Below are 142,622 nucleotides of genomic sequence, written 5' to 3'. Positions count from 1 at the left end.
TACCATTGGACCCCACCATGCACTCCTGAAACTCAAACTTGGATCCGAAACGACCACGCTGCAGTCTCAGTCTTCGAACAGCCTCTTCGAAGTGGACAGAAGCTGCATGACGTGGCTTGACGCTCAGCCATTGAAGTCTGTAATCTACGTGAGCTTTGGAAGCATTGCAAAAATGACAAAGAACGAACTGATGGAGTTTTGGTACGGTTTGGTTAATAGCAAAAAGCGGTTCTTATGGGTCATACGGCCAGACATGGTGGACGGAAAAGATGGCGATAGTCAGACTCCGGCGGAGTTGGTGGAGGGGACGAAGGAGTGGGGATATCTAGTAGGTTGGGCCCCACAAGAGGAAGTCCTGGCCCACCCTGCCACTGGTGGGTTTTTCACCCACAGTGGGTGGAACTCAACCTTAGAGAGTATAGTGGCTGGGGTGCCCATGCTTTGCTGGCCATACTTTGCCGATCAGCAAGTGAATAGCAGGTTTGTGAGTGAGGTTTGGAAGCTTGGGATGGACATGAAGGATATCTGTGATAGAGTTATTGTGGAAAAGATGGTGAATGATCTGATGGTAGAGAAGAGGGAGGAGTTTCTGAAATCAACGGTTGAGATGTCTAGGTTGGCAAGAGAAAGTGTGAGCGAAGGTGGGTCCTCTTACAGAAATTTGGACCGTTTGATAGAGGATATAAGGTTGATGAACGTGGGTGCAAAATGCTAATTTTTCTTCAAAGATTTTTATTTTTTTTATTTTTTATTATTTGGTCTTAACGTGGAAGATATGGATCTTTAGACATTGATTATAATATGATTATGCGGTTAAATATATAACTTTTTTATAAATTCAAGTTTTTGATAATTTATTATTTAATGTAGTATCAAAATAGAATCAATGAGTTCAAAATAATTTTATAGTTTATCTTTATTTTTAATGAAATATTTTATATGTTGAATCTTATTTACACACAGGTAAAAAATTATTAAAATACTATTAAATAATTAAATGATGCGAAGTAATGTGAACGTTCATAATTAATAAAATAATTAAATAAAAAAAATTGACTTGTTGCCATATCAATTATGAAATGTGGAATAATTCTAAAAGTTTTTCGTGTATTATTTTTATGTCCTTTTGAAAATGAAGTGGATTTTAAAATTACTATTTCATTAAAATTCAATAGTAATTAATCACAAGTCCAATTATAATTTTAAAAATCACCTTACTTTTAGATAGATGCAAAAATAACATAAAAGAGACTTTTAACATTACTTTAAAATGTGACACCAATTTGTCTGGAGATTATAAAGCGCTTGATAATCCGTTTTGGGGTCCTTTTTGGGTCAAAACTCATTTGACACTTTTTTCTCCTTTCCAGATTTTTTTTTCTTTTTTATAAAAAAAAAATGCTATATAGTATTTTTTTTTTCATCATTCTCCTATCTTCCATTTTTTTTAAAAATAATCATTAAATTTGTAAGACTTAATTAGATAAAAAGACATTTAGAGAAAATTGTCAGTCGATTATTATGTTAAATTATCCCCATATTTTAAATAGAAATAGGTAAACTTAATTATTTAATAATACTTTAATATATTATAAGTTTGTAACTTTGAAGAAGAGTCAACCGTCTAAAAAGCTGAGCGGGTGAGAAAATATTTACTGATCGAAGAGTTGAGCAGCATAAGTTTTTCATTTCTCTCATTTGAACGAATAAACAAACAACTTTCCTTTTTACCCTTTTTGGTAAAAACGATAAAAGGAGGGGTAAGATGGTTTAAGAACATTACAGTACCTTTTCTTTAATATTTTTTCTTAAAATTAAGGAATAAATTTTTTCTATATTTAAGGAAGTGACCTCCAAACTCTTCATTTCTCTAAATATAGCAAACACCAAAAAGTTTGTTTTCTAAACACTGCATTAGTGGCAATTTTAACTCTCAGTAATCAAACGCCACGAACATGTTTCTTAGTGTTTATTGAACCTCTAAAAGTCCTTTTTTTTTTTTATTCATTATTTTAACGCAAAATATTTATCTCTTTTCTTTCCTCATTTTGCTTACTTTATTAAAATTTTGTAAAAAATGTGAGAATAGATAAAAAAAACTTGTATTTTGTAAAGAAATAATATTTTAATAGTATAGGAAAAGATAATATTTTAATCCATGTGGATCCCATATATGTGAGTTCCATATATATGGATCTCACACCCAATATGTCTTAATGGAGAATTAATATAGGGTAATGTGATATATAAATAACACATCCCTATAAAAATTGATCAATTTGAGACAATTTTTTAGCTTCATCTTGTTAGAAGGTCCCGATAACCAATGACGGGTCCCTTTAAAATTATAGTGAGAAATCAACCAACAATAAAGTTAGAAGTGTCCTTTTGTTTAGAAAGATGAGAAAGAACAAATATCATTAATCCCCATATTACAAAAAGTATTGCCCATGACATTTATTACTTGACATCCACCAAATTTGTTAACGTTAAAAGAAGAGGAAATGCGGTTACTCACTGTTTAGCAAAATTGACAGTTGACCAGAATTTATTTTCTTGTTGGATGGATGAGCCACCGGCTTGTATTTAGGCTTGGCAATTCGGGTTGTCGTGTCAACCCATTTGGTTGGCGTGTCAACCCGTTTAACAAATTTGATAAAAAAAATGTGTCATTAACGCGTTAGAATTATGTCATTAACGAGTCATAAACGGGTTATAACCTAAATCTAAATCTTATATACTCGTGTGGAATTTACGGGTCGTGTCAAAATTACCAAACCTACTTATATTGTAAATTTATTGGTTAGAAATCGTCTTCAAATCTAGATTCTGTTTAGACTCACCTTTGTATTTTTTCAATTTTAATGCTAAGCTTATTCTTCTGTTAAAAAAAGAAAAAAAAGTTTCCTTTTGTCAGAACTTTTTTGGAGGGTCCCGGCCGGCCGGTTGGCCATCAATGACCAGTCCCTTTAGACAGGATTGGAATTTGGATCCCTGTCTGTATTGTAGGGATTCTCAATAATTATAGGATCCACCAATTCAAACACGTGCTCAACTGTTCGGGTAGATGGGTTGTAAACTTGACAAACTCTAGTACAATTCAGACATATTGTACTAACAAATTAAGTCTCCTGGCATGGCCACAGAGATCAGAGCCTAGAGGAGCTAAACAAAACAAGAGTGAAGATTCTTCAAAAGATCACACACGTATGTATGTGGTGTATATGTTAGAAAACATATTCGCTATATATTAAGAAATTTTATTTTAAAATTTTATTTTTAATTATTTGATGGTAATGAAATCAAAGATTACCATATTTATCTATTAAGCTATCTTATAAATAAGAGTTTAATGTATTAAGAAAAGATCAAACAATAAGAATATATATATATATATATATATATATATATATATATATATATATATATATATATATAATTTTTTTTTTTAAATGAAGCAATAAGAATATAATGTAGTCTTAGAATTTTATCCTGTAGATATAAGTCATAAACCGAACGTAAATTTTTTTCTCTCCAGTATATTATTTTCGCTATTATCTTTATTTTCTTACGTGTTTATCTTTTCTTTCGTACAGGAAATTAGAGAGCTTGAGTTGTTTCAAGTTGTAAATTTGTAAAAAATAGAAGAAAAAAAATAGAGTAGTGTAGAAACTGGGGATTGCTCGATGGAGTCCTTCAGTAGTTTGGTTTAAGTCACTTTTTAAACCTTACAGAGTTTATTGCAAATAGGCACAACTATAGACTGATTTTACCCTTCTTTTATTTTTAGGGGAAAAAAAAATTAGCAAATTGAATTTCGGGCTCATACAGTTTCGTTTAGGGCGTGGCACCCTATTCAAGAAATAAAAATCCTTTTAATTTCTTAATTTAATGGTAATCTGTACGAAGGGAAGTAGAATCAGATACTTCTATCTATTTGGAATATTGAAGTATTTTGATCAAAGTATAAGCTCAAAGATACCAATCAATTTATTCGATCAATAAATAATTATGATATGACTAGAAGGAAGATATGTAAGTAATCAAGCTCTCTAGGGCTTGATGTGAAGAACCCCCTTGTCTTAGAGAAAGATGGACCTTTTCCTTCAAATGCACAATTCTGTCTCTCATCTCCTCGCCTGCAGTCTCTACCATCACCTTTCTAATTGCTTTATCTATCGCCCCTCTCTCCAGCCTATTCTCTAAATGCACCCCAATTTTCCAAACATGGCTCACGTATCTTGCATTGATCTTTTGGTCACCGAAACAAGGCAAACAAATCATGGGAACCCCTTCACATATACTCTCCAACGTCAAATTCCACCCATTGTGAGTCCAAAATCCTCCGGTGGCGGCATGAGCCAGAACTTCCTGCTGTGGAGCCCATTTGATAATGTGGCCCCTCCCATTCATCATCTCTAGGAACCCATTTGGCAAAGTTTCAAGCCATTCTGACCACTACAAAAACACCTTCATTTTGACGCGTGTCTACAGTACCCGTTACTGTAGACACGCGTCCAAATTGACACGTGTCATTTTAGACACGTGTCAATTTGTGAAGCCGTCCAAAATGGACACGTGTATGACATACACGTGTCCATTTGGACACGCATATGAAATACACGTGTCCATTTGGACACGCATATGGAATACACGTGTCCATTTTGGACGCGTGTATATAGACACGCGTCCAATTGGACACGTGTATTCCATATGCGTGTCCAAATGGACACGTGTATTAATACACGTGTCCATTTGGACACGCATATGGAATACACGCGTCCATTTGGACACGTGTATTTCATATGCGTGTCCAAATGGACACGTGTATTAATACACATGTCAAAAATTTATTAATTCGCCAAATATATATTAAAAAAAAAAATTCTGTGTTGTATTAATTATTTAAAAAAAAAAATAAAAAAAAAACTCCTTACATTATTAATCATACAAATCTAATCCAAAAATACGGTGTAGATTACCCTAACCTAATTTACATATTGTACTATATGCTATATGTAAATTTGTTGGTTGGAATTTATACTTTTTAGGTTCCTTATTTATATATATATAGTATACTATTAAGCACGTAAACCCTAACCTAATTTACATATTGTACTATATGCATAATTATACAAATTTGATGCTAAATATATAATTAAACTAAATAGTTTAAATTAGGGTTTAGTTTTGTACACCATCTACGTTTAGAAACCAAAAAAAAAAAAAAATTAAACATAACAAAGTTAAAAAACCTATAATTAATACTATATATATAGATATGCATGCATGTAAACGGTTTAGAAACTATATACAGTAACCTTTTTATTTATGTCTATATATAGTAAATGCAATTATTTTTAGAGTTCTGCGCTACATAATGAATTAAATACTTATAGTTTAGTCCCTCGTAAATTTATGGCTATATATAGTACATACCCTTAGGGTTAGGGTTTATAGCATATAGTATATACACTTAGGGCTAGGGTTTATACCTATATATAGTATATATACTTAGGATTATGGTTTATCGATATATATAGTATATACACTTAGGGTTTGGGTTTTAGGGTTTATAGGTATATATAATATATACACTTAGGGCTATGTGTTATAATTTTATTGATTTTACGTTTAATGAATAATAATGTCAATATATTTTTCACGTGTCATTATTGTACACTTTTAAGTATATATATATATATATATGTTAAATCATGAGCAGTTCAAAATTAGATTGTTCCGATATATATATATAGTTATAGTTATAGTTATAGTACATTTACTTAGGGTTTAGTTTTATAGCTATATATATATATATATATATATATATATATATATATATATATACACTTAGGGTTTGGGTTTTAGGGTTTATAGGTATATATAATATATACACTTAGGGCTATGTGTTATAATTTTATTGATTTTACGTTTAATGAATAATAATGTCAATATATTTTTCACGTGTCATTATTGTACACTTTTAAGTATATATATATATAAGTTAAATCATGAGCAGTTCAAAATTAGATTGTTCCGATATATATATATAGTTATAGTTATAGTTATAGTACATTTACTTAGGGTTTAGTTTTATAGCTATATATATATATATATGTATATATATATTATATACTTTTGGATAGAGGATTAGGGTTAGGGTTTATGACTAGATATAGTACGTACCCTCATGATTAGAGTTTATAGCTATATATAGTCTAGCACTTAGGGTTAGAGTTTAATTTTATGGTTAGGTTTTAGTTTTTATTTTTTATGGTTTTAGGTTTTAGTATAGTACGTACCCTTAAGGTTATAGTTTATAGCTATATATAGTATATACACTTAGAGTTATAGTTTAATTTTTTGGACCATTAAATTATTATTTTTTAAATAATATATTTATTTCTATATATAATTATTTTTTATTATATATATAGATATATTTATTACTTTTTAAATTAAATACAATTTCTACTATGGGGGACGTGTATTTTAGGGTTAGGGTTTTTTTCTATATATAGTACATACAGTTAGGGTTATGGTTGTTTGCTATACAAAATACATACACTTATGATTAGGGTTTATATGATGAGTTATATATATATATATATATATATGGTGTACTTATAAGTACGTAAACCCTAACCCTAAATTGACATATTGTACTATATGCATAATTAAACCAACTTTGTGAAGCATATATGTAGACCCAAAAAAATAATAATAATAATTAACATGAGTTCATGCAGTGCATGTACATGCAGTACATGCATTGCATGAACTTAGGGTTGCATGGGTTTATATAAAATAGATATAATATATATATATATATATATATATATATATATATTAAATATTAAATATATATAGCATGTGGAGACGTGTATTTATAAACACGTCTCCAACTGTTTGGCCGGATGCCGCGCGGGAATTCTCCCGCGCGCCACCTGGCCAAACATTATATATTATATACGTAAAACTAATTAATAATATAAATATATATTATATTATATAAATTATATACTTATATTTATATATAAGAAATGGGTAGCTTCCAGAGGAAGCTACCCATTTCTTCTCTCTCGCTCTCTCTCTCTCTCTCTCTCTCATTTCTTCTCTCTCTCTCTCTCTGTCTCTCCGGCGAGCTCAGCCGGCCGGTGTGGTGAGCTCCGGCGTCGTCACGTCTCCCTCTCACCGATTCCCTCTAGCTCTCTCGCTCTCTCTCTCTCTCTCTCTCTCTCTCTCTCTCTCTCTCTCTCTCTCTCTCTCTCTCTCTCTCTCTCTCTTTCTCTCTCTTTCTCTCTCTACTGGGACGTCCCTCCGGCAGGGGTTGGCTAGGCCGTCGGTTCCCTTTTCTCCGGTCGGGTCAGTGGCTCTCTCTCTCTCTCTCTCTGTTCAGTCGCCGGTGCTCTTAATATATATTGCAGATAAATTTAGTGTTATATATATATACATTTGCTAACTTTTTTTTCCTTTCTCCATAATGTATATCCGAATATGCAGGTATATATATAAAGAAGGAGCCCTAAATCCACAACCTACCGTCGACAGTGAGTAATTTCCCCTTAAATTTGTATTTCATTTTTTTTTTCAACATGTAAATGAAATACTGATTGAATATATATTGTAATAATTTTTATTGTAATAATTTGGACATTTGTTCTTGATTGATAATTGTAATAATTTTTGGACTGTGTTATATTTTATTTTTTCAATTTTGCTGAATCAGTGTAAGCTTAAATTACTGTTTTTTTTTTTTTTTTTTGGGGGGGTTTTCTTGGAGTAGGTATTTCATTTTTGCTATAGTTTGTGTTTTTTTTTTTAACAATGCTGCATGTATTTTTGTGTTAGTACAGATTTGATATTTAGAAATTGTGTAGGCGTTTGTATTTTTGTGTCATTTAGTGTTATATGTATTTTTATTTTTTTGAAAGCCATGTTCTTTTTTGCCATGTTGTGTTTTTTATGTTTTTAATTTTTCCTATCCTAATTTTTTATTTGAGAGGTTATATATATATATATATATTTTGAATGTGTTATTATGGATTACAATGTTTTTTTGTTAGTCAAACAAAATCAAACAATGTCCGATATTAGTTTAACGTTATAAACCAACGATGACACTTTTGAAAATAATAAATGGGAACAACCAATAAAATGGGTTTGAATAAAAAAAGAAAAAATATTAAAATTGACCGTCTACTTTTTAAGAAATACTTAAACTCCAACCCTAAACTTTATATCTTCAAATCATAACCATAAAACCAACACAATAATAAACCCTTAAATAAACTTTGAATCCTACACGTTCTTAAAAAAAACCCTTACCCTAAACTCTAAACCCTAAATCGTAAACCCTAAAAAAAAAATTCCTACACTTAAAAACCCTAACCCTAAACCTTAAACCCTAAACCCTAAACCCTAACAAACCCTAAACCCTAAAGCCTAAAAAAAAATATCATACACTTTCTAAAAAAAGAAACCCTAACACTAAAAACAAAAGTCCTATCCTTAAACCCTAAACCCTAAACCCTAAAAAAAAAAAATTATCCTACACTTTCTAAAAAAAGAAACCCTAACACTAAAAACAAAAATCCTAACCTTAAACCCTTAAACAGAAAATTTCCTACACTTTCTAAAAAAAAAATTCCTAACACTAAAAACAAAAATCCTAACCTTAAACCCTAAACCCTAAGAAACTAAAACCCTAAACCCTAAACCCTAATCCTAGATCCTTTAAAAAAAAAAAAAAATTCCTACATTTTCTATAACCAAACCCTAACCTTAAACCATAACGAACCCTATATCCTAAACCCTAACAAAAAAAAAAATCCTACACTTTCTAAATTTATACCCTAAACCCTAACAAACCCTAACCCTAAACCCTTTAAAAAAAAAAAAATCCTACACTTTCTAAATTTATACCCTAACCCTAAACCCTTTAAAAAATAAAAAAAAAATCCTACACTTTCTAAATTTATACCCTAACCCTAACAAACCCTAACCCTAAACCCTTTAAAAAAAAAAAAAAAAAATCCTACACTTTCTAAATTTATACCCTAACCCTAACCCTAACAAACCCTAACCCTAAACCCTAACAAACCCTAACCCTAAACCCTTTAAAAAAAAAAAATCCTACACTTTCTAAATTTATACCCTAACCCTAACCCTAAACCCTAACCCTAACAAACCCTAACCCTAAACCCTAACAAACCCTAACCCTAAACCCTTTAAAAAAAAAAAAAAAAATCCTACACTTTCTAAATTTATACCCTAACCCTAAACCCTTTAAAAAATAAAAAAAAAAATCCTACACTTTCTAAATTTATACCCTAACCCTAACCCTAAACCCTAACCCTAACAAACCCTAACCCTAAACCCTAACAAACCCTAACCCTAAACCCTAACAAACCCTAACCCTAAACCCTTTAAAAAAAAAAAATCCTACACTTTCTAAATTTATACCCTAACCCTAACCCTAAACCCTAACCCTAACAAACCCTAACCCTAAACCCTAACAAACCCTAACCCTAAACCCTTTAAAAAAAAAAAAAATCCTACACTTTCTAAATTTATACCCTAACCCTAAACCCTTTAAATAATAAAAAAAAATCCTACACTTTCTAAATTTATACCCTAACCCTAACAAACCCTAACCCTAAACCCTAACAAACCCTAACCCTAAACCCTTTAAAAAAAAAAAAATTCCTACACTTTCTAAATTTATAACCTAACCCTAACCCTAACAAACCCTAACCCTAAACCCTAACAAACCCTAACCCTAAACCCTTTAAAAAAAAAAAAAATCCTACACTTTCTAAATTTATACCCTAACCCTAACCCTAAACCCTAAAAAAAAAAAAAAAAAACCTAAACCCTCCTAAACCCTAACAAACCCTAACCCTAAACCCTAATCCCTTACAAACCCTAACCCTAAACCCTTAAGAAAAGAAAAAAAAAAAAAACAAAATCCTACACTTTTTTTTTAAAAAAAAAAAAAAAAAAGCCTAACCATAAACCCTAACAAACCCTAACCCTAAACCCTTTAAAAAAAAAAAAATCTTACACTTTCTAAATTTATACCCTAACCCTAACCCTAAACCCTAAACCCTAAACCCTAACCCTAAACCCTAAAAAAAAAAAAAAAACCTAAACCCTCCTAAACCCTAACAAACCCTAACCCTAAACCCTAAACCCTAAACCCTTACAAACCCTAACCCTAAACCCTAAAAAACCATAAACCCTAAACCCTAAACTCTAACAAAAAAACTAAAACCCTAAACTCTAACCATAAACCCTTTAAAAGGGAAATAAATTCGTACACCCCATGTTGCGTGACATGCTCAACTTTTTTACACGTTTATTTGTTTGACGTATGATTTGTCTTGTCCTCTTAACCCTATACAGAGGAATATGGACAAGTCTTGGATGTCAGCACCTAGGGGTACGACAACGTATAACGACGGGTGTAGGGCGTTTGTGACATTTGCCGTTCGTAACTGTACGGCCGTCGATGGAAAAATTTACTGCCCATGCAAGTATTGTCGAAATAACCAGCGTCACACTCCTGATTACGTTCTTGCCCACCTGACTGGAGGTCGGGGGATGAATCCGGGATACCATTTGTGGTATATGCACGGTGAGACTACGACTGGATCCGCTATTCCTGGTCAGTGTTCGAGTTATCACAGTGGCACAGAGGCCGCTGACCATAGCACTGAACATGGTGAAGTCACAGAACAGGAGGGTGTCGCCGTGGAACAGGATGATAACATGCACGCCATGTTGCGTGACGCCTTCGGCGTGCACGATGTTCCTGAAGCCGCAAGTACTCTTCCGCAACAAGTTGATGAAGATACGTCGTGCGAGGACGCATTGAAGTACCAAGAGCTGTTAAAGACTGCCGAGAAGCCCCTTCACCCTGGTACAAAGCACAGTAAATTGAGTGCTACTGTACACATGTACAACTTGAAGTGCGTTGGAGGTATTAGTAACAAGATTTTTTCAGACATTCTGGAATTCATCAATCAGTTGTTGCCTCCTTGCGATGAGGCATTGCCAGATAACACGTACGAGGCGAAGAAGTTCCTAAGTGGCATGGGTTTGGGGTATGAGAAGATTCCGGCGTGCCGTAACGACTGTATGTTATTCTGGAAAGACAATAAAGAATTAGATTCATGTACCGTATGTGGAGAGTCTAAGTGGAGGGCTGATACACATGTAGATGATGATGGTGAGATCATATCAGCGAGAAAAAAACGCCCGGTGAAGATCTTGAGGTGGTTTCCACTCATCCCACGGTTGCAGAGGTTATTCATGTCTGAGCATACTGCGCCCCATATGAGATGGCATGCAGAAGGCCGCACTAGGGATGGCGTATTGAGGCACCCGGCCGACGGTGAGGCATGGAGATCGTTCGACATTTTACATCCAAATTTTATGGCAGAGAGTAGAAACGTCCGGCTTGGTTTGACAGCAGATGGATTTAATCCATTTGGGAACATGAGCACATCTCACAGCACATGGCCCGTAATGCTTGTGCCGTACAATTTGCCACCTTGGATGTGCATGAAACAGTCGTCCTTCATCCTTTCCTTGGTTATCCCTGGACCGAGCTCACCAGGTATGGATATTGATGTTTACCTTCAGCCATTGATTGATGAGTTGCTGGAACTGTGGAATGTAGGGGTACGAACATTCGATGCTTCAAAGAAGGAAAATTTTATTATGCGATCTCAGTTGATGTGGACGATAAACGACTTGCCAGCGTATGCAGATTTATCAGGTTGGCCTAACAGGGGTGCGAAGGCATGTCCTTGCTGTATGCAATCGACGCGTTCTATACGCTTAAAGAACGGGTGCAAATTTTGCTATATGGGGCACAAGAGATATCTGCCGCCTGAACATCTGTGGCGGCTTAACAGGAGGACATTTGACGGTACCGAAGAATTTGCCAGCGCACCGATTGTGCCATGCGGATACGAGGTTCTCCAACAGTTGGACGGAGTTGCGTTTGGAGATGAGACCGCGGGTAAGAAGAAGAAACGGAAGAAGCGGAAGAAAGGTGCAGGGAGTTCCGATGTTATATGGAAGAAGAAAAGTATATTTTTCAGATTGCCGTATTGGAAAGACAATTTGCTTCGGCACAATCTTGATGTTATGCACATAGAGAAAAATGTCATGGACAATATACTTGGCACTATTTTGGATATAAAAGGGAAAACGAAGGACAACTTGGCAGCTCGGCTGGACTTGCAGGAAATGGGGTTGAGACCTAAGTTGCATCCGTTCACGGCCGCCAACGGTAAAACGTATATTCTCGCTGCCTGTCACACAATGTCTAGAGAGGACAAAGAAAATTTTCTGAAGGTTCTTCGAAATGTTAGGGTCCCGGACGGATACGCTTCGAACATTTCACGATGTGTTCGGCTCAAGGACCGTACAATTTCTGGCTTGAAGAGCCATGATAGCCACATACTGATGCAACAGCTTCTTCCAATTGCACTGCGTAAGTCATTGCCTGATAAAGTGGTTAGACCTCTTGTGGAGATTTCTGCATTTTTTAGAGGCATATGCTCAACAAAGCTATCACAAGAAGATATGGACCGACTGCAGGGTGACGTCTGTATCACTTTGTGCAAGCTAGAACAGATATTCCCTCCAGGGTTTTTTACCAGCATGGTCCACTTGGTTGTGCATCTTGTGCGCGAGTGTAGACTAGGCGGACCCGTGCAGTATAGATGGATGTACCCGGCAGAGAGGTAAAATTCGGCGTAATATGTAAATAAATATTTTTATTTAATTGTAATCCTAATTGACGACAATTAAATTGTCGTGTATGTGTTTAAACCAGGAGTCTGGGGAATTTCAAAAATAATGTGCGCAATAAAGCAGCTCCTGAGGGGTGCATTGCGGAGGGGTACATAGCGACCGAGCTGGTAACGTTCTGTTCAAGGTATCTGAATAACGCACCAACATTCCACAACAGACCTCAGAGGAATCCTGATGGATCCAAGGGAGCGGGCACGCGTGTTACCATGAACCGGTTGATAATGCACCAGATTCATCGTTATATTGTGTTCAACTCTGAAGAGTTTCACAATTTGCGGACGTAAGTAGTCCTAACCTTATATTTAGCAGAATTCGAGTAAAAGTATTAATAACAATTATTACATAATTGTATACGCTGAATGTAGGATGCACAAAGACGCGCTTAGGCGATCATGCACTAGGGGTCGCATTACGGAGGCTCTTATTGAAGCACAACATCATGAGCAGTTCTGCGAATGGTACCGTGCATATGTAAGGAAATAGTTGTAAATTTTAAATTGGATAAATTTATGCGGGTTCAGGATTATAACCCAATGTGATGTTTACTATTTGTAATTAAAACATAGGTCGATGGCCTGGACGATCAACGTAGGGAGGAATTGGGCCACAAGTTGGTTATGCGTTGTAGAGGGCTAAAGGAGACAGCGGTGAAGTACAACAGGTACGTGGTAAATGGAAAATTATTTCGCACGCTTGCTCATGATGTGGGAAGGAGGACTCAGAATAGCGGCGTCTGTGTTCCTACCGTTGAAGGCGAAACGTACTACGGACAGTTAACCGATATATTTGAGGTCGAGTACTATGACAGGACTACGTACGTCTTATTTAAGTGCAATTGGGCAGACCCCACAATGGACAAAGGATTCACAATAGACGAGTATGGCCTAGTGTTTGTCAACTTCAATCACCTCGTCCACAGGGGAGAACAGATTCAGGACGAGCCGTACGTGCTTACATCTCAGGTGGATCAAGTATTCTACGTAGAAGATGGAAGGAACCCAAATTGGGTTTGTGCGGTTAGGACCAAACCGCGCAACGTGTACGACGTTGGACAGGGGGATGGGAGTAATGAGGATGGTACAACCTACCATGAGTGCGTACCGCTCGTACTAGCCACTGCTGACCTACCAGATACGAATGACGAATTCGAGTACGACAGGCCCGACGTAGATCCTATTGAAGCTCCCGTGATACAATGATTGATGTATTTGTTGTGAGTATAATTAGCTTGAACTCAATACACTTGACTGATATATATATTGCTTGTACAATTCGCTTGTACTGAATACAAATTTTTATTAATTGTATAAATTTCGCTGTTCTTTAGTATGTTCATTAAAAATATATTAAAAAAACATATTCTAATTAATTTGTCTGCATTTGTTCGCAGGTATTGATGGACCAGAGACCCCCTCATTATGCGTATCGGGCACCTAGCCCACCCGTGCCCCCCATGACCACGCCCACTGTTTCGACGGCATTGTATTCTGCAGCGTGGCCACACCACCCAGACGGGCCTTATAGACCATTGTTGCCGGGTACGGTGGCCGTGCCCACGTCAGATCACGGACAGAGCAGCACAGCTGGACCTTGCAACTCTCCATTGTCGGAGCTGCCGACATTATCTCAGATAGGGTTCACCCAACCGGGTAACGCATATCGATGGTGGCTGCGAGAAGGGATGGGGTCACAGGGTTATGCGCCGTACTTTCCGTATACGTATAGTGGACCTATGACGTGTAACCCTGATAGTGAGACGCAGGATGTAGGATTTCCACTGTCACAGACCGGGGAGATGCAGATGCCGGCTATGGGGTTGGGACAGATACCGGCACAGGCGGCGATGCCTGGCCAGATTTTGGGGCCGAGACAGATGCCAGCATCGGGGGCGAGTCAGGGCCCGGGCCCGAGACAGATGCCAGCATCGGGGGCGAGTCAGGGCCCGGGGCCGAGACGGATGCCAGCATCGGGGGCGAGTCAGGGCCCGAGGCATGTAGAGAGCCAGATGCCTTTATCTGGTGAGAGCCAGATGCCACTTTCCGGTGAGAGTCAGATGCCACTTTCCGGTGAGAGTCAGATGCCAGATGTGGGGGGGAGCCAGAGTACCCATGAGGAGGACGTTGCGATGTTGGGTACCGATCAGTTGGCCCCCGGTAGTCCCCAGGATATGGATTCAGATGATGATCAGCAGAATCCACAAGCCGGAGGGGTTGGGGAGGAGGTTGCGAGCGACCCAGCGACCCAGCACATACGGATTGAGCAGATTCGGTTGATGGGTAAGTACATATTTAGACATCCTTAAAACTCATATTCTCTTACCAAATTTTTGTTTTTTTTGTTTTGGTTTTTAAATAAATAAATATTTGATTAGAAATTGTTTATATATATATATATATATATGTTCTTTAATCTTATGATTAAATTTTTAACATTAATGTTGAATATTTCTTTCATTAGGGTACAACCCAGACGGGACCATTTATTATGAGGTGATTGACGACCCAGCGAGAAACTGGGTCCTCCCGAGGGGTAAGAAGGTTGTATTGCAGTACAATGCTGCTATACAACCTGTAGGACGGGCCTGCAATCGATTTCGGCGGGCTGAGGGCAAGATGATCAGGAGTGGGTCCTACATACACATGCGGGACGAATGGGCGAAGGTAAATAGGCAGATTAAGCAGGCAATGTGGGACGCGCTGATGGTATGTCTATGAATATAATTTAATTATTTATTTGAATTAAACTTGAGATTAATGTATTTCTTGAAGTTTTTAAACCTATAAAAATGTGTTGAATGTGCAGGAGGAGTTCTATGTACCTGTATCAGTAGACGCGCGCAGGGCACAACAGGAGGCTTTATGTGATATTGGCCGTAAGCACCGCTCGTGGAAGTCGAGGTTCAAAACCAAACTACGTATTAGAGACGGTGACACGCCCGAGATTATCCGTGCGAGAATGCCGGACAATTTTTTTGGCAACTATGACGCAGAAGATGTAGAGTTCCTGCTGAGAGATTGGTGCCGTGAGCAAAAAATCGTATGTAAGCCAAGAAAATGTTGTGGTTTTTTAATAACAGTTTATTTAATTTTAGTTTTAATTTAAGTGTGTCAATGCTTACATTTTTATTTTCATGTTAAATGCGTAGGCAACCTCTGAACGGATGAAGAGGCTGCGTGAGCAGAATGACCTTCCTCATTGTACGGGATCTAAAAGTTATGCCAGATTTAATCACGAGGAGGTATGAAAATATATATGTTTATGTTATATATATTTGTTGATAATTGTTTTTATTTTTATTTATACTATTTTTATCGCTATCTGTTTCTTATATATGTCAACTGCATGACGACAGACATGTACATCTGGCACGCCCCCCACTCGCGCCGCGTCGTTCGTGAAGACCCACACAAGGAAGGACGGCACTCACGTGAACGAACGTACACGGGTCCTATGCGTATGCTACTGATTTAATTTACTATTATTTTTAAAATTATGTGTGATTTGTCATTATTCAATATATGACTTGTTCATGTTGACGACGTACAGGAGAGGATGACGCAGAGTTTATCCAGTGATCCAGCCGCCACGCAAAGCGTCTCCGCAGACACGGTGCGTTGGGCACCGAACGACGCTTACGAACAGGCGGTTGGGAGGCCTGAGTATGCAGGGAGGGTTCGGCAGGTTGGGCCGAACGTCACACCTGTTCGGGGGACATGTTTCTCATATAGGCCTCGGTCACAAGGGGGACCATCTCAGGGCACGTCTCGGGATTGGGCCGAAAACACTCGGAAGATGGAAGAGATGCAAGCGGAGCTACAGGCTGAGCGAGCGAGGAATGACCTGTTGGAGCAGCGCCTGCGACAGGTTGAGGTCTTCATGTCCTCCATGGGAGCATCAGCACCATGTCTTGGTACGCCTTCACCTGCACACGTAGGTAGTACGTCGTCTGTTAGTAGTGCATCTGCAGGTATGATTTATACTGTGTGTAGGAAAAAATTAATTTCAATTTATTTTAATTACCCCTTTAATTTTGCAAGTAATATTATATACTTTAATTGTCTATATGATTTGCAGGTAATTCGACAACGGTTGGTACGTTGTCGCCTGTTGGACGACGGCTGACCCAGCATTCCATTGTCGCTACACCTTCGCCCGCTACACCATTCCTTGCTCAGCAATCGCCGGTTGGCGATAACACGCCTGGGACGGTACCTCCTCATTCGCAGGGACGCCCTTCAGATTTGTAGATATTTTGTGTAATTAATTTTTATGTGTAAATATTTGCTTAGTTAACGAATACGTTATTAACTTATGATTTGTGTAATATTATTTTGTGTAGTTTTTCTGTAAAATCAATATTTTGTTATTTGTGGTCGGAAATAATAAAATTTGAAATAACTATTAAAATTATTATACCAAATAATTTTAAATAACCAATACCAAAACTAAATTGAAGAAAAAAAATCCAAATTGGGTTTTTTATTTAATTAAATTTTTAATTTAATTAATTAATCGTATTTTTAATTTAATTTAAAAATACAATTAAATAATTAAATTAAAATTTTATTTAAATGAAAAATTCGATTTGGATTTTTTTAAAAAAAATATAACCAATTTGACACGTGTATCTAAATACACGTGTCAAAACAAGTTGACACGTGTATTGAGATACACGTGTCAAATTTGACACGTGTATCTCAATACACGTGTCAAAGTGTTTTGACACGAGTATTTAAAATACTCGTGTCAAACGGTTTGACACGTGTATCTTAATACACGTGTCAAAACACTTTGACACGTGTATTGAGATACACGTGTCAACTTGTACACTTAATGTCGTGCACATTTGACACGCGTCTTACGCGTGTCAAAGTGCACGTGTCTAAATGTTTGACACGTGTACAGCACTGTACACGTGTCAAAATGCACGTGTCAAAGTGCATACATTTTTGTAGTGGACCCACGGACTAACCCTGGTCGGACCACCCACAAGAAGGGTTGGTTGCTGCTTGCTAGCCCCCAAGCTATCTCTGTAAACTCTGTGTCACTGAGTGTCGCAATACTCCCAAAGCTCACGTAGAGCACGGATTTTGGCGCTTGTGTGTTTAGCCAGGAAAGGCAACTCTGGTCTTGTGTTAGTAAGCTACTTGATGAGGCTGGAAAGTAGCTGTGAAATGGGCCTATTGGATACACTGGGATGGCAAAATCCTGGCCGACTGTGATCAGTTCAGATTGCTCAAGCTCTTCAACTGAGTTCCATATAAGCCCTGAGGAGCCCTTGATTTCTTTTACCATGCTGGATATTAGTCCGTACAAGTCCTCCTGATTTCTCGTGTCAATCAACGGAATGTCTTTGACTTTAAGTGGTGGAAGATTTGGTACAGCTGCTGCTAATTGAGACTCTTATATATATATAAGGAATATTAGAGACAAAGAAAATTCAGTCATCTTTTGAAAAAAATCAGGATATATATATGTACGTGACAATAAACATGCACGCATACAATCATTTATGTTAAGCCACTACTTATTTTAAAAGCATGAACATTTCTTACAACTGTGAACTTAAACTTTAGTTAATAATTAAATTAAATTGGAGGATAGGCATCTCCTAAACTAGCGCTTGGATTTGGAGGAAACTTTGAAAAATGAAGAACAGTGTTAAGAGGGTTTTTGAAGTTTGAGGAGTGATGCAAGATTATCACCAGTCTTGAGCAATGGTTCTTGGAGGTGACAGTGTGCTCGTTCTGATGATTTGTTGGAAATTCAGAATAATCCTACGAAAATGAATCTATGTGGATGTGATAAGGCTACCTGGGTTATTTCCCAAACTAAGAAATACACAAGTAGTACTTATGATACTTGGATCAGTTGTTACTGGATAAAAGTACTAATTCATAAAAAAAAATAATAAAATAATAATAAAAAATAAAAAATCAAGATTATATTATACGCATGTACCTTGTATGGGGAGGTAACCCATTTCCCGCAGAAATGGAAAGCAGGCGAAACCAAGAAATGAAGCGACATTACTAGTGCGTAACACGATCCTGGGGAGATTAAAGCTGTCGGCAACAGCTTGGGTGAAGTGCCAGATGGCATCAGTAATTATGCAAGCAATGGGATCCTCGAGAGGAACGGACAACAACTTAGCCAGGCAATCCCGGAAGGGCGTGACACAGTTGACATTAAGGAGTGTGACGAGCGCTATGACATCTGCAGTGGACGCTTCACTCTCCAACAAGCTGTCGGGGATTGAATGGAAGGTGAAGGAGGGGTGGTTGGAAGAGTTGGGGGAATTGAAGTGGGTGTGAATTATGGTGATGGAAAAGCCTTTGGAGTAGAGGATATTTGCAAGCTGAAGCATAGGGTTTATGTGGCCTTGCAGAGGCAGTGGGAAAAGAACCACTCTACGCCCACGGCCCTTCCTTTGTTGCGCACTGCCGTAGTTGGCTCTTGGGTTCTCCATGGAGCTTCTTCGATCTCTGCGCTTCGCTGTTCGCATCTCTTAAAGTCCCCACTTTATACATATCAGCAGCGATATCTCGTCGACGTTATCAATAATGCAAAAGAAATTTTATATTACTCAAATTATAAAATATAGGCTATTTTTATCTTACAGTTAAGAATTGAGTATATTTTTGTTGGGTTTTTGTTCTTTATGTTGTAAAAGTTTTTAGCCAAGAATTATCTTTTAACTTTTTGAAAAAGTGAAAAGAAAAAGAATAAAAGAATAAAAGAAAAAAAAAAGACATTTTGGGAGGAAAATTATTTTTGATTGCCTCGATAGTATCCCTTTCACTTTCTACTCTCCGCTCTTACATTTTCCCTCTCATTCTGGTTTTTTCTTTTGTTTGTAGGTGTTCTCCGACCAAATTAGTAATTTTGGCATCTTCGTTATGCATCCGTCTATCTACCTCCATATATAATGTGTCGTTCATCTCCTCTCTGACCGTTGTTGTTGTTTGCTGGTTGTGTTTTTGTTTTGAACAATAGCTTTCTTCTCATTAGATCTGCCCTCATGGGCGATCGATGAGATGAATGTCAGGTGTGAAGGGTTATCGATCTCTTACGGCCTAGATAGTTCAGTGTGAGGGGTTATCTCTCACGGCCGGTTTAAACAAATTTTAGGATATTTGGCTACCCTTGTCTTAGATCTAGTCTATTCAAAGCAGATCTGCTCTTTAACTATTTTTGTACATAGGTTAGCAGAAGATGAAAGTCATAAATAACACTTTATATATTATAAAAATTTTACTTGTATCTATGACTACTATGTCGTAATAATTTCTTTCTAATCCAATTTAAAAGAAAACTTCATCCCTTTGCACAAGAATTTGCCTTATTATTTATCATCTTTTTATATTTATCAATTCAGCAATGTTTATGGGCTCTTAGCACAATTTCACAAGAATCGGGGAAAATTTAAGTGGACGATGATCGAGCTGTACTTTCCTTCATGCATTTGCAGATTGAGATAAATTTGAAAATTGTCAAGAAGTGTGCCAATAAAAACACCCAAAAAGAGCATTTATCCTCAATTAATATTGCATGCCTATAAAAATTATTGATACTTGTACAACTTATTTAGCACCTGAACTTCTACCATAAAAGGAATATAAATATCGCAAGCAAGCAGGAAAAAGAAAATTCCATGGAGAATCCAAGAGAGAGCCATCTGCAACATAAAACGTACAGGCCACCAACTAATACTTTTCAGTTTTCCCAGAGCCCTTGCAAGGCCATATCATAAGCAATCCCATGCTTAAGCTCACAAACATCCACTATATATACCATAGGCTTTTCCATCACCATTATCACAGTAGATAAAAGGGGTGCATTTTAAAAAATGCACGATTTTAAATACTAAATAGCAATTTTATAGGCTAAAACATGATTTTATTAAACGCTTGACTGTTTTTTTTTAAATTATATTTTCATTAAATATGTTTTAAAATTCAAAATTTTCAATTCGCACGTTTTAAAACCTCTTAACCAAACAAGAAAAACCATTAGACTGCTATATTACACGTGTAGAAGCGTATAACAACAGATGCAACCTGTATTTTTTACCATTTTATATTAGTTACCAAAATTAATTGTTCATATGTCACACTGAGTTTTGATACCCAACGGAATTATTTGCTGCTGCACATATATATATATATATATGGTTATACAAAGCTAGTCTCCCTTATGTAGAAAAGATATAAAGTAAAGTACACATACCCGGCCTCTCAAACTACTACCCAATTGACAATGTCCTCCCAAACTTTTAATTTGGACAATAACTTTAATAAAATAAAATATTAAAAAAACTAAAACTAAATTAAAAAAAAATACATTAAAAACCAAAGGTGGCCAAATTTAAAAAGAAAAAAGAAAAATTAAAAGGTTTTTTTTTTTTTTTTTGTTTTTTTAAGAAATTAAAATTTTTGTTTAAAAAAAACTGAAAATTAATTAATTTTTTTTTTAATTTATAGGGATATTTTTGTTTTATTGAAAAAATTATAAGGTTATTTTTTGTATTTTTACTGGCCCTAGAGGATATATTGATAATGTTTTGATAATTTGATAGACATTGTTTTAATTAAAAATTTATAAAACATTATTAATTGAGTGGAGAGTATTTAGACTTTTTTCAAAAATATAATATATATATATATATATATATATAAGACATGAAGATCACATGGTAGTGATGGTACCATGCATGTGAATCCAAAACAACTTTAATTATCATCTTTGTCTACATGCATGCATATCTCGATTGGACCCCGACCACGTCGGGTTCATCAACTATATATTGTCTCTGATGGTTGAAGAAAATAGCTTATTTTAATTAATTTGAATATAATAGTAAGAGATCGAAGACATTTGGCATCTTGATCAGTTGAGACTCTGCAACCTGCCAAATGAAGGGAAAAAAGAGCCTTCTCGATCCTTGTAGAGCTTCATGATTGCATAAGCGATTACGTCACCTTTGAAGGTGCCCACCTTTGATGAGTCCAAATCCATATGTACATTAGGATCCCTCAAAAAAAAAAAAAAAAAAAAAATTAATTAGGACATCTACAACTTTAAATAAATTATAAATTTTTAAATTACAGAATTTAGACTATTCTTTTTTTAATGAAAGATCTGAGTATTTCATTGATCACAGATCATGAGTATAACATACTTACATCACAAAGTATAAAGCTTTGCAAAATCATAATCACATGTTATAAGGTTACGTAGTTATAAATACAACAAAATTCTTACAATAAAGTGTTATTTATAACTTTCATCTTCCGTTAACTCATGTACAAAAATAGTTAAAAAGCAGATATGTTCCGAGCAGACTAGATATAAGACAATGATAGCCAAATATCCTAGAAAAATTTATTCAAACCGACCGTGAGAGATAGCCATTCACACCAAATTATCTAAGCCGTGAGAGATAACCCCTTACACTTGACTAACATTCATATCATAGATCGCCCATGAGGGTAGATCTAAAAAGTAGAAAACTCTTATTCAAAGCAAAAACACAACCAGCAAACAGCAGTAGCGACCAGGGAGGAGATGAATGACACATCACGGAGGTAGATAGACAAATGCATAACAGAGAGACCAAAAATTGATGATCTGGTCGAAGAACACCTACAAATAAATGAAAAAACCAGAATGGGAGGGGGAGGATAGGAGGGGGGAGTAGAAATGAAAAAGGAGATGAGGAAGGAGCAGGGGCGGAACCAAGATTTTTAATAAGGGGGGACGACCGGACGAACTTATATAAATACATAACTACATACGCACATAAATACATGTAGTTTTTCTCTATGTGTGTGTTTGTATGTGTTCATGTAAAATAAAAAATATAAAAGCCTTAAATTTAATTATATATTAAATTGTAAGTCATTACTGTATACAAAAGTTACATGTCATAGAAAATATAACTTTTCGATTCGATTCGATTTGATTTTTTTTTACATCAAAGTACCAATTCGACCCGAAATTATAATTTCAAATTTTCACGATATCACAAACACACAATAATATAAACTACTAGTAAAATAAACTAAGCACAATTTATATGGTCAAAGAAAAAGAGTACCTTCGAGGGTAGACTCTTTCTCTTGTTCAGCAATCTCAACACAGGCTACACAGCCTTCACCTACACAACAACAAAATCTTTCCATTAGATTAAATTCCACAAAACTTTGGATCAATTTTTAACCTCTATTCCACTAATCAGGATTCAGCATCAAAATCCAAGAACATTTTATAGCCTATAGGCATTTCAATCAAACCCATAAGAGGAATAGTATTATAGTAACTTACTATTTACTAACCTTTTATCAGGACTCAAGTTATCGACTTCAACTTGGAAATTGGAATCCAAATATCTTGTAGTTGTAGAGAATCACAGCAGGAGACTAGGAGTCCTCAAGCCTCAAGAGATCAACTCATCAACATGAAGTGATATACGGTCACAGACTCATTGTTCTCCTTCACTGATTTTGGTTTCCATCAATAAAAATAAAAAACAATAAAAATAAAATAAAAAAACACATAACCTTAAGGACTTAAAGTGGGCAATCACTGGGCATGGTTGATATTTGATAACTAAGTAACTTGTTAACTACAAGAACAAGAGGAATAATCCTTTCAACTTAGAATACGTTTAAGTTTAAATACACAAAAATAAGAAAAGAAACAAAAAAACAGAGGAAGATCCGAAGATGTTTGTTCTTACCAGGACTGAAAGTCTGAAATTATCCATGGCAGGCTGGCAGCCACAAGCTCGGCATAGTCAAAGTTCCTCCACGACGGCTTGCCGGGCTTGGGCATCGAAACCCCACCGTAATCAATTGATTCAATCCCTTCCTCGGCGCTCCGAATCCGAGCCAACTTCCACCTCAGATTCTTCTTCCAGTTCTTCGAAACCTCATGGCTCAGCGCCTTAGCCTCACACCCAGCGACAAGAGTTACGGGATGGTCGAGAACCTCCTCCAGTCCTCCTCGATTTCTTCTTCAAGGCCTCGATCACTGACTTCCACTGCGACCCACCGTGGCTCTCTCGGAGTTGAGGACTCGAGGAGTCACCGTCGATTTTTGGGGCGGAGAGACACACGACGTGACGACGAGCTGAAGTTGCTGCTCAGCCTGCTCCCACTGTGGTCCGAGTCTGGTGTACCCAGAACAGGGATTTCCAATACAACTCTTGGGGACAACTCGTCATCGTCGCCTGACTCGCCTATTTTCTTGCTTTCTCTCTGAAAAGGTTGGAATATCACTCTTACACTTAGTCTCTTAGAACTCTCAGTCTTGGAGTCTCAGTGCAGGCAACAGATGGGCAGGGGAGAGTCGGGAGACATGAAGCCGTGTAAGAGGTTGTCCTTGATTGCAGTCTACAAACGTGCTGGTGCAGGCTTCACAGGCTTGTGATTTGTGACTTGTGAGCTTAGACAATCGCAGTACAAAAAAAGGAAACTAAGTTTGGATTTTGGTTAGAAGCTAACGGTACAAATCAAGGATATTTTTGGCTTGTCAAAATAAAAGAGGGGTCAAAACATATAAAAAAAAAAATTAGGGGGGACAAAAAAAATATTTTAGGAGGACAAATTTACGGAGTAATTACCTTTTCCACCCATGAACTACCAAAAAATGCGCGATGCCCCCATGAACTACCAACTCGACCAAAATAGAGCATCCAACTACCAACTTTACCCATTTTGCCCCCTTTCATCAGTCAGACCCGTTTACATGGACGGAATATGCCGATTTTGGACGTTAATTTTGATTAAAAGATAAAAATGCCCTCAATTGATAAAAAAAAATAAAAATAAAATGCTGTTTTATTTTTATTTTCTTCCTATTTTCCCCCATGAACTACCACCATTTTCCATCTGCCCCCATGTAAAACGGCACGTGACGGTCACGTGACTCGTCGACTGACGGAAGGGGGGAAAATGGTTGTCTTTGGTAGTTGAATGCTCTATTTTGGTCGAGTTAGTAGTTCATGGGAGCATCGCGCATTTTTTAGTAGTTCATGGGGGAAAAGGTAATTACCACCAAATTTATAAATTTACAAATTTTAAAGGGAATTTTAAAACTTTTGGGGGGACATTCGTCCCCTCCAGCATACATGTGGGTCCGCCCCTGGGAAGGAGTAAATTTGCTCCCTCATTCTCTCATATCTGTTTTCTAAGGGGTGAAGCCTAGAACCGGCTTCTCCTAAGTGTTTTTCTGCTTTTGAAAGCAAAACCCTCTATTAATACATCTTTTGAAATGCTTTATTTTATAATTGTAAAGTTTTTTTTTTTTTTTTTTTTAAAAAAAAAAAGAAAAGACGCATATGTGTAGCCTGCCATATATTTTCTGGGTGGCTGAATTAATTAATTCAAAAACATTATATAAATGGAATAAATATGTCTTTCCTTGTCAAACAATTCTATCAAGCATATTGAAATTACATTGGCTTGAAAATTTTGTTCATAAATGCCAATACTTATAAGCACAACATAAGAGTTATAAGACCACAAAATGCAACTCTATAACTAAGCTTAGTAAGCCCATAAAAAGCCCCAATTATAGTACAAAAGTTTCCACCAAACTAGGTTGCAAGAAGTTCTTCCAATTCACTTATAAAATTGTCAATTATCTGTTAATTAAGCAAGTGATAAACATGTTTTTTTAATAGCATTAGTAAAGCTAGAGAAAATTCTATTAAAAAAATGAGTTTCTCACATGCTTAGAAATACATGACAATTTTATAACGTGACTGCATTGAAAGAAATTATTCAATCCAATTTAAAGGAAAACAAAGTCCTTATATGGCCGAGAGCCCTAGAGGGTGTGATGTAGAACAACCCGAGGAGGCGCCTCGGAGCATTCATTGTATCATCTCGAACATTGTCCGAGATGGCGATTCTAGAGCACCTCGGAGCATTCATTGTCATATCTTGGATATTGTCCGAGATGGGGGATTCTGGGGCGCCTCAGCAGGTTGATAATGTCGTCTCAATAAAGAGCCGAGACCCAGCTCAGTGAATCCAAACCGAATACTTTTGCTGGCGAAACAGACGAAGACCGGGATTTCTGGAGAGAAGCAGCCATACGGATTTCCTAGGATTTCCTAGAAGATTCCATTGCTGATTTCATGGAGATTTTGTTGACTTTCCATATTTTATTTATTAACGGCCACGTCTTTCTTTCTCTTTTTTTTAAATCGAGGGATTACCTTGCCCATCAAATCTCCTTCATTAATGAAGATTTGATGATATCTTTTAATATTAATTAATTCTTTTATAAGCTTTTAGGGTTTTGCTATAAAGGAGGAGACAATGTAAGAACTGCATTATTATAGAAAATTATTGAATTGAAGTTATTCCCTTCAACTTGTGAGTTGATAGTTGTGTTTGAGAACAAAGTTTCTCTTCACTATTTATCCTTTCCGCCTGCGCTAAGTCAATTGGTATCAGAGCCTTGACTACCTTAGTCTGGTGACAAGAGACGGAAACGACGGCAACCACTTCGACGACGAAGAACGTGGAGTGCAGGCCCTCTGGGCAGCCATAGACGCCCGAGATCAGTAACTTCTCCGTATGGAACACACACTTGAAGCGTTACAGCAGGACGTTGCTGGACTTGGAGTTGATGGCAACAGGAACCATGGACCACCCCGGAATCGAGTCTACGAAGGGGCTCCTGGCCATCCCGGCGGAGAACGTGGCCCTGGACCTCGACGAAGGCATCAACCCTTTCGCAGAGTCATCTAGTGAGGAAGAAGACCACCTCTAGGAAGGAAAAGGCGATAGAAGAAGGCCAGAAAATGCCCACAGTTTCCTGGTAAAAATTGGCCTCCCTAATTTTAACGGTCATCTCCACATCGAGAACTTCCTTGATTGGATTCTCGAGGTAGAGAATTTTTTTGACTATATGCAGACTCCAGAGGTGAAATTGGTGGCGTACAAGTTGCGTGGAGGGGCATCCGCCTGGTGGGATCAAACGCAGAGCAACCGGAGGAGGCAAGGAAAACAACCGGTTCGGACATGGTTAAAAATGAAGAAGTTAATGAAGGCTCGGTTCTTACCCCAGACTATGAGCAAATATTATACCAGCAGTTCCAAAATTGCCGACAGGGAACTCAGACAGTTACGGATTATACTGAGGAGTTCTATCGATTGGACTCTCGGAACAATCTATCCGAGACAGAGGGGCAGCAAGTAGCTCGATATATTGGTGGTTGCACATGGCCATGCAAGATCAAGTTTCATTACATACGGTGTGGACTTTGTCCGAGGCTGTGAACCTAGCTATGAAGATTGAGTCGCAGATGGCACGACACTCGGGTCGGTCACAAGCTTTTAGGCAGACCAAGAAAAAGGGAGAATCGACGATTGTACCAAACCCTCAACAAAGCTCACAGCCCTGGCAATTTCAGGGGGAGAGCTGTAACACCCAGGCAGCTAAAGGAGTGTCCTTTCCCCTCGGGAAAAGGGAGTTGGCGACAATAGTAATAACACGTATGCCAAGCTTATTCTCGGTAAATGTTTCAGGTGTGGTCAACCAGGTCACCGATCCAATGAATGCCCAAGCCGAAGTCAAGTAAATATGTTGGAATCGGCAGAAGGAGTCTTACCAAAGGATTCGGTAGAGACTGAGGAGGACAAACTCCGTGAATATGGAGGAGAATTCACCGAAGGTGACAATGGAGAGTTCGTCAATTGCATAGTCCAGAGAGGGCTGCTAGCTTCGAAGCTTGAAGAACCGACGCAGCGGCACAACATCTTCAAAACCTGATGTACAATCAATCAGAAGGTATGCAATTTGATTATAGATAGTGGGAGCTGCGAGAATATTGTCTCTCGGAAATTAGTTGACACTTTGCAACTAAAAACCGAGAAGCACCCAAGCCCCTACAAGATCAGTTGGATCAAGAAAGGAACTGAGACGAGAGTCACGAACACTTGCCGAGTGTCTTTCTCAATCGGGAAGTCGTACCGATATGAGGTTAAGTGCGATATTGTAGACATGGATGCCTGCCATGTCTTGTTGGGACTACCGTGGCAGTACGATGTAAACGCCACGTATAAGGGTCGGGACAATTTCTACCTCTTTTGGTGGCACGGGAAGAAGATTATATTAGTACCAGCCGGGACAAATAACACACCTCAAAGTCGTACCACGACAAGCAAACCGCCTTTCTTTACCCTCGCAGAAATAGAGTTTATGCAGGAATTGAAAACTGCCGAGACAATACTAACTATGGTAGTTAAGGGTGTAAAGTCGGAGTCAAAGGCAGATATTCCTAAGTTAATTCGGCCGATGTTGGATGAGTATGGGGATCTCATGCCAGCTGAATTACCGAACGAGTTACCTCCCATGAGGGACATTCAGTACCAGATTGACTTAGTGCCGGGAGCAAGTCTTCCTAACCTCCCCCACTATCTGATGAGTCCTGAAGAGCATAAGATCCTCCGAGAGCAAGTAGAGGAGCTGATCCGAAAGGGTCTGATCAAGGAGAGCTTGAGTCCTTGCGCTGTGCCGGCGTTACTGATTCCAAAGAAGGATGGAAGCTGGAGGATGTGTATTGACAGCCGAGCCATCAACAAAATCACAGTGAAGTATCGATTCCCCATTCCGAGGCTATATGATATGCTCGATATGTTTGCAGGGGCAAAGGTCTTTTCAAAACTTGACCTACGCAGCAACTATCACCAAATTCGGATCAGACCTAGGGACGAATGGAAGACAGTGTTCAAGACGAAGGAGGGTCTGTATGAATGGCTAGTGATGCCATTTGGGCTCTCGAATGCACCGAGCACATTCATGCGGGTAATGAACCAAGTGTTGAAGCCTTTCATCGGTAAATTCGTTGTAGTTTATTTTGATAATATTTTGATTTATAGTCAAAATACCGAGGAGCACCTAAAGTAGGTCCGAGAAGTTTTGAGTGTGCTGAGGGACAACAAGCTATACCTTAATCTGAAGAAATGCACTTTCCTCACGGCCAAGTTGCTCTTCCTCGGATTTATTGTAGGTGCCAAGGGCATATAAGTAGATGAGGAGAAGGTCCGAGTCATTCGGGAATGGCCGACGCCCACTACGGTCGAACAAGTCCAAAGCTTCCATGGCTTGGCAACTTTTTACCGAAGATTCATTAGGCATTTCAGCAGCTTGGTAGCTCCAATTACAGAGTGTTTGAAGAAAGGGCATTTCGATGGGGAGACGAGCAGAAGGTCAGTTTTGCCGAGATCAAAGAGCGACTCTCGACAGCGCTAGTCCTAGCTTTGCCCGACTTCAAGAAGTTATTTGAAGTAGACTGTGATGCTTCCATTGTAGGGATTGGAGCAGTATTGTCCCAGGAAGGTCGGCCAATAGAGTTCTTCAGTGAAAAGTTGAATGAAGCTCGGCGGAAGTGGACGACCTATGAGCTCGAGTTTTACGCAGTGATCCAAGCCCTGAAGCATTGGGAACACTATCTGATTCATCGAGAATTTGTTCTATATAGTGATCACCAAGCTCTGAAGTTCGTCAACACGCAAAATACTTTGATTCGGATGCATGCCCGATGGATTGCTTTCATGCAGAAGTTTACTTTTGAGTTGAAGCACAAGTCGGGAAAATAGAACAAGGTGGTAGACGCCTTGAGTCGACGTTCGGCTTTACTCGTAACATTACAGTCCGAGATAACAAGCCTAGAGCACTGGAAGGTCTTTCACTTTGAGAGGTGGAAGCTCTTCCACAGGCTTTTCTAATTGAGAATCTGATTTGAAATAAATACCATATATAATTAAGCCATGAGAAGTGGAAATGCATATGGGAAATGATACTTGTACATCTTATACACATCTCTATACAAATTCAATGGTGAATCTGAATATGAGAGAAATAGCTAAACATACTTTGTATGGGGAGGTATCCCCTTTCCCTGAGAAGTGGAAATGCAGCAAAAATAACAAAGGAGGAAAGGTCATTAAAACAATCCTTGGGAGCTTAAGTGTAACACCCCGGTCCCATATTGGGAAGATAAGTAACCCACATAGAGTGGGTGGTTTATAAAGAGATAGATGAGTGCTAAGTCCCACATTGCCTAGTTACTAGGTGAAACTGAGCTTTATAATGGATTCTAAGGAAGCATCAAATTGACTAGTCTTTTTGGAGTGATAGCGCAGATGTGATAGCGCAGATGTGACTAGCGCTTTTCCTTGGGTCGTTACAAATGGTATCAGAGCCACCTATTAACGCCAGGTCATGTGGTACTGGAGAGCTGAATAACGTGACCCTGACGAGGACGTAAGGAATTTAAGAGGGGGAGTTTGTAACACCCCGGTCCCATATTGGGAAGATAAGTAGCCCACATAAAGTGGGTGGTTTATAAAGAGATAGATGAGTGCTAAGTCCCACATTGCCTAGTTACTAGGTGAAACTGAGCTTTATAATGGATTCTAAGGAAGCATCAAATTGACTAGTCTTTTTAGGGTGATAGCGCAAATGTGGCTAGCACTTTTCCTTGGGTCGTTACATTAAGGCTGTCAGCTATAGCTTGTGTGAAGTAAAAGATAGCATCTGAGATTAAACAAGAAATAGGCTCCTCTGAGACATTGGATAAGAGTTTAACTAAGCAGTCCCAGAAAGGCTCTAAACATTTGGCGTTGAGGAGTTTGAGAAGAAGCACAAGATCTGATGTAGAGGCTTCGGATTCCGATAAGCCATCGGGGATGGAATGGAAGGTGAAGTTGGGGTAATGAGAAGGGTTGGGAGAGTTGAAGTTCGTGTGGATGATGGTGATGGAGAAGCCTTTGGAGTGGAGGATGTCTGCAAGCTAAAGCATGGGGTTTATATGACCATGTAGTGGCAGTGGAAACAGTACTAATCTGCGACCTTTCCTCTGCTCCATTTCTGTGCCTATCTTCTTCTCCATAACGTTTCTTTTCTTCTTACGCAAAGACCTCGATCTTATTTGAGACTTGAGAGCACAAATTATTTATAAAAGCAACAATATTAGCAAAAAGTGCAAGATAAGGCAGCCTTAATTTGTTTTATCAATTGTGCTTTTGCTCTAAATTGAGTTAATTTTTTTTATTGTTTTTGAGAATTATTTTTTAAATCAGGAGCATTAAATCAACCATTAATAAAGTTAGAAGTTTCCTTTTGTTCAGAATGATGAGAAAGAACAAATATCATTAATCCCCATATATATTACAGAAAGTATTGCCCATAACATTTATAACTTAACATCTACCAAATTTGTTCTCGTTAAAAAGGGAGGAAATGTAGTTGTTCATTGTTTAGCAAAATTGGCAGTCGACCAGAATTTATCTTCTTGTTGGATGGTTGAGCCACCGGCTTATATTGTAAATTTATTGCTTAGAAATCGTCTGCATCTCTGGATTCTGTTTAGAATTACCTTGGTATTTTTTCAATTTTAATGCTAAGTTTATTCTTCTGTTAAAAAAAGAAAAAAAAGTTTCCTTTTGTCACAACTTTTTTGGAGGTCCCGGCCGGCCGGTTGGCCATCAATGACCAGGCCCTTTAGACAGGATTGGATCTCTGTCTGTATTTGATCCCTGTCTGTATTGTAGGTATTCTCAATAATTATAGGGTCCACCAATTCAAACACGTGCTCAACTGTTCGGGTAGATGGGTTGTAAAGTTGACAAACTCTAGTACAATTCAGACATATTGTACTAACAAATTAAGTCTCCTGGCCATAGAGATCAGAGCCTAGAGGAGCTAAACAAAACAGGAGTGAAGATTCTTCAAAAGATCACACACACGTATGTATGTGGTGTATATGTTAGAAAATATATTCGCTATGTATTAAGAATTTTTTTTTAAAAAAAAATTATTGTAATTATTTGATGGTAATCAAATCAATGATTACCATATTTATCTACTAAACTATCATATAAATAAAAGTTTAATGTATTAAGAAAAGATCAAACAATAAGAATACATATAAATTTTTTTTTTTGAAATTAAGCAGTAAGAATATAAAGTAGTCTTAGAGTTTAATCCTGTAGATATAGGTCATAGATGTAAAAAAATTTCTCTCCAATTTATTATTTTCACTATTATCTTAATTTTTCTACGTGTTTATCTTTTCTTTCATACAGAAAATTAGAGAGCTCGAGTTGTTTCAAGTTATAAATTTGTAAAAAATAGAAGAAGAAAAATAGAGTCGTGTAGAAACTGGGTATTGCTCGATGGAGTCCTTCAGTAGTTTGGTTTAAGTCACTTTTTAAATCTTATAGAGTTTATTGCAAATAGGCACAACTATAGACTGATTTTACCCTTCTTTTTTTTTAGGGAAAAAAAAAATAGCAAATTGAATTTCGGGCTCATACAGTTCGGTTTAGGGCGTGGCACCCTATTCAAGAAATAAAAATCCTTTTAATTTCTTAATTTAATGGTAATCAGTACGAAGGGAAGTAGAATCAGATACTTCTATATATTTGGAATATTGAAGTATTTTGATCAAAGTAAGCTCAAAGATACCAATCAATTTATTCGATCAATAAATAATTATGATACGACTAGAAGGAAGATATGTAACTAATCAAGCTCTCTAGGGCTTGATGTGAAGAACCCCCTTGCCTTAGAGAAAGATGGACCTTTTCCTTCAGATGCACAATTCTGTCTCTCATCTCCTCGCCTTCAGTCTCCACCATTACCTTTCTAATTGCTTTATCTATCGCCCCTCTCTCTAGCCTATTCTCTAAATGCACCCCAATTTTCCAAACATGGCTCACGTATCTTGCATTGACCTTTTGGTCACCGAAACAAGGCCAACAAATCATGGGAACCCCTTCACATATACTCTCCAACGTCGAATTCCACCCATTGTGAGTCCAAAATCCTCCGGTGGCGGCATGAGCCAGCACTTCCTGCTGTGGAGCCCATTTGACAATGTGGCCCCTCCCATTCATCATCTCTAGGAACCCATTTGGCAAAGTTTCAAGCCATTCTGACCCACGGACTAACCCTGGTCGGACCACCAACAAGAAGGGTTGGTTGCTGCTTGCTAGCCCCCAAGCTATCTCTGTAAACTCTGTGTCACTGAGTGTCGCAATACTCCCAAAGCTCACGTAGAGTACGGATTTTGGCGCTTGTGTATTTAGCCAGGAAAGGCAACTCTGGTCTTGTGTTAGTAAGCTACTTGATGAGGCTGGAAAGTAGCTGTGAAATGGGCCTATTGGATACACTGGGATGGCAAAATCCTGGCCGACTGTGATCAGTTCAGATTGCTCAAGCTCTTCAACTGAGTTCCATATAAGCCCTGAGGAGCCCTTGATTTCTTTTACCATGCTGGATATTAGTCCGTACAAGTCCTCCTGATTTCTCGTGTCAATCAACGGAATGTCTTTGACTTTAAGTGGTGGAAGATTTGGTACAGCTGCTTCTAATTGAGACTCTTATATATATATATATATATATATATAAGGAATATTAGAGACAAAGAAAATTCAGTCATCTTTTGAAAAAAATAGGATATATATATATATATATATATATATATATATATATATATATATATATATGTGTGTGTGTGTGTGTGTGTGTGTGTGTGTGTGTGTGTGTGTGTGTGTGTGTGTGTGTGTGTGTGTGTGTGTGAGACAATAAACATGCACGCATACAATCATTTATGTTAAGCCACTACTTATTTTAAAAGCATGAACATTTCTTACAACTGTGAGCTTAAACTTTTAGTTAATAATTAAATTAAATTGGAGGATAGGCATCTCCTAAACTAGCGCTCGGAGTTGGAGGAAACTTTGAAAAATGAAGAACAGTGTTAGAGGGTTTTTGAAGTTTGAGGATTGATGCAAGATTATCGTCAGTCTTGAGCAATGGTTCTTGGAGGTGGCAGCGTACGTGCTCGTTCTGACATGATTTGGTGGAAAGTGATCAGAACAATCCTACGAAAATGAATCTAGGTGGATGTGATAAGGCTACCTGGGTTATTTCCAAAACTAATAAATACACAAGCACTTTATGATACTTGGATCAGTTGTTAATGGATAAAAGTACTAATTCATCATCAAAAAAAAAAAATCTAGATTATACGCATGTACCTTGTATGGGGAGGTAACCCATTTCCCGCAGAAATGGAAAGCAGGCGAAACCAAGAAATGAAGCGACATTACTAGTGCGTAACACGATCCTGGGGAGATTAAAGCTGTCGGCAACAGCTTGGGTGAAGTGCCAGACGGTATCAGTAATTATGCAAGCAATGGGTTCCTCGAGAGGAACGGACAACAACTTAGCCAGGCAATCCCGGAAGGGCGTGACACAGTTGACATTAAGGAGTGTGACGAGCTCTATGACATCTGCAGTGGACGCTTCACTCTCCGACAAGCCGTCGGGGATTGAATAGAAGGTGAAGGAGGGGTAGTTGGAAGAGTTGGGGGAATTGAAGTGGGTGTGAATTATGGTGATGGAAAAGCCTTTGGAGTAGAGGATGTTTGCAAGCTGAAGCATAGGGTTTATGTGGCCTTGAAGAGGCAGTGGGAAAAGAACCACTCCACGCCCACGGCCCTTCCTTTGCTGCGCACTGCCGTACTTTGCTCTTGGGTTCTCCATATGGAGCTTCTTCTCTGCGCTTCGCTGTTCGCATCTCTTAAAGTCCCCCGGCCACTTCTTTTTTTTTTTTTTAGAGGAAAATGTAGCTTTCCATTAAATTCGATCCGCATTTACAACATTCACCAACACACTGGAACAAACATTAAACCACACACACCGGGACCGGTGAGATACAATAAACTTATCCAACAAGTAAGCAGCCATATTCCCCTCTCGTGTTACATTAGAAATTCTCCAAGAGCGAGAACTCTCCAAAAGTTGCCTTGTCTCCAAAACAATATTCCCATATATGCTAGCAGACTCCACAGAATTCCCCGACCACTTTATTATACGGGAAATGATTTTTGGGGACGAAAAATCGCCCCCCAACAAGCTCTTTTTAGTAAGAAAAGCAAATATAATCAAAAAGTGTCTTTTGATATCACATCAAAAGACACTTTTGATTATATTTGACTTTTTTATAAAAAAGGGCATGCAAAAATGCAAAAGAAATCTTATATTACTCAAATTATAAAATTTAGGCTATTTATAAGTACCAGTCGAGAATTGGGTGTATTTTAATTGGGTTTTTACTCTTTATGTTATAAAAGTTTTAAGTCAAAAATTGTCTTTTAAGTTTTTGAAAAAGTAAAAGAAAAGTCTTTCGGAAGAAAAATTATTTCTTACTGTCTCAATAATATGCATTTTTTAAAAAAACTATAGTATTTTTCAAGCGTTTCACTATTTAGAAACAGACTAAATTCTGAAATTTGAGAATTTATAATTTATTTAAAGTTAGTTGTAGCTACCTATTTTATTTTTTATTTTTTTTGGAGTGATCCTAATGTACATATGGATTTGGACTCATAAAAAAGGTGTTAAGATCCTCTTTAATTCAAATAAACAGAAAAGAATCAAAAATATAAAAAGACAAAAATGCTCTTACATTTGAAGGAACGGTGGATGCTCACCGGAGAGGATCCATTTCACCTTTTTTTTCTCAAAGGTGATGTAATTGCTTACGCACTCAGGAAACTCCACAAGGATCAAGAGGCTCTCTTTCCCTTTCATTTGTCAGGTTGCAGAGTCTCAACCGATGAAGATCCCAAATGTCTTCTGTTTTTTTTTTCTTTTCCTTTTAACAGGTAGCATCTGCTACAATATATTGCTGAAAAGCTTAAGGCAATTACATGACAAAGATGTACAAGACTCAAAATGCATGTCTTCGATCTCTTACTATATATTATATTCAAATTAAGTAAGCTATTTTCTTTAACCATTAGAGACAATAGTTGATGAACCTGACATGGTCAGGGACCAATCGAGATATATATGTATGTAGGCGTGTAGACAAAGATAATAAAGATGTTTCAGATTCACGTGCATGGTACCATCACTACCATGTGATCTTCATGTCTTATATATATATATATATATATTATATTTTTGGAAAAACTCTCCATACTTCTTTAAACAACTACAAAATTGATAATATTTTTTAAACTTTTAATTAAGACAATGTCCATCAAAATGATCAAAACATCATCAATATACTCTCAAGCTAGGTTAATAAAAAGACAAAAATGATTTTACAATTTTTTTCAATAAAAAAAAATTCCTATAAATTAAAAAAATTAATTAATTTTCAGTTTTTTTAAACGAAAATTTTTATTAAAAAAATGAAAAATTTTAATTTCTTAAAAACAAAAAATTTAATTTTCTTTTAATTTTTAAATTTGGTCACAGTTGGTTTTTAATGTATTTCTTTTTAATTTTTTTTATTTAGTTTTAATTTTATTTTTTTTTTTAATTTTTTTTTTTTTTTTTTTTTTATTGAGGTTTGGGAGGACATTGTCATTTGAGTCACTAATATAAAATGGTAAAAATACAGCTTGCACTTCCTGTTATCGGCTTCTACAAATGTGTAATATAGCAGTCTAATGGTTTTTTCGTTTGTTCAGAGTTTTCAAAAAATGCGAATTAAAAAATATGAATCTTAAAACATATTTAATGAAAATGTGATTTTTAAAAAAACAATTAAGTGTTTAATAAAATTACGTTTTACCCTATAAAATTGCAGTTTAATATTTAAAATCATGTTTTTTTTAAAAAAAAATGCACCCCATTTATCTACGGTAATAACGGTGATGGAAAAGCCTCTAGTATATATAGAGAATGTTTGTGAGCTCAAGCAGCATTTGGATCATTTTCGATTCAAATGAACTTGAGGGGATTCAATTGATTTTATTTGAGAGGCAAAATTGTACTTTTTCTGGTTGCTTGTGATATTTATACTCCTTTTATATTAGAAGTTCAGGTGCTAAATAAGTTGTAACAGTATCAATAATTTTTATAGGCATGCAATATGGAGGATAAATGTTCTTTTTGGGTGTTTTTACTTTTTATTGGCACACTTCTTGACAATTTTCAAATTGATCTCAATCTGCAAATGCTGGAGGAAAATACAGCTCATCATCCACTTAAATTTTCCTTGATTCTTCTAAAACTGTGCTAAGAGCCCATAAATATTGCTGAATTGATAAATATAAAAAGATATGGTAGATAATAAGGCGATAAAATTCATGTGCAAATTAAGGGATAAAGTTTTCTTTCAAATTGTATGAGAGGAAATTAATTATCACAACATAGTCTATTAAATTAATATACGTCTTTAGAACACGTGATTTTTACATACAATTACAATAATATTAATAGAGCATGTGACATCTATTCTTAGAGCATGTGATTCTCACGTGCATTTTTAAAATGCGTATAAAAATCATATGTTCTAAAGACAGATGCCAATTGAATGACTAGATTGAACGTTTGCAAGAAAACTCTTACGGCTCTATTATTACGTCTTTTTTATTTTTATTTAATGAAAGATCTAAGTATTTCATTAATAAAAAATCACGATCATAAAGTTTTGTAAAATCATAGCCATATGGTATTATGAGATTACATAGTCATAGATACGTACAAATAAAATTCTTACAAGAAAGTGATATCTATGACTTTCATCTTCCGTTAACCCATGTACACAAATAATTAAAGAGCATATCTACTCCGAGCAAATTACATCTAAGATAATGGTAGCCAAATATATTAGAAAAATTTATTTAAACCCGCCGTGAGAAATAACCCCTTCTTCCTCCTCTCAAATCTATTTTTTGGGGAGTAAACTCTAGGGCCGACTTCTTATAAGTGTTTTTCTGCTTTTGAAAGCAAAACCTCATATTAGTACGTCTTTTGAAATTATTTATTTTTATAATTGTACAGTTTTTTTCTGTTAAAAAAAAAAACCCAAATGTGTATCGATCATAGCCTTTCATTTACTGGGTGGCTGAATTAATTAATTCAAAAACATTATATAAATGGAATAAATATGTCTTTCCTTGTCAAAAGGATTACAATTCTATCAAGCAGTACTCTGATTCAAGCATATTGAGATTACATTGGAATGAAAATTTTGTTCATAAATGCCAATACTTATAAGCATAACATAATTAAGAGTCATAAGACCACAAAGTGCAACTCTATAACTAAGCTTATTAAGCCCTTAAAAAAGCCTCAACTATAGGACAAAAGTTTCCACCAAACTAGGTTGCAAGAATTTCTTCCAATTCACTCCATAAAATTATCAATTATCTGTTAATCAAGCATGTGATCGATAAGCATCTTTTTCTAATAGCATTAATAAAGCTAGAGAAAATTTTATTAAAAAAATGTGTTTCTCAAATGTTTAGAAATACATGACAATTTTATAACGTACATTGAAAGAAAATTTTCAATCCAATTTAAAGAAAACGAAGTCCACAATTATATGGCCGAGAGCCCGAGAGGGTTTCACTGAGATTTGAAGGTGAATAATTCTAATTTGGATATGTGACTAACCAAGCTATCCAAGGATTGGCGTGAGGTGCCACCTTGTTGCAAGCAAAGATTTGCCTTCTCCTTTAACTCTGAAATTCTGTCTCTAATGTCCTCCCCTTCTTTCTCCACCATTAGTCTTCTAATAGTCCCCTCTATCTCCTCTCTCTTCAGCCCACTCTCCAGCTGCAGCCCAACCTTCCAAACATGGCTAACGTACTTAGAATTCACCTTTTGGTCACCGAAACAAGGCATACAAATCATGGGAACCCCCTCACAAATGCTCTCCAATGTTGAATTCCAACCGTTGTGAGTCCAAAATGCACCCACAGCAGGATGGGCTAGCACATCCTGCTGGGGAGCCCATTTGATAATGTGGCCCCTTCCATTCAAAGTCTCTAGGAACCCACTTGGCAATGGTTCAAGCCATTCCGAGCCACGGACTAATCCAGGTCGAACCACCCACAAGAAGGGCTGCTTGCTGTTGGCTAGGCCCCAAGCTATCTCCAAAAACTCAGCTTCATTCAAGGCTGCTATGCTCCCAAAGCTTGCATAGATTACGGATTTAGGTGCTTGTTTGTCTAGCCAGGAAATGGAATTCTGGTCTTGGGTTAAAAAGCTACTTGAAGAAGAGGCTGAACAGTGCTTGTGAAATGGGCCTACTGGGAAGATTGGAATGGGAAATTCTTTGCCAAGAGTGACCAGCGCAGACTGTTCAAGGTCTTCATAGGAGTTCCAAATGACACCTGAAGAAGCTTTCGTTTCATTGACCAGCCCAGCTACAACTTCATAAAATGCCTCAGGGTCATCGGCATTGACCACTGGAAGGTCTTTCACTTTGAGAGGTGGAAGCTCTTCCACAGGCTTTTCTAATTGAGAATCTGATTTCAAATAAATACCATATATAATTAAGCCATGAGAAGTGGAAATGCATATGGTAAATGATACTCGTACATCTTATACACATCTCTATACAAATTCAATGGTGAATCTGAAAATGAGAGAAATAGCTAAACATACCTTGTATGGGGAGGTATCCCCTTTCCCTGAGAAGTGGAAATGCAGCAAAAATAACAAAGGAGGAAACACCACCAGTCCTTAAAACAATCCTCGGGAGCTTAAGGCTGTCAGCTACAGCTCGTGTGAAGTAAAAGATAGCATCTGAGATTAAACAAGAAATAGGCTCCTCCGAGACATCGGATAAGAGCTTAACTAAGCAGTCCCGGAAAGGCTCTAAACATTTGGCGTTGAGGAGTTTGAGAAGAAGCACAGGATCTGATGCAGAGGCTTCAGATTCTGATAAGCCATCAGGGATGGAGTGGAAGGTGAAATTGGGGTAATGAGAAGGGTTGGGAGAGTTGAAGTTCGTGTGGATGATGGTGATGGAGAAGCCTTTGGAGTGGAGGATGTCTGCAAGCTGAAGCATGGGGTTTATATGGCCTTGTAGTGGCAGTGGAAACAGTACTAATCTGCGGCCTTTCCTCTGCTCCATTTCTGTGCCTATCTTCTTCTCCATAACGTTTCTTTTCTTCATACGCAAAGACCTCTTAGTTGAGACTTGAGAGCACAAATTATTTATAAAAGCAACAATATTATGCAAAAAGTGCAAGATAAGGCAGCCTTAATTTGTTTTATCAATTGTGCTTTTGCTCTAAATTGAGTTAATTTTTTTTTTTAATAGATAATTGCACTATTGATCTTTATGGGCCTAAATTATAAATTATTCTATGTTGTACAAAAAGTTCATAGAAGGTTCTTGTAGTAAACTATAATTACGAATCACTTCCTGAACTCGTTTTTCGTCCATCAAGTTAACAGAATCTGTTAGTTTGCCACGTCATACCCAATAGGAAATGGACACGTATCCATTACAATAAAATATTATATATATATATACGGGCCACCCCAAAACTAGTAGCCAACCATTCACTATTTTCTATTTAAAAAATAATAATAATAATTTTTAAGTTTTATTTATTTATATTTTATTATAATGAATACGTGTCGATTTTTTATTAGGTATGATGTTGCAAACTAATGAAATCTGTTTACTTGGAAGACGAAAAATGGGTTTAAAAAGTGATTCATAATTATAGTTTACTACAAGAACCCTTCGTGAACTTTCAGTACCATAATGAGTGATTTGTAATTTAGGCCAATCCTAAATATCAATTGTGTAATTTTTTTTTATTATTATTTAATTTATTAAACCGACAAATTTTTTTTTATTTTTTTTTAAAAAAGTATTTGATTTTTCAGAGATGCTATTCGGTCCATCTCCCGGAGACAAAAGATGTATAGAACTGCATGAAAGACTGTGCATAAAGATGTGCAGAACTGCATGAAAGACAAAAGATGTTGATCTCGAGGGAAATTGGGCATACCTTGACTCAGACGAGTGAGATTAAGGAATCGAATAGGGGCCACGATTTTGAATTGTTCAGCCTCTAGTCCATGCTCCTTTGGGCCCTCACAGTCAAATGGCCCACCTAACTTTCATACTTAATGAGCCCACAGGTGGCAGAGGAAAATGTTTCACAACTTTTGTTATAATTTTTTAAAAAAAAAATCCAGTATCTTAATAGTAAAAAACTATAAACAATAAAATTTAGTGAGTAAATTTAATTATTTAATAGTAGATGTAGTCCGTACACATTTAGTATACAAAATAGACTCTTAAAACGAGCTAACTATTCTTATAAAATATCCGCTCCTTTCTTTAGTTGCTCATAATTCTTTAGAATGGATTTGATTTACGTGTTGTAAACAAAATTACAGCTGTATGTTATAATTTTTACGGCACTTAAACCAAATCTCTTTAAAATAGTTATTCACATTAAAAGAATAACTATTTATTTTTAAAATATGAGGAATAGATTGTGTTTTTCCAATCCAATAGTACTTATTCTTATTTTAAATGTCACATAAATTATCATATTATTTCATAAAAAAAAAATTAGAGTATCTCAATATATGCAAATACCATTTGGCAACAAATATCTCATTGAACGCAAATGTTTTGAGTTGTAAGTGGTATTAAGTCTACCAATAGCACAAATATTGCTTCTCATTAATAGATTATCACCCATCCTCATCTCTTCTTTTCTTTCACTTGTTCCACTACGGGGTTGAGGAGGAAGATGGTGCGATGAATACTTAAAAAAAATAAAAAAAAATTCTTCTATTTAGCAATAAACAAATATATATATATATATACGACATTCACTTTAAGAAAAATAAATAAAAAGAATCTTCTTAAAATGTCTTGGGATCGATAAATTTGAAGTTTAAAAAATATCAATCCAAATATGAAAATATATAAATTTTAAGTCAAATTTAAAGGTAATATAGAAAATAAATTAATACATATTTTAATTTTTAGAAACTTTCATCTATTTTATAATATTTCAAAAGAAAAACATTATTGTTTGTGAAATAGAGGATATAAATACTTTTTCAAATTTCCTTAAAAAACATTTTTGTTTATAGGAAAAATTGCACAATCTGTCGAAAATTTTAACTTAATTTTACTACAAAGAGAGATTTATAAATTAGGCTAACTACATGGATCTTTAAATTAATTTTAATATCACATGAAGCAATTAATAATTTAAGTCAACCACATGAATCTTTAGTACAATTCTTCCTTCTTTAGATATAGCATGGAATTTTTTATTGAAGTCAGACTTTCGTGGGCTGACCCGATGGTTCGGCCCACCCATAATTAGTGACAGGCTTCATACTTCAATTTCGAGAGAGATCGCCCATTGAGCTGCCTTTATCAATTTTCTGGACGACTCTTCTCTTTACCAGAAACTTCTCCGTCCTCCTCAACCATCAACCGAACTTACCAGAAGAGTCGAAGACCCCATTCCTTTCGGCTATAAATACGTCCCTCATTAAACCCTGCAAAAACGCAAGCAAGCAAACAAACAAACACAGCGAAGCTCACGAAATCCAACAAACAAAAATGTCTCTCATTCCGAGCGGATTCTTTGGCCGAAGAACCAACCTCTTCGACCCATTCTCGTCTGACATCTGGGACCCATTCCTGGACTTTCCCTTTCCGACAAGCACGGCCCTCTCGGCCCCGCGCTCTGAGTTCGCAGCTGAAACGGCGGCGTTCGCCAACACCCGCATTGACTGGAAGGAGACTCCAGAAGCGCACGTTTTCAAGGCCGACCTTCCGGGGCTGAGAAAAGAGGAGGTGAAGGTGGAGATAGAGGAGGGTCGGGTGCTTCAGATAAGCGGGGAGAGGAACAAAGAGGAGGAGGAGAAGAAGGACACATGGCACAGGGTTGAGAGGAGCAGCGGCAAGTTCTTGAGGCGGTTCAGGCTGCCTGAGAACGCGAGGGTGGACCGGGTCAGCGCCTCCATGGAGAGTGGAGTGCTCACTGTGACCGTGCCCAAGGTGGAGGTGGAGGAGAAGAAGCCTCATGTTAAGGCGGTTGAGATCTCTGCCTGAAGGCTCAACTCTTCAGTATGAAGGAGTTGGGTTTGATGGTATATATGGTTGTGGAAGTGTTGTGCGTTTCATGGAGTTTGAATTTCTATTTGGATTGTGGGATTTAATAGATTTATAAATGTTGCTGAAGTAATGATTTTACGTAGTAATAAAAAGTTCAGTTTTTCTTTTTCTTTGTTTTTATTATATAACTCTAAAGTGGAGCTTAGCGAAGATTCAAATTACAATTACAATTCCAATTCCAAAAAAAAAAAAAAAGACCTTATGATTACGTTTGGTCTAAGAAAGTTGCGAAATAGCAATTTTGCATGTTAAAAAGTGTGATTTTTAAATAAAATTCTAAAGAGTGTATTGTTTGAAGGTATATTTAAAAAATTATGATTTAAAAATATAAAAATATAATAAATAATAAATTGTATTTTTTAACTGCAGACAAGGAATGCGTCTTTAAATTTAAAAGCTAATAAATTTCAATTTTAAATATGAAAGCACAATTTTACCAAAAGCAAATCCGAACATAGCCAAATGTTGAACTAAAAAACATGGCCTGAATCTGAAAGGAAAATTGTAAAAAAAAATATGGGAAAAATATATATTAGCCCCCCAAACTATCACCTTTTCTCCAGATGGTCCCCCAAACTACAAATGCTTAGATTCTTTCTTATTTTTTGGCCCCATCCGTCCATTTATGCCGTCAATTTTAAACAGAATTTCAAAAATACCCTTCCTACACTTTGAAATTCTCACGGTTAGGCTAAATTCTCTTAGAATTAACAGTATAAATAGACGGATGGAGCCAAAAAATCAGAAAGTGGTAGTTTGGGGGTCGAAGTGCAAGTGTTGGTAGTTCAAGGTGCCACCAAGAGAAAGGGTGGTAGTTTGGAGGGCTAATATATATTTTTCCCAAAAAATATATATATTCTTGAAGCCCAGCTAAGCAGGTCTAGCCTCCTGACCTTGATGAATTTCCAGGTGAATGCTGGGCTGGCCATAAAGAAATGCTAGCAATTGTGCACTGGGCAGGTTAGCTCAGTAGCAAAATTATTGGGCCTAAATCATCATGAGCCCACACAGAGTTCTAGGTTTCGGGCTAACTAGTTTGGGAGGAAGCGTCAAATAAGGTGGTCCAATTTAAAAAACAGAGGTTCGTTTCATGTAAGCTTTGACATTGTTTTTAACCCTTCACTTTAAGTATCGAATCTAGACATCCTATAATTTGTTCTTGTTGAATTAATCATATCATTAAGACTAAAAAGAAAGAAATAAGCAAAACCGGAAACAATTGCTCCCATAGATCCATCATTAACATCATTATTTACAGTAGACAAAGCCACCAACATGATTACTACGAGCACGCCATCACAATGGCTAGTATCATATATAGACGGCACCAACATGGATGATTGAGTGGCCCTTTTTGCTTGGTTTTATCGGATTGCCTCAAATAAATTGAAGATTATCTTATTACATTGACATGGCATTGTTAATTCACCATTAACAATCGTTGATTTATGAAAATCAATGTAGATCGGCAATGTCATGTTAGTGTTGCGGATAACGAAGGGTGTATAACATTACTCTAAATATAATACAAGACTAATGCCAGAAAAAATGAAACTTGACTTCTATCCTACCGCTATTTGGCGTGGTATAGTATTAATCATCCTTTGGATTAATTCATTTAAAAAAAAAAAAACAAAAACAGAATGATGGGAAATGATGGTTGATCACATGCACAATCAGAATGAAATATGAAAAAAGCAAAAAAAAAAAAAAAAAATTTGATTGAAGAGTGTCGTTAAGAAAATGTAACTTTTACTACAGATTAGTGTGACAATTTCACGTTAGACTCATGTAAACAAGTAGGAGAGTTTTGTTTCCTTGATTTAATGTGGGTATAGTTGACCTCAAACAATAGCTATACTATAAGCAAGAGAGGAGTGATATTTGCACAACAGTTGTGTACAACTGTAGACACATTAGGTAGAGCCCATGTGAATAGGTCCAATCACATGAGTCACATCACATGTGTTTACAATTGTGCATAACTGTTGTGCAGAGGGCATTTCTCTTAATCCAAACCCTACAATTATAGGCAAAGCAAAATCGAGAAAATCGGTGCACCAAAAGGGTTAAACACATTTTTGGTCCTTGAGTTTTGACAACTTTATTTTTTAGTCCCTGAGTTTCAATTTGCATCACAGATGGTACCTCAATTTTAAGAAAAGACCAAATTAATACCTCAGTTAAGTTTTCTGTCAAAAAATTAACGGTCTGCCCCGTGTCAACATCTGAGGTTGACACGTGGCACTATTTACAAAAAGTAAAAAATAAAAAATATTTAAAAATTAATTAAAAATTAAATAAAAAACAAGGGGGTGGCTCAGCCACCCTTCTTGGCCTGTCTGGGGTGGTCAAACCACCCCATTGACAAAAAATAAAAATTCAAGATCGATTTTGGGTTGTTCGACCACCTGCATGGTGGCCAAGGAGCCACCCCCTTGTTTTTTTTTTGTTTTTTCAATTTTTTAATTTTATTATTTTTTAATTTTTAATTTTTTTATATAGTACTACGTGTCAAGTTAAGAGGTTGACACGTGACGAATCATTAGTTTTTAAATGAAAATTTTGACTAAGGTACTAATTTAGTGATTTTTTTTAAAACTGAAATATCGTCTTTAATGCGAATTAAAACTCAAAAATTAAAAAATAAAATTTTCAAAACTCAATAACGAAATGTGTATTTAATCCGTACCAAAAACGCAAAGTAAAATTCGGGTGGAAAATCGGCCGGGAGCACGTACATAATTTAGAAAGAGAAGCAACTCCGACGGGGACCCAAGAGAACGTGATTGACGGCTAGATATGGGCCTGAAATCAAGAAAGTATCAGCCCCAACCAAACTGATGCTGTCGTGTGTTTCTTCGATCTCAATCTCAATCTCAAGGTCACTTTTCCCATCACGTGCTGTCGTGCTGACAACTCCTCCAGCTCCTATTCCACGCATATTCTATTACTTTGCTTCCAAACCAATTTTCTCACAAAATCATCGGTTTCAACTTTCTTCACTACTAGATAAGCTCTTCCATTTTCTACAACCCAACGGTGCGTTGCTCTAAGAGAAAAACAAAGATATTACAACAATGATCCCACAAAGTTTTCTTCTAGAGTCCGTCACAAAAGGTTTTGAATAAATATTTTAATGTGACGTAAAAATGAAACTTGTTCTTATGTTTTTAAGAGTATTTTATGTCTTGATTGTTGTTAATGATTTTATTTTGTAGAAGAAAAAGAAAATTGACCGTATATTGAAGGTAGGAAATATTGTGGGCGTGTTTGATAATGTTTATTTTATTTTATTTTTTTAAAGGTATGTTTTGTGTTTTATGATCGGTTGAAAATGACATTGAGTAGTGCCATTTTCATCGAAAATGCTTGACAATGAAACAATCAGTCTATTTTTGGTGACCCAACTAGGGATGGAAATGGATCAACGCCCTAACAATAGGGGCTTTCGTTAAGTCAAAGGCTTTAAAACAAACAAGCTTGAGTCCTTGACCTTGACCTTTTTGGTTTTTTTTTTTTTTTTTTTTTTCTAATTGAATATGGGAAAAGGGTTACAAGGTTGGATCTTTTCCACTTCTTATCATAATAGAAGAGAAGATAGGAGATCCTATGGGAATATTTCCAAAAACATGATTGGAAGCGGCTCCCTTAACTAAACAATGTACCCGAAAATTGGCACTACGAGACACTTTCAAAGCATTCCAATTATGAAAGGAAGATAAAACTAAACTAATATATGAAATGCAATTAGCAAAAGACCAAGAAGAAAAAAGAGAATGATTGTTAATAGCAAGAATAACAAGTAAAGCATCTCCCTCCAAAAATAAATTCCCACAACCAGAAGATGTAGCCAACTGAGAAATAGAAATGATTAACGGTGTATAAAGCGTTACGTTTTGCAAATTTTAAAATGATGTGTCAATATATACACCATTATATCAATAAAATAGATTTCAAACTCTTAATCAACTAATGAACAGTAATCCTAAACCCTAAATTATAATCAAAGAATAAAAAACAAAAGCAATCTCTTTTAATATCAATAGTTTAAGTTAATAAAAAGCAGAGGGGAGTCTGCTCCCTTGTTTCATACCACAACTTCACCCCATTAAGAGAACAATGATCAACTTTAAAAGGCAAAATAATTCTCTTCAACCACCTCCACTGGTTTCACAATGTCATATGTACTTCCACTGTTTCGACATCCAGTTGGAAAAGCCTGAAACTAAAAACCAAAAGAGAAATGATTTATTTTTTTATACGTCCATGTCTCATTCTCCCATTTTGTAGAATCACCGTTTGATCCGTAGAATTTATGTGGTTCTTTTATGTGAGCCACACAAATTCAATAGTAATTTTTAAAATAGGAAGATAAGAGAAGGACATGAAAAAAAAATGTATAGCACATCTCATATAAATAGGCGCGCAATCTTTCACTTAAACCGTCTAAATTTTTGTTGCTTAATAACAAGATCATCGTCTAAAGTTATGCACGTCACTTATTTTTATCCTTTTTAATAAATATAAATGATAAATATTATATGTCACACTTTTATTTCACTTTGATTATGTGTCATTGTCAATTAGTCTTGGATCTTTCTTTCTTTCTTTTCTCTTTCTTTTTGTGAAATAAGGGTTAATTTAATAATTGATTGATAATATCACATCAACAAATAAGTCTAATAAGTGTTTTTTTTTTTTTAGAAATATTTTACTAAACCAACTATTTTAGGGTCCGTTTAGGTTTGCGATTTTAAAATGTGCGATTTGAAAATTTGATTTTTATAAACACAGTTAAGCGTTTAGCAAAATTGCAGTTTAGCCTTTAAAATCGCAAATTAGCCTTTAGAATTTTACGTTTTTGAAAAATGACCATCTTACCAGCGATTTGAAAAAATAAATTTTCTACGTTTTCAAATCGCAATTTTTAAAAACACAATTTCCAAGCGATTTATGTTTTAGAATTTGGTTTAAAATCGCACTTATTATCTATAAAATCGCAATTTCAAACACACCCTTACTTTGACACAGCTTTTTATTACTAAAACTACTTTTTAAACGCCTTAAGGCAAATCCCAAAAGTAGTAGTAGTCTAGGAATAATGGGGGCATCAAATCTCATATGCTCTCTGTGAGTGTGATGCCGGCCAATTTGTGTTTTGTTTTTAAAGTTAAAGAGTTGAAAATGAAAGTCATGTCCAATTCAAACACCTACTGACCTAAATAATGCTACACCTAATGCATGTCATCTCAAGGGGAATAGCTTCATAAAAACATAGAAAATAGCTCAAAGTAGTTGTCTAAAATGTCTCCGCACGTTGAATTTGGGTTAGTTTGAATGTCAAACTTTTTAACGAGTATTGACAACAAGAGTCGAGATCTTGTATTGCCTAGTTTTAATTTCTGTCATTCATTTTAGATGAAGAGTCCAAATTCTATCACGTCATACAACATGTTAAAAAATTTTAAATTTTTTCTTCTTTTCAATAGCGATCTGCCCTTATTTTCATTGTGACCACCATCCTTGTTATCCTCATTGCTACAATGCCACGGCCATTGTCACAAGGTGTGGCCTGCCATTTTTTTTTGACAACTTTAATTTGAATTTTTTTTTCCTCTTTTCAATAGTGATCTTGTCTTTATTTTCACTTTGACCATCGTCATAGCGATCCTCATTGCTACAATGTCACTACCATTGTCACTAGGTGTGGCTTGCCATTCCTTTGATAACTTTAAAAATTGGTCTTATCACTCTTACAATAAAATATAAAATAAAAAATAAAAAATAAAGTCGGTTTGGCCGGACACATTCCCTTCCCTAATGATGGTAATAATGAGAGATTGATAGGGAAGGTGTGCCGATGGAAATATAATTTTCTCTATTTTTCTTTTTTCTTGATTTTTGAAATTAATATTAGCAGTTTTTAATTTTAAATCTGGACCAAGTGGATGAAATGGAAAGAATAGAGATAAGAGATGCTTGTCCCTTGGCACGAGAGTGATGGTGAGACTGCAGGAAAGACATATATATATATATATAATATCAATTTGGGAGACAGATATTTGATTTGCACCATTGGATAAGACATTAGGAAAGAGAAGAGGGTTGATTGAGTCAACGTTGCACTGCGTTGTACAGCACCGAATCACAACTACCAAAGCTGTCTCCCCGTTACTTTTTTAAGATTAATAAATAAGCGGGAAACGAAACGGGGAGCTGTTCTGTCATCTGTGAAAGGGACCCAAGACTTGGCGATCCTAGGGACCCTAAAATCACCCAAAACCGTACGGCAAATATCATCGTCCCTTTCATCTATATATCCATCCATCACCGTCCATTTCCCCTCCATTATCCCCCGGCCATCACCGATGCTTCACGCTGAAGAAACTTTCTCTTGCTTTTAACTTTGGAGGGAAATCATTCTCCACCATTGCAATTTTTTGTTCCTCATTTCGGCAAAGAAAAGCAAGGATTAGATAAGTAAAATGTTTAAGGTATTAGTAAATAATCGTAACAAAAATAAAAGTATACGTGCATTCTTTAAATTACAATTCAATTGTCAATATGTCTTATAAAGATAAAAATATTCTTTATAAAAACTATTATAAATAAAATTAAAAATGATAAAAAATAAAAACCAAAGCTTTTCACTTTTTGAAAATTTGTTCTTCTTTTTTTTCTTAATTTAATTATATACAATTTTTAGTTTGAGCCACCTTCTTAGATTTATATTTTTCTCGTCTAAAAAAACAAAAAATCAGTTTTTTTTTTTTTTTTAAAAAAAAAATTAGTTTAAATTTCTTTTTTGAATTTATAAATATATATTCGTCTTCTGAAAGCTTTTTTAAGGTTATTTTTGTTAGCTTTAAGGAAACATTGATATTTTTTAGCAATTTAAAAGAGATACTGACTCAATTAAAAAATTGATAATAACACATTACTAATGAAAAATGATAATTTAAAGAGAATATGTATATTATTCTCGAAAAATAAATTAATAAGCCAAATTTTATATAGTAAAAATTAAATAATTTAGCACCTCTCACGGCAAACGCTGGCCTAATGGGTGTCTACGTCTAATCATATGATTCATGGGCATACTTTCTTGCTTGAGCATGAATTGCTGCGCAGCAAGCTCGAAATTAGTAAATTACGGTGGAATTTGGCTTACAGCTCACCAATTTCTGGACTAAAAATATTTACTAAAATTTAAGTTCTGGCAAAACTGGAATAACACTTCTAGCTAGTCAAACTACAAAAGGAAGAAATCAAGCCGCAGAGGAGTTGGACAGAACTAAGAGCTTTTTCTTATTACTAAACTTTTAACCGATCATTACAAGAGGTTTGTGGATACAACCCATCTACAACCTCATTTTACCCACAGTAAAAACCTCCTCAAAATTACACATTCGCCACCCACAAACCCACCAAAGAAATTACCCACCACTTATTACCGGGAAGTTGAAACAAATCTTCCCCAATCCCCCCCTTCCCCACTGGCACTGCTATTCCTTCTGCTTCTGTTCTTCACCTAAAGCTTTGTAGTTCACAAAAAGCTGGCAACCTCCTCAAAAATCTGGATCTTTTTATTGCAACAAAAACTACACTCCCATTCTCGAATTCCTTGCTTATGATAAAACCAAAATACCATATCCTATCACAAACTCCTACAATCTATACTACTTTCTGTGTCCAACAAAACAAACACAGCACTCATTTCAGGCCTCAATATGTCCATTCTTGAGGCAGCCGTATCTCATGATTTAATGCCCCCTCCGCCCGTAAACTTCGCCTTTGCTGCATCAACAGCGCATTCGCCCGCGCCACAACAGCATCTGTGAAATACAACATATAAAACCCCGAGTTTAAGACAACAGAAGACTAACTAGATATGTGAAAACTTGGGCCAACCTCGAAAAAATTGGCCTACCGTGGTCAGTGGCAAACCCAGAATTGAAGCGAGGCTGAGCGAGACCGCCCATGTCATCGAAATTCAAGTTCAGAGCTTGAACAACCTTGGCCGGGACGATGACTGTCGGACAAGCTGCAAAAAAAGAAAAGAAAAAAAGACGACATTAACATCACGAACAGCCCAGATAAAACAAATTTGAAACGCCAGAAAGACCCCCAAAGCCTATTTCAAGTGTACCTGTTTTCTTGCAACATTCCGGAGCACTGTTGTATCTGCGGGGCAAGAATACTCCAGTTCCAGCGCTCTCCCTTTTCACACCAGATCCACCGAGAAAAACAGCTCGCGTGCCCGAGCCATTGTGGCGAGGGAGTTGATTTTGTTGCTGAGCTTGCAGTGAAGGCCATGCAGATTGGGGCAAACCCAGAGGCCTTCCACATCTTCCACTCTCGTACCCTGTAGTACTTCTCACCCTGTTCTGGATCTGTTGCTCTTGCTGGTGCTGCTGAGTCGACCACCCCTCCTTCGCTTCCTGTTTTCTCTCCCAGACTGGAACCCGCTGTGAATTTAGCACCTGGTCCTGCCTAACATGCTGAAACTGCAAACACGACAAACAAAAAAAATCGCTAAGATTTCCATTTTCCCGGAAACTGTTTCTCAATTTTCTCGGAAGCCAAACAGAGAAACTTAAGGAACCACCAAAATAGCTCACCTGAGTCGTTTGTGGGAGATTGTGAGTGAGACTCTGGTTGGAATACAACCCATAGCTACATGTCTTAGCAGCGGAGGTTGGATTTGTAGTCTTCGGAGGAGCGAGCAGTCCTCTGCTCTGATAGTTGTACTTCGGCGACTCATTGAACATCTTCAGCCTCGCAACTTGCCCAGCCGCTGCGTATATGAGATCCCAGGTGTCATTCTTAGCACCAAAAGGCGTCGTAGGAGGAGACGGGAACTGAGAGGGACCATTTGAGCTTCCATTGCTCGATACAGCACTGCGACCGGACCAGCTCCCGATTCCGCTCAGAGTCGACTGGGGAGACCCGGCCATGACCCACTGAGTCAAGAAAATTGCTCGTGTCACAACTCGGTTCACGAAAGCAAAGAGAGAAGATAAAAGAGAAAGCGAAAGATTCTTTTAGGAAAAAAGAAGTTACCTCTGGTTTGTTCTGAGGGAGACTCGGCTTAACGGCGAGTTTCTGAGTCTCGGGAAGCGAGAACTGAGTCAGGCGGCGAGTCAACCCGGCGAAGAATTCCTCCTCGTCGCTGCCCTCGGTCTCGGTGGAACCGGCCACGGACTCAACCGGCGAGCTGAGGGACGAGTTGGTTCCAAACGACTCGAACTCGTATGGAAACTCGGTGGGAAAACTGAAACCCAGTGCGAAACCGGCGTTGACACCGCTTTTGTTGAGGTTTTCCTTGTCCATGAGTGGGTCGTCGTTAGTGAGAAACTGCGAGGGGAACCACACTTTGGGGTCTCCTACAGCCTCTCCCATGCAAAGCCCCAAGAAATACAAGAGAGAGAGAGAGAGAGAGAGAGATGGGGCTTGTGGTGGTGATGGAGAATGAGATGGGTATGAGGAAGTTGCTGGTTGGGGAAGATTTAATAATGACCCAGCCGAGTTTGCTGGGTTTGCAGGCTGAGGGACCCAACAAAAGGAAAAAAAGTAAAAGGAAGAGGAGGGGAAGTGTGTGTGAGAGGGAGAGAGAGAGTAGAGAATGTTGAAGACAAGCTGCTTTTATTAAGGTTTCAGGGTCTTCTTGAGACAAAGTTCAAAAAAAAAAATATATGAAAATGAGAGAGAGAGTGAGGGCACGATGGGCCACCGGTTGGAGACATTTGTCCTTGTATGCAACCTACCTGCCACCTGTCTAAATTTGCCTAAATCTGCAGCAAATTTAAAACTTTTAATAATGAAGTAATGTACAGAAACAAAATATGATTGGGATTGTGGGTTTAAGGGGGGGTTTTTTTACTGCTTAATATACTCTTGTTACTCTAATATTCTTGTCCTTGTTTAGTCACATCACTGGTTTTTCAAATTATGTAACCAGCAAAGCAGTTCTATTGTTCCAATCTTTCAGCCCTTCCTCTGTCTGTTTCTCCACTTTGGTCTTTAATCCCCCTTTGCGTCTTCAAAAAAATATATTCTGACTTCTGTTTTGTAATTCGTGTTTGCATTTCCTTTTAGGACATTCAATTTTTAAGTTTAAACACAGAAAAATACAAATAGATTCATGTTCATGGGCCATCATTATCTTTAAATTAAAAATTAAAAATTAAAAAAAAAAAAAGATGATCATTTTCAATTGTTGCCGTTTTAAATATTCACAGTGATTTGTGATTATGATATCCATTTCCCTACAACAACTATTTAAAATGATTGGTTTTTTTGCATTAAAATAGTGTAAACGACGTGATATGAGACAATCTAGAATTCATTCTTATTAGGACGCCTTAACATGCCCTTGTTTTCCCGTTGATACTTGATGTAACACTCTGTCCAAATCTAGAGTTTGTAATCCCATGTTAACGGCATTTGGATCATTTCCGGTTCAAATCAACCAGAAGCAATTAGTTAAAATGAAAGGGTAAATCTGTCCCACCACTTTTATTTTAACTATAACCGGTTCATCTCCGGTTCAATCCTTGTTAACATAATAGTTCTAATAAGTTATACATATATATATATAAGGTATTATGAGTATATGTTACATACTCTATTAATCCTATTAAAAATATGCTTTAAAGATAAACGTCAATTTAATATACATTTCTGCCGACACAATTAAAAATAATAAAAATAATATTTTTGTAATTACTATTAGACCACCTTAATAAACATCCATCCACTGTCTCCCTGGCCAGCATGACATTCTTCAGGTATATGATTTAGTTAATGGAGATTGTATATATTTATATATATATATATATACACAAAGGTCGTGCATTTTTTTTTGCCCTTTTTAAATGGGTGTGGTTCCCAAGCAAGATTAAATCAGTTTGGAGTTAGTGATTTACTTATCATCACGTTATGAAACAACTTAAAGTCTTAAACAAGTGAATGTTATTATATTATGATAAAGTTTTTTGCAAAATTGATTTTAAGAAAAATCTTTCAATTTAGTTTATTAAATTGATATATATTAATCTTATTAAAAATACATATTAGAATCGCATATTTTAATGACAAATGTCAATTTAATATACAAAATTTGATGAATTTTCTCCAACTAATATTGAAAGAAAACTCAGTCCATATATTTTATGATGGCATTCACATTCTTTTTAATCTATTTCATTGCCCCCAAGTTCTATAAGTTCTTAGCATGATGCTAATAATTATGCATTGCTAAATGAGAATTAGCCAGTTAACCTTGTACCAAAGGAATAGTTGTACTTCATTTTATTTTATTTTTTTTTGTAAAGCAACGCTATACACCAAATCTTTATATAATTTTTATTATACTATGTTGACGCGGTAAGGTTTTTTAGCAATTGATTTATTTTTATTTTCAATAACGGCTAATCTAAAGGTTACTACACCATCTCATGTCAGCATAACGAGATAAATATACGGTGTATAACATTTTTCTTTTGATTAAGGGTTAACCTCGCACTAAAAGCATAATTGGCACAAAGTATGAAGCGTGGATTATTTTGATATGGTAACCATGCATGTCAAGCATTTGGTGTAGGAAATTTACACAAAAGGTCAAGCATTAGACTGGCTTATTGGTAGTGACAGTGGAACCACATTCAATAACGAAGTTAGTAAGTGTGAATTTTGATAGGGTATTTGAACAAAATGAAAACAAAAATTGTGAAATAGCTTGTGTACATGTGATGTGGAACATTTCACATTTTATAGAAAATTTTCGTCTTTAGTTAGAAAGTGAGCTCAATTAGGCAGATATCGAAGGTCAATGGCACCCATATATAATTTTGTGCATCCATGTAATTTCATTTCCTTTCCTTTTGGATTTCAATTTCAACTCCTCTTTTCCCTTCTTGAGCGGGTTCGAAATGGCAAGGCATTGAAAGTCTGTAACTTGTTTTCCTTCGAGGAAGTAACACCAAGAGCTGTAACTTGTGCAAGTTCTAGATAAGTAGGTTAATAAATAAATGGATACAATTCCTTATAGGATTTGTTATCGTTTGGGGTGTATGCAAAAAGGATGGTTTTAGGGTATCTTGTGTGTATGTTGGTTGGTCGGTTGAGACTCAGGCTTGGGTTGGGGTTGCCTCTGGGTCGATGGGTCTTTGTTTGAGCTCTTCGGGCCTTTTTACATAATGTTTGACTTTTCAAAATTTTCTTCTTAAATGATGTAGCACAATCTTATGAGATTGTGACATATTTTTCAAAATAATATATCACATGAGCTTGCGACACATTATTTAAGAACTAAATTTTTTTAAAAAAAAAATTAAGATATGTAACATTTCCATTTTACATTTGGTTACTCCAAACAAGCTTTTACTTGGCTTGCCTTGAGTTCACATCCTTGTTGGAGAACAAAACCGTGGCAATGTTTGATAAACTAGTAATGATATCGTGAAGGAAAATGATTTTTTTACATCACATTATCCTACATCGATCCTACACCAATACACATAGGGTGTGAAGAAATACGATTCTCTCTTTCGCTTTGGCGATTTTTCCTCTGAAGGCTGAGACCTCATTTGAGCGTGTTAATGGTGGAGGGAAGCTTTACGTTTCCCTCCTTCCTAGTTTGTTTGTGTTAGGTTTTGTATGTAAATAATGTTTTTTTTTGTCTCTTCGGGTGTCGGCAACACCTTAGAGGAGAAAGGGTTTGTTTCTCTTGTCTTTTTATGGGATGAAGAGATAGATTCTTTGGTTTTATTTTGATTTGTTAGGGTTAACGGTGACCGATCTCTCTCATTCCTCAGCCATGGGCTTAATTTCTTGGCAATCCTGGTTTTGATTCATGGAAATCGATGCTGTTTTTGGGTCTGAGTTTGTCTGACGGTATAACGCACCAACGGCTATGATTGAAGATGCCTTTGTTGGTTTAGATGGACTCATCGACGATGGAACGGTGGTTCGGGTGGTGTTACTTTCTCGGGTTAACCGCCTTCCTACCAAAGGGGTGACATTTTTGGGTACATGGCGATTTCTCCGAGTGTGCTAGTGGGGGTGATTTTGTAGGGAAACGGTTCAAGATTCTTCAGGACGATTTGATAGTGTGGCCCCTGCCATGTGCTTATTTTGATCGGTTTGTTATGGCGTCCCTGCTCAGTGAGTCGAATCATCAACTGCTCGGCACTGCTCGTTGGGGGCGAATCGGGTTCTTCCGGTGATGTCGAGGGAGACCTTGGATCTGCACAAAAGAGGAAGTGGGGGAAATGGTCCGGCTAGTGCCTTTGTTGTTGTTTTTTTGTTTGTGTCTTGTTGGTTAATTAGTACAGCTGCTCTGTTTTATAAAATCAGTACCTGGTCTGTATAAGCTATTTTTTAGCTCATAATGTGTGCCATCTCCTAGATCAAGTAAAGGTTTATGTCACGTAATGTCATCATTCTGTTAGTCTAGGTAGAATTTGTTGCAGTTGTGGTTTGTAATGGTCTAAGTTTGACTTTGCTTGGGTAGAAGAAATTATACTCCAATGCCTATGGCTTGGTTTATCAGGGAATCGTTGTAATCTTTGACATTTGATCGTTTGGTCTCCTTTATATATTGAAATGAACTTTGAATCAAAAAAAGACACATAGGGTTTGGAACCCATGCAATTTGGGTCCAATATACATGGGTTTCATACCCAATGTGTATTAGTGTAGGATTGATGTAGGGTAATGTGATGTAGGAATAACACATCTTTATCGCAAATATAATACACGTGGTGCAACGAAATTAAAGCAATTGTCTTTGTTTCACACGTGGCAAATGACTTATTAATGGAAGCGGATGAAATGAGTAATTTACACGACGATAGAGTCTAATGACAATTTATCACTTTCGAAAATCTAAATACTTATTTGGTCTACGCCAAAAGTACGGGATCAATTTTTTTTATTTTTTATTTTTTTAAAAAAATAAACAATAGAGAGAGAGGAAAATAATATATATATATATATATATATATATAAAAAAAAAAAACCACGTCGATTATCCGATTAGTCAATTTTTGAGGGAACTAGACATATGTGCATGCTCAAACTTCTGACCATACAGTACACAATTTATTGCCGGCTCTAGCAATACCTTTATTATATGTTTTCGTTCTTTCTTTTTCTTCTTCTTCTTTTTTTTTTTTTTTTCATTGGAAGGAAAAAAAAAAGGTTAATACGTTTTATAGGGTGATTTTTATTTTTTATTTAAAAAAGTGTTATGATATGACATAAAAATTAAAATTGTTTTAATATTTTAAGAATATTTTGAATTTTAAATTATTTCTTAATATTTTTATTTTATAAGCGGAAGGCAAAAGATAAAAAATAAAGAGTTTAACAAACGGAAATCCTATTATTTTTGTCCACTTAGCTGTTACATATGCATAATTTGAGACGCTAGTAGGATGTGCTTATATTATTTAAAATAAAAAATTAATAATTAATGTTACGAGGTGGCAAGATATAATCCAAGCCCGTGTCACTAATTAAAGTAACGAACATAATCATTACTTCATTACATCATGTCTAATTCTCTATCAACATCTGTTATTACGACACCATTAATTATTAACTAACGTGTCCTTTTGCTTTGCTTTAGTCCTTCACATGGTCAAAACAACCAAGATTGGCTTCTCTTCATGGATCACCTTCCTGCTTCTCTTCAAGCATTGATCCAGAGTGCTGAAGCTCTGGATCTTGATAGTCCTCTGCTGGCTACTATTACTGATAGTCCACATCACCATCATGGTGCTTTCTCTTTGTTAGGTCAGCTTCTTTCTCCCAAGCCTATCAATTCTCAATCAGTTAAGGATACACTTCAACATGCATGGAAATTTGCTCTTCCTATTTCGTTTGCGGTTGTGGGTCATCATAAGTATCTATTCGGTATTTCGAATCAAGCACATGTTCAAGCTATTCTAGATCAGGGGCCTTGGAATGTTCGTGGTTCACTTCTTCTATTAAAACCTTGGTCTCCTGATCTTGCACTCGACGAGGTCAATCTTAGCCTTTGCTCCTTTTGGGTTCAAGTTCATGGACTTCCAGGTCAAAATATGGCTGCTGTAAATGCTGTGATTATTGCTCAGAGGTTAGGTAAAATTCTGGCAGTAGATCACCATGATACGAAAGGTCTTATTTGCCAGCCTTTCTTGAGGTTTCGGGTGGAGTTAGATGCTACACAGCCTCTGCTTCCAGGATTTCATCTTCCACGTAGTGGATATGAACCTCTGTGGATTAGTTTCCGCTATGAAAGGCTTGGAGATTACTGCACGTTGTGTGGTCTTATTGGCCATAAAAGAAATCAGTGCAATCAACCGACAGCTCGGCATGCTCCGGAAAAATATAAAATTCCCCTACAGACATTTTCTTTGGTGGGACTACGGCCTGTTTCCTCTGCTTCGCGTGATGATTCAGATTCTGGGTTATCTTCAGTGGGTACTTCACCATCTTACTCGGATGGACGGTCTAGTCCTGCTCAGGGTGCTGATTTGGGACTCCAGCTGGTGCCTCTCCCGCATGCTCCTCTTCCTCCTTCCCGTGTGGACACAATTTTCGGATCCCCTGGCATGCAGTTCACGTCCCAAACGGCACTCCCACCTCTTGCACTGTTCCCCTCTGTAGCTGGTTCTTTTCTTCACGCAAGCTACGTGTCTTCTCCCCAGCACATGCATATCTTATCTCAGAATGTGGGTACTCAAGTGGGTGTGAATCCCTTTGGTTCCTCGAGCAGTTCAGATACTTCTATCAGTTCCTTAGCTGCCACGTCTTCCTTGGGATCATCCCGGTTGTCGGCTGCTGATAAAGGCAAATCCCACTTGATCTTTCAACCAACGACTGCCTCAGGTTACCTTGATCCCATCTCTTCCTTTCCCCCTTCGAATATATCGCATCCGTGTCCAATATCAGTCAGCCCTTCTCACACTTGTCCAGCCCATTTTGCTGACTTTTTGGCTTGTTGGCCATATCCATTCCCACCGAGGCCCACTTTCAACCCATCTCAAGCTTCATCGACACCTTCCTTTCTATCTATCATACCTCCTTCTTCTTCTGCCAATACCTCTCCCTTGCCGTCTAGGCCTTTGTTTTCTTCCTCCCCTATAACAGCTATTCCGATTTCTACTGTTTCTGCTGGCCATGGGAATATTGCTGCCCCTGGTTTCAGCCCTAGCCATTTCCCTTTTCAGCTTTATCCCCCTTATACTGCTGTTACACTATCACCTGTTACCCTTTCTTCCCCTCCTCCTCCTCAGTTGGCTTCATCTATTCCTTTTCCTGTTTCACCTATTCCAGCTTTTCACCACTCCCCTACATTCTCACGGTTTCACCCTTATACTAGACCGGCTGCTGAAATCAGGCCACCTTCTTTTCCATTAACCCCGGATGCTATTCGGGTCCGTTCCCCTTCACCGGCTCTGCAGTCTAAGCGTAAATGGACAGATGATAATATACCTCTGGCAGTTCTTAAGAAAACAAAGTCACACCACTTGTTTCCTGGGCTTTTATCTAATCTGGAGCAAGCAGCCATTTCACTAACGTCTCTGCAGGATGGAGATGCCTCGGTGGGATCTTTTTTGGCCATTGACTCTCAGTCTGATGCGCTTAAGGAATCTCTTCCTTCTCCAAGTACTCAGGGCCCTGTTCCCCAGCCAGTGCATCCAGAAAAAACTGCTCCAGTTAGGACAGAGCCGGATCTTGCTTTGGCCTTACAAAGACCCCTGCGCAGGTTCACACGAGCTGCTAGAGGGATTGATGTGTATTCCCAGCTCCAAGCTGCCCACTTGGCAGCTACCCACTCGGCAGCTGGCTCTTCTTCATACTCGGTTCCAGCACAGGAAACTGATAACAAGGGGGTGGACCAGGATGGTCTACCTCCCCATAAATGAAACTAATAGCATGGAATTGCAGAGGCTTGGCCCGGGCCTCTGCGATTCGCAGTTTACGGGCAAAGGTTCGAAAACACTCCCCTGATATTTTGTATCTATCTGAAACTAAAATTCCGCCATCTGCTGCTTGTTTTATATTGAATGGTCTGGGGTTTTTTTCAATGGTCCATGCTCCTCCTTGTGGTACTAAAGGAGGACTTGTGTTAGCATGGAAATTAGGGGTTGATCTTGAGTGTTTTCAAATTAATGTAAATATAATAAGTGCTTGGTGTTATTCTGATCCTCCAAATAATCCATGGATGCTCTCGTGTATATATGGTTCTCCTTATGCTTCGGGTAAACCTGAATTCTGGGATAATATGATGCAATTAGGTGCTAATTTAACAGTACCATGGCTTTGTATTGGTGATTTTAACATGATATTATCCCAGCAAGATAAGATGGGTGGTTTACCGTATGCATCTTCTTCAACAGATTCTTTTACTGGGTTTGTTAATTTATTTGGGATGATTGATTTAGGATTTACTGGAAATCCTTTTACTTGGTCCAACCATCGGGATGGCCATCAACTTATTCGTCAACGTCTGGATCGTGGTATGGCTTCCTCCCAGTGGATCCATCTATTTCCTTCTTTCTCCATTTTACATCTTCCTGCCTCGGGATCTGATCATAATCCGCTCCTATTGGAAACTGTTCATTCAGACAAAACATTGTCTAGGCCTTTTAAATTTGAGGAATTTTGGATCCATCATCCAGACTGCTATACAACTATTTCTCGGGCCTGGTCTTCATATTTTTTTGGCTCCCCTGGATTCATCTTAAATCAGAAATTGCGCTCTACTAAATTAGCTCTAAAGCTTTGGAATCGATTATCTTTCGGCAATATTCAACATCAGATTCATTCCTTGACTTCTCAGTTGGATGAGTTACAGAAATCATCTGTTTTATCATCTTTTTCGTCTCAGGAGTGGGGACTACGGAAGGCTATAGATGATTTAAGGAAGCATGAAGAAACTCTGTGGAGGTCTAAATCCCGCGAGCAGTGGCTCACGTGTAAAGACTTAAATACAAAATTTTTCCATCTCTCTACGCTTATTAAGCGTCGTCGAACTGCTATTGATTTTCTGAAATTATCTAGTGGAGCCTGGATCTCTGATCGTCAGGCTATTGGGACCACTCTCTGTGCTCACTTTGCTGAGCTTTTTACTACCTCCAATCCAGAATTTCCAGATGAGTTACTTAATCTTTTTGATACTGTTATTTCTGCTGAAGATAACTTGTCCATCTGTTCAATTCCATCGGAAGTTGAAGTCCATGATTCTGTGTTTAGTATTGGAGCTACTAAAGCTCCTGGGCCAGATGGGTTTACAGGAGTTTTTTATCAAAAATATTGGACGCTCGTTAAACCGGTGGTGCTAAGCTGTGTTTGGAATTTCTTCAATATGCATCATCTCCTAAAGGAACACAATCATACCTTTATAGCTCTTGTTCCAAAGCAGCTTGGGCCTTCTATGGTGCATCATTTTCGACCAATTAGTCTGTGCAATTTCATTTATAAAGTGATTTCCAAAATATTGGCGAATCGCCTAAAGGTTCTACTTCATTACTTCATCTCACCATATCAGTCAGCTTTTGTTCCTTCTCGCTCAATCCAGGATAATTCGATTATGGCACATGAACTTCTTTATACGCTGAAGTCCAAAAGAGGCCGTGGGGGTCTTATGGCAGTAAAAATTGATATGGAAAAAGCATTTGACAGAATGGAATGGAATTTTCTGTTGACTATTATGATTAAGCTGGGGTTTCACCCCACTTGGGTAAATTGGATCAGGATTTGCGTATCTTCCTCTTCGTTTTCAATCTTGATTAATGGCTCCCCTTTTGGGAAGTTTACGCCAACTAGGGGTTTGCGACAGGGTGACCCACTTTCACCTTTCCTCTTTATTTTGGGAACTGAAGTTCTGTCTCGTTTATTTCATCAGCAAGAATCCATTGGACTACTCAAAGGAATTCGTATTGCCAAAGCTTGCCCCCCGATAAATCATTTGCTTTTTGCTGATGATTTGATCATCTTCGGTAATGCTACTTCCTCAGATGCTAACTCCATTTCTGCCTGTCTCCAAAAATATTGCAGTTGGTCAGGACAAAAAGTTAATTCAGGGAAATCATCTATTCTCTTTAGCAAGAATACATCTTCTGCCAGTATTTCAAGTATATTGGGAATTATTCCTTTTAAGTTGTCATCTTCTAGCCCTTTCCATTTGGGTCTACCACTGTTTTTCGGAGCTTCTCGTAAGGAGGCTTTTCAACCTCTCTTAGATAAAGTTCTGTCTAAATTGAATGGTTGGAGGGCAAAGACACTTTCTCAGGCTGGGAGAACGGTACTCATTAAATCTACGGCTTCGGCAATTCCTGCTTATGCTATGAGTACATTCCTATTGCCTTCTTCCTTCTGTAATATTCTGGATCGTCGGTTCAAAGATTTTTGGTGGGGGTTTCCACCAGAAAAGGCCCGTAATCTCTGTCTCAAATCTTGGGACTCTATTTGTCTTCCAAGGAAACAAGGGGGTCTTGGGTTACGAAAGATGTCTACTACAAATTTGGCACTTATTACTAAGCTGGGATGGAAGTTTTTGCACTCTAATTCTTTATGGGTCGAACATTTGCAGAAAAAATATATTCACTATGGCTCATTCTTCACTACTTCCACTGCTACTACTGCTTCTTGGATTTGGAAAGGTCTTCAGAAATGTAAAAGATTTCTTGTTGCTGGGTCTTGTCTGAATGTTTCAGTAAATAGTGAAGACTGTATTTGGACAACATCCTGGGTTCCGTCCCTTCCATCCTATCGGCCTTCTCCCCGTAGTCCAAATTCAAGATTTCTTCCCCCCTTGTCTATCTCTGACCTGATTATGCCAGGAACTCGTCAATGGAATAAGCGTTTGCTTTCAGTTCTATTTGATCCTTCCTCGGCTGTGGCAGTTGGGAAATTACCGATCATGATAGCCTCTGCTAAAAGCTATCTCTGGACTTCTTCTTGTTCTGGGCGGTTCTCCACTTCAACTGCCTATCTTTCAATCTTGAATGATGATTTTACTGGGTCACATCTATGTCCTTTGTCTACTTTTTGGAGAGATATCTGGAAACTCCAACTAACGGATCGTCTTAGAATATTTATATGGAAGATAGCTTGGAATATTTTGCCAACTACTCAGCGGTTACAGTCAATCATTCCTACATATCATCCTGATGCTTCTTGTCCGCTCTGCAAATCTGGTCAGGATTCCATCAGACATCTTTTCTTTCACTGTCACTTTGCTAGAGTAGTTTGGCGTCTTTCACCTTGGCCACTTGATTCAACTACTTTCGATTCTCCTGATCTGCTTAACTGGATACGAATTATTTTATACCCGGATGTTTTGCTCAATATTCCTTTCTTGGAAAAGCATCAGTTTCAGGTCTTTGCAGCGATTACTTGTGACCTTCTTTGGTTTCATCGAAATAAAGCCTATCATGATGGGCTGAACTTTGATGCTCGTTCCATTGCAAATGTTATTTGCATTTGCTACCGTCAGCATTGTGATGCTTGGTCTGCTAAATTATTTCCTAAACCGGAAAAATGGATTGGGCCTCCATTACATTGGTATAAAATCAATTTTGATACTGCTATACGTGCCTCTTTTTCCTGTCAAGCAGCTATTTGTCGAGATAATAAGGGAAAGTTAATCAAGGTGGCTACTCAAATCCAGGCTGCATGTTCACCTAATAAAGGCGAGGCTTTAGCTGCTCAACTCGCTGTTTCTCTAGCATCATCCCTTCGCCTTGACCGGTTTATCATTGAAGGTGATTCTCAAATTGTAATCCTTGCTCTACAACAGCCAAATATTGTTCAAGATTGGCGTATCACTGACATCATCCAACAAACACTAGACTTGTTCCCTCCTGATTCGACTTGGTCATTTCGGAAAGTCAATAGAAGCGCAAACTTCGGTGCCCACTATGTGGCACATTGGGCCGCAGCTCGATTCCAGTCAAGCAGCATTCCCACATCCTCATCAGCCACCTCTTCTGCTACTACTCAGATTGTCAGTGCTATTTTAGATCCTGGGCAAAATTTCCTGTTCCTTAATAATTAGTTGTAATGTTTCAGTTGTAATGTTCCCTTTGTATTTCAATCGTATCTATATAAAAAAAAAAAAAAAAAAAAAAAAAAAAAAAAACAACCAAGATTCACAGTTTTATCCACGCGGTTCTCACGCTTCTGAGCGCGTGCGCTTGTCTCTGCTAGCTAGCAAAGGCCGTTTCTCATTATTTCTCCAACACGCGCGCTACGGAGAGGTGCGGGCATTGAATAGGTTGCCCATTTGTGAATGTTTGGTAATTGGGACTCAACCCCCCTTTCGCATTTTCTGGGTCAAATACAATTTGGCTTCTTAAATAATTGGCCAAACAAGCCCTACATTATTATCCTGAGAGGTTCTTATTCATTTAGAACAAATTGCTACTTCCAAACTTATCAAGCATCCTAGAGCATTAGCATATTCCACTTCCATTTTTCTATGTCGTTAAATTTTCAAAAACACCATATATTTCTTCAATCTCTAATTTTATTTATTTATTTATTTTTTTTATCTACTTTATCAAAGTATTTTCTTAATAATTTTGTATTTGAACAAATCTCTCTCTCTACACTTGTATGTATGTGTCGCACTTGTATTGGCCATCAGTGTATGACCATCCACCACATGCTTGTCACATTCAAACCCTAGTCTTTGCATTGCAATTTCTTTGTTTCGACCCAAACCCAAGTCTCGAACTTTATATAAAAAAAAACTTAAATATGTGGATTTCAAAATATTACATTAATTATTTATTTGTATAATTACTTAAAATGAGATTTTTAAATATTCGTACTGAAATGTGTTCCAAACAGAAAATGTTAAAAAAAAAAAAAAAAAAGAACTTCTAAATTTTTACCAGTCCGAACAGTGATGAACTACCAGAGACCAGCCCAAACAGATAAATAATTTATATTTATTACTCAAATTAGTAACTCAGACTACAAAATTGGTTAATATTTCTATAAGTCCAAGACTGGCAAGGAAGATATGTACCTGCTGGTAGGGATAAAACATAGGACATATGGCTGCAATTAGCAAGACCTTGAGTAATACGTGGGAAAGCACAGTTGCTGCCGGGCCGAATGGCTGACTGCTCAGCTCACAGAGAACCCGTGAATTACACGGTGATCAGAGCATTACTTGCTCTACAATGACTTTTGCCTCCACGGGGAATCTGAACCTTGTGTGACGTGGCACCAGTACAGATTCGTTGGCTCAACTGTCATCAGTCTCTCCGTTTCTTCTAACGGGGCTCCCCTCCCATCGTTAACGGGTCGGCGTGTCTTTTTTACTTTTTATGACTAACTATCTCACGTCGTTATAAACGCCACAGTGAATCCCGGACTCAAAACCTCCTATCAATTGGAATTTAATGAATTTCCCGCCAAGATAAAATATTGTTTTTTTTTTTTTTTTTGGTTTGTTATTTAGAAATATAAAGAAAAAAACAAAAGAGGAAGCTGTGGGGCAGTGGGGGCGAGGCTTACCTGCCGAAAAGGACTGCACCACCGTTAGTCAAATTAGCGGGAATATTAATTTTAACTTTTTTGAAAAATTTAGGGCACGTGGATAAGCATGAATTCCCTTAAGATCCATAGCTGTTTTATAAGGGTAACTATTTGTTACGAGGTATGCTCCTATCTTATCAACATTTTATTATTTTGATGTGTCATTATGAATATGCACTTAAATCGATTTTAATTAAAAAGAAAATTAAATTTAAAGTGAATTGACAATTACACTTAGGTCTTGTTTGGTTTGCGGATTAGACCCATGGAAAGGAATAGCTATTCCTACGGAATAGCTATTCTTTTGTTTAGTTGTATATTATTTAAGGGAATAATTATTCCCACGGAATAGCTATTCCCTTACGAAGAGGAATAGGTATTCCACTCAAGGTATTCCACTCAAAAATGAGTGGAATGCCTATTCCTTTCCTATGGGAATAAATTAAATTCGTCTTTTGCCCAAAAACCCCAACCTTCTCAACACCCAAGTCTCTTATCCCTCTCTCTCTCTGTTTCTCGACTCATGGTGTGTTTTGATACGAAATTTTGACAATAAAATATAATTCTGATTCTACTTTTTTCAGAAATAAATCATATTTTATTCAACTTTTTAAAAAACAAATTATATTTTATTCAACTTTTTATAAACAAATTATATTTTATTCAATTTTTTTTCTAAAAAGTCAAATTTCAAAATTCGCAAACAAAATAAGAATTTAATTCTGATTTCAAAAATTCATCACTCAAATGCACCATCAATATCTTTCTCCATCTCTGCAATTATATTCTCATCCCCCTCTCTCTGTTTCTCAACCCAATTTAATTTGTTGTGGGGTAGTCTTTCTTCTTCTTCTTTTTTTTTTTTTTTTTTTTTTTTTTTTCCTCCTCCTATGATTTAGCCTACAGAATGCACTTAGACGTAGCAAAACGAGTACCTCTTAATATCGGGGGGACTCCAATTGCTTTGAGGAGGTTTGAGAAAAACTTTATAAGCAAAGAACGAATGTTTGTTACTGAAAAACAAATAAAAAATAATAAAATAAAGAAGGCTTTGTAAATGATTTATTTTTTTTATGATGATTATGTTTTTTTTTTTTTTTTCTCTTATAAATCGTTTTACTTTGTAAGCAAAGAATGAATGTTTGTTGCTGAAAAACAAATAAAAAATAATAAAATAAAAAGGGCTTTGCAGATGATCTATTTTTATTTTTTATTTTTTTATGATGGTGATATGATGATTATGTGTGTGTGTGTGTGTGTGTGTTTTTTTTTTCCTTATAAATCATTTTGTAGCGTAATTGTATATGAAAAAAAAAAAAAAGAAGCCATGAACTCTATGAAATTAAAAAAAAAAAAAAACAAAAAAGGTCATAGTATGATTGTTTATGTTTCTTAAATAAAGAAAAAAAAATGTCCTCAAGAATAGAAATTATATTTGTATTATAAGGGTATTTTAGAAAATTTGATTATAATATGATTCCATTCACCAATGTATTGCACTGTACCAAACAAATTAATACATATGCAATGTTCTATTCCACCGTTACAACCAAACAAAATAATATGAATAGTTATTCCATTCCACCTTCATCTATTCCCATGAATAGTTATTCCTTTTCCTAATGGAATAGATATTCCGCAAACCAAACGAGGCCTTAACATAATAAAATGATTGTGGGACGAGCATATGCTATTTAGAATTTCTGATTTGTTATTTGGTTGTGTTTATCATTATTGAGAACAATTCTTTTTTAAGAGTAACTTTGAATGAATATTCCTATAAACAAAAAAAAAAAGAGAAGGAAATAACCATTCCTCATGGAATGGAATAACTTTAAAAACCATTTAAAAAATATTCATTCTTTTTTGACCCAAAAAGAAGAAGTATTAGTGGTCTCTCCCATGCCTAACAAAACATTTCGGGTGGTTGCCGTCACCCTTAATAGCGTATCGGAGGTGGTAACTACCCCTAGAGGTTTTGGTGAGGAGTTGGCTGGCCATCCATAAAGAGACAATGAATACCTATTTTTTTTTTGTGAATAGAAAATAAAAATGGTTTCTTAAAAATAAAATTTTGGAATAGCTTCACAAAAATGTATTATCGAATTATACGCCGTTTTGAGATAAGAGTATTGAATTATCAAACGTCTCAAATTAATGTATCCAAATTTTTAAACGTCTCATTTAAGAGTACTCTGTTAGAATTTACTGTTAAATCATGCCAAAATTCATAAAATACCCATGTATTTATTTTTTAAAAAAATTTATAAAATTTTTCAAATATTCAAGTATGAGTATTTTTGCAAATTCTTTTATTGAAAAATTCTGAAAAATATCTAAATCCTATCATTTTTTTTTTCCTTAAAAAAATGGATATTTTGAGAATTTTGACAGGATTTAATATCAAATTCTAACTGAGTACCCTTAAGTAAGACGTTTGAAAATTTAGATACACTAGTTTGAGATGTTTGATAATTTAGTACCATTATCTCAAAACGAGGTATAATTTGATACTCTTTTGTGAAATTATCCTTAAAATTTTTAAAATTATAATATTTTGAAGAATTTGGATGAAATCTAATTCATTTCCAACTTTGTTCATTTCTCATAATACTCATTTTTATTCTTTGATAATCATTATTCTAATATACTAAAGCCTAAAGTTAACACTTAATGTTATTTTCTGAAAATAATAATTATTTTCATGTGTAGGCACTCTCTCTCTCTCTCTCTCTCTCTCTCTTTTAATTATTTTTAAGTAATACAAGGAAAGGGAAAGGGTTTTGCGTTTTGGTAAGTTCGCTTCAAAAAATAAAAAATAAAAAATAAAAAATAAAAAATAAAAAATAAAAAATAAAAAATAAAAAATAAAAAATACATTTTGGTGAGTTGGATTTTGGAATTACGAGTTTTGAGGAGGGTATAATTGGCTTTTGGAGTGAGGCCAATTTGCACTACGTGGGCGGCTAGTCAAATTGGAGGTAAAGACGATTAATTGTGCCACTCACCATCAATAAGGCGTGTGTGTCACGCTCCGAAAAATGGTCTTAGACCAAAAATTTGAATTAAATTTGTTGGATAAGGAGTTTTTCCTTTCCAAAGATTATGGCGGCTCTAAAGTACTTCGGTGCAGTTTGCAGCTCATCATGCGACACACGTGACTTCAATTTTACCCACAAATTTTTTTAATTCTTCCCCAGAATCAATTTATCATAAGGAACGAGCTAAAACAAATATGAAAAATGTTATATATTATATCTCATTTTACTTATAATACTCATTAATTTTTGAATTTTTTTTTTAATAATGACCGTTTTAAAGACAGACTGACACTGAAAAAAATAAAATAAAATTAGAACCTGAATATTATTATTATTATTATTATTATTTGTAAGTTGAATATATTATTATGTTTAGAGTATAATATAAAATTGATCATGTTAATCACCCCGCTGCTGCTAGCGCGTGGGCATAATACACAATGCACAGAACACACTGACGGACAGACAACTGGGTGGTGGGGCCTGTCTGCCGGCCAGCCTGCACTAACTACTTCCTGTTGAATACTTTCACATCATTTCGCTATTATTAATCATATATTTTCATATGTATATATAATTACGAGGCATTGCTTCTTGTTCCCGCAAAAGATGTTTTGAATTTCCCGCCGAAAGCCCAGCGAGTGCGAGACCCAATCCAACTCAACCGTCGCTTTCAAATAATATCGAAGACGAGGAAACAGATGTGATATAAATATTGTGGATTATGATCATCTTTTTCTCGTCGTTCGAAATTTGAACTCAACGGTCAGATTTCTTTTGCAGCTATCTCCCACTAGCTGGGGGCAGGCCGAAGCTTCATGCTGATAAAGTGATAAGGCCTCTCTTTTTTCTTCTTTTTTGTTGGTTAGTTGGTACAAAGAGTGATTTGGGACCCCTTCGTTTGTTTTCTTTTGAAGATAATTTACGTGCCACTTTGTAGAAATGGATATTTCATTTGCTCCTTTGAAAATTTCACTAGAAGAATAATATCGCATGGTGTTGATGGATGTGGGCACTACTACATCTTTGAACAATGGGGACAGACATATTTGGATGCTTAGGAAAAAAATAAAAACAAAGATTTGGATCGATTTCAATTTGGCTTACCGGATTGAAATATGCCCAATTTGTGAATGAGAGGGAGCCTCGATGGGTCTCGCTTGTTCGAATGGTTTAAGGTACAAGGCTTATTTGTTCGGACATGTAGATTCTTTCGAAACTCTTTTCAATTGCCTGTTCAAATGAACTACAATTTAAACAACTAATTACAAGAGATTCAAATCCTTAAATAGTGCATTTTTTATTACAAGTTTTTTTTTTTAAATGACTTGCAAAGATTATTCTTGAACATGGAAAAGAATTGCCGCAATTTATATAAGGGTGCGTTTGTGATTGCGATTTCGTAGACAATAAGTGCAATTTTAAACCAAATCGCATAACATAAATCGTTTGGGAACTGCGTTTTTAAAAATTGTGATTTGAAAACGCAAAAAATCTGTTTTTTCAAATCGCATGTAAGATGGTGCTTTTTTGAAAACACAAAATTTTAAAGGCTAATTTGCGATTTTAAATGTTAAACTGCGATTTTGCCAAACGCTTAACTGCGTTTCTAAAAATCACTATTTTCAAATAGCACATTTTAAAATCATGATTTTAAATCTCAAACCCAAACAGACCCTAAGATTGATACTACTTTAAAATTCAAAATTATCTCCAGCTCTTAATATTATAATTTATTCCTTAACTTGATATTATATTAGATTTTTTGACCAACTATGTCGTTTTGATGATAACAATTCACACAAGATATAATACCAGCTTCTCAACCAACATAATCCTGTAGACGTTGCAAAATAAATATTTATTTTTGTTAGGGCAAATATACACTTTTGGAGTTCCTAAACATTCACAATCCTTTTAAAATCGATTTTTTTTTTTTTTTTTTTTTTTTTTTTTTCATTTTAAGAAGTTATTTTAATTTTATATCTGTCCTTAATACTCGTACGTACTAGTTTGATGTAATATATATTAAATATTTTGTGATAGAATTGAGTAATAAAACAAATATATGGGGATTGGTTACTAACAAAATTTCTATCATTTTCAATCAAAAAAATATTAAAAAAAAGGCCCACTTCTTTGCTAGCCTTGTTTGAGTCAAAATAGAGTGGACTAATTAACTAGGGTTTTTATTGTAAGTAATTCTGTTAATTTTGGCATTGACAAAGGATTTATAGGGTCACCCCTCGTTACCCTAGCCCCTAGGGGAGTCATCATAGGAAAGGAGACCTTTTATAGTTTTTTATTCTTATCTAATTCGTAATTTGTCAAATAAGATTGACCTTTTATTTTTATAATATTTCACACATCACTTGTTTGTGAAAAGTTGCAACATATCCACATAAAAAAATATTATAATATTAATTTAATAATTAAATTTACCTGCTTGAACTTAGGATACTGATACAGGGGTTCACCTAGTTTTCTAAGTGGGGCCAACAGGGGAAGGTGAATCCAGTGTCCTATATTATTAGGGGCACCTACCCCACGACCCACAAGATCGAGTAAATCTTAAGCTTCTTTCGTGCATGATCCTCAGCCTTTTTCCTGCTCCACGTGTCCTCTTTGCTGTCAAATTTTGATTGGGTGGGCCGTGCTCTCACATGCCACCCCCACCCACAGCCAACTAATAGCTTTATTGAGAGATGTCGCGCTCTAAAAATGTTCCTACTTCTCAGGTTTTCTTCTAATTCAGTGGGGACCCACATAGAATAAGAAAAATGATCACAACCGCACGATCCGTGCGTTGGGGATGGAGTGATTTTCAAAATTCGAAACGCAGTGGTGTGGGTCCCACAATCACATGCATTTGGGAATAGGGATTAGATTCAAAGATTGGTTTGAATGTGATCAAAACAAACAATAATATGTACATGTCACATGGGCAACATCTAGACGGTCAGCTTCATGGAAGAAGTGCACGTGTGGCCTGATTCTCGGCGTTTTGTGGACTGCTAAATTTTCAAAGGCCACGGTGGTCGCACGCTCACATGCTCCAACACCCCCCCCTCCCTAATGTCCAAATAATTAAAGTTGGATACCATTCAATAAAACAATTGTTAGAGATATTAGGATTTTGGCTGGCAACCCAACAGAAAGGACAGGTGCATAGTCTACTCGCTCGGGTCGCTTCGAGTCGCAACTCAAACTGTTCGGAACGCTTTAACTTTGTGTTTATCATCTCATTTTTTGTTTGAATTGTGTGCAATTAGATTATTAAAACAAAAAGCTTAGAAAAAACAAGAAAAATCGAATAACATAATAGTGCAATGGCGGCATGGTGGCGATTTGTTCCTGGCGCGTGAATTGTGTGGTATCGCAACCGGTGTTTGGATCCTCTAAAATTTATATACCACTTTAAAACTTCTTCATTAATAGTTTGGTTCAAGGCATCCGTGCCAGGAATTATTGAGCTCACATCTTTGAAAGCATTACTCCCGCATACTTACGTTCTTAGGCTTTTATTTGTATTTGGGTTGCTCAGCCCTAATTACTGTTAAAAAAAAAAAAAAAAAAAAGAGAAAGAAAGAAAGAAAGAAAGAATTTATGGTAATCTTTCATATAAATAAGAGCAAAGTGACATTGAATTGGAAGGTGATTTGTTTACTTGGCTCAAGATCCTCAATTCCAATAGTTGAAGGGTTCTCAATGTTAATTAACCAGCCACAAGGGGAAAAAAAGGTTTCCAAATCATATTCACGCAGAATTGGAAAATGATTTTTCCCCTGCAAACATTCTCACTTGAGTATTTCTTGTCTTTTGTGTTGGTGATATACCCTACTATCTATTTATTTCTTGCTTTTGGTTTTTCTTTATCATATTATTAATTATCCAAAAAAATAAAAAAGATATATCCCTTTTTGTGTAAGCATATTATTTCATTATTGCACCAGATAAATTACAAATCGTATTTTTCTTTCTTTGTTTTTTTGTCTAAAGAGAGCAATTTCAGTTGACCAAGATCCCTCTCATATCAGCCTCCATAAAAGACAAGCTGGTTGCCAATGCATAAATAAAAAAGATGACCATGCTTGCTGGGTACGTTTGTGGAGTAATCCCATCACCTTCCCTTCCGATATATCCATGCTCAAAAAAAATTATGTGGTCTCTTTGTAAGTAAATTGGCACATTTGTCGTTGCCATTTAACATGTTAAATAAAGCTGTTAGAATATTAATTGAATAATTAAATTTATTATTTTATATTTGCTTGAGCTTTTAAGATAAATTATGACGATTCAGCAAGTAATAATTGAAAAAGGTCTTTCCTTGAATATGGATGGTATCAAAGCAAAAAATATTGAGATCAAACATTGTTAGTCATTGGTCGCTTTTCATTTTAATTAAATACTTTATATGTTAGACCTCACTCATTCAAATTGTACTTATTTCTTTGTCTTTATATCGTGAATGTTTTCATACCACAAAATAGAAGGCTTTAATGTTGGCCGGTGTACCCATTCCGCAGCGAAAAACACATAGATTAGAAGGAATCTTGGGTGAAATTTGAGTTTGTCTTGAATAATTTTTAATAAACCTACCTGATCCACTGAATTTGGCTTTGCCAAAACTTGTCTCTAGCTCTGCCCACCGCAAGATGGATTTTAATATATATATATATATATATATATATATATATATATATATATATATATATATAGATATATATTTTCTAATTTAGCCAAGAAGACAAAAAAAAAAAACAAGGGATCGGGCATAATCATCCAAAAGTAGAAGGGATTGGGGATACTAACAATTTGCTAGTTGCTTGCACTGAATTGGGACCTCATCTTTGGACCCATTTTCTTTGATGTTGGACCGATAGCGTATAAGATTGTAACCAGACAGTGGGATGCATATAGTGAGGGAGATGTCAATGTCTTAACCTTCTGTATCATGGGCTTTTGTGCTTCCTCGTCATCACAACATGTGTAATTTATATGATATGTCTCGTAGTCGAGCGCAAACGGGACAGGGAATGGTTGCACATGCTGCTTTGCCTTTTGGTGTGCTCAGTTGTAACTTCTAAAGCACATTCCCTGTACTCAAAAATCTGATACAATATGGGACAGAGTGGGTTATTCAGGGTAAACATCTCCGACAATTGTGAGAGAATGTTTATGAGACTTACCTGTCTAAACAAGTCTCGGGCCAGTGAACCCCAAAAGCCTTCTCCCATAAGTCCGAATGCTGGGTATTCAGGAAATATACCTAATACTGTCAATTCTTTAGGTAAAGATAAGTTCGCTACAAATGGATCTGCTATATTTGTCCTCTCACATTCAAGGCATTGTAAAAGTTTTGCTGTTGAATGAAAGCATAATCAACGAACTAAACTACCCAATAGGCTTGGCAACTGTCGCACGAGTCCATGATTTAGGAAAGCTTACTACAGATTGTTTGCACTGCCCTCAAGCTCATGTCCACACATCACTCTAAATCATTAGACTCATGGCGCCTTTGGCATAACGTATTTTAAGCAATTTTCAATGTCAACAACTTTTTTTAAAAAACAGATCACTTAAAATACGACATATCAACAAATATGAACTAGATATGAAGAGTGCATTAATTCATTCCTATACAAGAGTTCTAAAGCCTTGATGCCCAACCATGAGGGAAACTTAACATCTTGGAGGTTTAAACAGAAAAATGGACAGTTAGCTGTCTTTCAGAAATGAACCCAGAACTAATGCTACTCAGGTAAAACGAGAGAGAGAAACCAGAGCCAAGGAAAATAATATAATCAATAAGAGCACAAATTTATGGGGTTTGTTTGTGGATAGACATATCCCCCATTGTTCTAGGAAAAGAGGTAGCATGTCGGGAGGATTGTTTTTGGGAGATTTTAGAAAAAAATTGTCTTCAATTATGAATTACATTGCCACTTTGACCAAACTTCAACATCCATCTGTTGCGGCCTTGGCCATATCGTGCCCACCCAACTAATAATAACAATAATTAGTTTACCACTAACATGCAACAATTAACAAGAGTAAAATTATTTAGTAAACTATTATACGACTGCCATAAAATTTGATGATGTGACAATAAAAATCAGCAATTAAATCGATAGTTGAAAAAAAGAAAAAGAAAAAAAAATCAATAGCTAATTTTTGTTGCTATATCATCTAGTTGCAGGACGATAATTGTATGATAGTTTACTAAATGCAACAATATGGACAACGCTGCCAGCCTGAATAATGTTTGCATTAAACAATTGGCTTCCTACATTAGTTCAATGAAATATTAACAAATGAAAAGGGAAAGGGTGGAGCCCCAAAAATGTGGAGGGACAGCCCCAAAACAAGGGCCGAACCTGCTTTTGGGGTCTCTCTCTCTCTCTCTCTCTCACACACACGCATGGGCTCACATAAATATTCAACTAGCCACTTGCAGATGCATAAAACATGCATGCTTTTAGGCCAAACACAGACTTCCAGGTTGACACGAGGCTGAGTGATAGTGAGGCTACCTTTAATACCTCACGAGGAACACATGAACAAGGATAATGCTTGTCTTGAAAATAATTGCTACATGAAAGTTACCTGCAAAATCTGCAATCCTTTCCGGCGTCTATTTTTTTGCAAAATATCACCACTTTGATCATACATACTACTCTTATTCAACCTTCGAGCATCAAACATAAAAATCTTGTATACCAATGGAATATAGGCACAAGGAACAAATAATAGTGATTAATGGGCAATCAAACACACACATACGTATACACACAATTAGAGAGAAGAGCGCGAGAGCGAGAGCGAGAGAGAGAGAGGGGATTAATAAGTATTACACAGAAAAAATACAGCCAGTTATGAAACTATAACTCGATCAATCTTAATTAATTCATGTTTAGTACTAAACTTGAGCTTTCATAATCTACCGGAAGGCAATACAATTGCCAGCATTATGGGGGGAAAATGCACAATTTACAATTAAATTCAGTAAATATTACATGGTATTATACAATCCGTATTTGATTTGTATAAATATTGTACAGAGAAACGATATATGCAATCCCAAGTGGATGCCATATGTGGTGATTAATGTGATATTCAAGCCCTTATTCCTTAATGTACATGCTATACACAAACAAGTTGTCATATATGCAAAGAATTGATTCAATAAGCTAGGGAGATACAAGAAAAGAAGTCATAAATCTATATTGACATCTGAAGGAAGTTGCACTGAAGGACTGTTTTGTTTCTCACTCTTCTCCAAAGATATCTGCATGGACAACCATAACATAAATGTGATAATCAGTACAGTTGAAATTTTATATCAAGCATAGATTTCTCTCTTATTTTCTTCCTCTATATTTACGAGTTAAAGCTCCATTGAACTAATTTATTTGGTCAGATCTGCGCTTAACCCACATAAAAGATAGATGCAGCCCTAGCACCCAAGATAAAAAAGAACGCTTCATATCAGAGGAAATCCTGGCTTCACTTAAGTACAGGCTTAGTTCAAAATCTTAACACCACTTACTAATTTTTACTTCTTTTTTTTTTTTTTTTTTGGGTGGGGTGGGGGGTGGGGAGAAGGGGTTACGTAGGTGACAATTTGAATATATTGAGAGAACGCAAAATTTGTTGATGATTTTCATATACTTCTTTAGATTCCCAACTAAAGGGTTGTGAGGCTCTAGCATTGAGATAAAAATGGGGGGATGCACGGACTCATTAACAGTACATTTACAACTGGTTCCATATTGTTAAATACTTATTAGGTATATATGTATGGGTTCACATGTTCATATGTCAACGCAAATATTGTGGGCAAATCATTTCAATAAATAATTCCTACATTACAAGGTAAGGTATTATACAAGAGAAAAAGGCAGCAAAAGTTCACTGACCAAAAGAAGATCCTCATCAGTACCAAAGCATTTTCGTGCTTCTTCTAGGCACTTTGACGAGACTCTCTTATGTTTGCTGCAAAATATGCACAATATTCCAAGTGAATATTTCCATTATAATGTGAACAAAGTTTGAAACTTAATTTTGCACCAATAATCTAAGAAGAGCTTGAAACTTTATGCAGGCAAATTCACTAAAAAATTCATAATTATCAAATCTGGATGAATAGTGGCTTGACTTTTTGAGCACTATCAGATTTATTTCAGCATAAGAGGAAGATAAAGATGTTCAGTGCACCATCCTGAAGTAACAGGTTTAGCTTAACATTTGAATCTTTTTTGTGTATGCATACAGATAGTAACCCTGATATAAAGCTACACGGATGCTTAAACTCCCTGTAATAGCAAAAGGATGCTGCAATTTCAGCAAATTGAACGCATGTATGCATGCCACTGCACCGCAGTTTTTAATTAATCTCGTCATATAATCACCATATATGATTATACAGTGATCGATGGAAATGGTCATAATTTGTGATAAACTTTTAAAAGTACAAAACAGGAACTGATAGCAAGAAAATTAATAACCTTCTTGAGCTTCAAATACTTGGCCCATTACACAACCTACAGTGGTTCATGACTCCTAAGAAGAGGTGTTATTGAACAGAGGAGAGTACAATTCAACCATTACCCAACTAACATTTGGAAACTTCAAAAAATAGCAACAAAACAAGGAAGCAATTTATGACTTTTTTCCCCACTTTAGTTTTTGGTGCTGGAGCAAAGCACATGGTCCAGACTACACAAAGATCAAGAAAGATATGGACAGTAAAAATATAGCCAAAATCATTATAAAAAGAGATGCATAGAAGGAAACCTGATTGTATCGTTGTAACTCTTTTTTTAAGTTAAGTTATTGGTCTGCTCATGAATTTTCTTATTTGTCATCTTGTTTGGGGAAGTGGATATGTTTGTCTATTTTGTGTATAATGACAGAATGGTATATGAATTTAAAAGATTTCACTGCAAAATAGCTCTCCAACTCTGAGTTTGTCATCATGCTCCCAAAAGGTAGATACTTAATAACATCAAACCAAAGGCACCCATTAAGATGCTAATCATAACAGCTGTCTTGTTCTTACAAAGAAAATATTCCTTTTCCACTGAGATCAGTATGATGGGATATAAAGATAAATAAAGATAATACCTGGAACTTGCAGGATCTCTAATCTCAAACTCATCTGCATCAGTGTCATAGCCACAAATCACAACATAATGACCTATAAAAGACATTAAAAGTGCAGAGTTTACATCTCAGCAAGGGAGCATGAGTTCTTAATTATGATTCTATTAATATAGTGCGAGATTGCAAATTCCTGAGAATGATTGCTTTAATATACTAAGATAATTGTAATCATCAAGTATACATAATTAACAAATTAGAAAAAGAAAAGAGCCACTCACCAGTATAGCCAGAGTTGCTGGCAAAGAAGTCGCTGAAAGTTAAATTCTCAGCCCAAGACTGACTGCAAATCAAAATATTTGGCAGAAGCATTTAACATTAGGTCATTTTCCCAGTCGTACATTTGTTTAAACTAAAAGTTCATTTCTATGAAAAAAGATGCGAAGCCTTTAGGAGAGAACATACAAAGCAAGATAATAAACAAAGTGAAAAACTTTGGCACAAGCATATTCAGGAATCAGGAGAACATACAAAGTAAAGATAATAAACGAAGTGAAAACTTTGGCACAAGCATATTTACAAGAACATACAAAGTAAATGTAATAAACAAAAGTGAAAACTTTGGCTACATGAAGCACAGATAAACTTGGTCATAACAGCAAACACATTATAAGACCTAGATGTCAAACAATAACTGCAACTGTATTGATTAAAAGAGAATCGAATTTAAACAGAAAAAAAATAGAATGAAGAAATTACATGAATCCCATACCTCAACTTGGATTGGTCGACTAATGCAATTGCAATATACTTCCCCGATAAAATCAAGAATGAAATTTCTTCACCGTTGATTGACCTGCACTGTAAAAGAAAAGATTCATTGACTTGTTCCAAATAAATTGTCGAACAATACCTGAACAAAGAATGTGTTGATTTGGGAAAAGAAGATAAGCGTGACCAAAGTTTTATGTATTTTAATGGGTTTCTTCCAACTAATCTGCCCCTAGACTCAAAAGTTTATACAGCCCCAATGGGAACAAAGATACTTTCAACTTCAGGTACTTCAACTGATTCTCAAAGAAGTCCAAATAAAATACAAATATGAAGGAAATCAATTCATTTACTTCTATACGAAGCCCCAAATGTTACTTTAATTATATAACTAACCAAAATCTCCCACTCACAGTTTTTAGCTATGAGATAAATTTGCTACACTAGAGTCTACAAAAGGAAAATAATTTAACCATGTAAAAAGCTATGATGGTTCCATAATGCACACTGGGATGAATAGATTATACCTGTATTTTAATTCCATCTTCCAGTGCCTTTTGAAATAGCATATCCACTCGCACCAGATCATTAGGTAACTGCTCCTGCACAATATCCAAACTGTAACTTTATGAGTATTAGAGTGACAGCAAGACAAACTAACTTGTATATCAATCTTAACAACAGTGCTTTGCAAGTTCCCCAAATAAATTATATATATACCATGGATGAGTTGATTAAATGAGTCTAAAAATATATTATAAATATAGAAATACTTAATATCTAGTCCTTCGACACAGTATCCTTAGACACAGTATCCTTTACAAATTCATGTGACATATATATAATTAGAGAGCACAAAAAAAAAACTTATATGTATCCTTAGACAATATTTTTTTTTTTTTTTTTTTATTTTATTTTTATATTTAACAATTACTTCACCTTCACAAGCATGCATGGCTAAATTGAGTATGCCATATTAAGACAAAATTTTTAAAAATAATAGAATGCGTGTTTGGTGTATAATATTACATATTATAAATCTTGGAAAACCCTTTCTCCCTAACAGAACATGTGTGTGTACAAATAAATACATATGTACTATATATGTATGAATGTGCTATATGATCGCAAAGTATATACTATCCACAATAGTGTTCGCGCCATTAACATGCAAGTTTGCTCTAAACTGACATGCAAACCATGGGGTCTGACATGTTCTAGCACCACTAATAACCACTTTAGAGTAAAAGTTTGATACAAAATTATGAATAAAGAAAACAGATTAGACAAAAACAACTTGGCTGTTGCTTGTATTGTGGTAACACAAAAAACTGCGATTAGATATAACTAAGCATTGATTATATACTTCAAAGCACTATACAGATAATTCACATCCTTTCATCATGTAAGATAATTTGTAACCCTCATTCTGTATAGACTAATACATGCGTGTCAAGCATAAAAATCCCTAATCATAAATTTGTAATCTCCAACAACAAACAAGATAGCAAAAATATTTTATTTTTATTCTTTTGCTGGGTAGGAAACCTTATAACAATAAACTACTAAGCCTTTAAGAAAAATCCACAAATGTGATGGAAATCACCTGGTAAAATGTTTCAACAGAATAGCTTGGATTTGCTCCAACAGTTACTGTGAAGAAGGAAAAATTAACAGGAAACTTATGAAATAGATATGCGAGATCAACGGTCCAAATGCTGCAAACAAAGTGTCGACAAGGAGACATATTAGAAATCTTCCGCATCAGCTTATTTGATTCTGTGACTCCTATATCATGTATGAAACCAGACACATCCTTAGACAAAGATGGAGCAGCAAGCATCCACATGATAATCTACATTCATTCAACATTAACCATTAAGCTTATCAATCAGTACAAAATCCAAGCACTAGGTCATTCAATGAGTCAAGATGACAAGCTCTGCATGTTATGCAAAACTTTAATTACACTGATAAGCTATGGCATAACTTCTACATTGAACATGATACTATTTAACACCTTCGAACTTTTGAGACACTAATCACCAAGAACCAGACAGATTTAAAGACAAAGTCAAATAACTCGAGTATGAGTTCCTAAGAGATCAAAAAACTATTGTTGCCATACAATAACATACCTCCCATCAAGATGAAACATTACGATTGAAATAAATTGGTAAAACACACAAGGAATTGAAGTCATAAATTTTTGTTAAGTAGAAAATCACCTCTTTGTGCAGCATAGCTCCACCAACCCCTGAAAATTGCAGGAGCTAATGCCAAGAGTTCTCAAAACCATCAGAACGCAAGCAAGACCACAATCCCAAGAATACTGCTGGTTTATGTGGGGGACCTATATGCACCAACAGACCCACCTTAATAAAAACTCAAACGAAACGAAGCCAAACGGTAACATCAATGACCACTAGACTTCAATTTATTGGCAGAATCACAATGTACTACTCACTTCAACAAAGTACGAGCGCGGCAAGCTCGTATTGTGGCGTAATTCTACCAAACTCAAACCATCTCCTTCCGATACTTGTGGTTCTTCTTCATCGGTCTTGAGAATCTTGTCGAATAGAAAATACAACGGCCACATGACAATGACCTAATTAACAATGAATCTCTCGCCACAGCGCTAAAACTCGCAGATACAAATAAATATTCCTGAGCATGAATACAAAACAATAACATTTCCAGCATATGAGAAGAAACTAAGACTGAAAATTTTCTTTTGCTACAAACCGATTCTAAACGATAATTGTCAACCACCAATTCACGGACTAATTAAGAAGAAACGGCTCGGAAACATAGAACACAAGCTATTGATGGACAATTCAACTAAGCAATCGAATTTTGGGAAAAGGAAAAAGTAGAATCAAACAGAATCAATTTCTGAAAATTCGTGATCAGACTTATACCTTACGCTTCGTCGGAGAAGGAGAGAAGGGGGTTGTTCGCTCTTTTTTTCGTGTACACTTTGTGCAAAAATACGCCTTTCTCGATTCTTTGATGCGGGGCCTCTGGTCTTCAACATTCCTGTCAAAATAGTCAAATCAAAATAGGTGGGTGCTATATATTACTTTTTTTTTTTTTTTTGTAACTCGTTTTGTTCAAGGTTTGGGCTTAAGGGACAGTGAGTCATGAAAATGTTACAATGGGCTGGACTCTTAATTTTCGAACTCTTTTTGATTGCAACCATTAATCTAATTTATTAAAAAAAAAAAAACAATTAATCTAATTTATTAAGTTGATATTTATCGTTAAATTGTGTGACAAAATTTTCCTTCAAATTAGATTGGAGAGTCTATTAAATTGTTACTTGTCCTTATAGCACTTGATTCTTAATATATTTTTAAAATGTATGTGAAAATACATATAATTTGTTAATCTTATTAAAAATGCACGTGAAGAGGATTAGATGTTCTACGAACACATGTTAGTTTAACTGAACATGATGATGAAGTGAATGAATTAACTTTTCTTAATTCAAAAAGAGCGGCCCAACAGTCGAATGGATTGGTTTCGCGGTGGTCCATGAAATTTGTTTTTATAGTAGTTGTCTCTTTTGGTCTTGTTGGACCGTAGCCGTAGGAGTGTACTAATCCTTTAACATTCATGGAAGCTTCCTAAAAGTCTTAAACGGACACATCGCTCAAACGGACGGGGGTTTTGAATCTTGATGGTGGTCCACGCTATTTTTTGAACTGTTGATAGCGTTACCAAGTTTAGTTATTCTCTGATGTCCAGATCCGAAAATAACGGCACCCAATTCAAAATTCAAAAGGCCTAAGAGCTCACCTGTAACGACCAACATAAAGCTAAAGCATCAATGAGGGTTCTCATTTATCGAGCTTAACTGAGAAAAAGTAGACATAAAAGCAGGTAGAAAAAGAGCACCTTCGACCCTAGGTCCTTAGCTTAATTGGGTAATAATAAGGAACCGATCACATGGAACCTGGAGGGACCTTTAGAAGTCAATAATAAGTAACCGTGCACATGGAACCTGAAGGGACATTGAATGCTTCTTTTTTTTGAAGTGAACTCTCATGATTTTATTCAACTAAATCAAAAAAATATATTGATCAGCAATTACAGAAATCAAGGATAAACATTGGGTATTCTTTCATCCAAATTTTCTCTATAGAATTCTTGATAGCTGCTGTAATACTCTGGTCTCATGTTGAGAAGAGATGAATAGCTCACGGGTGCTAAGTCGCACATTGCTTATTTACTAAGTGAATTATGTTTTATAAGAGATTTTAAGAAAACTTAAAATTGACTAGTTATTTTGATGTGATAGCACAGATGTGGCTATCGCTTTTTCTTGGGTCGTTACAAATGGCTATCGCTTTTTCTTGACTAGTTATTAACCGTTGTAGGGTCAGTGATATATCTTCTGGAAGTAGGCATAGCTGCCACAACCGCACCCTCACAATCTCTAACAATTACACCAAGCCTAGGAAATTGAATGCTTCTAAATGTAATGGAAAGACAATTTTAGATTATTAAAGTTACATTTATCTTTATAGTTAGTTGCATGCATTTTTAATATGATTAATAAAATATGTGATACTCACATGTATTTTTAAAAATGTATGCAAGAATCGTGTAATCTAAGGACAAATATTAATTTAGTAGATTGAATTAAAAAGAAAAAAAATTCTTCAACCCAATTTAATAGAAAACTTTATCCCAAAGGAAACTCATATAGAGAGAGAGGGAGAGGGGAATGCTAATGCCTAATGGTACAGTCTAATATTATTTTCATTCGGCTAGCCAAATATTATTTTGGCTAGCATAATGCTAAAATGAAAATATAATGAGTTGCATCAAACTCAGCAATTTTTTTTGAACCTAATACTCAAATACTTCATTAAATAAATAATCTCAATATTACAAAGGAAATCATGATCTAGGGAACCGAAGATCCCTAACAACAACATCAAAAATACATTGAGGAGTTTTTTCTAATCAAATATCATTACAATAACACTCGACAGCAGATTTAGCAAGACAGTGAGCCGCCTAATTACAGGTCCTTGGCGCGTAAACAAAGGAGCAACTCTTAAACTATTGCATTTCTTGCTTTATACCTTCAATGAGATGTCCATTCCGGGAAAGAAAAGGAGGACTTGAATTAACATATTTAATTACCTTTAAAGCATCACCTTCAACAATGATATCAAAGAAATCAGCTTCCAAGTAAAAAATAACAGCATACAAAGCTGCCAATAGTTTGGTCGTGTAAGTATCAGTCGATAAGAATCTGAACAATCGTTTAGCTCTCAAAACATTGCCCCCACTGTCTCTAGCTACCATTCCCAGCCCTACCAAACTTGTGTGCTTGTTCACAGCTGCATCAAAATTTATTTTGATTTTACTTTCCAGAGGGGCCTTACAGCTTGGCAGTAAAGGTCCGAAAGACATTTGAACTGAAATACTCCCTTATTCACTCATGTTACATTTAAGGAAGTCATCCATCAACCGAATAGCATCTGAATAAACCTTGTTTGGATGGTCAAACAGAACCTTCAAAAACTTGCCTATTTCTTCTCATCCAAATGCTTCTTGCTACAAAATTTGCATCAATATCAGACTCAACAATTTGAAACAATAGTTTGGTGATTTGCTTGCTACAAATTTGGTGAACAATGTTCGCTTACCAAATGTTATTAAAAAAGAGAGAGTATATTTTAATCTGTAACATTATATTTTCCGAATACATAAATTATTGATAAAATAATATTTAAATAAAATAATGAAATCCAATAACTAAAATAAAGAGTGAGATGTGACCCAGTTGCAAGGGACACATGCCCAACATCCTCTATATTTCATAGAAGCTAAGGTTTATGCGATGGACCTCAAAATTGAATTGGAAAGGAGGGGTGGGAAGGTGGAAAATGAACTTTGGAATTTGGAAAAGGAAGCAGCATGCACATATCAAAAGTCCAGGCTTACTGCTTTCGCTTTATCAAACGGCTATACAAAAAAAATGCTTTCGGATATTTAATCGAGTGTCAACCACTATATGCTAGCCGTTGTTGCAGCTTTTTGCCTTTTACTTTCTAGTTGGGAAGTTTGGAGTTGAAAATTCAGCATAAAAAGGTGAATTTTACAGAATCTAAAACTTCCTTCTGTATGATGAGGAATGTATGAGAAAGGGCCAAAAGGGGTTTGGAGATTCATATTCAAAGCTCAACTACTTCCCATTTCCAGTTGTTATTATCAAATCCATCCCAATTTTAGTTGGAGCAAACTTTTAGATTAAACAAAGGGTTAGTTTGTTAATATATATATATATATATATATATATATATATATTTTTCCGAGTTTTTGTCTTTTTAATTGTTTAATAATATTTTTATTTTAAAAACAGAAAAATGAAAAGGGCTTAACAAATAAAGCCGACGTCTTAATTTTTGTTAATGTCTTTTGTTGTCCGCTTTCATTGCATGTCGATGGTATTAAATTATTAATAATTCAAATGCAGCCCATACCAGGTGACTGAATAATCAAAGCTGTTTGATGAATAATTAGTTAGACGTAGCCTTTGTCGACAAATTGGTGGGCTCAGCAGGGTAGCATCTTAAATCCGGGTCAAGCTGGCTTAACCACGGAGACTTTGGCTGAATTATATAAATATCAAAATCAAAACCAGAAACCATAGCATTAATTAATCCAAATATTGCTTACTTTAAGGAACCGTTTGCTCTCAATAGACTATTTCAATCATGAATTATTGCATGCTCCATTCCCCAAAATGAATAATTAAATAATGAAGAAGAAGAAGGGAAAAAAGTAAATAAGAGGCCCAAGCTGATAAAACAATTAAATCAGGAGTATGTGCCTATTAGAAACTTCATTCCTCATTAGATTCATTTTCAAAGTATAAATTTATTGGCCAATTTTTTTTTTTTAATTTTTTTTTTTTTTTGGTAAGTCTTACTTTTTTTTATTCCTTACAAACGGTTTATGTTAGAATATATATATATATATATATATATATATATATATATATATATATATATATATATATATATATATATATATATATATATATATATATATTATCAATTTAAATTTAAGCTTTTGACATAAGTGTGATTTAACATGGCATCAAAACAAAGGTTATGAGTTCGATAATTCACTTCCAATTTTAATTTAATATTCAATGTATAGGGTATCGCTTATTGTTAAAGTATTGATTAAATTTATAATTTTTTATAAGTTAAGCTTTTGAGATAAGTGGTGATTTAATATGACATCAGAGCATAAGTCTTGAGTTCGAACCATTTTCCTTCGTTCACTTCTCATTTTAATTAGTATTTTACATATTGGACCTTACTTAGGGTGCGTTTGTGATTGCGATTTTGTAGAGAAAACGTGCAATTTTAAACCAAATCGCAAAAAATGAATCGTTTGGAAACTGCATTTTTAAAATATTGAGATTTGAAAACGCAGAAAAGTGTTTATTCAAATTGCAGGCAACGAGGTGCTTTTTTGAAAACGCAGTATTTTAAAAGGCTAATCTGCGATTTTAAATGCCAAACGCTTAACTGCGTTTTTAAAAATCATTTTTTTTTAAAAAAAATTACACATTTTAAAATCGCTATTTTTAAATCGCACTTTTTGAAATCGTAAATCCAAATGAACCCTAATCAAATGGACTTCTCTATCAGTTTAAACTTTTGAATAAGTAATGATTTAATATTATATTATATATTTTATAAATGCAACAAAATAAAATCTTGATCATAAAATGACATTTTTTAATTTCAAATGAAATATGGATCCTAGTCCTGAGTATACACACCAAAGAAAATTTTAAAATATTAATTGAATAATTGTGTTCATAATTTTATATCACTTAACACTTTTAAACTTAAGCTTTAAATATAAATCATTATTTAAAAGTGTATCCATATAATTTTGTACTATTTTTTTTTCCCCCTTTTTCCTCCTAAAATGACCCTTTTGTGTAGTCAGTCCTGTATGTCTAACTTTTCACTAAAATTATGTTCAAAATCTTAAAAAAAAGTCTCGGATTTCCGCAAGCAGCAACAAAAAGAGTTCAAAAAATAGTTTAGATTAGAGGAGGTCCTTTTCGTGCTGGAGTAAGGACGAATCAACTGCTCCTGTCATATAGGTCGTTAAACGGCTATATAACCGAATCTCAAATCCATTCAAAAAGATGGTGAATTACCATATCGCCCTTTCTCTACAACTATTATACAATATCCTGGTTTTAACTTCTTGTTAGTTGTCTAAAGAACCGCTATTTTTATTTTTATTTTTTATTTTTATCACTTATTTCTAAATTTAAAACATAATAAAATATGAATTCAATCAATTAATTAATACTTTATTACGATGATTTGTAGAGTTAAGGTTTGAATTTCTTAGCTTTAATCTGACACTATAATAAATACCTACTTATTTCAAAATTTTAAATTACTACAAAATGATAAATTTAATCATTTATATAATAATACGTTAAAACAGATAAATGACAAATATTTATAATAAAATAGAGCAAATCAAACTAACACATTTAACAGCAATTGGGTTGGATTGTGTATCCAAAATCAGAAGCTGCATTCACTACTACTAAAACTCACATTTTTTTTTTTTTTTTTTTCATTGCCTGTAAAGTATCAACCCCACTCATTGATAACCCAGAAAGAAAAAAACCCAGCACTCATTTATACAACGGGTTGGAAAGAGCACATGCAAACCAAAAAATTCAATCCTTCTTAAAATCCATCACATGCCCACCGAACCTAACCCACCCATTTCCATTTATTTCCACATTTTCCTCCCCGTGGTTCCCACATTCTCATAATATATTCTTCTTGCAAGAATTCATTCTTAGAAAAAAGGAAAAATTGAACCCAAAACATAAAATGCTCAAAATTATTTTTACAATTTTTGCATTCATTTATTTTACAATATTTCAGACCGCGTATTTTAAATAACTAATAAAAAAAATATTTAAAATATATTAAGTCGGTCCAAAATAGGTGTAAAAAGAAGTTAATTAGTTAAACAAACATTTCAGGCCTCCAAGGCATAGAGGGTGAAAAAGTAAACTCAGAATCAGTGGTGGTGTGGACGCCACCGTCAGTCCACAGCCACAGGTAGCGTTATTTAATTATAAATTTGAACGTAGTACGTACTCAGTGTGTGAGAGTGAGAGGGAGAAAAAGAGAGAGAGACGTTAGCTTGGCATGTGGTAATCTGGCAGTGACCCTTTAAGCTTTGAAAATCAAATTTTGAGAACCAAATCCAATAAAGCCCAACCCCCTCCATCATCTTCCTCACAGTCGCAGGCCTAGCTAGCAGCAATCATGGTTCAGCCTAACCCAACTCACAAACCCCTCTGAGTTTTTCCATTTTCCTACTCTGTTCTCACACCCATCACCAAAAATCATGCTTGTGCTCGTTGGACTATAGAACCAGCACTGGCTTATTTCCTTGACTTCGCTTTTGGGTTTCGAAAACTTTGCTGTTCGAGAAAGGTTGGGATGGAAACTTTAGTAAAGAAGAGCGGAAATCTTCAAAAGAGAAAAGATGGGTCTGGATCTTTTGGTGGAAATGGGGTTAGAGCCGAGTCGCACACCGATTCGAGCACTGAGTCTAGAGAGAGCAGCGGTTCTTGCAGATCGAGCACCGAGACCTCGAGTGAGGAAGTCAAAGCAAAAGGGTCTTCTTCCCCGCCTCCGTTGGGTTGGCCTATTCGCAAGGCTCAAGTGAGCAAAGGTTCGGCGGTTTCTGATGTGGTTCAAGCTGAACAGAAACAAACCCATTTGGCTGATTCTAAATTGAAGAAAATGGACTCCAAAAATTCAGGTTTGTTATATGTTTGGTTTCAAAGAAAATGTAAGAAAAGTTGGTAAATTTCAAACTTTGGATGTTACTTATTTATTATTATTATTATTTTTTTAAAGAAAAGACCTGAGAAAGAGAAAATCTCCATTGTAATTATGCCCATCTCTTTTTGTTATCTAACTATCTTTTGTAAATAATGTTAAAACAAACAGATATAGATATGATGAAGGAAAGGTTTTCAAAATTGTTGCTTGGTGAAGACATGTCAGGGTCAGGGAAAGGGGTCTGCACGGCTTTAGCTATCTCAAATGCCATTACCAATCTCTGTGGTATGCTCTCTCTCTCTCTCTCTCTCTCGCTCTGAGTTTAGTGTTTGGTGGAATTATCCTTTGGTCTCAGTTACTTATAACATCGCTCTTTTTGTCATTTTTTTCTCTGTGTACATTATGTAGCTACCATTTTTGGTCAACTATGGAGATTAGAACCCTTGCCTATTGAGAAGAAATCAATGTGGCGAAGAGAGATGGAGTGGCTACTTTGCGTCAGTGATCACATTGTTGAATTGATTCCCACTTGGCAAACATTTCCCGATGGAAGTAAGCTTGAGGTAGTGCAAATAATAGTCCTTTTTTTTTTTAAGTTCTGAACTAAGTAGTTATTTAGATATTGAACTTAATCAGTGAAATCCTGTTTGGTTGCCGGAAGAACAAACAAATGTTTGATTCATAAATTTTCCACTATTTAAACCTGTGGAAGTAAGCTTGAACATTTTAAATAAGTTCATTACCTTAAGATGCTACTTCTCAATTTAGTCTTCCCATATCATTGTCGATCTTTAATTAGAAGTGAGTTTATTTTTGGTCAAAACGTGATAGAAATTGGCTGAAAACTTAAACTGGTCGAAATTTCTATTTATGATAATTACTGCAGCCATTAGTATGATTAGCAAAAATAAATGTGGGGAAGACCTCAAAAGGAATATGAATGAAAGAAGGAGGTATGTAATTGGGCACTGAATTAAGTCTTTCTTGTTTGATTCTTGTGCATTATGCAGGTCATGACTTGCAGGCCGAGATCTGATATTTTTATCAATCTCCCAGCTCTGTGTAAACTAGACAACATGCTTCTTGTAAGGTTCAATCTTGCTGGTTTCATATTATATTATTTTCTATTTTAGAAGTCATTCTGAATTTGTTAGGCATTTTTCTTTGTGACAGGAAATATTAGATACCTTCATCAATACGGAATTTTGGTATGTTGATCAAGGTGTTGTAGCCCCAGATGCAGATGGCTCTGCCTCTTTTCGCAAAACAATGCAAAGGCAAGAGGAGAAGTGGTGGTTACCTGTACCCCGTGTTGCTCCTGGCGGTCTTGGCGAAAATTCAAGAAAACAGTTGAATCACACACGCGAATGTGCAAATCAAATATTAAAAGCCTCAATGGCCATAAATAGCATAGCTTTAGCAGAAATGGAAGTCCCTCAGTCATACTTGGAAGCTCTTCCAAAGGTTTGAAAATCCTGCATAGCAGGTTACATTTATGAATTGTATTTAATTGGTATCTGCATTGCAGGTTATAGATGGACCTTCTTTATGCTTGGAACAATTCATTTTATGCTGTAAACTCTAGAAGAAAAACATAATACTTGATGTTTTCACTATATGATTCATTATTATTTCTTCAGCTTTTAAATGATCATCGTCCAAAGTTACCTGATATTGAACTTCTGTTAATTTGCTTCAGAATGGGAGAGCCTGCCTCGGGGATGTTATTTACCGTTACATCACATCAGATCAATTCTCTGCAGAGTGCCTACTTGACTGCCTCGACTTATCCTCGGAACATGTTGCTCTGGAGATTGCCAACCGTGTTGAAGCCTCAATATATGTATGGCGTCGAAGAGCTCATTCTAGAATCCCACCTAATCCGAACCGTTCCACTACAAAGTCCTCATGGGAAGTGGTCAAGGACCTAATGGTTGATGGAGATAAGAGGGAACTGCTGGCAGAAAAAGCTGAGAGCCTCTTGCTTTGCTTGAAGCAGCGCTTCCCTGGTCTAACACAAACTACTCTTGACACCAGCAAGATCCAGTGCAACAAGGTTCGAATTCTATAGTACTTTAGGATCAACTTGTTCCTCTAAATGCAATTTCCCCCCTATTTCTTAAATAGAACTTTTGTGTTTTCGAACTTTCAGGATGTTGGAAAATCCATTCTTGAGAGCTATTCAAGAGTTTTGGAGAGCTTGGCATTCAATATTGTGGCTCGTATAGATGATTTACTATACGTGGATGACTTGACTAAACATTCAGATAGAATGTCATCGGCTCCCACAGTCAGTGTAATTGCTCACAAGACAGTCTCCATCCCTTTCTCGGTGCCTGACTCGAGCACTCCATACAGAACAACTTTTTCCACTCCAAGCTTTTCACCTGCGCCTCTAATTAGCCCTGCCAGGGGAGAGAGAACCCCTTTTCTCATCAACAACCATAGCAAGCCTCACCGTCGTGGACTTGGGGTGAAAAGAGTCTTGACAAATTATCTTGGCGTGGAGACAAAGTCTAGGATCTGCGGCAACCCAACTGAAGCTTTAGCTTCAGCTCCAAAGCAAAGCGGCACAGAAGGTTTGGCACCTCAAAAAGAGTCATCAGCCAACCAAAATGGGACCAAATTGCGCCAGGATCGCTGAGACCTATTGTCTGTTAGACTGTTACAGTGTTCCCATGATGTTTTTCAGGGAAACAATGGGGAAAAAGAATGTGATGTAATTAGAGAACTACAGAAGTTCATCATAGAAAACCTTCTGGTCTAACCAATTCTTTGTTAGTTATTGAGTTGGGGGCATTAATGTATTTGTCAAGATTTGCTTTTGAAGATGAGTGTCGACTGATTCCCATTTGGAAAAGTCAACCAATTTGCACCACGACCGCTGAGATTCTGTTTGTTGAAGTATTTGAAGTTTTTTCAAAGAAAACAATTGAGTTAAAAAAATGTGATATAACAGAAAAACTTATTGTCTAAGAAGTTCAAGATTTGCTTTTGAAGATGTGTGCCGACTGATCCCATTTGGGGAAGCCAACTGAAAAACTTTGGATGGGGGCATTCCGAGAATTGAACTCGGGACCTCTCGCACCCTAAGCGAGAATCATACCACTAGACCAAATGCCCTTTTTGATGCTCCAAACTCTAGTTAGGCTATTATAAACATTTACCTCTAAATCTACAGTTAAATCTAACGCAGGTTTTCTAGTGTAGCAAGCACAGCAATAAACACTGCTAAACTATAAAACTTGATGCAAAAAGAAGCTGCTTAAAAAAAGAGAGGTGGCAAGATTCAACTTAACTGAACTTTAACCCAGCTAATTAGAGTTAATTTAATGTCCATAAGATGTGAAAAATGTTTTATAGTCGTTATTGGCTTACTGCAACTCTTCTCATTTTATTTTGACTTCGGAGTGATTGCAGAAATAAATTAATTACGACGTTAATGAAATTAGATTTACGATTGGAGATTTATTAAATGCGAAATACGTCTAAGAAGCACGTGCTAAAGAGGAAAAATCTAATCAAATGAGCTTGTCCGTGTGGGTTGGCGGAAGATGACTCCAATGCTTAAGTCAATAAGTATTTATAGAACAATTCAAAAATAAACATGATAAAGTTTTGAGAAGAGATCAAATGTTTTATTTACTCGGTTGTGGGTTACCTTTTATAATAACATTCTCCCAACTACTCCCATCTTTTCCAGCTGCATGATTCTCCTTTCTAGTGTAGTATCTCCCATGTTTTTCCTCATTGAAGCGCACCTTATGCTTGAGGTACGGGGTATACTTGTGAGTGAGAGGCTATCTATGAAAGGATGAGTTTGTTGAAAATTATGAGTGAGCTTAAATGAACATGTGTTATTGGCTAATTAAAATTTTTGATGAATGTAGCCAAGGTCACATGAATTGCTCTAGCCTCTAAGTACCAGTAATAGCACTAGAGAAATGGAACCTACATTATGAATGACCCGGGTAGACCACTAGAGGGGTTGGTTTAGTGGCAAGGGGCTTAGTCCCATGTGATTTTATGAGGGGGATCAGGGTATATTAGATTTAGATTTGAGTCTTTATGGGCATAATGTTAAGGAGATAATTACTCTTATGTTCATTAATTCCTTCTCACTGGCTTTTTGTCATTATACCTTTGGTAGCTCTTGAATCGAACTTTGTTTTAAAAAAGTGTATTCGAATTTCCTGCATTACGATTCGAGTAGGCTGATAGTACATTAGGGGGGTGATTCTTGTACAACTCCTTTTACGCAACCAAAACACATTAGTGAAACTCATACACGTGAGTTTCATCATACATGAATCCTACCGATATGTCTTAATTATATGGAAGTTGTGCAAAAAGTTTGTGAAATATAATTTTTCAGCATATTACGAGCTTTGCTTTCCTTTGTGTGTGTATATATATATATATATATATATATATCAGAGTAAAAAATCCAATGTTGGGCTGGCGTTAGTACGGCTCATAAACATGATGAGGAGTGCTTAAATTCATGTTCTTTTTCTAATGGGAAGGATAAATTGTTGGAATTCTGTGAAAGAGTTTTGACAGTCAATCCTCCCTTCAGTAGTAATTGTGAGAGTAAAGTGGAGGCTCCTCGAATGCCTAATATTTCAAATAAAGAACATTGCCTACTCAACACAAGGTCGTTGTAGTATAGTGGTAAGTATTCCCGCCTGTCACGCGGGTGACCCGGGTTCGATCCCCGGCAACGGCGATATATATTAATTTTTGCACACGTTAACTCTGATTCCCGCTCTATGTTTTTTTCTCGTGACGTTACGCGTCACAACTCGAGTCTCGGGCCACCTCATGAGCCAGTGCTCCAATTGAACGCTTCAAAGTCCAAAGCTTCACATGTTGGGTTGGGTCTTTCCTAAAACGCTCCGTATGAGACCTACCTATCATTCGAGCTACTTGCTGAACTTCACACGCAGGCCAGTCCAGAGGGATTACTTTAATATTAACTTTGCTAAGCCCTAAGGATTACTTTAAGAGCCACATAATAATAATTTATTTACCACCATCCACTTCATATATTTAACTGGCTCAATTTGAAAACGTCACATACAATGCTTTACATTATTGCACCATCACAATTTAACATATCAATTGTATAGAGAAAAAAAAAAATTATAGTATCAATTTTACTTGAATTATTATAAAAGTTATAGTACTACCTCTAGGGGCGGACCTAAATTATGGTTTGAGTAGTTATGGTGTCCAAAAAAAAAATGGACATAAATTTCTTACAAATCGGTTTGTAAGAAATTTTCTACAACCCATATATAAGATTGACATGTGTCTTTTGAGTATGTGAGAAGCACATGTTGTTTTATTAATGCTATTAAAAAAATATGTGAGAAGTACATGTTATTAAAACAACATGTGCTTTTCACATGCCTGATTGTAGAAAAATTGTAGAAAATTTCCTATAACCCGATTTGTATGAAATTTTTGTCAAAAAAAAAAAATTATAGAACTAATTTTTATGAAGTGTTTTTGTATTTTTGTATGCAAATTCATGGCCGTCCATACTAACGCTATAAGTAGACTTTTGTTCTCTCAAAGTGATGTAATTTTTTAAATTATTGTTAGATTTGGAATGAATCAGTATTAAATTTTGATCCAATCGTAATTTTAAAAGTCAAATCATCTTCAGAGAAACAAAAGGGAGACACAAGTCTTATGCTTTAGTCTCACCACACATGATCTTAATAAGAAATAATTGTTTTTATTTTTTTTCTTGTCTATTTTCATATAAAAGATGTGTAAATTTATCATTGAATTTGTGGAATCACATGTAAATTTTACAGATTTAGTGATAAATTTATAAAAAAGAAAAAGTAAAAAAAAAAAAAAGGAAAAAAAGATAAAGAAAGAGGTTGGTTCGCCCGTAACTATCGCCAAACGTTACGTGACTCTTAATTAAAAGAATATTTCCCCGATCCTACATGTGCGTGCTGCGTACGAAAAGCACTCTTCGCGCAAAGAACAAATGCGCGTGACTTGTCCTAACGAATATCATTGCGTTTTGATCAAAATCCTTTATAATTTGTAAAGCATTATCGTATAACAATTCTTTGTTTGTTTTTTTTTTTTTTTTTTCAAATTTAATTATTGAGATTCCACACGATTAATATTATTTGTTATTCTTACTAATTTAACGTTTATTATATATGAAAATTTTAAATATAGATGGAAAAATGCGACTACTACAAATTTTCTTACAAAATAATTTACAAACTGATGTGATAGTTTATTATTAGTAAAATAATTAATAAAAATTAATAAGTTGAATTTTTTCTTAATTATAAATTATTATATTAATTTGTAAATTATTTTATAGAAAAAATTATATTATCTTTAACTGCACTTTAGAGACAACATTCACTAAAAATCTTAGGTAACCCGCCTTCTTCCTTTATTTCCTTTAATTTAGGATTGGAAGTATGATTTGACAAAAGCTAATTAACTAGTAATTAATATCTTTTGGTATATTACCATATTTTGATGATAATAAATACCAATATATTATAATCCCAACTATTTAATTTGAAACAAATAACTGAGATTTTAAAAATTATTTGTCAAAAAATACAAATTACAAACTACCTTTCCTTTAGGATTAGCGATTTTTGACACCATTCGCAAATTCTATGGGGGTGTTTCAGCTTCCTATTTCACTTTGTAGAGAATTGAACCATTTGATGCAGAATTTTTGGTGTCTCAAACCTCCAAAATTCATTGGATGAGTTGGGAAAAGATGGAAAGATCCAAAGCTATTGGGGGGCTCGGCTTTCGGGACCTAGTAATTTTTAATAAGGCTATGTTAGCAAAACAAGGCTAGAGGATCTTGCAAAATCCCTCTTCCTTGGCGGCTCAAATCCTAAAGGCCAAGTACTTCTCTAAGGTACTTTTTTTGGAGGCGCCGTTAGGAACAATGCCTTCTTTCGCATGGAGAAGCATTCTTAATGCAAGGGAGCTATTGAAGCAGGGGTTGGAGTGGAGAATAGGGGATGGAAAATCTATCAAGGTGTGGGGGGATAAGTGGCTACCAACCCCCACCACATATGAAGTTCAATCGCCTCCCAAAATCCTTGATAAGAAAGATATGGTTGCTGAATTGATAGATCCTGAAATGAAATGGTGGAATACATCATTGATTAAGTTTGTTTTCTCGGAGGAAGAAGCTAAGGTCATAATAAACATTCCCCTTAGTCCTGTTTTGCCAAGAGACCGATTGCTGTGGAAGGGCACCCAGAATGAAGAATTCACGGTTAGAAGTGCATATCACTTGGGTAGAGAGATTCAAGATCAAGCAGGGGGCCAATGCTCTAACATGTAAAGGGGGCGGAGGTGTGGAAAACAATATGGGGTTTAGAAGTCCCAAATACTGTGAAGATTTTTTTATGGAAGGTATGTCATGATTTACTTCCCTCTAAGAAAAACCTGTTTCACAAAAGAATTGTGGAGGATAAATCTTGCCCTTGCTGTACACTGGAAGCCGAGTCAACTTTTCATCCAATCTGGTCTTGCGGTGCAGCAAGGGATGTGTGGGGGACAACAAAATCCTGCTTCCAGAAGTGCTCGTGCGATGGACCAACTTTCAGGAAACTTATTGAATGTTGCATGGGCCGACTGAGCAGGGAAGAATTGGAGCAAATGGCGGTGACTTCAAGAAAAATCTGGCTCCGTAGGAATGCTCTGATCTTTGAAGGGAAGTTCTCTCATCCAGACGTGGTGTTTGATGAAGCAAAATCGTCTATGATAGAATTTAAAAAATGCAATACAAAGGAGCGATGTTCTCAACTGGGAGAGAATTCAGGCAGTAGAGAGAAAGTCACCTCCTGGTTCCCTCCTCCAATGGGGACAATAAAAATTAACTGGGATGCCTCTTTCAACATAAAGAGAGGATGGATTGGTTTGGGGGTTATTGCTAGAGATAATAATGGTTTATTCCTGGGTGCTAGGAGTGTCACCAAGCAGGTAAAAGCAGACCCCAATCTGGCGGAAGTAATGGCAGCATTGCTAGCTTTGCAGTTCAGTAAAGAGGTTGGATTTTTTGATGTCATCCTCGAAGGTGATGTAGCCAAGGTTATAAATGAAATAAACTCGGAGTCTCCTTATTCCTCACGGATTGGACACTTCCTTGAAAATATCCATCTAGAAAAGAGTTGCTTCAGATCTGTTTTGTTTTCTTTTATTCCAAGAGAGTGTAATTCTGCAGACAACAATCTAGCTAAGGAAGCCTCTAATAATTTTGTGGATAATTGTTGGTTGGAGGAGATGCCAATGTGTGTTAGAAGCATTGTTCTTAGGGAATGCTCTTGTCCCTAGATCCTATTTATTGGGATCAATTTGTACTTGTTCTCAGAATTGAGTTTAATGATATTTGCTCGTTAAAAAAAAAAAAAAAAAAAAAAAAAAAAAAAAAAAACCGAAATTAACAAGTTAAGATTAAGGGGTTTGACTATTTTATTAATTGGGTTGAATTATGATCGACATTTATAAGGCTTTTTTCTATAATTATTTTATAGAAAAAAAAAAATTGAACACCATTACCTATGAATATTTATTCTTCTATAAAATGAGAAAAATAAACAATGTTTTTCAAAAAATGGAAAAAAAAATTCACATGACTTTTTATTTTTTGGTCAAACAAAAATCTAAAAGACCCATAAAAAAAAACCCGGGATGGCCAAGGCCACCACCATGCTCATCAGGTTGGCCAAGACACAAATTACCACCCTTACCTTCACATAATCTACACCCAACCAGCACAAATTACCAACCCCACACCCTACCTCCCTTTTTCTTTTTCTTTTTCCTTATCTTTATCTTTATCTTCCTTTCTTCTTTCTTCTTTTTTTTTTTTCTTTTTTTTTTTTAATTTTTTTTTTAATTTTTTTTTTAATTTTTTTTTAAATTTATTTATTTTTGGGCTAAAGACTGGACTATTGGAGTCTGCTTTGTCAAAAGTTAGCTAATTAATAATTTGCTACTTTACCAACTTCTCCGATCACCTCCCGTTCCCAAAATGACAACCAGCATCCACATCACCGCCCTAGACGGCATCGTGAACGTGAACTCGCTCTTCACCCTAGCCGTCTTCATCGGGCTGACCTGGAGCCCCACCGACCCCTCCAACAGCCTCGTCGTGGACCAAACCTGCATCCCCGGCTCCTCCATCGCCGAGAACCTCGTGGCCTTCCACGTGTACTCCTTCAGCTCCTTCCTCTTCTCCAGCCTCATCGCCCTGGGCCTCAAGCAGGCCATCCGGATCTCCAGGAGCCCAACCTACCGCCCACCCGTCGAGTTCCTGGCCCAAATCAACCGCTCGGTGGTCCGGATCGGCATGCTGGTCTCGGGCGTCGGCTCGTTCTGCGGGTGCGGGTTCCTGACTCTGGCTCTGGTTAATGTGGTCCAGATCAAGCTCGGCACTTTGTCTTGCGGCAGCTCAGCTACCTTGGGCGCTGTGGTTCCACTCGTTATTTTGGTCCCTGTTGGGCTTCTCTTATATGTTTGTATGGTTTTGTACGCTTTTAGTCGCTAATGTTGTCCCTAGAGTTGTTTGTATTTTCTGAATATTGGAGGCCTTATTTGGATGTCTAATGCCATTTTATCTTAGTTAATGCTTTCAGTTTCTGCTTGTTTTATCTTTGGAATATGAATTTAAGCAAACTCAATGATCTTATAATTAGGCTTTTCACGTTTGATTCTAGAGGAACAGGGGAGGGGTAGCTGAATAGATTTTTGAATGTCTTCACCGTTTTGCTGTCAGCTGCTCATGAAAGGCTCTTATTTTGTTCGTTTGCTAGTACAAAAATTAAAGTAAATTGGATGACGCCACTATCTTCATTGTCTTAAAGAACGGCCAGGTAATCATGAACCCATTTCTGAAGGATTAGGTGCTGCAATAAACAAAATGCCATTGGCCTAGTGCTGCATCCACTATCTCTTGTTGGTTTCGCGTGCAAGAAGCAAGCAACTTTTGAGCTGCTTGTTTCACTATAAAGCCCGCGGAGTTGAAGTGTGCTTATCGCATCAGAGAAATGGGAGTTCCAATGAAGAACATCTGCTTTCTAGTGCTTTTTATAACTCTAGCCATTGCTGGGATTGATGGGGTTTATGGGGCCGGTGAATGTGGGAAATCTTCTCCGGACATGGAGGCTTTCAAGCTGGCTCCCTGTGCATCAGCAGCGCAAGATCAGAATGCTGGAGTTTCTGACAGGTGCTGCAGTCAGGTGAAAAAGATTGGCCAGAACCCAACATGCCTTTGTGCTGCTATGCTTTCTAATACAGCTAAAAGCTCGGGAGCTAAGCCAGAGGTTGCAGTGACCATTCCCAAACGCTGCAATATTGCTGATCGTCCTGTGGGATTCAAGTGTGGAGGTCAGTTTTACATGTTATTACCATTCACTCACCCTTTCCTTGTGCTTTTCTCCCCTGCTCCTTTAACAGGTGTACAATAACCCACTTCATCTCATCCAAAAACTACTTGCTCTGTTTTGCAGCTTATACGTTGCCTTGAAGACTGAAGTTCCTGAGTCACGGTTCCTCTTATTATGAAGTAGTTGCTCTTTACTACTATTATGCTTAGATTGTATCATTGCAGCTGCTTGAAATCTAGCTAGTCAGTTCACTCTGACATCCAGACACATGAATCATTATAAATAAATAAGTTGTTTGGTGCTTGCTTTGCTGTTATGAGGGTGAAAGTGAATTTTGTTTACAAAGGCTTGTAAACTCGACACGAAATTAGCAGGTTATGATTGAAATGTTTGATCCATTTAATTAAATTAGCGAATTATAGCTTGAGGCATTGCCCCCCAAGCTACCTTGTTTTCCCTAACGTTTTTTTTAAAAATATATATATATATATATATATATATATATTATTACAAGTCCTTAAAAATTAAAATTTTACTCCCAATTTTTTTAATTTTATTTAATTTTTTTCGGTTTTACTCTCTCAAATTTCAAATGTTAGTTTTGTTCTTATTTACTGGCTTAACCTTCATAGTATTCCCGTTAATATCTTGAGCGAGTCACCCTTTGCTCCTTTGTTTTTGCGTATACCGAATTGGGTCAGGGTAGCGATTGTTCTGTATCAACAATTAGCATAGTTGACTAGAATAACAATAACCTAAATTTGCAAAAGAAAAATTAGAGGAATGATAGTGGAAGAATAGTATGACAATACTTTGTTACTTGTAAGAAGCAAGCGATTGTAGTAAGTGAGCTCAAATTGAGGGAGTAGTCATGTGAAATAAAATGAATGACGTACAACTTCTGGTCGTAAGGTGATCAGTATGACAATAGTTTCGAGGAAACTGTTTGGTCGAATGCGTGTAAAGAGTGAGGCCAGTCTTAGATAGATATATCAGATAGATTCTAGAGGAACAGAGGAGAAGATTCTAGAGAAACAGGGGAGAGGCAGTGGGTAGATTTTTCAATGAACATACAATGACAACTTGAGGTCGTAAGGTTGATTAGTATGACAATAGCTTCGAGGAAACTGTTTGGTCGAATGGGTGAAAAGAGTGAGGCTAGTCTTTTAGAGAGATATATCAGATAGATTCTAGAGGAACAGGGTAGAAGATTGTACAGGAACAGGGGAGAGGCAGCTGGGTAGATTTTTTAATGTCTTCACCGTCTTGCAGTCAGCTGCTCATGAACCCATTTCTGAAGGATTAAAGTATAATTGTATGATACCAGTATCTTCGTTGGCTTAAAGGACGGCCAGGTAATCATGAACACTCTACAAAATATCGTTGTCCTAGTGCTGTATCCACTATCAAAAAAAAAAAAAAAAAAAAAGTGGAAAAAGATTTCAAACAAAAGCTTGTACCCCTTTCTTTTTGTATTTGTTTTTCTTCATTTTTTTCATCTTCCCTAAGCAAATGTTGAATACAAACTATTTTATTAGTAATTTTGTATATCATTAAAGAAGATATATTTTTTAATACTTTATAAGGATAAGTACACATACTCTTCAAAGTATCACTCTATTGTTAACGTCTTTTCAATCTATCAATTGTGTCAATGTCACCCTAAGGACAAAAATACTCTTAATAAAAATTAAAAAAAAATATATAAAAAATTAAAAAAGTTAAAAAAGAAGGTAATCAACAGATAAAAAAACACTAAGAGTCTAGAGTTGGTCCGACCACCCCAAACGTTTGTTGGGGGTGACAAGTTGTGGTGGCTTTAGTTTTGTTTTGATTTGTTTTGTTTTGTTTTTGTTTTTTTGTTTTTGTTTTTGTTATTTGTTTTTTTATTATTCTTTCGAATTTTTTTATATTATTAATAAAAAATAATGCCAATTTTTGTCTTTTTACTAGTCTTCGGTGGGACATCAAGAATCTGTTTGAGTTTGCGATTTCAAAAGTGCGCTTTTAAAAATAACAATTTTAAAATGTACGATTTGCATATTAGATTTTTAAAAAAACGCAGTTAAATGTTTAGCAAAATTGTAGTTTGACATTTAAAATCGTAGGTTAGCCTCTAAAATTCTGTGGTTTTAAAAAAGCACTATCATGCCTATGATTTGAAAAAGTTGATTTTCTACGCTTTAAAATTGCAATATAAAAAAAAATGCAATTCTTAAACGATTCATTTTTTGCGGTTTAGTTTAAAATCGCACATTTTATCTACGAAATCGAAATGCCAAACGCACACCATTAACGGTTTGAGAAGGACATTAACAATCAAATATTACAAAGCCCCAATATATATTACGGGTAAGAATTGGACAATGTCAATGCAGAGAATGGGTGAAAATGCATAGGTGGTTATTATCAATATCCGCATAATGCGATTATTAATTTTAGGTATCCACAACCGCATCTGTGCGGTTAATATTTGCTACCCGCATATAAGGTAATGAACATTTTAGATTACTATACAAATTTATATGCAAGCTTAAATAAATTAAGATTTTACTTGTTACACAATTTACGATTATCTGTCATTGTTTTATAGAGTAATCGAGATTTGGATTACTAAAAAAAAATAAAAAATTAAATTAAATGGATTTAGGTATGAATTTGAGATGATAATGAAAAAAAACCTAAAATAACAAAAAAGTCTTAAACTTACTGTAACACCAAAACGAGGCTGTTTTAGTGAATTTAATTAAATATATATAAAGGCCGCATTCTCTAAAATCACTATCCGCATCCGCATATACGATTAACGGATATTATATACGTGCGGATAACGGATGCCGGCTGTAATCGTGGTATTTTCACCCCAAGTGCAGAGTGAGCGCCGGGAGTTAGAGCATTCTTAGTGAGCTCTGAATTTCAAAATTTTAACAAAAATTTGGTGAAAAACTTAGAAAAATCTATTTCAACAAACTCTCTATAATTTCTCTATTTTGGCTTTTGTCAGAATTTTACTTCCAATTTGGCCCACAAATTTCATGAGCTATTGAATATTTTATCATTTCTCTCTCCTTTCACTTTACTTTTCACTTTTTCTCTCTCCTTATTTGTTAGCCGTAGTTGCTTAAAATCAATAAAAATTAATGTTTAGTTGAAAATATATAAATATTTGAAGAGTTTGGTGTATAAAATTTGTTAAAAGTAATAGATAAAATAATAAAAATAAATTATTTAACTTAATGTGAAAAAAATTTGAAGTGCTCGATAGGGATGTTATGTTGGGCCGCCGCACTACCTCTTAAGGGCTTCGCGCGCTCGCAAGCACCTTTTGAGCTGCTTGTTTCACTATAAAGCCCGGGGAGTTGAAGTGTGAGCATCGCATCAGAGAAATGGAAGTTCCAATGAAGTGCATCTGCTTTCTAATGCTTTTCGTTACTCTAGGCATTGCTGTGATTGATGGGGCTGGTGAATGTGGGACATCTTCTCCTGACAAGGAGGCTACAAAGCTGGTTCCCTGCGCAGCAGCGGCACAGTATCACAAAGCCGGAGCCTGTTTGGCAACCTACAACAAAATCGATTTCAACACATGGCATACCGTTTGGCTACCTGTTTTGAAACAAAAAAACAGGTGAAAACAAAAACTCAAGAAACACGAAATATGAGAACAATAAATACCTGTTTCCGAAAACAATTCTCATCTGCGAAACTATGTGGAAAACAATGGAAACGCGTTTTGATTTTAAGTGGACAGTAACTCCAAGGGAAACAGGTCCGGCGTTCGACTCCTGGGAACGAAAAATTAGGTGCGTTTTTTTTTTTTTCCTCCTTTTTTCCCCTCCCCTTTCTCATTCATTCCCATCCTCGCTTGACGCTTCATTCCCAATCTCCTTCAACTCCCTCAACAACCTACTCACCTTCACATTCAACACCTCCCTCAACAACCTGCTCGATCACCTGCCCAATCTCCTTCAATTTCTTATCTCGAAGCTTCCCAGCTATTTATTTACCAGCCCTTAAAGCCACATATTAGATTATAGTTGCTAAAATCGTTTTTCCAACGTCGGATTCAATTCAAGTCTTGTCCTCCCTTTAAAAATGGATGTGGTTACTGCCTACTGGTTACCATTGCTTGTGACCATCAGCTTTACCTCCTCTTTGGTTTGAGCAGAGGATTTCGTGTGTAGTCTCATTCCATTTGACCTTTACTTACCTTATGCATTTTTTTATTTTTTTATTTTTTTCACTTTACCACTATCAAGTTAGTTGTGTAACATCGATCTGTCACAGCTGAATAACCATGTCATTTTAGATTACAAAAAAAAAAAAAAAAAAATGTTTAGTTGATATGTAAGTAACTATTGCTTTCTTGATCTATGGGGTTGTGTTAATAATGTTTTCATATTTTTTTCCTCCGGACATCCACAGACAACTGCGATTTTTCTCTCTAACAGGGCCTATTTTCTGTGCTCCATGAATGCCACCTTTCCAGTAAACTCTTGGTTCTTTCTGGATCTTTCTTGTCAACATAAGGTTTCATTTTCCTGATCATTAGTAAGCTGGACTCTTAAATGGCATCTCTTGGTTGTTATATTGTACATTAACCTACCTTTTGATCAGTGCCCGTTTGTGTTCTTGTTATAAAGGTAAACTCCTCTGCCTCCTGTAATCTTGAACTGCCTTGCTTCAATTTTGAGCTGAACTTGGTTGTGTTAAAGTGATGTATTGGTCTAGTTTAAGCTTCCCACCATTCTGGATGAAATTCAACATAACTAGTATTAGGTGTTAAGATTTCTTCTGAATTTTTTTTTCATCTTTTACTTATCTTTACACGTGAATCTCTAATCAGCTCATCAATACTTGCATTTATCTTATGCTATTACTTATTTTTAAGTAAACGCTTATTCATCTGTATCTAAGACATCTTTATTTTGATTTAGAGTCTTTGTTTGTTTGCAGGGCCTCAGGATATGGCATAGCAGGCTCTTAGTAGTTAGTATGCACAATTTAGAAGGAAGACATTATGTACTTATGAAAGTTCAAAAGACCATATTTGCCGGGATGATCACCAGGTTTAGGAGAAGCAAGAAAGTGTAGGTCCAGGACACGCAGTTCATGTAATGGTCTCATTTTTTGTACTATTGTATGGTAAACTTGGAGACCTCTGTTGTATGAATATTGTGGTTATAAATTATAATTAGACTTTGATGATTGTCCTATAGTCTCCAATAAACTACCCCTCTAATTATTTAAGGTTACAAAATTCTCACTTTGATTAACACGTTTTTATTTATTATTATTATTTTTTTAAGAAAAAAAAAAGTAACAAAAAAGGAAGAAGCCTCATAAAACAAAAAATTGAAAACAAAAAAATATGTGGAAATGCCAAACAGTTTTCTATTTTCTTCATAAGTAAAAACTGTTTTAAAAACAATTGTCCAAACGCCTTAACCATTGTTTTATGTTTTCAAAAACTATTTTTGAAAACAGTTTGCCAAACACTTTTTTAACAAAAAAAACAACAGAAAACGGTTTTTTGTTTTTGTTCTAAAAAATAAAAACAAAAACCAGTTTACCAAACGAGCTCATGGGGTTTCTGACAGGTGTTGCAGTTAGGTGAAAAAGATTTCCCCAGAACCCAAGATGCCTTTGTGCTGCTATGCTTTCTGATTCAGCTAGATGCGCCGGAGCTAAGCCAGAGGTTGCAGCGACCATTCTCAAACGCTGCAATATTGCTAATCGTCCAGTGGGATACAAGTGTGGAGGTCAGTTTTACATATATATTATTGCCATTCACTCACCCTTTCCTTGTGCTTTTCTCCTCTGTTCCTTTAACTGGTACATGCAATGGCCTATTTCATCTCATCTCAAAACTATTTGTTCTGTTTTGCAGCTTATACGGTTCCCTGAAGACTGAAGTTCCTCAGTCACGGTGCCTCTGCTGATGAAGTAGTTGCTGTTTAATACTATTGTGCTTAGATTGTATCCTTGTTGCTGCTTAATCTAGCTAGTCAGTTCAGCCTGACATCCAAACACCTGAAAAATAAATAATAAAGAAATTGTTTGGATTTTGCTGCCGAATTTTATTAAGGCCGACAATTTTTGACACAAATCACGAATCTGATACGAATTTAACACAGAATTAGTAGGTTAGGTATGAGGGTTTGATTAATTTAATTGAATAGATTGGGTTAGGGTTAACCCATATAATCTTATACTCATGTCTTAACATGATCCGAACCCTTCATGCAATATTTATGGCTAACAATTTTTAACACGATCAGTGAATCTGACACGAACTCAACTCAATATTAGCGAGTTAGAATTGATGGGTCATACCTGTTTAATTATGGACAAAAATTTCATTCAAATTGGTTTGAAGGAAATTTCATCTAACCTTCTTAATAAATTGCCACGTGTCTGAGAAGCACATGAGTTTTTAATATGATTTACAGAATTACTCTCCCGTTAACTCTTTCCCTTCTAACATTCTCTCTAAAACAGAAAGAGGAGAGTTCAGCTGTTCAAGAGTCTCTCTCCTCAGCTGTTCACCTCCCTCCTCTCCCTCACACATGGTCTGAAAAATTGGGCATGTATCAGTTTGGTGGAAATGTTGCAAGTGGATTTCCAGATTAAAAATTTGCAGAGAAACATCAGTCTGTGAAGCAAAAGCTTACTCAACTACAAAGATTATGGTCGGAACTGCTCGAAAGCACCATAAAATCCGGTCATCGCCTCTGGCTAACTACTGTGCTAAAAAATTGTCCAAGGACTGTTGAGTTCTTGCTGTTAATAATGAGAAACTGTGTTGTTGTGACAAAACTAATTTTAGGGATCCTAATAAAGCAGAAAATATGAGAATAGAAAATAACACAATCACACAAGACACCAAGATTTAAGTAGTTCGGCTTAATAAGCCTAACCCAAAGATTTTCTTCGCACCACCTAAATCCATCATTTCAAACTCATGACCCAAAAGAAATTTCAATCTCTTAACCTCAAACATGCTTTTAGAAGCAATAAGCATGTCATCTACATAGCGCAACAAATAAACAAAAGAAGCATATGAAAATTGCCCACAATACACAAAATGATTGTACCACTGTCCCAGAGATTATTCCAAGCCATACAACGATCTCCTCAACCTAACAGTCTTTGCGCCCTCTAACAATTTCACCAAATCCCATGTCTGGCTCGTATGAAGAGACTCAATCTCCTCATTCATGGCAACATACCCAAAATGTACACTCATTCGCTACAAAAAAATTAACATTAATTGACATGTCACAAATTTATTGACATGCCAAATTGGCACATCAAAAACGTCAAAAAGTTTAGACCTGCCAATTTGACACGTCGAGAAAGTTTTGACGTGTCATTTTAACATGTCAACAATTTTTTGACGTGTCGAACAGACACGTCAAAAAAGTTGACTAGACGGGCGTGCCGCGGGACAGATGAAATGTCCAGTGTCACACACCCCCCATACCCTCTCTTTAAACTCTCTCTCTCTCTCTCTCTCTCTCTCTCTCTCGTGCACCACCACTGTTGCCGGCCACCTCTCCTTCGACCACCATGGTATGCCTTTCTCTCTAGCTCTCTCTCAACTCTGTCGATCAGTCGTCGTCCAGCCCAAAAATTACTTTGTTTAATGAAAACTTTGTCCGACATGCATACTAGTTATAATTAATGATAAGGTCTAAAATGTTTTCATAGATTATAGTATCACACACATGCTGTGTGCGTGTGTGTGTGTGTCGTGGAATTATCATTCCCCAAGCCTAAGTGAGCCCAGAGTCAAACTAAACTCGACCGGATTCGTCGGGTGGGGAGTGAACTGGTTGGTTGCACATAGCTCGGATATGTGTGGTCACACTTAGAAAGTGAACCAATCATTTTGATGGGAGCGTACTGCCGATTGTTGAGCTAGTTGGAGACTCGGTACTAGCGGATGGTTGTGCCGGGAATGTCACTGAGACATGCAATAGAAAGTGCACCTGACCTGACAAGTATGAGGGGTTCAGCAAGTAAGATCTCTAGCATTTATTAGGATCTCCGGTATTTATTAACCTGAGTACTTTGTGTGGTCAAATCAGGTCAGAAATTAGATTAGGCGCAGTACCTAGCCCTGTACACCACACCGGGTGTCTGAACACCATGCCTAGTCACTATTCATATCGTACCAAATTACTATTCACCCATACCGGATGATCAATAATCTCAGAAATTTGGGAACCTCTTACACGCCAACTAATTCAAATAAGGGGTATAAAAAGATGGTAAAAATAGGTATCACCTAACTCTAATCACATTTACTCACTCTCATAAAAGCTTTTGTTGACATAGTAATCGGAGGAGATTCCGCCTGCCAACACCAGTCGTGCCTTTGCTGTTTTGCAGATTCTTGTATCTGGGCCCTCGAAGAACCAATAAGGAGCTGACACATCACTATTCGGAAATTGTACCAACAATTTGGCGCCGTCTGTGAGAACGTTTCAACGTTTTTGCAAAAGAAAAATCTACAATGGTGAGAACACGCTCAACAAATCACGAAGTGCACCAAAATGCTCACGATAACGCAGAGACTTCAACCAATTCATTATTAGTAAAATAATTAATAAAAATTAATAAGTTGAATTTATTCTTAATTATTTTACAAGTTATAAATTATTATATCAATTTGTAAATTATTTTATAGAAAAAAAATTTAGTATCTTTAACTGCACTTTAGAGACAACATTCACTAAAAATCTTAGGTAACCCGCCGCCTTCTTCCTTTCTTTCCTTCAATTTACGATTGGAAGTGTGATTTGACAAATGCTAATTAACTAGTAATTAATCTCTTTTGGTATATTACCATATTTTGATGATAATAAATACCAATATATTATAATCCCAACTATTTAATTTGAAACAAATAAGTGAGATTTTAAAAATTATTTGTCAAAAAATACAAATTACAAACTACCTTCCCTTTAGGATTAGCAATTTTTGACACTATTCATAAACTCAATACGAAATTAGCAAGTTAAGATTTATGGGTCTGACTATTTTATTGAATAGGTCATTAGAATGGAATCACTATTTCCATAAAATAGGAATAGCTATTCTTTTGTTTCATTGCACACTATTCCTATAAATAGTTATTTCCTTATGAATTTCTATTCCTCTATAAAAGGAGAGGAATAAACAATGTTTTCCAAAAAAAGAAAAGAAAGAAAAAAAATTCACATTATTTTTTATTTTTTTATCAAACAAAAAACTAAAAGACCCTTCATAGAACCTGAAATGGCCAAAACCACTGCCATGGTCATCAGGGGTGGCCAAGACACAAATTACCACCCCGACACACTACCTCCCTTCTTGCTTTATTTCCCTCCCTTTTCCTTTATCTTTCTTTCTTCTTTGTTTTGTTTTGTTTTCATTATTATTATTTATTTATTTTTGGGCTAAAGACCGGACTATTAGAGTCTGCTTTGTCAAAAGTTAGCTAATTAATAATTGGGTTAAATATCCATTAGTTTTTGAGTTTTAAGCGTTTTTAAATTTAGTACCTCAGTTTTGTTTCGTATCATAGGTGGTACCTGAATTAGGGATAAAAACCCATTTGAAACCTTTGTAAGATTTTTCGTTCAAATTTAACGGCTCGTCAAGTGTTAACTGCTGAAGTTGACATGTGACACTAAAAAATAAATAAATAAATAAATAAATAAAAAATCTTTAAAAAAAAATTGAAAAAAAAAGAAGAGGGGCGGTTAAGCCACCCCCTTTGCCGGTCTGGGGTGGCTTAGCAACCCTCTTGGCCTGTTTGGGGTGACCGAATCACTCCCCATGGCAAAAAAAAAAAAAAAAAATTGATGGGTTATTGCCTTTGGGGATGGCCGAACCACCCCCGTGGGCCATGGGGGTGGTTCAGCCACTCCCAGACCGGTCGGCTTGGTGGTGGCCGAACCACCCTTGTGGCCCATGGGGTGGTTCAGCCATCCCATGGGCAAATCCTCAAATTTTTTTGTTGGGTTTTGGCCCTTAAGGACTACGGGGTGGCCAAATCCACCGCTCGGTGCTCCGGATCGGCATGCTGGTCTCGGGCATCGGCTCGTTCTGCGGGTGCGGGTTCCTGACTCTGGCTCTGGTTAATTAATGTGGTCCAGATCAAGCTCGGCACTTTGGCTTGCAGCAGCTCAGCTACCTTCGGCGCCGTGGTTCTCTTATATGTTTTGGTCCCCGTTGGACTTCTCTTAAATGTTTGTATGGTTTTGTACGCTTTTACCCGCTAACGTTGTCCCTAGAGTAGTTCGTATTTTCTGAATATTGGAGGCCTTATTTGGATGTCTAATGCCATTTTATCTTAGTTAATGCTTTCAGTTTCTGCTCATTTTATCTTTGGAATATGAATTTAAGCAAACCCAATGATCTTATAATTAGGCTTTTCACGGTAGATTCTAGAGGAAGAGTGGAGGGGTAGCTGAATAGATTTTTGAATGTCTTCCCCGTTTTGCTGTCAGCTGCACATGAAAGGCTCTTATTTTGTTCGTTTGCAAGTACAAAAATTAAAGTAAATTGGATGACACCACTATCTTCATTGTCTTAAAGAATGGCCAGGTAATCATCTGAAGGATTAGGTGCTGCAAAGTGCTGCATCCACTATCTCTTGTTGGTTTCGCGTGCAAGGAAGCAACTTTTGAGCTGCTTGTTTCACTATAAAGCCCGCGGAGTTGAAGTGTGCGTATCGCATCAGAGAAATGGAAGTTCCAATGAAGAACATTTGCTTTCTAGTGCTTTTTATAACTCTAGGCATTGCTGGGATTGATGGGGTTTATGGGGACGGTGAATGTGGGAAATCTTCTCCGGACATGGAGGCTTTCAAGCTGGCTCCTTGTGCATCAGCAGCGCAAGATGAGGATGCAGGAGTTTCTGACAGGTGCTGCAGTCAGGTGAAAAAGATTGGCCAGAACCCAAGCTGCCTTTGTGCTGCTATGCTTTCTAATACAGCTAGAAGCTCAGGAGCTAAGCCAGAGGTTGCAGTGACCATTCCCAAACGCTGCAATATTGCTGATCGTCCAGTGGGATTCAAGTGTGGAGGTCAGTTTTACATGTTATTACCATTCACTCACCCTTTCCTTGTGCTTTTCCCCCCTGCTCCTTTAACAGGTGGACAATGACCCACTTCATCTCATCCAAAAACTACTTGCTCTGTTTTGCAGCTTATACGTTGCCTTGAAGACTGAAGTTCCTGAGTCACGGTGCCTCTTATTATGAATTAGTTGCTGTTTAGTACTATTATGCTTAGATTGTATCATTGCAGCTGCTTGAAATCTAGCTAGTCAGTTCACTCTGACACCCAGACACCTGAATAATTATAAATAAATAAGTTGTTTGGTGCTTGCTTTATTGTTACGAGGGTAAAATTTTTTTACACCACTCGAAAATTCGACACGAAATTAACTGGTTGTGATTGAATTGTTTGATCTATTTAATTGAATTAGTCGGAATATAGCTTGGGGAAAAAATATTATTATAATTCCTTAAAAATTAAAATTTTACTCCCAATTTATTTATTTATTTTTTAGTTTTGCCCTCCCAAATTTCAAATGTTAGTTCCGTCCCTATTTACTGACTTAAGCATCAGAGTGTTCCCGTCAGTATCTTCGGCGAGTCATCTTTTACTCATTTGTTTTTGCATATACCAAATTGGGTCCAGGGCGGCGATTGTTCTGTATCAACAATTAGCATAGTTGACTAGAATAACAATAACCTAAATTTGCAAAAGAAAAATTAGAGGAATGATAGTGGAAGAACAGAATGACAATACTTTGTTACTCGTAAGCAGCAAGCGATTATAGCAAGTGCAAGTGAGCACAAATTGAGGAAATAGTAATGTGCAATAAAATGAATGACGTACAACTTGTGGTCGTAAGGTTGATCAGTATGACAATAGTTTCGAGGAAACTGTTTGGTCGAATGTGTGAAAAGAGCGAGGCTAGTCTTAGAGAGATTATCAGATAGATTCTAGAGGAACAGGGGAGAGGATTCTAGAGGAACAGGGGAGAGGCAGCTGGGTAGATTTTCTAATGTCTTCACCGTCTTGCTGTCAGCTGCTCATGAACCCATTTCTGAAGGATTAAAGTAAATTGGATGATACCAAGATAGATTCTAGTGGAACAGGGGAGAAGCTCCTAGAGGAACAGGGGAGAAGGTCCTAGAGGTACAGGGGAGAGGCAGCGGGTAGATTTTTTAATGTCTTCACCGTCTTGCTGTCAGCTACTCATGAACCCATTTTTGAAGGATTAAAGTAAATTGGATGATACTAGTATCTTCATTGGCTTAAAGAACGGCCAGGTAATCATGAACACTCTACAAAATATCGTTGTCCTAGTGAAGTATCCGCTATCAAAAAAAAAAAAAAAAAAGGGTGAAAAAAGATTTCAAAACAAAAGCTTGTACGCCTTTCTTTTTGTATTTGGTTTTCTTCATTTTTTTTCATCTTCACTAAGCAAATCTTGAATACAAACTATTTTATTAGTAATTTTGTATATAAAAAAAGAAGAGATATATATATATATATATATTTTTTTTTTTTAAGTACCTTATAAGGATAAGTACACATGCTCTTCAAAGTATTACCCTATTGTTAACATCTTTTCAATCTATCAATTGTGTCAATGTCTCATTTAAGAACAAAAATATTTTTAATAAAAATAAAAAAAAATTTAAAATGTTAAAAAAGTAGGTAATCAACAGATAAAAAAAATACTCAATCTAGGGTTGGTCCGACTACCCCAAACTTTTTTTGGGGGTGACACGTGGGGTGGCTCCAGTTTTGTTTTGATTTGTTTTTTGTTTGTTTGTTTGATTTTTTTTTTTTCGAATTTTTATTTTATTAATAAAAAATAAAAACTATTTTTGTCTTTTTACTAGTCTTAGATGAGACATCAAGAGTTCGTTTGATTTTGTGATTTCAAAAGTGCGCTTTAAAAATGACGATTTTAAAATGTACGATTTGAAAAAGTGATTTTTAAAAAAACACAGTTAAATGTTTAGTAAAATTGTAGTTTGACCTTTAAAATTGTAGGTTAGTCTTTAAAATTTTGCATTTTAAAAAAAGCATCATCATGCTTAAGATTTGAAAAAGTAAATTTTCTCCACTTTCAAATTGCAATTTAAAAAAGATGCAATTCCCAAACGATTCATTTTTTGTTGTTTAGTTTAAAATCACACTTGTTGTCTACGAAATCGAAATGCCAAACGCACACCATTAACAGTTTGAGAAGGATATTAACAATCAAATATTGCAAAGCCCCAATATATATTACAGGTAAGAATTGGACAATGTTAGTGCAAAGAAGGGGTGCAAATGCAGATTTAGTTATTATCAATATTCGCATAATGCGATTATTAATTGGGATAATTGCATCGTTGATCCCTGTGGTATGCCATAATTATTACAAATCGATCCTTGAAGTCAAATTTTGTTAAAAAATTTGACAGATTCTGTTAGTGCCATGTCAAACCAATAAGATGGCGACACGTGTCCATCTAAATAAAAAAATATAAAATTATTAAAAAATAAATAAATAAACTTATTTAAAAAAAAAACAAAAAATGGAAGGGTGGCGCGCGGCCAACCCTCGTGGCCTAGGGGTGGCTAGGGGTGGCGCGCGGCCACCCCTAGTGGCCGGGGGTGGCCATCGAGCCACCCCTAGAAGGTCCAGGGGTGGCCGCGCACCACCCTCGGCAGCCACTGGGGTTGGCACGGCCACTTCCATTGGCTGGGGTGGCCCAGCCACCCTTCCATTTTTTTGTTTTTCATTTGTTTTTTAAAATAATAAGTTTATTTATTTATTTTTAATAAATTTATATTTTTTTTATTCAGATTGACACGTGTCGTCATCTTATTGGTTTGATTTGGTGTTGACCTGACAATTAATAGAATCTGTCAAATTTTTTAATAAAATTTGACGTTAGGAATCTATTTGTAATTATTGCTTACCACGAGAACCTTCCATGAACTTTTTAAACCATATGGAGTAAAAAATAATTATGGCATACCACTGGGATAAATGCACTATTGGTCCCATATTAATTTTAGGTATCCACAACCGCATTTATGCGGTTATTATCTGCGGTTATTATCTGCTACTCACATATAAGGTAATGAGTGTTTTAGATTGCTATACAAATCTATTAAGATTTTACTTATTAATTCACGATTATATGTCATATATGGTCATTGTTTTATAGAGTAATCGAGATTTGCATTACTCAAAGAAAAGAAAAATTAAATGGAGTGAGATATGAATTTGAGATGATGGTGAAAAAAACTTAATATAACAAAAAAGTCTTAAACTTATTGTAGCACTAAAACGAGGTCATTTTAGTGAATTTAATTAAATATATATAAATGGAATGTAACTTCCACATCCCCTAAATCGCTATCCACATCCGCATATATGATTAACAGATATTATATATGTGCGGATAACTGATGCGGACTATAATCGGAGTATTTTCACCCCAAGTGCAGAGTGATTGCTGGGAGTTAAAGCATCCTTAGTGAGCTCTCAATTTCAAAATTTTCACCAAAATTTGGTGAAAAACTCAAAAAAATCCACTTCAACAAATTCTCTATAATTTCTCTATTTTGACTCTTGTCAGAATTTCATTCCAAATTTAGCCCACAAATTTTATGAGTTATTAAATATTTTATCATTTCTCCCTCCTTTGACTTTACTTTTCACTTTTTCACTCTCCTTATTTGTTAGCCGTAGTTGTTTAAAATCAATAAAAATTAATATTTAGTTGAAAATAGATAAATATTTGAAGAGTTTAATGTAAGAAGTTTGTTAAAAGCGATATATAAAATAATAAAAAGAAATTATTTAACAAAAATTTAAAGAAAATTTGAAAAGTTCACTGAGAATAGGGAGCTCTTTGACAACCAATTGTTAAATTTTCAATTCCCTTTTCACTTTTTCTTAAAAAATCAAATAAAAAAAATTTCAACTTTTTAACACTTTTTACATCACATCAATAATTTTTTTTTATTATTCAAATAAGAAAAATTACTACAAAACAAAACCTTTTTACTTTTCCATCAAACATTTACAAATTTTAAATCACATCAATCATTTTTTACTACTATTCAAATAAATATTTAATTTCTTAATTACTTACCGAACAACGGATTGCTATGTTGAGCCGCCGCACTACCTCTTAAGGGCTTCGCGCGCACGCAAGCACCTTTTGAGCTGCTTGTTTCACTATAAAGCCCGGGGAGTTGAAGTGTGAGCATCGTATCAGAGAAATGGAAGTTCCAATGAAGTACATCTGCTTTCTAATGCTTTTCGTTACTCTAGGCATTGCTGTGATTGATGGGGCTGGTGAATGTGGGACATCTTCTCCTGACAAGGAGGCTACGAAGCTGGTTCCCTGCGCAGCAGCGGCACAGTATCACGAAGCTGGAGTTTCTGACAGGTGTTGCAGTCAGGCGAAAAAGATTTCCCAGAACCCAAGATGCCTTTGTGCTGCTATGCTTTCTGATACAGCTAGATGCGCCGGAGCTAAGCCAGAGGTTGCAGCGACCATTCTCAAACGCTGCAATATTGCTAATCGTCCAGTGGGATACAAGTGTGGAGGTCAGTTTTACATATATATTATTGCCATTCACTCACCCTTTCCTTGTGCTTTTCTCCCCTGTTCCTTTAACTGGTACATGCAATGGCCTATTTCATCTTATCTCAAAACTATTTGTTCTGTTTTGCAGCTTATACGGTTCCCTGAAGACTGAAGTTCCTCAGTCACGGTGCCTCTGCTTATGAAGTAGTTGCTGTTTAATACTATTGTGCTTAGATTGTATCCTTGTTGCTACTTAATCTAGCTAGTCAGTTCAGTCTGACATCCAAACACCTGAAAAATAAATAATAAAGAAACTGTTTGGATTTTGCTGCTGAATTTTATTAGGGCCGACAATTTTTGACACAAATCGCGAATCTGACACGAATTCAACACAGAATTAATAGGTTAGATACGAGGGGTTTGATTAATTTAATTGTATAGATTGAGTTAGAGTTGACCCATATAGTTTTATACCCATGTCTCGACATAATCCGAACCCTTCATGCAATATTTATGGCTAACAATTTTTGACACGATCAGTGAATCCGACATGAACCCAACTCAATATTAGCGAGTTATAATTGATGGGTCATACGTGTTTAATTATGGACAAAAATTTAATCCAAACTGGTTTGAAGAAAATTTCCTCTAACCTACTTAACAAATTGCCACATGCATGTTTGAGAAGCACATGAGTTTTTAACCTACTTAACAAATTGCCACATGCATGTTTGAGAAGCACATGAGTTTTTAATATGATTTACAGAGCTACTCTCCCGTCAACTCTTTCCCTTCTAACGTTCTCTCCCAAAAGAGAAAGAGGAGAGTTCAACTGTTCAAGAGTCTCTCTCCTGAGCTGTTCACCTCCCTCCTCTCCCTCACACACGGTTTGAAAAAATTGGCATGTATCGGTTTGGTGGAAATGTTGCAGATAGATTTCCAGATTAAAAATTTGCAGAGAAATATCAGTTTGGGAAGCAAAAGCTTACTCAGCTACAAAGATTATGGTTGGAACTGCTCGGAAGCACCATAAAATCTGGTCATCGACCTCTGGCTAAGTACTGTGCTAAAAAATTGTCCAAGGACTGCTGCGTTCTTGCTGTTAATAAAGGGAAACTGTGTTGTTGTGACAAAACTAATTTTAGGGATCCTAATAAAGCATAAAATATGAGAATAGAAAATAACACAATCACACAAGACACCAAGATTTAAGTGGTTCGGCTTAACAAGCCTAACCCAAGGATTTTGTTCGCACTTCCTAAATCCATCATTTCAAACTCTTCACCCAAAATAAATTTCAATCTCTTAACCTCAAACATGCTTTTAGCAGCAATAAGCATGTCATTCACATAACGCAACAAATAAACAAAAGAATCATATGAAAATTGCCTACAATACACAAAATGATTGTACCACAGTCCCAGAGATTGTTCCAAGCAATAAAACGATCTCCTCAACCTGACAGTCTTTGTGCCCTCTGACAATTTCACCAAATCTCATGTCTGGCTCGTATGAAGAGAATCAATCTCCTCATTCATGGCAGCAAACCCAAAATGTAGACTCACTCATTACAAAAAAATGACATTAATTGACACGTCACAAATTTATTGACATGTCAAAAACGTCAAAAAGTTTTGACATGCCAATTTGACACGTCGGAAAAGTTTTGACATGTCATTTTAACACGTCAACAAATATTTGATGTGTCATTTTGACACGTTAAAAAAGTTTTGACGGGTTTGTTCGACATGTCATCAATTTTTTGACTTGTCGAACAGACACGTCAAAAAAGTTGACTGGAGGGGCGTGCTGCGGGACAAGTGAAATGTCCTGTGTCACACACCCTCAATTACCATATTTTGATGATAATAAATACCAATATATTATAATCCCAACTATTTAATTTGAAACAAATAAGTGAGATTTTAAAAATTATTTGTCAAAAAATACAAATTACAAACTACCTTCCCTTTAGGATTAGCAATTTTTGACACTATTCACAAACTCTATACGAAATTAGCAAGTTAAGATTAATGGGTCTGACTATTTTATTAAATAGGTCATTGGAATGGAATCACTATTCCAATAGAATAGGAATAGCTATTCTTTTGTTTCATTGCATACCATTCCTATGAATAGTTATTTCCTTATGAATATCTATTCCTCTATAAAATGAGAAGAATAAACAATGTTTTTCAAAAAATAAAGAAGAAGAAAAAAAGCAAAGAAAAGAAATTCACATTACTTTTTTTTTTTTTTTTGTAAAACAAAAAACTAAAAGACCCATCATAGAACCCGGGATAGCCAAAACCAGTGCCATGCTCATCAGGGGTGGCCGAGACTCAAATTACCACCCTTACTTCAACACAACCTGAACCCAGCGAGCACAAATTACCACCCAAACACCCTACCTCCCTTGCTTTATTTCCCTCCCTTTTTCTTAATCTTTCTTTCTTCTTTGTTTTTTTATTTTTGGGCTAAAGACTGGACTATTGGAGTCTCCTTTGTCAAAAGTTAGCTAATTAATAATTGGGTTAAATACTCATTGGTTCCTAAGTTTTAAGTGTTTTTAAATTTAGTACCTCAGTTTTATTTTGTATCATAGCTAATACCTGAATTAAGGGTAAAAACCCATTTGGAACCCATGTTAGATTTTTCGTTCAAATTTTAACAGCTCGCCAAGTGTTAACATCTGAAGTTGACATGTGGCACTATATAAAAAAAATGGATAATTACACTTAAACCCCCTGATTTATCCATGGTGTGGCGATTTACCCTCCAATGTACCAAAATTGGTACATGACCTCCCCGAACTTGCCAACGTGTGGCAAAATTAACCTTCCGTCCAATCGACCGTTCGTTTGGACGGAAAGTCGGTCACGTGCAAGTCACGTGACTTGGGGAGGTTCTCTGTCTTAAATGGTCACGTGACTTGCACGTGACCGATTTTCCGTCCAAACGAACGGTCGATTGGACGGAAGGTTGATTTTGCCATACGTTGGCAAGTTCGAGGGAGTTCATGTACCAATTTTGGTACATTGGGGGGTAAATCGCCACACCGTGGATAAATTAGGGGGTTAAGTGTAATTATCCCTAAAAAAAATAATAATAATAAAAAATCTTTAAAAAATAATAAAATAAAAAAAAAAGAAAAAAAAAAGAAGAGGGGCAGTTGAGCCACCCCCTTGGCCAGTCTGGAGTGGCTTAGCCACCCCCTTGGCCTGTCTGGGGTGGCCGAACCACCCCCCATGGCAGAAAAACAAAAAAAAAAAGAAGAAAAAAAAGAAAATTGATGGGTTATGGCCCTTGAGGGTGGCCGAACCACTACTGTGGCTCATGGGCAAACCCTCAAATTTTTTTGTTGGGTTTTGACTCTTGGGAGTGGCCGAACCACCCCCTAGGGCCATAGGGGGTGGCCAAATCAACCGCTCGGTGCTCCGGATCGGCATGCTGGTCTCGGGCATCGGCTTGTTCTGTGTGTGCGGGTTCCTGACTCTGGCTTTGGTTAATGTGGTCCAGATCAAGCTCGGCACTTTGGCTTGCGGCAGCTCAGCTACCTTCGGCGCCGTGGTTCTCTTATATGTTTTGGTCCCCGTTGGATTTCTCTTATATGTTTGTATGGTTTTGTACGCTTTTACTCGCTAATGTTGTCCCTAGAGTAGTTCGTATTTTCTGAATATTGGAGGCCTTATTTGGATGTCTAATGCCATTTTATCTTAGTTAATGCTTTCAGTTTCTGCTGATTTTATCTTTGGAATATGAATTTAAGCAAACCCAATGATCTTATAATTAGGCTTTTCACGGTAGATTCTAGAGGAAGAGTGGAGGGGTAGCTGAATAGATTTTTGAATGTCTTCACCGTTTGGCTGTCAGCTGCACATGAAAGGCTCTTATTTTGTTCGTTTGCAAGTACAAAAATTAGAGTAAATTGGATGACACCACTATCTTCATTGTCTTAAAGAATGGCCAGGTAATCATCTGAAGGATTAGATACTGCAAAGTGCTGCATCCACCATCTCTTGTTGGTTTCGCGTGCAAGCAAGCAACTTTTGAGCTGCTTGTTTCACTATAAAGCCCGCGGAGTTGAAGTGTGCTTATCGCATCAGAGAAATGGAAGTTCCAATGAAGAACATTTGCTTTCTAGTGCTTTTTATAACTCTAGGCATTGCTGGGATTGATGGGGTTTATGGGGCCGGTGAATGTGGGAAATCTTCTCCGGACATGGAGGCTTTCAAGCTGGCTCCTTGTGCATCAGCAGCGCACGATGAGGATGCAGGAGTTTCTGACAGGTGCTGCAGTCAGGTGAAAAAGATTGGCCAGAACCCAAGATGCCTTTGTGCTGCTATGCTTTCTAATACAGCTAAAAGCTCAGGAGCTAAGCCAGAGGTTGCAGTGACCATTCCCAAACGCTGCAATATTGCTGATCGTCCTGTGGGATTAAGTGTGGAGGTTAGTTTTACATGTCACATCATAAACAACTTTTTAATAAAAATCAATTTTTTTTATTATAAAAGAGTGATAAGGGGATAAGAGGAGGAAGGGCTCTTTCTCCCCTATTCCTTTAACAGGTGGACAATGACCCACTTCATCTCATCCAAAAACTACTTGCTCTGTTTTGCAGCAGCTACTTGAAATCTAGCTAGGCAGTTCACTTTGCTGTTATGGGAGTAAAATTTTTTTACACTACCGTAAACCCGACACGGAATTAAGGGGTTGTGATTGAAATGACTAATCTATTTAATTAAATTAGTAGGATTATAGCTTGGAGACATCAGGCCCCCAAGCTGCCTTGTTCTCCTTAACATTTTTTTTTTCAAATATTATTATAATTCCTCAAAAATTAAAATTTTAACCCCAATTTTTTTTTTTTTTTTTTTTTTTGTATTTTAATTTTTCAATTTTGCCCTCCCCAAATTTTATATGTTAGTTTCATTCTTTTTTACTGACTTAAGCATCATAGTATTTCCGTCAGTATCTTTAATGAGTCACCTTTTGCTCCTTTGTTTTTGCGTATACCGAATTAGGTCTAGAGCAGCGATTGTTCTGTATCAACAATTAGCAAAGTTGACTAAAATAACAATAACCTAAATTTGCAAAATAAAAATTAGAGGAATGATAGTGGGAGAATAGTATGACAATACTTTGTTACTTGTAAGCAGCAAGCGATTATAGCAAGTGCAAGTGAGCACAAATTGAGGAAATAGTAATGTGCAATGAAATGAATGACGTACAACTTGTGGTCGTAAGGTTGATCAGTATGACAATAGTTTCGAGGAAACTGTTTGGTCGAATGTGTGGAAAGAGTGAGGCTAGTCTTAGAGAGATATATCAGATAGATTCTAGAGGAACAGGGGAGAGGATTCTAGAGGAACAGGGGAGAGGCAGCTGGGTAGATTTTCTAATGTCTTCACCGTCTTGCTATCAGCTGCTCATGAACCCATTTCTGAAGGATTAAAGTAAATTGGATGATACCAAGATAGATTCTAGTGGAACAGGGGAGAAGCTCCTAGAGGAACAGGGGAGAGGCAGCGGGTAGATTTTTTAATGTCTTCACCGTCTTGCTGTCAGCTGCTCATGAACCCATTTCTGAAGGATTAAAGTAAATTGGATGATACTAGTATCTTCATTGGCTTAAAGAACAGCCAGGTAATCATGAACACACTACAAAATATCGTTGTCCTAGTGCAGTATCCACTATAAAAAAAAGAAAGATTTCAAACAAAAGCTTGTACCCCTTTCTTTTTGTATTTGTTTTTCTTCATTTTTTTCATCTTCACGAAGCAAATCTTGAATACAAACTATTTTATTAGTAATTTTGTATATCAAAAAAGAAGAGATGTATATTTTTTTAAGTACTTTATAAGGATAAGTACACATACTCTTCAAAGTAATACCCTATTATTAACATCTTTTTAATCTATCAATTGTGTCAATGTCCCTCTTAAGGACAAAAATACTCATAATAAAAATTAAAAAAATCTAAAAAATTTCAAATGTTAAAAAAGAAGGTAATCAACAGGAAAAAAAAAAGGGGGGGTAATTACCTTTTCTCCTCGTGAACTACCAAAAAATGAGCGATGCTCCTATGAACTACCAACTCGACCAAAATAGGGCATTCAACTACCAAAGGCAACCATTTTCTCTCATTTTGTCAGTTAGAGAGGTTAAAAGAAACAGTCAACGGGTCATGTGCCGTTTTACATGGGGGCATGTTAGAAGGTAGTGGTAGTTCATGGGGGGAAAGAGGAAGATGATGATAGTTCATGGGGGGAAAAGAGGAAGAAAATGAGGGTAAAACGGCGTGTGACGGTCACATGACCCATTGACCGTTTGTTTGAACCCCTTTGACTGACGGAAGGGGGGGAAAAGGGTTGTCTTTGGTAGTTGAATGCTCTATTTTGGTCGAGTTGGTAGTTCATGGGGGCATCGCGCATTTTTTGGTAGTTCATGGGGAGAAAGGTAATTACCCCCCAAAAAAAAAAAACACTCAGTCTAGGGATGGTCCAACCACCCCAAACGTTTTTTTGGGGGTGACACGTGGGGGTGGCTCCAGTTTTGTTTTGATTTGTTTGTTTGTTTGTGTTTTTTTTTTTTTTTTTTTTTTTTTTTTCGAATTTTTATGTTATTAATAAAAAAAATAAAGACTACTTTTGTCTTTTAACTAGTCTTAGGTGAGACATCAAGAGTTCATTTGAGTTTGTGATTTCAACAGTGCACTTTAAAAATAACGATTTTAAAATGTACGATTTGAAAAAGTGATTTAAAAAAAAACGCAGTTAAATGTTTAGCAAAATTGTAGTTTTACCTTTAAAATTGTAGATTAACCGTTAAAATTATGCATTTTTTAAAAAACACCATCATGCATACGATTTGAAAAAGTAAATTTTTTGCGCTTTCAAATTGCAATTCCCAAACGATTCATTTTTTGCGGTTTAGTTTAAAATCGCATTTTTTATCTACGAAATCGAAATGCCAAACGCACAGCATTAACAGTTTTAGAAGGCCATTAACAATCAAATATTGCAAAGCCCCAATATATATTACGGGTAAGAATTGGACAATGTTAGTGCAAACAAGGGGTGCAAATGTAGATGTGGTTACTATCAATATTCGCATAATGTGATTATTAATTGGGATAATTGAATCGTTGGTCCCTATGGTATGCCATAATTATTTTTCACTCCCTATGTTTTAAAAAATTCATGGGAGATCCTCGTGGTAAGCAATAATTATAAATCGATCCTTGAAGTCAAATTCTGTTAAATAATTTGATAGATTCTGTTAAGTGCCACGTCTGCGCTACGTCAAACCAATAAGATGACGACGCGTGTCCATCTAAATAGAAAAACATAAATTTATTAAAAAATAAATATATAAACTCATTTTTTTAAAAACAAACAAAAAAGAAGAAGATGGAAAGGTGGCTGGGGGTGGCGAGTGGCCTGGGGGTGGCCATCGGGCCACCCCTAGAAATAAGTTTTTTTTTTTATAAATAATTTTTTTTTTTTTTTTTTTTTTTTTTTTTTTTTTTTTATTTTGATGGACACGTGTCGCCATCTTATTGGTTTGACGTGTCGTTGACGTGGCACTTAACAAAATCTATCAAATTTTTTAGCAGAATTTGACTTCAAGGATCTATTTGTAATTATTGCTTAATATGAGAACCTCCTATGAACTTTTTAAACCATAGGGAGTGAAAAATAATTTTGGCATACCACAGGGACCAACGGTGCATTTATCCCTTATTAATTTTAGGTATCTACAACCGCATAGATGTGGTTATTATCTGCTACCCACATATAAGGTAATGAGTGTTTTAGATTACTATACAAATCTATATGCAAGCTTAAATAAATTAAGATTTTATTTATTACACAATTCACGATTATATGTCATAGATGGTCATTGTTTTATATAGTAATCGAGATTTGGGTTACTCAAAAAAAAGAAAAATTAAATGGAGTGAGATATGAATTTGAGATGATAGTGAAATAAACCTAATATAAGAAAAAAGTCTTAAGTTTACTGTAACAACAAAATGAGGTCATTTTAGTGAATTTAATTAAATATATATAAAGGAAATGTGGCATCTGCATCCCCTAAAATCACTATCCGCATCCGCATATACGATTAACGGATATTATATTGGTGCGGATAACGGATGCGGGCTATAATCGTGGCATTTTCACCTCAAGTACAGAGTGAGCACTAGGAGTTAAAGCATCCTTAGTGAGCTCTCAATTTCAAAATTTTTACTAAAATTTGGTGAAAAACTCAAAAAAATCTACTTCAACAAATTTTCTATAATTTCTCTATTTTGACTCTTGTCAGAATTTCACTCCAAATTTAACCCACAAATTTCATGAGCTATTGAATATGTTATCATTTCTCTACTTTACTTTTCACTTTTTCTCTTTCCTTATTTGTTAGTGGTAGTTGTTTAAAATCAATAAAAATTAATGTTTAGTTGAAAATAGATAAATATTTGAAGAGTTTGATGTAATAAGTTTGTTAAAAGTGATAGATAAAATAATAAAAATAAATTATTTAACTAAAATTTGAAGAAAATTTGAAAAGTGCACTGAGCCACTGAGAATAGGATTGCTATGTTGAGCCGCCGCACTACCTCTTAAGGGCTTCGCGCGCACGCAAGCACCTTTTGAGCTGCTTGTTTCACTATAAAGCCCGGGGAGTTGAAGTGTGAGCATCGCATCAGAGAAATGGAAGCTCCAATGAAGTACATCTGCCTTCTAATGCTTTTCGTTACTCTAGGCATTGCTGTGATTGATGGGGCTGGTGAATGTGGGATATCTTCTCCTGACATGGAGGCTACGAAGCTGGTTCCCTGCGCAGCAGCGGCACAGTATCAGAAAGCTGGAGTTTCTGACAGGTGTTGCAGTCAGGTGAAAAAGATTTCCCAGAACCCAAGATGCCTTTGTGCTGCTATGCTTTCTGATACAGCTAGAGACGCCGGAGCTAAGCCAGAGGTTGCAGCGACCATTCCCAAACGCTGCAATATTGCTAATCGTCCAGTGGGATACAAGTGTGGAGGTCAGTTTTATATATATATTATTGCCATTCACTCACCCTTTCCTTGTGCTTTTCTCCCCTGTTCCTTTAACTGGTACATGCAATGGCCTATTTCATCTCATCTCAAAACTATTTGTTCTGTCTTGCAGCTTATACGGTGCCCTGAAGACTGAAGTTCCTCGATCAGTCACGGTGCCTCTGCTTATGAAGTAGTTGCTGTTTAATACTATTATGCTTAGATTGTATCCTTGTTGCTGCTTAATCTAGCTAGTCAGTTCAGCCTGACATCCAAACATCTGAAAAATAAATAATAAAGAAATTGTTTGGATTTTGCTTCGGAATTTTGTTAAGGCTGATAATTTTTGACACTAATCGCAAATCTGACACGAAATCAACACATAATTAGTAGGTTAGGTATGAGGGGTTTGATTAATTTAATTGAATAGATTGAGTTAGAGTTGACCCATATAGTCTTATATCAATGTTTCGACATAATCCGAACCCTTCACGTAATAATTAGGGCTGCCAATTTTTTACATCATCAACGATTCCAACTCAATATTAACGGGTTAGGATTGATGGGTCATACCTGTTTAATTATGGACAAAAATTTAATCCAAACTGGTTTAAAAGAAATTTCCTCTAACCTTCTTAATAAATTGTCACGTGTATGAGAAACACATGAGTTTTTAATATGATTTACAGAGTTACTCTCCCGTTAACTCTTTCCCTTCTAACATTCTCTCTCCAACAGAAAGATGAGAGTTCAACTGTTCAAGAGTCTCTTTCCTCAGCCGTTCATCTCCCTTCTCTCCCTAACACATGGTCTGAAAAACTGGGCATGTATCGGTTTGGTGGAAATGTTGCAGGTGGATTTCCAGATTAAAAATTTGCAGTGATACATCAGTTTGGGAAGCAAAAGCTTACTCAACTACAAAGATTATGGTCGGAACTGCTTGGAAGCACTATAAAATCTTGTCATCGACCTTTGGCTAAGGACTGCTAAAAAATTGTCCAAGAATTGCTAATAAGTTCTTGCTATTAATAATTGGAAATTGTTTTATTGTGACAAAACCAATTTTAGGGATCCTAATAAAGCATAAAATATGAGAATAGAAAATAACACAATCACACAAGACACTAAGATTTAAGTAGGTTCGGTTTAACAAGCCTAGCCCAAGGATTTTCTTCGCATCACCTAATTCCTTCATTTTAAACTCATCACCCAAAAGAAATTCCAATCTCTTAATCTCAAACATGCTTTTAGCAGTATTAAACATGTCATCTACATAGCGCAATAAATAAACAAAAGAACCATATGAAAATTGCCCACAATACACAAAATGATTGTACCACTGTCCAGAGATTGTTCCAAGCCATACAATGATCTCCTCAACCTGACAGTCTTCGCGCCCTCTGACAATTTCACCAAATCCCATGCTTGGCTCTTATGGAGAGACTCAATCTTCTCATTCATGGCAACAAACCCAAAATGTAGAGTCACTAACTACCAAAAGAAAAAGAAAAAAAAGAAAAAAAAAAGTACACATTTTTTTTTACGTGTCTACAATAATCTACTTTTTACCACGTCACTAATTAGTGAAATTTAACACATCAATAATTAGTTATGTGTCAAAATGGCACGTCAAAAAGTTTTGACGTGTCATTTTAACACATCAACAAATATTTGACATGTTAGAAAAGTTTTGACGTGTTTGTTCGACATGTCAACAATTTTTTGACGTGTCAAACAGACACGTGTTCGACACGTCAAAAAAGTTGACTAGAGGGGCGTGCTGCAGGATAGGTGAAATGTCTCGCGTCACACACCCTCCATACCCTTTCTTTTCACACACAGTCTCTCTCTCTCTCCACCACTGTCGTCGGCCGTTGCTATTGCTCTCCTCCGACCACCACGGTATGCCTCTCTTTCTCTCTCTCTCTTAGCTCCATCGATCAGTCGTCCTCTTGCCCAGAAAATACTTTGTTGAATGCAAACTTTGTCCAGCATGTATACTAGTTATAATTAATGATAAGGTCTAAAATGTTTTCATAGATTATAGTATCACACACACACGCTATATATATATATATATATATATATATATATATATATATATATATATATATATATATATATATATATATATATATATATATATATATATATATATATATTGGGGTATTATCATTCCCAAAGCCCAAGTGGGCCCATAGTCAAACTAAACCCGATCGGATTCATCGGGTGGGGAGTGAATTGGTTGGTTGCACACAGCTCGGATATGTGTGGTCACACTCGGAAGGTGAACCAATCATCCTAATGGGAGCGTATTGCCAATCGTTGAGCTAGTTGGAGACTCGGTACTAGAGGACGGTTGTGACAGGAATGTCACTGAGACATGCAATAGAAAGTGCACCTGACGTGACAAGTATAGGAGGTTCAGTAAGTAAGATCTCTAACATTTATTAGGATCTCCGACATTTATTAACCTGAGTACTCAGTGGGGTCAAATCAGGTCAGAAACTAGATTAGGCGTTAGTACTGTGCACCTAATCCTAGCCCTATGCACCATACCTGGTATCTGAACACCATGCCTAGTCACTATTCACATCGTACCAAATTACTATTCACCCATACCGGATGATTAGTAATCTCAGAAATTTGGGAACCTCTTATACGTCAACTAATTCAAATAAGGAGTACAAAAAAATGGTAAAAACAGGTATCACTTAACTCTAATCACATTTACTCACTCTCATAAAAGCTCTCGCTAACTTAGCAATCGGAGGAGGTTCCGCCTGCCAACCCCCGACGCGCCTTTGCTGTTTTGTAGATTCTTATATTCGGGTCCTCGAAGAATCAATAAGGAGCTGACATGTCATCATTCGAAAGCTGTACCAACAGTTTGGCATCGTCTGTGGGAACGTTTCAATGTTTTCGCAAAAGAAAAATCCACAATGGTGAGAACATGCTCAGCGAATCATGAAGTGCACCAGAATGCTCACGATGACGTAGAGACTTCAACCAATTCATTATTAGTAAACTAATTAATAAAAATTAATTATTTGAGTTTTTTGCTTAATTATTTTACGAATTATAAATTATTATATCAATTTGTAAATTATTTTATAGTAAAAGTTACACTATCTTTAACCGCACTTTAGAGACGACATTCACTAAAAATCTTAGGTAACCCGCCTTCTTCCTTTATTTCTTTTAATTTAAGATTGCAAGTACGATTTGACAAAAGCTATATATTACCATTTTTTGATAATAATAAATATCAATATATTATAATCCCAACTATTTAATTTGAAATAAACAAGTGAGATTTAAAAAATTATTTGTCAAAAAATACAAATTACAAAATATCTTCCATTTAGGATTAGCAATTTTTGATATTATTCGCAAACTCAATACAAAATTAGCATGTTAAAATTAATGAATCTACATATTTTATTAAATGTGATGAATTACGATCGACTTATATAAGGCTTGTCTTGTTTACATAATTGGTCATTGGAATGAAATCACTATTCCCATAAAATTGGAATAACTATTCGTTTGTTTCATTACACACCATTCTTATAAATAGTTATTTCCTTATGAATATCTATTCTTCTATAAAATGAGAGGAATAAATAATGTTTTCCCAATAAAAGAAAAAGAAATCCACATTATTTTTTATTTTTCTATGAAACCAAAAACTGAAAGACCCATATCGGAACCTGGGATGGTCAAGACCACCGCCATGCTCATCAAAGGTGGCCAAGATACAAATTTCCACCCTTACCTCGACACAATCCGAACTGCGAGCAAAAATTACCACCCGGCCCACACCCTCCCTCCCTTCTTGATTTATTTCCCTTTTCTTTTTCTTTTTCTTTTTTTTTTTAAATTTTTTTTTCTTTCTTCTTTTCCTTTTATTTTTTTATTTAAAAAAAATGGGTAATTACCTTCCGTTAGTCAAATGCGTTATTTTGGGCGGTCAACGTGTCATATGCGCATCACGTGCCGTTTAACACTTTTCTCTCCCCATTTTACCCTCATCATCTCTGCAACCATCTCTTTTCCTCTTTCGTTTATCCAGGGGCGGAGCTAGGTTTCAAACATTGGGGGGGCCAAATTGAAAAAAAAAAATTTGGGGGGCCAAAACTAAGAAAATAAAAAAAATAAGGGGTAAAATTTTAATTTTAATTTTTTTTTGGGGGAAACTCTTTGGCTTGGGGGGGCCTGCAACTAATCCGTAGGCCTGCACACACTAGATTATCATTTCCACCTTGTCAGCAGAGGCATAACGAGGATTTAGGTTCTTTCACTTAGCAAGCCAACGGTGCAAAGTTAAGTGTTGGTGCCTTGGAGGCCGCAGACTGGGCAACGTTGCCACGGCCATGGTTTGATCCCATGCTTCTCTGACTATGCTCCAACGCTACCGCAGCTTCCTCAGTCCCATCTCTCTTTCAGTTTGTCAACAAACTTGCTTCTTGCTTCCACTGTTGACAACTTGTGAAGGTTTGGAAAAGTGAGGCCATTATTAATTAATAAGCTATGGTGGAGGGTTTGGTGGCATTTAAGAGGAGCTTGGATGAGCAAAGGGAAGCGGTACTGAACGAGCTGATTTCCTTTCCATTCTTAATTAATCATAAAAAAAATTGGACAAAAGGTGGAAGAAACACTAAAAAGGGCCTTCTTCTTCTACTACGACTTGTTCAAAGATTAAAGCTATGGGATAATTGCACCGTTGGCCTTGTGATATGCTATAATTATTTTTCACTCCCTATTGTTTAAAAAGTTCATGAAAAATCCTTGTGGTAAGTAATAATTACAAATCGATCACTGACGTCAAATTCCGTTAAAATTTTTAATGGATTCTGTCAAATGCCACGTGTCGCCAATAAGATGGCGACACGTGTCCATCTTAATAAAAAAAAATAAATTTATTAAAAAATAAATAAAAATACTTATTATTATTATTATTTTTTTTAAAAAAAAAAAAAAAGAAAAAAAAGAAGAAGAAAATCAGGAAGCAAGGGGTGGCTGGGCCACCCCCGGCGGCCACTGGGGGTGGCTGGGCTACCCCTTGCTGCTTTTTTTTGTTTTTTTTAAAAAATAAGTTTATATATTTATTTTTTAATAAATTTATATTTTTTATTAAGATGGACACGTGTCGCCATTTTATTGGCGACACGCGGTGCTGACGTGGCATTTGACTGAATCTGTTAAAAATTTTAATGGAATTTGACGTCATGGATCAATTTGTATTTATTACTTACCACAGGGATCTCCTATGAACTTTTTAAATCATAGAAAGTAAAAAATAATTATGGCATATCATAAGTGCAATTATCCCTAAAGCTTTCTATATATACGGACCATTGAGTGTATACTTCATTGCGTCACGTTTGTTCTGTAACAGAGCCTTGTTAAGATACGTACAAGAGGCATGTCCAAAATCTCACTACAAGTTCAAGTTGACAGCTCACCTGTGGAAGGCCCTCGGTAGGAAGAAGAAAGACAGAAAAAAGTATAAATAATATAGTGGTAGCATATCATGACTATGACATATCACTCATTTTTAAGATCTCATTCTTGGTTTTCCTTCTCAAAATTACGTGACTTTTGTGTGTTAACAAATAACAACTTCTTGTTCCAAAAAAAAATGTAAGAAAAACAACTTTCAGTTAACAAAAACATAAAACACTAGAAAACAACGTAAGAAACAGTGAAAAATATACGTGACTTTTGTGTTTACTTGACATGGCTGCCTGAAAAATATATATATATATAAAAGCACATGTTACTTCTTCCGTGCAGTATGTATTTACGACGACGTACGTATGAATCTATGATACATATATACAAGGAAAAATGAGAGGATCGAAACTAATTACATACCTTCGGTAAATGTGATCTTCTTGATGGTTCCAGGCCCTCCATTTCCTGCAATATTCTCAGCAAATGATCGAAACTAATTACGTACCTACTGACTTCAAGATGACTAAGCACATGATTATTATGTGCCTTTGGTAGCTGTAAACTAAGAGGCTAGCTGTAATGCATGCAGCTAAATAAAAGATTATTTCTTGACAGAGAATTATCAATATAGACAACTTTTTCTTCCCAGGACGAACAATTTTCAGCCTTACAGATCTCATGGACAACCTCTCTCATACTCTGTTACACTCTGTTTATGGGAACTGAAACAGAGGAAGTTGCCAACTGTTGATTGCACTTCATCTTCTTGCTTGCTGTGGATATTACATCCACCAAAATGAAGGACGTGAATCTTTTCTCCAAGATGGACGTCTACGCCGTTTTCAAAATCCACGGAGACCACAACCTCAAATCCTCCAAGCAAAAGACACCCACAGACAAAGACTAAGGCACGAACCCCAAATGGAACTTCCCCATGAAATTCACCATCGATAGCGCCGCCGCCGAGCAGAACCGCCTCACCCTCGTCGTCAAGTGCAAGTCGGAACGAAACTTCGGAGACAGACACATAGGCGAAGTCCACGTGTCCATCAAGGAACTGTTGGACGGTTTCGGCGAACGTGTTTATGTATACGTGTGCAAAGTATAGAACAGAGGACTTGGTTGAGTTTATTTTGAACAAAAAAATTCCAGTCTGCACATGGTATGGATTCTCCTATGTTCAAGTCTTTCTCAGAGGCCAACGTGACTTAACTTCCTCTAAGATCTGCTTCAACACGAGTTGCTCTACAGCCTCTACTTTCAACTCTGGTGAATAATTATTAGTTCCCTGAACAGTTGGAAAGCACAGAATCAAGAAAACTGAACAATGTCTATCATTTTCAAATCTGAAGCGAAAATGGGCTTCCGTGAGAGAGCCCATGACCAGCCCCAGTCCTACCATTTCCTTATGGAACCGCCTGCGTATTCTCCCATGGACGACACAGACTTAGACCTTTAGAATGCCCACGAAGTTGCAGGGGAAGCCATGGGCTGGATCTTGGAGTGATGGAACAGAGGGGGTGACCAAAGTAGAAGACGACGACGTGGCCATTGTCAACAAGGATATTTTTTGTTTGAGAATCGTTTAACAACAGAAGGCGAAAGCGTAGATTAGTCTTCTTCTAAGGCTCTCTCGAACCTTAGAGTGAAGTTGCTTGACCTCTGTCCCTTCTAGGGTCTAGAGATCCGTCTCTTTCTATACGTTTGCAATCTGGTTGTCTCTTTCTTTGTTGCTTGACCTTTTAAGGTGGAATGGAGGAAGATCTTACGGAGATGTGGGGGAAGTTTTCACTTAATGAGGATGAGAATGTTGGTGTTTCTCTGGAGACAGAGGAGATAGAGCCGTGGGTGAGCAGGGGCAATTTCTGCTTGATAGGCAAACTACTTGCAGATCGCTTTGTGTCTAATAGCATTACTAGTAGCTTCCCTACATGGTTCCCTTCCCTACATTTTAGGGAAAATTTTAAAAAAGTCTTAGAAACCACACCACATCAGCTTCCCTTCCCTTTTCCATTCCCTGGGAAGTGAACAGTTCTTCCCAATGCATTGGGAAGAACTGTTCACTTCCCACTCTATTGTTTAATAATAAAAAATAGGCCTCTCTCCTCTCTCCTCTCTGCACATTTCTTCCTCTCTCTCTCTGCCATCACTGCTCATCTCTCTCATCGCCATCTCTCATCTTTGCTCCTCATTTCCTTGTGCATCTATTCCACCGCCACCCCCCACCTTCGATCTCCACCGCCACCTAAAACCCCAATCCAAGAGAGAAATTCCCTCACAAGCACGAGCCTCCACCGATAGCTCCAGAACACACCGGTGCACGAATCGACGGTGCAACCATCACGTGTTCGAGTTCACGGCCGAATCGAATGCGAAATCAAGGTTGTTGATCTGGAGTGAGATTTGATCTTTAGGCAATCGGACGGTCTACTTTGCTTCACAATCCTCCTCTTCACCAACACCACCCGCTATCCTCTCTTCCTCTACTCTTCTTCCTCCTCCAACACCCCCACCCCTCAAACCTTAACAAGTGATATAGAATATATTATGGGGAAAGGAGGGTGAGAGAGGGAAAGAAAATTTATTTATATTCTCATTTGGGTTAGATTTTCTGATTTTGAGAGGAAGGGATGAAGGCGCGTCAAAGGCTTTGAAGATGGAGATGCAGGGCTGCAACTCCTATGTGGTGCAGACGGGAGGAGGGAGAGAGAGAACTGATAAAATAATAAAAGAATAAAAAATTATTGAGAAAAAGTAAAGAAATTATATTTAATTAAGATATGGAAAGATAAAGGGAAGCTGCTGTGTGGTATTTTTTTATAGGAAAGTAAAAAGTAGTTTTGTTCCCTACATTTAGGGAAAATAAATGGGAAGGGAAGGAAAGTTGCTAGGAATGCTCTAAGGAGGGCACAAAGGTTCCTTTAATCAGAGCTTGGCATCCAACAGGGGAGATCTCGTTTCGAATGATTGGAGGAAATATGTTCGTAATAGAATTTGAAAAGGAGTGGGATAAAGCTCGTGTGATGGAGGGTAGGCCTTGGCTGTTTGATGGAAATTTGGTTTCTTTGGCAGATTTTGATGGATTAACACCTCCAGCAAGGTTAAATTTTGACCATGCAGCCTTCTGGATCCGTATGTATCATCTGCCTTTGGCATGTATGGGAAAAGAAACGGGCCAAAAGATTGGAGCTTCAGTCGGGAAGGTCCAGGAGGTGGATGTGGATGATGACGAACCTGGATGGGGTGAATACTTAAGGGTGAAAGTTCTCATTGACCTGTCTAAGCCTCTAGCGAGAGGAAGAATGCTTCATTTTCACAACAAGTCTTTATGGATAGCTTTTAAATATGAAAAACTGCCCAAATTTTGCTTTCAATGTGGCAGAATTATCCATGGACGAGAGGGGTGCAACAAGACAGGAAGTCGTAAGCTGGTCACTATGGAAGACGATCAACCCTATGGCCCCTGGCTAAGGGTAACATTTCCTCAACGCAGAAATGGTGGTCCTGAGAAGAGGTCTGATACTTCAAGCATGAACGGAGAAGGAGCAACCCACCGAATTCCGAAAGCAATTGTGGAGGAAGGTTGTATTGAATTATCGACTCCCCAGAATGGTAATCAAGGCAATGACAGTGGCAAGGACAAACCAGTTGGTGAATCTAGCTGGAAAAATGGATCTCTTGTCAGAGGGAAATCCCGTGAATCCAGAATGGGTACGAAAGATGGGGAAAATTGTGCCATGGATAGGACTGATGAGGAGTTCCGGGCGACTCAGAGGTTGAAAGCTCCTGGATTCTGTGCTTCTATGCAGTCCTATGGAGTTGCTAATCCTGTAGAAACAATAGATAGGTCGACTGCTATACACGGCTCGAGGAAAGAAGAGGTGGGAAAATACAACTCACGACAGAGTTTGTCAGATAGAAGAAATGAGTTAAGAGAAGTTTGTGCTGAAAGTGGAAATATTGACGAAATAGATGGAGAAAGTACGGCTGGGGGTCATTCAAGGAAAACAAAATTGGCCCAAAGATATGTGGGCCAATGGAACCCGGGCCAAAACTGCATGGAGTGGTCTAGCTTAAGAGCACTCACACCAGTTTATGGAAATTTTGAGCCAAAATAGATAACCAAAACCTCTTTTCACTAGTTTAGCTAACCACTTTCAAAATTATCCTCCATCCGATTATCTAGATTTTTATCTATTTTATTAAAATAATCATTTTTAATATTTTTTTTTATTCTTTTTTGTTAAAACCTCGTATGCACTCATCTCTACAAACAGAACCAAAACAAAGAGCATCCTTCTTCTTCAACGAAAATTAGACAAAACCAGAACAACAACCTTCTTCTTGACGAATATCCCACAATTTCTATTCTTGAAACTAAGGCGAAAAACATAAATGAAAATCAAAGAAAGATGACCCAATCCTGTATCAAAGAAAGATGACGAACCAGAAAGGAAAATCAACTAAATGGGCAACTAAAACTAACCATAAGGAAGATGTGCAACGTATCAAAGAAAGAAGATGAAACAATTAAATGGGTAACTAAAACCAAAAATTAAAATCAATTAAATGGCTTCCCAGGCACTAGCTCTGGTGCGAAATCGTAAATCAGACGAAATCGTGAAGCTAAAGCAAACAAGGTTGACAGTTCAAGAGGAACTTAGGAAAAGAGATGATGAATTACTTATCTCAAAGATTTGCTTAGCAAATCCATGAGACAAAGAGATGAAGCGCAAGAGAAATGTCAAAAGGTTCCTCCTTGAGAAGCTCCTACTTCAACAACAACAGCAAGAGATAGGTCCTCTTTCAGGAATTTTCAGCATTGAAGATGAAGAGGAATTGACTCCAACAATGGCTTGCTGGGAGAGAGAGAGAGAGAGAGAGAGAGAGAGATTGGTGCGTTGAAGAGACTCGTTGAAAAGAAAGAGAAAAGAAAATAAAATGATGCTGGGAGAGAGAAAGGCCGGTGCGTTAAACGAGAAAAGGAAAAAAATAAAATAAAATAATGATACATTCATGTACAGTATCACGCCACATGTGGCGTGATACTGTACATGAACGGGTTTTACATTTTGGTTTACAGAATCTGATGGAGGCGTTTTTTCGTGTTTTGATTACGTATTCTAACCAAAAGTTGAAGATAGCGAATCCGGTGTGAATGCTCTAAGAGAAGAGGAGGAAGTGCAACTAGTAAAAGATAAGAAGTCAGGCTCGTACTTCCCTTGTGTCCAGGTAAGGAGTACTTCATTGGGAATAGAAGATAATGTGGATTGTTCTAGACTAGAGGAGTTGTCTGGTGACTTTAGGCCACGTCGAAGGTTCCAGTAGCAAAGGCCCCATCAGGGTCTTCATGGTCAGGAACTTCTGAAGGAGTGGACGATGAGAAGAATTGGAAGAAGAGAGCCCGACGAGGTCCATCTTTGTCCTATGCTGAAAGGGTTAAAGATGATAAAGAGGGCAAGAGGAAGTTTGAAGGCCAAGATGAGGATACAGCAAAAAGTTATACTAAGAAAGGAAGAAAAATGGAGGAGCTACCTCAACAGGAGGATCCAACGAAAACAGATCAGGCGGAGGCTGGGCTCCAGCCTCGCCCTCAGTCATGATGATCTTCAATTGGAACTGCCGGGGGCCTGGGAACATCCAGACAGTTCGATTCCTCTGCCGTCAGGTGAAGGTTAAGAGACCCCATTTGGTTTTCCTTATGGAGACTAAAATGCATCAAAGGAAAGCAGATTTTGTCAGAATAAAACTTGGTTTTGACTGTTGCTTTGTAGTAGATTGTAGAGGTAAAAGTGGAGGGCTAATGTTGCTATGGAATTCGACTACTCATGTGGAAATTCAGAATTTCAGCCAGAGACACATCAATGCTCTTGTTCAGGCTCAACCTGATGATCCATCATGGAAGTTAATAGCTTTTTATGGGCATCCGGATGTAGCTAAAAGGGGTGAGTCATGGTCATTGCTAAGACATTTAGCTACTTTATCTCCAAAACCGTGGATTTGTATAGGTGATTTCAATGAAATCACTTCTGCATTTGAGAAAACCAGTAGTGCGGTTAGGCCCCCTTCTCAAATGAGAGCTTTTAGTCAAACTATAACAGATTGCTGTCTGGGGGATTTGGGTTTTGTGGGACCAAAATTTACCTGGTGCAATGGCAGAAGTGGAAATGATTTCAATATGGAAAGGTTGGACAGAGCCCTAGCAAATAAGGAATGGGGACTCCTTTTCAATGTGGTTGAAGTTTCTGTCCTAACTCGTACTTGCTCGGATCATAATCTTTTGCTGATTTCTTTCTCCAACTCTAAAGACATAGTATGGCAGAAGAATAAGATGTTCAGATTTGAGGCAGCTTGGGCTAAGCATAAGGAGATAGGAGATATTATTAAGGTGGTGTGGAAGCCAAATACACAAAATGAGTCTCCTTGGAATTCTATCCAAAGGAATCTTTATGGCTGCAAGAAAGTCATCCAGATTTGGGTCAGAAAACAAAAGTTTCCCATTGAGCAACAAATTGAAGAGAAGATGAAAGAATTAAATTCCTTACAGATGAATGGCAGCAATGAAAATATTCCTTAGGAAGCCAGAATTAAAGAAGAGATGCACTCTTTGCTGGCTCAGGAGAAGTTAAAATGGAAACAGAGAGCTAAAGTCAATTGGCTTCAACATGGAGATAGAAACACTAAATTCTTTCATTCTTATGCTAATCAGAGAAAGAATAGAAGTCAAATATTCAAGATCAGAGATAAGGATGGTAAACTTTGCTCGTCTAAGGATTCCATTAAAGGGGCTTTTGTCTCTTTCTTTAAAGAGCTGTTTATGGCAGGACAATATTTGGAAATTGAGGAATGTACTAAATTTTTGGAGCAGAAGGTAACCCCGTCAATGAATCAAAGATTATTGTCTCCTTTCTCCAGAGAGGAAATTAATATAGCCTTATCTCAAATGTCTCCTTTAAAAGCTCCAGGGCCGGATGGCTTCTCAGTTAGTTTCTATCAATCAAATTGGCCAACTATCAGTGGTGAGGTTTGTGATGCTATCCTTCACTTTTTAAATTCTGGTGAGATGAATAGTCAGATTAATGCCACTTATATTGCTCTAATTCCTAAAGTACATAACCCTATGTTTGTGGGTGATTTCAGACCCATTAGCCTTTGCAATGTTACCTATAAATTGATTGCTAAAACTCTGGCTAATCGTCTCAAACTAGTGCTGCCAGATATTATCTCCTATAATCAAAGTGCTTTTATCCCGGGAAGATTAATTTCTGATAATATTTTGGCTGCTTATGAAACTTTACATACTATGCAGAAGCGGATGTGGAGTAAGGTTGGATATATGGGTTTTAAACTTGACATGAGCAAGGCATATGACCGAGTAGAATGGCCTTTTCTGGAAGCTGTTATGCTTAAGTTGGGTTTTGACCCTAGGTGGGTTGCAATTATCATGAAGTGTGTAACTTCAACTAGATATGCAGTTCTTATAAATGGCAACCCCTCTGGGTATTTTTCTCCCTCAAGGGGAATTAGGCAAGGGGATCCGATTTCCCCTTACTTGTTTCTCTTATGTGCTGAATGTCTTTCTTCCTTACTTTTTCATGCAGAGAATAAAGGCTTCATTTCAGGGGTTCCAACTTCTCCTAAAGGACCTAGAATCAGTCACTTATTGTTTGCATATGATAGTATGTTGTTCTGTAAAGCTAACCAGGTTGAGTGGAGACGAATAATGAAGATTCTTGAAGTTTATGAGGCAGGTTCTGGTCAAAAGATTAATCTTCAAAAGTCTTCAGTATTCTTTAGCCGTAATACCAGTATTTCAAGAAGAGAAGAAATTCTGAGATTGTCGGGTCTCGAAGAAGCTCACAGAATTGACTCCTATCTTGGTCTTCCAACTTTTGTCGGTAAAGCCCGAGCTCAATCTTTTCAATTTATAAAGGAGAAAGTTAGTAGTAAATTGAATAACTGGAAGGTGAATTTCCTTTCCCAAGCAGGCAAGGAAGTTCTCTTAAAGGCAGTTATCCAAGCTATACCAGCTTACTCTATGTGCATCTTTCAACTCCCTATTTCCCTGTGCAAAGAGCTAAATGGTTTAATGCAGGATTTTTGGTGGAGTCATTTGACTAAAAGATCAAAGATCCATTGGATGAGCTGGGAAAGGATGGGACGTGCAAAATCAGCCGGGGGACTTGGGTTTCGGGACTTTGTTTTGTTTAATCAAGCCTTTCTTGCTAAACAAGGCTGGAGATTGATCCAAAATCCCTCTTCTCTCATTGCAAGGATTCTCAAAGATAGATACTATCCCTCTAGCTCTTTTCTGGAAGCCCCTCTAAAGAATAGAGTGTCTTTTGCTTGGAAAAGTATCATTCATGGTAGAAAGCTTCTAAATTAGGGTCTGTTATGGAGAGTTGGGGACGGTTGCTCTATAAAAATTTGGAAGGATCGATGGCTTCCTACTCCATATACACATGCAGTGCAGTCTCCCATTGGCTCTTTAGGAGCAGAGGCCACAGTTTCTAATCTTATTGATCTGGAGAATGGTTGCTGGAACTTCAATGTTATTAGGGATAATTTCTCTGTAGAGGAAGCTAATGTTATTGTAAACATCCCGTTAAGTCCTAGCTTTCCCCCAGACAGGCTTTTTTGGATTGGAACTTCTAATGGCACTTTCTCTGTAAAGAGTGCTTATCACTTGGGGAAAGAGAGAAAAGACAACGAACATGGTCAGTGTTCCTATTCTATGAGGGATCCAGGTCTTTGGAAAGCAATCTGGGCAATGAAAGTCCCAAATCCAATGAAGTTGTTTACGTGGAGAGCCTGCCACAATCTGCTGCCTACTAGACATAACCTGTTCCGGCGCAAGATGGTTAATAATCCTTCCTGTCCTTGCTGTGGTAGAGAAGCAGAGACTCTAATCCATGTTTTGTGGTCTTGTCCAGCAGCTCAGGATGTGTGGGGAGCAAAGAAGTCCTGTTTCCATAAGTGTAGTTCACACTGGTCTAGTTTCTTGCATTTGTGGGAGTTTGGTCTGCATAATTTTAAATTTGAGGAAGTGGAACTCTTGGCAGTTGTAGTAAGAAAGCTGTGGCTTTGGAGAAACTCCTTGGTCTTTGAAGGGATTTTCCGTCATCCAAATGAAGTTTTAGGGGAAGCAATTGTTGCACTGGAAGACTTTAGAAGATGTAATGACTTAGAGACTCAAAAGGCAAAGCTCCCAGTAGTAGCAAATAATTCTGGATTAGATAGATGGTCTCCCCCATCCTTTGGAGAGTTTAAGGCTAATTGGGATGCTTCCATTAATTCAAAGGATAAATGTATCGGGATTGGTATTGTGGTGAGAGACAGTTTGGGGGAGGTAGTGGGAGCTAGGTGCATCTTGCAGAAAATTGATTTGGATCCTAAGGCAGCAGAGTCTATGGCTGCTTTGAAGGCAGTTTTATTTTGTAAAGAGGTGGGTTTTCCTCAAGTCATATTTGAAGGGGATACTTCTCAGGTAATTTTAGACATCAACTCACCTCCTCCTCATTTCTCTAAGGCTGGTCACCTTACTGAAAGTGTTATTAAAGAATTAAGAAGTTTTAGAAAAGCCACATTTGTGCATGTACCGAGAGAACTCAATGAGGTGGCTCACACTTTAGCTAAGGAAGCTGCTGTGCGTAAGGTGGATAATTGTTGGTTGGAAGAGGTTCCTATGTGTATTTCTAGTTTGGTTGTTAGGGAAAAGTCTTTAATCCCTAGATCCCCTCTCTTGGTGTCGTGATTTGTATGTGCTGTTGTTATTAATGAAGCTAAGTTTCTCTTTCAAAAAAAAGAAGGCGAAAGCGTGAAAATAAAGTGTTAAATGGCACGTGATGCGCACATGACACGTTCACGGTCCAAAATAATGCTTCTAGTTGATAGAAGGAGGAAAACTTACAAACGTGATAGTTGAATACTTTATTTTATTTTGATCGAATTATCAGTTCACGAAATCATGTCAACAAAAGGTAACAGTTCGTGGGAAAAAGTAAACTTACCTTTTTCCTTGTAATTTTCACCCTTGCTCCTTTAACAGGTATACAATGACCCACTTCATCTCATCCAAAAACTACTTGCTCTGTTTTGCAGCTTATACGTTGCCTTGAAGACTGAAGTTCTTGAGTCACGGTGCCTCTTATTATGATGTAGTAGTTGCTGTTTAGTACTATTATGCTTATTAGATTGTATCCTTGTAGCTGCTTAAAATCTAGCTAGTCAGTTCACTTTGACATCCAGACACTTGAATAATTATAAATAAATAAGTTGTTTGGTGCTTGCTTTGCAATTTCGTGGGTCAAATTTTTTTTACACGACTTGTAAATCTGATACGAAATTAATAGGTTGTAGTTAAAATGTATGATTTATTTAATTAAATTAGTTAGATTATAGTTGATTTATATAGTTTTATACATATATTTCGACACAAATCAAACTTAACATGCGATATTTAGAACTGTTAATTTTTTACTAAAGAAGAGCTAGTGGGAGGTTGTTGGTTAGATGGTCCGAGGTGCTGTGTCTAAAAGATAGTAAATCCAAGTGTAGGCGATTACAAGTAATAAATTCTCAGTGAGATTGATGTCAATCCACATGGAGTGGTAGACACCCGAGTAACAATTCTATTATTGCACAAAAAAAATAAAATAACTTGGTTGTTGTTTTTCCGCTACAAGTGGAGCAATGAAGTGAAATATAAAAAAAAAAAAGTAAAATTAACTAAACTAAATCAATGAAAATGAAGTTGAAGAAAATTAATAGGAAAACACTAGTGCTTTAAGGATCTACCTAGTATTATATTGTATATTATTGAGACTATTGGGAAATAATCCCGACCCTACCCAATGGGCCAAAATCACGGCCCATCAGAATCATCTTTGGATAATTGCTGAGAAACGTACTCAAAGTCAGTAATTTACCGACGCCACGTAAAGGTCAAGGACGGTAAATTCCGACCTCGTACCAACCAGGGAAGAAAGCCCACTACCTACACGATCGCTATCACTTAGGAAGGCGTCCCCACGATCTAAGAGCAGTTGAGGACCGACTCCACGATCGTGAAGGCTGTTGAGAACCGATTCCAGAAGCGATCGTGAAGCACGAACTGCGACTCCACGATCTCAAGACGGTTGAAGACTGACTTGGCCACGATCGTGAAGCGTGTGCCTTAATCCCACAATTTGAGCAGTCGATAAGTGCTCCAAATCTGAGACGTGGTCCAATGAAAGAACCAGATCGCTCACAACGTGACATGTATAAATACCTCACGACTGAACAGGTAATTTAGATTGCTCATTGTGATACAAGGGTGATATACACTTAAGATAAAAACTGACAAAGGCATCGGAGTGGGATTGTTGGATCCCTCCCGACGTAGTTTGTTTCATTTGCAGGATAGCGAAGATAGGCTCTTCTGGTTTGTCAACTACCATATTAGAAACTGTTATAACAAAGATTTTTTTTTTTTAAGTCAATTAAGTAGAAAATCAACTCTCTTAATCGGAAGATAAAATAATTAAGCACTATAAAAAATAAAGTCGAGTTAGTGCGTTTGATTTAAAAATTGATTTTCAATAAAATGTTACAAAAGAGATTAAGCATTCATTGTACATCATTTAAGCTCAACTCTAGTAATTAGAAAGTATTTCACAATGAAGCGTAAAACACAAGAACTATTGCAAAATAGTTATGATAATGATTAATTTTACCAAAAGAAATTATGCATATTTAAGCTATTATTACGTCGCGGCAGCCGGTGGACGCTCAAGGGCCATGAGGGGCAGATCTCTAGAAGTTTCGACAATCGAGAGCCGAATGATCGGTCGCTCCTCATCAGCAACGTCACCTGAAGATTGGACAACCAGCTGTCCTTTGGATGGGGCAGTAGAGGGATGGATGACGGCCTCGGGCAATGATTTTGCCTCTTCTTCGCCCTTGCCTGACACTGCATCTAAACATGTCAAAAAAAGAAAGAAAAAAAGACACTGCATCTAAAGGATCCATCACACATGCCGATGGGCTTATATATGGCAAGTTGGCTTTAATAGGCACGTTATTGACTACTTCACCCAATAAAGACCCGCACCACTTAAGGGTAAGATCTGTCAAGAGGATAATGGAACAGAAAGCGTCTCCTCCTATGAATTAACGACTTTCCACATGAATTAAGGGCGCATTTGCCGTATCGGTAAAACCTTTTAAGGAAGAGCCTCAATCCTAAGTTAAAGGTACACTTAATATTCACATATTTTAATCCTTAAGTTAAAGGCACGTTTTGAAAAGCCTCCTTGATAGTGGCGGAGCTACATGGATGCCCCCCAAGCCATCTTGTTTTTCTTAACTTTTTTTTTTTTTCTTTTTTTTTTTTTTGCCCTCTTAAATTTCAAATTTTTAGCTCCATCCCTATTCATTAATTTAAGTTTCAGAGTGTTCCCATCAGTTGTTATAAATATTTTTAGATTGTTATATTAACGAAGTGGCATATTAATGATGTGGCTAAGTGGTATAGGCTTCTTCTTTTGTGTTCTAGGTGAGAGGTTCGAAACTCCATTACTATGAAAGTTTGCATTTTATTTTCATTTAACATACAGGCCTGGTCCATTAAATACACGTGGGCTCGGACTTGGGGGCTTGGATCGTCCTACTTGAGGTCCATGCTTCAGTTATGACAGTTATTAAATACACGTGGGCTCGGACTTGGGGGCTTGGATCGTCCTACTTGAGGTCCATGCTTCAGTTATGACAGTTATTAAAAAATAACTGCTTGGGTACAGTTGTGAGGAGTCGAACCATTGCCATGGTGTTTGTGAAGAGGCGCCTTGAACCACTAAGCCAACTGCAGCGGTTTGTGATATGTAACTAACTCTATAATTTATATAGGTAACCGTTTACAACTACAAGTTGAAAAGATACAACTTTTCAATAAATGCCATTTAAAATCTATAAATAGATATACTTTCCTACGAATTTATTATTATTATTCTCTCACTTTCTCAAATCAATTACACAACTTTGTAAAGAAACTCTAAAGAACAAACTTCAGAATTGTTGTCTGCAGTTGATGACTTTGTTGTATCCTAGAGGTGAATTGCTTGTAACCCGGCAACAAACTCTTTTGAGTAGGGGCAATTATCACCTTAAAGAAAGTGTTTATACACTCCTCAAAGTCGTATTGATTTTTCTAAATTTTGTTTTTTCCGCTCAATTTTACTCAACAATTTTAAGGTGAAAATATGCAATGGGATCAGAATCTGATATGACGACTTTCAAAATGATGAATCAAGACTTTGTGAAATTAGACAAATTTGATGGAACAAATTTCACTCGTTGGAAAGATAAGTTAATGTTCTTGCTCACAGCGTTGAAAATTTCATACGTTTTGGATCCAAATTTGCCAAAACTTCCAGAACCTGAGTCTGATGAAGATGCTCAAAGAAAGGTAGAACGTAAGAAACGTGAAGAAGATGAAGTGGTATGCAGAGGACACATTCTGAACACGCTTTCTGATCGTCTCTATGACCTATTTACTTCAATCAAGTCATCAAGAGAAATCTGGGAGGCTTTGGAATTCAAGTATAAAACTGAAAAACAAGGTACGAATAAATTCCTTATCATGAAGTTTTTTGAATTTACAATGGTAGATAATATTTCTGTAATGGACCAAGTCCATGAATTGCAAGTTCTAGTAAATAAACTTCGGGACCTTAAGGTTGAAGTTTCAGAACCTTTGCAAGTTGGGGCCATAATTGCTAAACTCCCTCCAAATTGGAATGATTATAGAAAGAAACTTATACACACAACAGAAGATTTCACTATAGAGCAAATTCAAAAACATTTACGAATTGAAGAGGAAACTCGAATTCGTGATAATAACCTATTTTTCCCAAGTAGCTCTAAAGTGAATTTTGTTGGTGAGAAAAATAAATTTCAAAATAATCATGGAGGAAACAAGAGAAAATT

General features: G+C 36.5%; 15 protein-coding genes and 2 non-coding genes across 21 annotated transcripts in view; 11 read left to right on the top strand and 6 right to left on the bottom strand.

Moving 5' to 3' along the window:
* Positions 1 to 853, top strand: part of LOC133864721 (7-deoxyloganetic acid glucosyl transferase-like) — a 2,905-nt gene extending 2,052 nt beyond the window's left edge. Inside the window, exon 2 of the mRNA XM_062301131.1 lies at positions 1 to 853. This exon is cut by the window's left edge and continues 232 nt beyond it. Within this exon, the coding sequence (XP_062157115.1) occupies positions 1 to 715 (715 nt within the window). The 3' untranslated portion in view covers positions 716 to 853.
* A 14,221-nt stretch (positions 854 to 15,074) lies between these two features.
* LOC133864053 (uncharacterized) lies at positions 15,075 to 17,206 on the top strand. Its single transcript, XM_062300250.1, has 7 exons — positions 15,075 to 15,110; positions 15,292 to 15,536; positions 15,637 to 15,870; positions 15,980 to 16,072; positions 16,187 to 16,288; positions 16,381 to 16,801; positions 16,909 to 17,206. Exons 1-7 carry the CDS (start codon positions 15,107 to 15,109, stop codon positions 17,079 to 17,081), a joined length of 1,272 nt encoding a protein of 423 aa, XP_062156234.1. The 5' UTR covers positions 15,075 to 15,106; the 3' UTR covers positions 17,082 to 17,206.
* Positions 16,632 to 19,354, bottom strand: LOC133864054 (UDP-glycosyltransferase 76B1-like). Its single transcript, XM_062300251.1, has 3 exons — positions 18,796 to 19,354; positions 17,780 to 18,236; positions 16,632 to 16,756 (listed from the first exon to the last, which is right to left on the bottom strand). The coding sequence occupies exons 1-3, from the start codon at positions 19,337 to 19,339 to the stop codon at positions 16,753 to 16,755; spliced, it is 1,005 nt and encodes a 334-aa protein (XP_062156235.1). The 5' UTR covers positions 19,340 to 19,354; the 3' UTR covers positions 16,632 to 16,752.
* A 12,902-nt stretch (positions 19,355 to 32,256) lies between these two features.
* LOC133864864 (UDP-glycosyltransferase 76B1-like) lies at positions 32,257 to 34,718 on the bottom strand. The gene is made up of 2 exons (XM_062301292.1): positions 33,903 to 34,718; positions 32,257 to 33,241 (listed from the first exon to the last, which is right to left on the bottom strand). Exons 1-2 carry the CDS (start codon positions 34,408 to 34,410, stop codon positions 32,364 to 32,366), a joined length of 1,386 nt encoding a protein of 461 aa, XP_062157276.1. The 5' UTR covers positions 34,411 to 34,718; the 3' UTR covers positions 32,257 to 32,363.
* Positions 34,719 to 38,130: 3,412 nt separating this feature from the next.
* On the bottom strand, positions 38,131 to 39,799 carry LOC133864483 (UDP-glycosyltransferase 76B1-like). Its single transcript, XM_062300829.1, has 2 exons — positions 39,280 to 39,799; positions 38,131 to 39,140 (listed from the first exon to the last, which is right to left on the bottom strand). The coding sequence occupies exons 1-2, from the start codon at positions 39,791 to 39,793 to the stop codon at positions 38,236 to 38,238; spliced, it is 1,419 nt and encodes a 472-aa protein (XP_062156813.1). The 5' UTR covers positions 39,794 to 39,799; the 3' UTR covers positions 38,131 to 38,235.
* A 2,282-nt stretch (positions 39,800 to 42,081) lies between these two features.
* On the top strand, positions 42,082 to 42,896 carry LOC133863999 (17.8 kDa class I heat shock protein-like). Its single transcript, XM_062300181.1, has one exon. The coding sequence runs from the start codon at positions 42,230 to 42,232 to the stop codon at positions 42,722 to 42,724; it is 495 nt and encodes a 164-aa protein (XP_062156165.1). The 5' UTR covers positions 42,082 to 42,229; the 3' UTR covers positions 42,725 to 42,896.
* Positions 42,897 to 50,074: 7,178 nt separating this feature from the next.
* On the bottom strand, positions 50,075 to 52,413 carry LOC133864344 (uncharacterized). Of its 2 annotated transcripts, none has more exons than XM_062300642.1 (5): positions 51,854 to 52,413; positions 51,412 to 51,753; positions 50,940 to 51,297; positions 50,702 to 50,834; positions 50,075 to 50,625 (listed from the first exon to the last, which is right to left on the bottom strand). In XM_062300642.1, the coding sequence occupies exons 1-5, from the start codon at positions 52,190 to 52,192 to the stop codon at positions 50,547 to 50,549; spliced, it is 1,251 nt and encodes a 416-aa protein (XP_062156626.1). In that variant the 5' UTR covers positions 52,193 to 52,413; the 3' UTR covers positions 50,075 to 50,546. The 2 variants fall into 2 exon arrangements, with proteins under 2 accessions (XP_062156626.1, XP_062156625.1); XM_062300641.1 differs by having other exon boundaries at positions 50,721 to 50,834.
* A 22,791-nt stretch (positions 52,414 to 75,204) lies between these two features.
* Positions 75,205 to 81,303, bottom strand: LOC133862248 (guanylyl cyclase 1). 3 transcript variants are annotated; one of them, XM_062298021.1, is made up of 10 exons: positions 81,177 to 81,303; positions 80,720 to 80,922; positions 80,481 to 80,605; positions 79,859 to 79,970; positions 78,780 to 78,854; positions 78,254 to 78,342; positions 77,763 to 77,824; positions 77,506 to 77,578; positions 76,299 to 76,374; positions 75,205 to 75,667 (listed from the first exon to the last, which is right to left on the bottom strand). In XM_062298021.1, exons 2-10 carry the CDS (start codon positions 80,852 to 80,854, stop codon positions 75,593 to 75,595), a joined length of 822 nt encoding a protein of 273 aa, XP_062154005.1. In that variant the 5' UTR covers positions 80,855 to 80,922; positions 81,177 to 81,303; the 3' UTR covers positions 75,205 to 75,592. The 3 variants fall into 3 exon arrangements, with proteins under 3 accessions (XP_062154005.1, XP_062154006.1, XP_062154007.1); XM_062298022.1 differs by having other exon boundaries at positions 80,720 to 80,893; positions 81,177 to 81,292; XM_062298023.1 differs by having other exon boundaries at positions 80,720 to 80,824; positions 81,177 to 81,289.
* Positions 81,304 to 87,452: 6,149 nt separating this feature from the next.
* LOC133862702 (rop guanine nucleotide exchange factor 5) lies at positions 87,453 to 91,112 on the top strand. The gene is made up of 7 exons (XM_062298554.1): positions 87,453 to 88,110; positions 88,302 to 88,418; positions 88,542 to 88,696; positions 89,144 to 89,218; positions 89,307 to 89,597; positions 89,833 to 90,189; positions 90,286 to 91,112. The coding sequence occupies exons 1-7, from the start codon at positions 87,786 to 87,788 to the stop codon at positions 90,775 to 90,777; spliced, it is 1,812 nt and encodes a 603-aa protein (XP_062154538.1). The 5' UTR covers positions 87,453 to 87,785; the 3' UTR covers positions 90,778 to 91,112.
* Positions 91,113 to 91,184: 72 nt separating this feature from the next.
* Positions 91,185 to 91,256, bottom strand: TRNAP-AGG (transfer RNA proline (anticodon AGG)). Its single transcript has one exon. It is a non-coding gene; the product is annotated as a tRNA-Pro (tRNA).
* Positions 91,257 to 92,790: 1,534 nt separating this feature from the next.
* TRNAD-GUC (transfer RNA aspartic acid (anticodon GUC)) lies at positions 92,791 to 92,862 on the top strand. Its single transcript has one exon. It is a non-coding gene; the product is annotated as a tRNA-Asp (tRNA).
* A 4,248-nt stretch (positions 92,863 to 97,110) lies between these two features.
* Positions 97,111 to 97,788, top strand: LOC133862704 (uncharacterized). Its single transcript, XM_062298555.1, has one exon. It carries the CDS (start codon positions 97,186 to 97,188, stop codon positions 97,699 to 97,701), a length of 516 nt encoding a protein of 171 aa, XP_062154539.1. The 5' UTR covers positions 97,111 to 97,185; the 3' UTR covers positions 97,702 to 97,788.
* Positions 97,789 to 98,160: 372 nt separating this feature from the next.
* Positions 98,161 to 109,918, top strand: LOC133862705 (uncharacterized). Of its 2 annotated transcripts, none has more exons than XM_062298557.1 (2): positions 98,161 to 98,540; positions 109,738 to 109,918. In XM_062298557.1, the coding sequence occupies exons 1-2, from the start codon at positions 98,201 to 98,203 to the stop codon at positions 109,752 to 109,754; spliced, it is 357 nt and encodes a 118-aa protein (XP_062154541.1). In that variant the 5' UTR covers positions 98,161 to 98,200; the 3' UTR covers positions 109,755 to 109,918. The 2 variants fall into 2 exon arrangements, with proteins under 2 accessions (XP_062154541.1, XP_062154540.1); XM_062298556.1 differs by lacking the exon at positions 109,738 to 109,918 and adding an exon at positions 98,663 to 98,842 and having other exon boundaries at positions 98,170 to 98,540.
* LOC133862706 (uncharacterized) lies at positions 109,245 to 109,918 on the top strand. Its single transcript, XM_062298559.1, has 2 exons — positions 109,245 to 109,615; positions 109,738 to 109,918. Exons 1-2 carry the CDS (start codon positions 109,276 to 109,278, stop codon positions 109,752 to 109,754), a joined length of 357 nt encoding a protein of 118 aa, XP_062154543.1. The 5' UTR covers positions 109,245 to 109,275; the 3' UTR covers positions 109,755 to 109,918.
* A 3,919-nt stretch (positions 109,919 to 113,837) lies between these two features.
* Positions 113,838 to 114,313, top strand: LOC133863421 (uncharacterized). The gene is made up of 2 exons (XM_062299357.1): positions 113,838 to 114,168; positions 114,297 to 114,313. Exons 1-2 carry the CDS (start codon positions 113,838 to 113,840, stop codon positions 114,311 to 114,313), a joined length of 348 nt encoding a protein of 115 aa, XP_062155341.1.
* A 3,919-nt stretch (positions 114,314 to 118,232) lies between these two features.
* LOC133863420 (uncharacterized) lies at positions 118,233 to 118,791 on the top strand. Its single transcript, XM_062299356.1, has 2 exons — positions 118,233 to 118,597; positions 118,717 to 118,791. The coding sequence occupies exons 1-2, from the start codon at positions 118,259 to 118,261 to the stop codon at positions 118,789 to 118,791; spliced, it is 414 nt and encodes a 137-aa protein (XP_062155340.1). The 5' UTR covers positions 118,233 to 118,258.
* A 4,074-nt stretch (positions 118,792 to 122,865) lies between these two features.
* LOC133863419 (uncharacterized) lies at positions 122,866 to 126,490 on the top strand. Its single transcript, XM_062299355.1, has 2 exons — positions 122,866 to 123,199; positions 126,369 to 126,490. Exons 1-2 carry the CDS (start codon positions 122,869 to 122,871, stop codon positions 126,488 to 126,490), a joined length of 453 nt encoding a protein of 150 aa, XP_062155339.1. The 5' UTR covers positions 122,866 to 122,868.
* Positions 126,491 to 142,622: the final 16,132 nt, after the last annotated feature.

This window comes from Alnus glutinosa, chromosome 3 (assembly GCF_958979055.1).
Source record: "Alnus glutinosa chromosome 3, dhAlnGlut1.1, whole genome shotgun sequence".
Lineage (NCBI taxonomy): Eukaryota > Viridiplantae > Streptophyta > Magnoliopsida > Fagales > Betulaceae > Alnus > Alnus glutinosa.
Note: the sequence above shows the minus strand (reverse complement) of the source record. Positions and strands in the feature narration are given on the sequence as shown.

Bases quoted from the DNA above. Each gene is read 5' to 3' on its own strand.
- LOC133862706 (XM_062298559.1), top strand. From the start codon at position 109,276: ATGGAAGTTCCAATGAAGAACATTTGCTTTCTAGTGCTTTTTATAACT.
- LOC133862705 (XM_062298557.1), top strand. From the start codon at position 98,201: ATGGGAGTTCCAATGAAGAACATCTGCTTTCTAGTGCTTTTTATAACT.
- LOC133864053 (XM_062300250.1), top strand. The intron at 15,871-15,979 runs GTATGTAAGCCA...TTAAATGCGTAG, and splicing joins GGTGCCGTGAGCAAAAAATC to GCAACCTCTGAACGGATGAA. The intron at 16,073-16,186 runs GTATGAAAATAT...GCATGACGACAG, and splicing joins CCAGATTTAATCACGAGGAG to ACATGTACATCTGGCACGCC.
- LOC133863999 (XM_062300181.1), top strand. From the start codon at position 42,230: ATGTCTCTCATTCCGAGCGGATTCTTTGGCCGAAGAACCAACCTCTTC.
- LOC133864344 (XM_062300641.1), bottom strand. From the start codon at position 52,192: ATGGGAGAGGCTGTAGGAGACCCCAAAGTGTGGTTCCCCTCGCAGTTT. The intron at 50,835-50,939 runs GTACACTTGAAA...CTTTTTTTGCAG, and splicing joins GGAATGTTGCAAGAAAACAG to CTTGTCCGACAGTCATCGTC. The intron at 50,626-50,720 runs GTAGGCCAATTT...TGTATTTCACAG, and splicing joins TGGGTTTGCCACTGACCACG to ATGCTGTTGTGGCGCGGGCG.
- LOC133864864 (XM_062301292.1), bottom strand. From the start codon at position 34,410: ATGGAGAACCCAAGAGCAAAGTACGGCAGTGCGCAGCAAAGGAAGGGC. The intron at 33,242-33,902 runs GTACATGCGTAT...TATATATATAAG, and splicing joins GGGTTACCTCCCCATACAAG to AGTCTCAATTAGAAGCAGCT.
- LOC133864054 (XM_062300251.1), bottom strand. From the start codon at position 19,339: ATGCGAACAGCGAAGCGCAGAGATCGAAGAAGCTCCATGGAGAACCCA. The intron at 18,237-18,795 runs GTACATGCGTAT...TATATATATAAG, and splicing joins GGGTTACCTCCCCATACAAG to AGTCTCAATTAGCAGCAGCT.
- LOC133862704 (XM_062298555.1), top strand. From the start codon at position 97,186: ATGACAACCAGCATCCACATCACCGCCCTAGACGGCATCGTGAACGTG.
- LOC133863420 (XM_062299356.1), top strand. From the start codon at position 118,259: ATGGAAGTTCCAATGAAGAACATTTGCTTTCTAGTGCTTTTTATAACT. The intron at 118,598-118,716 runs GTTAGTTTTACA...TTCCTTTAACAG, and splicing joins CTGTGGGATTAAGTGTGGAG to GTGGACAATGACCCACTTCA.
- LOC133863419 (XM_062299355.1), top strand. From the start codon at position 122,869: ATGGAAGCTCCAATGAAGTACATCTGCCTTCTAATGCTTTTCGTTACT. The intron at 123,200-126,368 runs GTCAGTTTTATA...TAAAAATCTTAG, and splicing joins AGTGGGATACAAGTGTGGAG to GTAACCCGCCTTCTTCCTTT.
- LOC133862702 (XM_062298554.1), top strand. From the start codon at position 87,786: ATGGAAACTTTAGTAAAGAAGAGCGGAAATCTTCAAAAGAGAAAAGAT. The intron at 88,419-88,541 runs GTATGCTCTCTC...TACATTATGTAG, and splicing joins TGCCATTACCAATCTCTGTG to CTACCATTTTTGGTCAACTA. The intron at 90,190-90,285 runs GTTCGAATTCTA...TCGAACTTTCAG, and splicing joins GCAAGATCCAGTGCAACAAG to GATGTTGGAAAATCCATTCT.
- LOC133863421 (XM_062299357.1), top strand. From the start codon at position 113,838: ATGGAAGTTCCAATGAAGTACATCTGCTTTCTAATGCTTTTCGTTACT.
- LOC133862248 (XM_062298021.1), bottom strand. From the start codon at position 80,854: ATGTGGCCGTTGTATTTTCTATTCGACAAGATTCTCAAGACCGATGAA. The intron at 78,855-79,858 runs GTGATTTCCATC...GATATTGTGCAG, and splicing joins CTGTTGAAACATTTTACCAG to GAGCAGTTACCTAATGATCT. The intron at 76,375-77,505 runs GTATTATCTTTA...CATATTTTGCAG, and splicing joins AGAGATCCTGCAAGTTCCAG to CAAACATAAGAGAGTCTCGT.
- LOC133864483 (XM_062300829.1), bottom strand. From the start codon at position 39,793: ATGAAGAAAAGAAACGTTATGGAGAAGAAGATAGGCACAGAAATGGAG. The intron at 39,141-39,279 runs GTATGTTTAGCT...ATTTGAAATCAG, and splicing joins GGGATACCTCCCCATACAAG to ATTCTCAATTAGAAAAGCCT.